Source organism: Neolamprologus brichardi, chromosome 7 (genome assembly GCF_056152115.1).
Source record: "Neolamprologus brichardi isolate AB-2024 chromosome 7, ASM5615211v1, whole genome shotgun sequence".
NCBI lineage: Eukaryota > Metazoa > Chordata > Actinopteri > Cichliformes > Cichlidae > Neolamprologus > Neolamprologus brichardi.
The window spans coordinates 43370780-43492675 of NC_142110.1; the positions used below are offsets into that span (position 1 = coordinate 43370780).

A 121896-nucleotide genomic window follows, 5' to 3' on the forward strand; every position below is an offset into this window, starting at 1 on the left:
CCAAATATCAGCTTACTCCCCCCGCCTGCTTCCGTGTTGCTACTTACTCATACAGCACTTGTCTTGAAGCAGACTCTCATGTGGATCGACAGTTTAAAATATTGACATGAGGAATTTGCAGACTGTTTTTTCCCCATCTTTACTACAGTCAAATCAGCTACAGTTACGGTTAATACTCTTTTCAGATGTGCTGGGATGCTTTGCAAAGCTTTTGGCTGGGGATTAATGTGTTTCATGAGGTTTCAGTGGCTGACATTTTCTATTATTATCATGGGGTTGTCTTACAGGTCTTTCAGTCTTATTGCTCATCTGAAAGTGTTTATTTGCTGCAGTAGACCTTGTTCTGTGTACTTGTAAACTCAACACCTCCTTCCTACTCCACGGCGGCCTCTTCCTTTTCCTCTTTCATCTTCATCACATCCTCCTCCCTCTTCCTCTCGAAGTGTCATTGATGATTTTCACCGCCCCTCCTCTTGTGTGACTCCTGCAGTCTCTGCTGCTGTCTACCAAAGTGAATTATGGAAAGATTTGGAAGGCTGGATAGCATGGGAGTCAGGATTTGGGCTTGCTTAAAAACCCAGAGTACATAATTCATCAAAATTAACATCAGTTATAACTCTGCATCACTATAAACACTCGTAAATTGTTTGCACTTCTACTCACACACACATAGAGCCACACTTTGTCTCTTTTTCAATTCAGGAACAAAAATGATATGATTTGAGGGAATTTTTATTTTTTTAGAAAAAAAGGAAATATTCGATTTTTTTAAGTTATAGTCTGGCACTGACTTTATGAGAAAACTTTCCAGTCAAATGTCAGATAAGCAATGGACGTCTGGCAGCCTCATCTGTGTTTACCCACAAAAACTTGACGATTCCTGTATATTTTATATCATATATAGAGGGCAAAACTTCATATTTGATATTTGCTCAGCTCCATGTGAGCTGTGAAGGTGAGAATCCACTCTAATTTGCGTTGGGTGTCGCTGCTATGTTAAGGTTGAAGTATTATTTCTGGATCATAACTTTCCTTGCTATTGGCCAGATATGTGGAGTTGATATAACGTTCAGCTCTGTCAATCTCCCCTCCTTCCTCACACTATTAAGATTTTTATTAGTCACGCGGATGATGTAAAGCCGGTCTGCCTGTCAGGATGATATAACGTCTTCAGAGTCAATTTCCCAACATACACATCCCTCCATACACCTAAGAAAACTGAAACTTTTCCCTACTGCTGAAATATTCGTTTGTAAGACAGCACGTCGATCATCACAGGTGGTAACAAAATATTGAAGAAATATTTGATGTAAAGTTGTGTTTTTGATTTATATTTCCATTTAAATCTATGCTGTAAGATATGCCTTTTAAAATCTGCTCCTGCAAAACATTAATTTTGAAGCAGATGGTTCTTAAAAATTGGGGATAACGGAAACCGTTATTCACTTTTATCCATGCTGCTGAAAATCATCCGTTAGTCAGTGCACCGTATGAGTACAGGCTGAAATATATCTGGATGGATTTAATGAATTGCTATGATTTTTGGTACACAGTCACTTCCCCATTAAAAATAAACAACAATAACTTTGGTGAGCTTTTAATTTATTGTCTTACACCATCAGATCAAAATTCAGTGCTCAACCAAGTGGACTGGCATGTGCACAAGATGTGTTTGTTGTTTAGTTTAGTATCAAATACCAAAAGGTGAGCAAGTCAAAAACCTCAAATTTGATAGTGAAAATAGTAAAACAACTACATTGCACATTTCTGTATGTTTATTAAACCTCTGTTAACATGTTTGCAGCACTACTGTGACTACAAAGTGCATTGCGAAAAATGAAAAACATGAAAAACGCAAAGGAAAGCAAGACTTGCTTTCGAGTGTAATTGCAAAATTCTTTACAAAACTCTAGACTCTTCTTCCCCATCACCTCACTGTGGGTTGCCTGCAGATAAATTAATTAAAGCCCATGTGATTATATAAATAAATAAAACACAAAGCAGGGTCAACAATTTAGCCACTAATACCCACATGACAAGGAAAATCAAAGCAGGAGGTTTGGTTGCGTTCCACCCTGGGCGAATTGCTAAATTGTCACTTCTGAGAATAAGCAAATCAAAATTAGAGACAATGAAATTAAGAAATAGTAATCATAGAACAAAAGTCTCCAGCAGATTACGTGATAACAGGCGGTGATGGAGTGAGTCCCCCTTACAGTGCTGACTGCTAACTTCAAATGATGAATGATTTCTTCCTAAATCCACATCAAAACCAACGAAGCAACAGAACTTTAAAATCAGCTTAACAATTTTTTACACCCAGCTTGTTGCCGCGTACCAGACGGTGTGCAAATGTGGTTTGATTTTAACACATCACCCTCCCTCCCCATGTTTTCTGTCACTCTTCACTGAACACAGCTGCTTTGAGGTGAATGCTAAAATGATGGTGATAACATGTCGACAATGGCAATTCACCATATTTATCATCAACGTCTGGTACATGTTAACATGTAAATATTTGCAAATGAGCAGAAGCACTACGAGCAGCTTTGGTGAGTGTAAGTCAGCTGTGACAAAATGGCACGGAAAACACCCATCATAGAAGTAGGCTGCCTTAATTTTCCACCTTTTCTGTGTCATTTCACAGCTTTTAAGATCCCCTGCTCAAGTGCTGCTGTTCAAATATCATTTTATTATGTAGCCCTTGCTATCAAATGTATATCCAAAGTGGCCTGCGCTGAGGGAAATTCTCTGAAAGGTAACAGCAGGATTTGCAGTCAAACACAGTTTAATCTCTGTGTACCTGTGAGAATTGAATAACCTTTATTCAATTACAGCTTGCCACGTAAGGAAAGGTCCCTCTGGCTAAAATACATCAGCTTATCAGCCGTTTAATCCTTAGCAGTGTGTAACAATAGGGTCCAACTGTAAGGCAGTCGGGGAGGGCACGGTGAGCTAAATTGTGATACTAATTATTTGTCTTTGTGATCATTAGCAACATCAGTTGTCACAACAGTTTTGCATTCCTTATATCCTGAAACAAGTGGCAAAACTGATTTGTCTCATGTGGTATATCAGGAACATCAAAAGTAACAAGTCTGTTTAAAAAAAAAAAACAGATCCCATTTTTATAACCAGACAGCTGGTCACTTTTAGGCATCATGAAGACTGAACACAGTATTGTTGTTTCGCGTTACATGAACGATCACTGAGCTTTACCTTTTGAGACCTGTCAGAAAAAACATAAACAAAAAACAGGCGGTTACTGGTAAGTTCTTTAGCTAAAATGCGATGATGGATACAATAAGTAAAAAGTAGCAGTACAGAATTCTTCGCAGCATCCAGGTAATCCATGAAGGCTCAGCACACTATTGTTGGTTCAGCAAGCTTTGTCACCAAATTGATTTTATTAAAGGTTGATTAGCACAGAAGCAGGCTGCTCAATGACATTTACCGCACAACCAAAGTCGCCCCTTCATTCGGGAAAAACATTTCACGTGAAATAGATGCCTGTGTGCCACCTTTTCGGCAATCTTTTCAATCTTACAGAGGTATTGATCGGATATCCAGAAGGGCAATAAGGATTACGCCTCTGTTTTGATAACCACTTAAATATTGCTTTTAAGCAATTGCGCTTGTGAGGTCCTATTCTAATATTTGTTGGCTATGAAAAAAGGAAATTATTTTAACCGAGTTGCATCAGATTTTCAGTTGGCATCCTCTTCCCTGGGATAGAAGAAATCTACTGATGCACACAGGCTGTGAATATGTTTCTTCATGTAGAAGGAAAAAGACTGGAAATTAGCAATTTACTGCATTCTGTAACAACTTTGCTAAGGTTGCTGACTACTGAAAAACCTGCAATCATCTTTTTAGTTTTGCCCAGAAAACACAAAAGGTTTGCAGAGGAAAAGCAGCAACGGAGCCAGAAGCAGGAGCAAAATGAATGTGTTTAATGATAGTTAAACTTTAAAAAGACAACCACTGAGTACAAAGAAACCTATTGTGTAACTTATGAGCTGTTGAAAAGATCAGGTTAAGTCGATTAAGAGAACACAGTACTTCACCTATGGGAGGAAACGGACACAACCAAAAGCCTTAAGCACTGCCTGGACAAAGGCACTCTGGCCCCGGCCATCTGCTTTTCCATAGCTGAAGTATTCCCAGTGTTGATTACTGAGTGGAGTTAGTTGAGCACGACTCACTGGCTCAACAGGAAAAGGGAGGCACTTGAGACAGTGGAGAGAGCAAGAAACAGCACACACAGACGCAACAATCCACAGTTGACTTAAGGATGAAGCAATCAGCAGACAGCAACACTCGAGGGCAACTAAAGCTATGGATATTAATTTCAAACTTCACCATATTCTGCACAGCAGCTGTGAAAGTGTTCCTTTAAATCCAGATATAGCGATACACATGTTTATTTATAGTGTGAAGCAGGACACTCTACAACATGAAAAAAAGATTAGTTACACAACAGAACACCTGATTTCATTAAAGGTCCAAGTCATTTTTATTATCTCTGAGGAGCAACTTGTTGCACAGTTATCACCAACAGTCAACACACAAACAAGTCACACAAAACAAATAAAGCTGCATCACTTCATTTAAAAGGATACGAATAAGGGACAAATGAGTTCAAAGCAACCTTAACTTATTTAACAAAGGGTAAGCAGGTCAGCGAGGACTGACTGGGCCTTATCAGAGACTCTGAGTTTTTACAGCTGGATGAGGTTGTTTAGGTTGTTTCTAGCAGTTAAAAAAAAAATTTTACCTAAAGAAAATTACCTTTCTCTGAGTACCAACTCAATGCAACGAGGCTAAAGCATCTCATGCAATTTGAGTCTAGATCAAAACTTTAGGGCTTCGTAGTGCTTCTGATAAAAGTACAACAACAGATGGACCTTCCCACATAATTCACCAGTGTTTGAATCAAAAGCTGATATTATTGCTGCCTGTCACACTTGTAAAGCCGTACAGCTTCAACAGCCTGGAAACAAATAAAACAAAGATGAGCGAGAGAGTTCTTCACGAAGTCTTCATTTTTTGGCCAACTGATGTCCAAAAAGAAACCTTTACTCTAGTCACTTAATTCATCAAAGACCAGTTCGATTGTTCATCAGTGAGCAGCAATACATTGATGGGAGTCATCTGCTCTTTGTATGGAAAATAAAAAGAAAATTTGTGTCATATTTTGGGGATTTACGTATAAGACAAATGCACAAAAAATAGCATTACATAAAAGATTACAGAGCTTTACCTTTTGAGACCTGTCAGTTAAAAAAAACAAAAAAACAAAAACAAAACAAAACAAAGCAAAAACACAGGCTGTAACTGGTAAGTTCATCAGCTAAAATGTGATGATGGATACAACTGAAAGCAGGGAGAGGTCAATAAAAAGTAGCCGTACAGAATTCTTTGCACCATCCAGGTAATCCAGGACCCTATTACGTGGAGTGCCCTTGGCATCCTCAACAACTCTGCCTGCCCTGTAAGAAAAGAAGTGAATCCAATTTTGTGTGAACTGCACAATATCCTCAAAGGTTTTCATGATGAGAGTGCCAAAGGCCTTTAGTCACTGAATGATTTTCATGGCTTTATTTTTAGGTACAGATAAAATCACTGAACACTTACTGTGACAAGGAACCTGATGGAGTTCAAATCACTTCATGAAAATAAAGGAAAACTTTTCTGCACATCTTAATGAAACATCGCTATTATCTTGACTGGGACATTAGTTTCCTTTCACTAACCTGTGGAGATTAAAAGTCTCCTCCATAGAAAAACACATCCAATTGTGCTCACCTGGACTAGGATGGACATTCAGTCTGCTTAAATCATCAGTATTAAAATTCCCACAAGTTGAGAGTCTATATCCCATGCTGGAGGTGAATTACTAGTAAGTACTCAGCAGGTTTTTCACTGTGTCCATATAAATACGTTTGGCGAGCCTTTCTTAACTTACCTCTGCACCTTGTTCCTATGAATATCGCCCCTCTGATGAAATGCTTACCTGAATAATTGTGTTTTAAGAGATTTTGAAGCAACCAGGGGTTAAAATGGGACATGGGAACTGGGGGACTCTAAGTGTCCAGTGTAGCTGTGCAGTGGTGAGAAATGATTCTCTTGGCAATAAATCACAAAATAATTTCTTTTGTGAACTCTGGTATATATGTTTTGCTACTGCGGGTTACTGCCCTTTGTAGTTTTAACCAATTTCATGAGCTATCATAGTTCCTTTCCAGTCCCTAGCCTGTGTATTGTCAGTATAACAGTATAATTTGTCATTAGCTTAATTTCATATTGATGATACTACCTTTTGGAAACAACATAAATTAAAAGCCCCAAAAGGTCACACATTCCTAGAGATTGGTTGGCAAGTGGTTTCTGGAGGTTGCTGGCAGTCTCTAGGTGAATTTAGTGGCAAAGAGCGATAAGGTACTGCTGTCACGTTTGCTTTGGCAGACGGTGGAGAGTAAGTGTGGGCCCAAATGCAGACAAAGGAGACCAAAGTGGAGTAAGAAAAAAGTGAGTCAGTGATTTTTACAAACAAAAGGCTGTCACGGTACTGGTTCGTGTGACCCAGTGTTTGAGTTTTTATGTATCTTTTGTATTAATTTGTGTTCTAGTTTAGCTCATCTAGTTAATTTCTAGGTTGCTGTTTAATCCTTTGTTTCTTAGTTGTTTCTGTCATCTCCCCCTGTACTCAGTCTCCCTGGTTCGTGCGTCTACCTGTCATGTTTCATGTCTGTGTGGTTATGTTGAGTTCATGTCATGTCTAATCTCCATGTTTCCTGTTTTACTTTGAAAGAGTCCGGTGTTCCTTGTTCATCGTATGTAGTTTCACTTCCCCTGTCCTGTCATTAGGTTCATATGTGTCAGCTGTTCTCCCTCATGTGTTTCCACTTCCTAAGGAAGTAACTAAGGAAACTGCATAAAAAACATTACAATAGGCTGCCGCGATTGCTCATAACTTGCAAAAATGATGGTGACTTATTAGCAAATACTTGTCAACTGCTTGCATAGCAGTATTGAAACTGTGAAGAGAAACCTGAAATAAAGACCAATCTCCTCTAAAAGTTGTGCCTAACTAACTTATACTTTGAATCAAGTGGTTTCTGTTAATTGATATTTCCAATGGTTTGCATGATCAGTATTCAAGAAAATGAACTATTTTGTTGTACTTGCTAGAAGTTGATGATAGGTATTGTTACAGTAACTTAAAAAAGGATGCATTTATGACCCCAATAGAAGCATTCTTATGTATTACAGTGCCTATTAATTACTCATTAACTGGAGGAAGTTCAGCACCAATCAGAATTTTTCTGGTGCTATTTAACCCACAGAAGCTATGACATAATGCATATGAATAAAAGGCTCATTGTATGTATTCATGTCTATATCTTAACAATAAGAATCCATTTAACCCTGAAAAGGCAGTGGAAACCCCTCTGGTGGGACAATTCTTTGTTTACATTAAGAAATAAGATTATGCCTCTAAAACACATATCATACAAACACAACATTTTCTGAGCAAAGATTTATTTCCTTTCTTTTTTGAAAGGTGAAAAGACCCCTTTCTAAATCATCTAATTTCTCTGGAGACTCTTCCACCACCTTTGATTTCCCTCTGGCATCTTTACCTTTTTCCTGCCCATCAGTCAATCTCTCTGTCTGGTTCCTTCTCTATTTTGTATTCTCTCACAGTGGCAGGGAAGATCCCAGAGGCAGATTGCTGGAGTCAAGGAGCTCTTGTGCAGTAATAGCCCATTACATGTTATTTTTCTCACACAGTGTCACTAGTTCCCGGCTCGTTCTGTCACTCAGTCACCCTGTGAGTGAACCCACATCACTGACAGCAAACTGAGTCCCAGACAAGTATAACATGCACACCACTCAATCTTTTGATCTGTGTCATGGCCTTTTCAAGCCAATGAAGGAAACAGCTCAGTGTGATTAGTATGAGAGGTCTAATGATACAGAAGTTACAATCATAAAGTTTTCATCACTTTTCATGTGAGATCATATAAAATTAACTATACATATGTTTTATTGAAACCTCTTCCCATATTTTTTTTAACTAATGCACTTTGTCTCTGTCTTCCCACCCACTCGGCCGCCCTCATATTTATTTGCTCATATTTATTCTCTTTATTTCCTCTCTCTCTCTCCGTGTATCCCCGCCCACCCTCCAATCCCACAATGCATTTTAGATGTAACTGAACTCTCATCAATAATGAGTTTAACTCACTTTTAATAAATAACTCACATATTTCTTGTGGGTGACATCTTATTTTGGTTTCAGCTATATCTCCACTGATTCTTTTCCTCTGGGACTAAAGGGGAAACCAAACAAAGCGTCTATTTAAAATGGTGTTTACATTTCAATAAATTAAGCAGGACCCCCTTATTAATGTATTCTGCGCAGCCTTCAGGCCTTCATAGTAGCAAACTCAGCTTGTTAAAGATTCACTGGTGCCAGAGCATAAAAGTATTTTAGATCAACAGCACAAAAAAGCCTTTTTAAATTAATACTGCACCAAAACACTAACCTAGCCCCAGCAATTTGAAAATCTGAATTACACAATAAAACTCAACTCAGCAGAGGTCATTGCATCCTTCTCAGTCCTCTCTTTACCTGCCTTTATTCATGTGATAGCTGTTATTAAATACACACTGCAGTGTATGTAAAATATAAATGAAGGTACATTTCTCTATATTCGATGCTAAAGTGCATTTCTTTTTCTATACAAATGAACTCTGCTGTACTGGAAAAAGATTCATTTTTAAGGAACAATTATCTTCGATTGAAATGTCAGTTGAACTGATAGTTATAACTGTGCCGATGATTATCAAAGTTGGCTCTCCACAGTACCTATTTCAGAAGTGGTCAGAATTTTGATATAGTGCACTGTTAAAATTATCTTTTCTGTCTGTTTGGAAATACGATTTTTCTCTACTTTGCTTTTATTCCATCCATAACAATTTACATACTATTAGTTCTGGTTATTTGGGATCTACTATGTTTTTTCATTATTTTTGTTCTTTTGAGTGACTATTCACTATGGGTTTTTTTTTTTTAAAGGAGACATGATGACTCCTGTAGAAGAGTCAGTATTACATAGGCTTCATTCATTCAGGCCTGGTGCAATCACTAGGGGAAAATGTGTGTTCCCTGACAGTTGGGCAATGGCTAAAGGTTGCTAGCAGTCGCTAGGTGAAGTTGGCTACGAAGAGGTATGTGGTGCTGCACTGAAAATCAGTGCAATTGGTTTGGTCATTAGCAGGTTACCTGGGTTGTCTGCAGTTTGCATGAAAGATGCTGGCTTGTCTGGAAAACTCAACTACGGCTGCTAGAGTTTCAAAAGGCTCAACTTCAACTTTGAATATAAAGGTGTCTGTTTTACTTTTTTCTGTTTCACTATAGCTCAGCGAGTGATTATAAACTAGCTGAAAACATTTTGGCATCTTTCATGCACATTTTGGACAACAATGGCAATCTACTAATGACCAAAGCGATTACAAGGAGGTTTTTGCACCCTTGTTTCACCTAGTTTTGCCTAGTGTAAACTAGCAACCTCCAGCAACCATTTGTTAACTGGTTAGAGAATACACATTTTTTTCCCTTAGCAGTGCCGATTGATGCCAGGGGGTCACCAACCAGTGCACACGTCATACTTTCTCGAAGTGGAAAGCGGCTACAGTGCCATGAAAGAGTACCTGGACCCTTCCTGATTTCTTACTTTTGTGCATATTTGTCACACCCAAATGTTTCAGAACATCAAACAAATTTTAATATTAGACAAACATAACCCAAGTAAATGCAAAACTAGGTTTTTAAATGACAATTTCATTTATAAAGGAAAAAGGCTTTCTAAACCTACTTGGACCTGTGTTAAAAAGTAATCGCACTTCTAAACCTAGTAACTAGTTGTGTCACCCTTAGTAGCATGAGCTGGCAATGAGTCTCTCACATCATTCTTCTTTGCATAATTCTTTAATTCAGCCACACCGAAGGGTTTCAAACATGAATGGCCTCTTTAAGGTCATGCCATAACATCTCAATCTGATTTAAGTCCTGACTTTGACTAGTTCCCTTTAAAACTTTCATTTAGTTATAGATATTTAGAGGTGGACTTGCTGGTGTGTTTTTGATCATCGTCCTGCTTTAGCTTCAGAGTATAAATGAAGGCCAGACATTCTCCTTGGGGGATTACTTTTCACACAAGATCCTTTTTTATTATTATAAATTACATTTTTATTTAAAAACTTTTGTATTTACTCAGATTATCTTTGTCTGATATTAAAATTAGCTTAATGATCTGAAACACACAAGTGTTACAAATATGCAGAAAGAAAAATCAGAAGACTAAGAACTGTTTTGTTTTTTTGTTTTTTCCACAGTACTGTAACTATATCTTCAAACCTTTTGATACTATGCGCAGTGTCATGTGGCCATGTGAGGCAGGCAGAGTGTGGACCCAATATGCAGGATATTGGAGACAGGACTAGAACTCAAACACAGCTTTATGGATGTTAACCGCAGGAATGAAAAATCTCATACACAGAACAAGGTAGGAACAAAACTTACTAGAAACTAGGACCGGAAGAACTAGGAGGAAAAACACGGCATAGAGAGACAGACAGAAACTAAGGGCTTAAATATACACAAAGTAATCAGGGAGATGGACTACACCAGGGAACACTAAAACTAAATCAGACTAACAAGACAGGGGAAGCAAAACTGAACACAATGCACACTGGACACAGACTATCAAAATTAGACAGGAAGCAAACAGAGACAGAGCTCCAGACTCCAGGCGTACTAGCCTGACTCAGGGAAGGAATAAACAAACACAGACACATGACTGACAGGAGACAAGACATGCTTGACACAACTAACCATAGAGACAGGGCACAGACAGTGGACATGTAGACATGACCAGAGCCACAGACAAAGATAACTAAATATTGCAATCTAGGGAAATAGATCAAAATAAAAACAAATTACAGACTACAAACTAAACATGAAACTAAAAACAGAGACCAAACTGACTAAATTCAGGGGACGCAAGCGAGAACACACAGAGGCGAGACCAAAACAGACTTGACATGAAAGGGAACTGACTAAATAAAACAGGGAACTAAGAACTAGAAATATAGAAAACAAAACTCAGGTACTAGAGAAACTAAACTCAAGGCTAACTAACACAAAGCTTAAACATCCATTATTTCATAACTCCAAGAAGTAATCAAGAGCCCATAACACAACTCAAAACACAGGGTCCAAACATACAGAAATTGGGCTGCATTTAACATTTTTATTGTGGTACAGGCTTGATATACTCTATATTAGGACAGTTTTATCAGGAGAGTGATGAAATATGTAAGACTGCGTTCTTCCATTTGCGCAACATCTCTAAAATTAGAAATATCCTGTCTCAGAGTGATGCTGAAAAACTAGTTCATGCATTTATTACTTCCAGGCTGGACTACTGCAATTCATTATTATCAGGATGTCCAAAAAACTCACTGAAAAGCCTTCAGTTAATCCAAAATGCTGCAGCAAGAGTCCTGACAGGGACTAGAAAGAGAGAGCATATTTCTCCTGTTTTGGCTTCCCTTCATTGGCTTCCTGTTAAATCCAGAATTGAATTCAAAATCCTGCTCCTCACATACAAGGTCTTAAATAATCAGGCCCCATCTTATCTTAATGACCTTGTAGTACCATATCACCCTATTAGAGCACTTCGCTCCCACTCTGTAGGCCTACTTGTTGTTCCTAGAGTATTTAAAAGTAGAATGGGAGGGAGAGCCTTCAGTTTTCAGGCCCCTCTTCTGTGGAACCAGCTTCCAGTTTGGATTCGGGAGACAGACACTATCTCTACTTTTAAGATTAGACTTAAAACTTTCCTTTTTGCTAAAGCATATAGTTAGGGCTGGACCAGGTGACCCTGAATCCTCCCTTAGTTATGCTGCAATAGACATAGGCTGCCGGGGGATTCCCATGATGCATTGAGTTTTTCCTTTCCAGTCACCTTTCTCACTCACTATGTGTTAATAGACCTCTCTGTATTGAATCATATCTGTTATTAATCTCTGTCTCTCTTCCACAGCATGTCTTTTATCCTGTCTTCCTTCTCTCACCCCAACCGGTCGCAGCAGATGGCCGCCCCTCCCTGAGCCTGGTTCTGCCGGAGGTTTCTTCCTGTTAAAAGGGAGTTTTTCCTTCCCACTGTCGCCAAAGTGCTTGCTCATAGGGGGTCATATGATTGTTGGGCTTTTCTCTGTATCTATGAAGCGCCTTGAGGCGACATTTGTTGTGATTTGGCGCTATATAAATAAAATTGAATTGAATTGAATTGAATTCATCCTCAGTTCTTCTCTCTGTTTTGCTGCGGACGGTTAACTATTTTGGGGGAGTGTTTTAGAATTCAGCATCACAACAGATAATTTTTGACAGTTTCTCAGCTTTGCAGTGACAGTCATGAATTGGAAGGCTTTTCGTCTACTGCTTTTTCTTCCTAGCATGCCGGCATGTGAAATGTATTTTTTTTATTATTGTTAATATACTTACTTGACATTTCACAGTAGCCACATTGCTTTTGTGTGATTATAATCAAGTGTGACAAAAGGGCAGAAAGGTCAAACTGACTGGCAGAATGCTGAGAATGAAACAGCAATTTCTAAGTGCCTCTCTTTTGTCAGCACGAGCAGAAATCTAATTCCGACTCTTCTCTGCCCCATGATAGAGGGAAAAAAAATACACTGCATGTTGACTGCAACACTCAGTCAGTCATTACATAAAGTGTTTTTTGGATGAAAAAGCACAGCTGTCTGCTAAGTACTATAATGTGGTTTTGTAAAAACCTGTAATGTTCTGCTTTCATTTAGTGTGTGTTGCCTCTTTACAATCCTGTTCTTTACTTGTACAACACCCACAAAAAGGTTATGTTAGCTGAAATTTCCATGGTGGATGAGAAGACAAATGTTTTCCCCTTCAAGCACTGCTTTTGCATTCCATCAGAAATTTCTACAACGTTCATTCTGCTAAAAGAAAAAGCTGTGGAAAAAAATAAGAAATCAGTTTTTTGCGTAAAATTGTTCACAATTAAAAAGGACATTTGGGGAAAGATTCTGGAGGGAGGACAAAATTTGACAAAAACTGCTCAGTCCATCTACCTGGCATACAGTACATACACTACTGTTATTAATAAGACATTAATGGGGGTGTCCAAGAGTTTCCTTCGTGGTGATGAAGGAAAACGCTGGGTTGGCATGTAAAAGGGCATTTATTCCCTTCAAAAAAGCTCCCCTCTGACAGCCAAACCCATCTGTTCTCTGATTGGATTGTTACATTTGTGATTGACATGACATTGACCAATCAGATGAAAGGAAGAAAAATAGGGTCAAAATTCATACTTGCAGAGATTCACACGTTTTTTTTTTTTTTGGCTAAGTCCACACACAAATCTTTTTTACACACACACAAATTCTTTTTACACATATAAATCCTGATTTACAAGTACAAAATATTTATGACCACATTTTGAGCCCATACCACCAACCTGAACCGTTTGTGCATGGATGCATGATCCATTGCCCCAGTTTTCTGTTCCTAGTTAACTGGAGTGGCACCTGGTGTCTTCTGCCATTGTAGCCCACCGTCCTCAAGGTCCAACATGTTGTACTTTCAGAAATGCTGTTCTGCATACCTTGGTGTTAACTGTTGCCTTCCTATCAGCTTGAAGTAGTTTAGCCATTAACTCTGACGCCAGACAGGGTACAGGGTTTTTTGTTCAGAGAACTGCTGCTCACTGGATATTTTGACTTTTTCAGACCATTCTCTGAAAACTCTATTGATGGTAGAGAGATGAAATCACAGCAGATCAGCATGCCGACAAGCACGCCACCTTTCTTCACCATCGTGATGCTCAGCTTCAACTTCAGCATGTCGTGTTGATGGACAACAAGCATGTCTTTCTGTTTTATATTTTTTCAAGCACAGGCTATCATTGCAGCTTTTGACAGCATTGTTTGTAAATTCTTGTTTTGATCTCTGCGACACCCTCCTGATGACTTCAGACAGTTCATGAAAGAAGACAAGCTATAATCATTCAGTATGTGATCTGTCTAGTCATTTTATCTGACAGCCAGACAGAAAAATCTGTGTAGTCTGAACCTGGTATCAAACAACATGACTGAGTTGACAACATGGCTCAGTTGACATCAGTTGTGTGTGCACTTAAAACAGAAGATGGAGAAATTGTGTTGCTGCTGTGACCACTTTCAAACTTTCAGGGTCCACTTTTTGCTTTTATCTGTCTCTCTTCAGAGGGCTCTGCACTTTTGTGTACAACTCCCAATCTTCTCATCTACTCTCCTTTACTGGTGGAACAATGTGTCCTGACAGTTGACAAAACTCTGTCCTCCCAGGGGCATAAACAGCTGGTACTGGTAACCTGATTAAGAGGTTCAAGATAGCATCTCGTGTGAGGATTGTAAGACTGAGACAGGGATTGGAATGATAAAAAAGAAAAGATAACTAGAATGATAAATGTCCCGCAGTACTGCTATTTGGTTCCTAAGTCCTTAGGTACACACAATTGTACACATGTTGGTACTGATAACCATGCTGAAGGCCTGTACACAATAAAATAATACTGCTTGTGCAGTGGATTTTTCACATAGGTGAGGTGAACAAAATTTAAGCTCTAAGCATTGTGTTCCAGTTACTCTCCTTGTCTCATCTTCATCCCATATCTCTCTGCCGTCCCTTCATGCTCCAGATTAAGCATGATTGCTCTCTCCCTGCTTTTCATCCTTTTTATGTTGCAGACTTCACTGTGCTCTCAAGTGTTTATGGAAGCTTCAAAGGATATAGATCTTGATAAAATAGGGTGTGTGTAGCACAGCTGACTTGTGACACACTGATTATTAAAAAAAAAAAAAAACAAGAAAGATTTTTGTGGTGCGTGTGCAATAAATAACAAATTAAAGGAAAAAAATACCCTAATCCTACATTGAGGGAATTTGGTGGTCAGCTTATGTTATCTAGGGCATTTTGCTGGCCTTATAGATTCTGAAACAATGCATATATATATTCACATTTCAATCAATTTATACACATATGGTATAGACAAATATAAGCTAAATTAAAGCTAAACATACAAATGCAATAAAAAACGTAAGTATCCTCCTCCAAACTATTTATGATTAGTTGGGCATGATGAGGTGATATGGGGACAATGTATTTATTGTACAGCATAACATAAAGATTTTTGTGATTTAGTCACATATGAGTCTTAGTCTTCATATGAGGACACAGAGTCCTAGGAGGTTAGGACAAGGCTAGCCTATAAAAAATTCCTACATTGGACATTAAAAACAAACTACTGCAGACTCACTGAATGCAGGGAGGTGATTCTAGAGTTTAGGAACTATAAGCCACAAGGTCTCCTCTGGATTTAACATAAAAAAAAAGAGATGGACATTTAAAAGGTCTTAACATTGATTAGACGGGAGAGGTTGACTCATACGAAGGCCTCAGAACCTCTGCTAAATAGATGGGCAAGGCCACGTAATTTCTGAATTCATTTGGAAGAAAATTAAATGGAGCCAACAGCAGGGGAGATATGGGATGGCTGGGAACATCAAGAAAGAAACTACCTCTGAAAGAACTGTGACAATCATGGCATTCATGAGCTCATTCAGTATCCAAAACCATGTTTGGGCAACAAACTGGTTGGGTCCACACTGGTTGTACTATTGCAAAAAAGATGCATCCCCAATCATCTGTGGGAAAAATGTATCATTTAATATCTTTTGATAGTTTTTAATCAAGCTGTTTTACTTTCCTCCATGTGTGACACTTCTGAGTTGTAGGGAAATATAATATTCTCCTCCACATTTACAGTATACTGATGACACTCAGGTTTATCTTGAAGTCTGGCCGTTTCTGATGGGCTGAACTCGCATAATTTCATCCTGTAGAGGTCTAGCTGTCACCAAGCTTAAGGCAGCTTAATAATTTAAAAACTCAGAACAATTTTCAGTCATCCTGTATGCCTCCCGAAGGCTGTACAAAATGATTCCCTGAGCAGACTTGCCAATTAACCAGATCCTTCTGAGGTCTGCTTATATTTTTGTTAAGAAATTATAAGACATGTCAGTCAGTCAAGGGCGTTATTCACGCTTCAATTCCTACTGGACAAGACTTCAAGCTGTCTACACTTCCCTCTAAGCAGCAGCTAAGGCCAGCAACTGCTTCAAATCGTGGCTGACAAACTTCTACATTTTACAAGAAATTAAGATCACATTGATCTTATGAAAATCATGGTTTGACTTCGTCATATTACTTTCCAATTTTTAAGTATGTGGGGTTTTTTATTGTTGCTCTGGTTTCTTCCACAATTTCTTTTTTCTACTTAAATTAGTTTATCATACCTACGTCAGGGGGACTGGGGGAAAATGATAAGAGGTAAACTGTTTCTTAATGGTTCCTACTGCAGTTGCTTGATTTCACAATTAGAACATACCTTGGGAATTAACTGTTGCTTCATGTCCTTCATTCAAAAATAACCAGTAAAGCTGTGCCAGATTTTTGCTGGCACAGAAAACCTCCATGAGTTATTCATTCCAAGATCGTTCCTCTGAAGCGGTGAATCATAATTTTACACTTCAGTGGTAGAAGGGATTTTAACAAACCATCATCTGCTTGATGGTAGGCCGATACTTACATGCCAGCCAAAGGTAATTTACAAATTAGCCTAAGCTAATTATGTCCTTGTGTTTGCAGGTGAGCTCCCTGGTGTGTTTATTCAAACCTATGTTTTTGGCCATTGTTTTGCTTCATCTTTGTTTTCTGTTTGACAGTTCAGCTCTGCCTTCGCCATATCCAGGTCTTCTTGTAAGCAACCAGATCCTATGATGGCATAATGAGACTGTGCTGGCCGTTGACTTAAAGTGAGTGTGGAAACAGTAAAAACCAACAGGGAGGGATTGGGGTACAAGGGTTTTGTGTCTCTGCGTGCCACCATGTTAGTTCCTTAGTGACCGTGGTTATTCAGTTACAGTGTGGTAAAAAAGTAAAGTAAAAAAAACACCCACCTACCTGCCATACCACTTCTAGAATTATCTTAAAAAATAAAATAAAATAACAAAAGCTGAACAAGAAATAAAGTGCTGTACACTCAGTGGAACCTTTTCTTAGGTCTACTTTGCTAGTAAAGGCTTTGACCTTCTGCCATATATTCAACAAGAGTTCTGAAAACACTCCTCAGAGATTTTGGTCCATATTGACATGACAGCATGACACATCCAGGTACATCCATGATGCAAATCCAACACACACCAAAGATGCCCTATTGGATTGAGACCTGGTGACTGTAGAGGTCATTTGAGTACAGAATACAGTAGTTATTGTCATGTTGAAGAAATCTGTTTTAGATTATTTCAGCTTTGAACACAGTGCTGGAAACAGCCATCAGATGATGTGTGTACTGTGGTCATAAAGAGATGGATTTGGTCAACAACAATAGTCAGGCAGGATGTGGCGTTGAAATTATGCTCAATTCATACCAAAGGCCCAAAGTGTGCCAAGAAAAATGCCCACACTCTTATACGTCACCTCCAGCCTGAACCACTGATACAAGGCAGGATGGATCCATGTTTTTATGTCTTTTATCCCAATTTCTGACCCTACCATCCAAATGTTGCTGCAGAAATCAAAAATCATCAGGCTACATTTTTTCCTATTCTCAACTGTCCAATTTGTTCAGCCTATTCAAACTGTAGTCTCAGTTTCCTGTTTTTAGCTGACAGAAGTGGCACCATGTGTGGCCTTCAGCTGCACATCTAGTTCAGTAGCACATTTGAATTTGAATTTTATTTATTTAAAAGGGACAGTGCAGTTAAACATAGTTCAAGTGCAAGACATGAGACTGATGTACCGCACATAGGTTTATAGCTACTGCTAATTTTCAACATTTTCATAAAACCAAATTACATCATAAATACAATTACAATTGATAGACAATAATTTAAAATAAAATTAAAATCATCAGATAAAATGACTACAACTTTGGTTTCCCTTTAACCAAACTTTAACCTTCAATGTAAAGGATCTAATGTCTGTGATCAGTTTGATATCGGTTGGAAGTGTGTTCCACAGATGGCAAGCCTTTATAGAAAAAGCTGACTGACCGAATGTAGATCTGCGATATAATATCTTGCAGTTGCCGTTCACCTTACTCCTAGTAACACATGTCCTTCAGCAACGTGTTGTGCAGGCAGAGATGCTCTTCTGCATACATTGGTTGAGTCACTGTTGCCTTCCTATTATCTCCAAGCAGTCTAGCCCTTCTCATCTGACCTTTGGCATCAAGAAGTCATCTTTTGATCTGAGACCTGCTGCTATTTTTTGACCAATATCCGTAGTTGTGGGAGAATCCCACTAGATCAGCAGAGTTTCTAAAATACACCTTTCTTCGCCATTCTGTTGCTTAGTAAACTTCAGCAGGCTGTGACATTGCCTACATGCATAAAAGGATTCAACTGCTGCTATACAAATGGCTGATTAGATATTTATATTAACAAGCAGTTTAACAGGTGTGCCTTATAAAGTGGCCAGGGAGTGTATATAGAATATACAGTATGGTGAGGAAAGATAGTGGAAGTAGCCCCCTTATCAGTAACAACTGAATGTTGTACTCACAAATCAAATCTGAACTGGCTTCTGTGTGCCATGTTCAGTATGTTCAGGATACCAGTCCAGTCAGCATCTCTTTTCTCACAGTCCTCATAATTCTGAGGTCCTAAGACATGTTTGTGCACCTCACATAGTCAGCATATAGTTAAATGTAGGAGATATAGTTGAATGTAGATGACCATGAGCATCCTAATATTGCATTCAGATACATCTGAGCTATCGAAAAAAAACACAAAGAAAAACCCAAAAGTAGATCTGCAAATGAAGCTGGTACTTTTACGCAGCAGGGGTGCAGTTGCAGAAAGAAACAAAATGCCATGCTCCTAATTGCTATTTGTACATTCTGGTATCCTGTCACGACTTTAAAGATGAGAGAACGAACTCTTGTTAGAGTTGCTCCTTGCCTCAGCTCTGGCAAAACAGCTATTTCTTGTCGACATAACACACAATGTGTCAGCATGGGGATCCCCCTAGACAAGCAATTTGAAACTCCACTATTCTGCAACATACAGAGAGTTTAACTTGACGCTGAGAGCCTTAATCAGCATTGTTTCAAATCTTCTGGCTAAAGCTTGAACCTAACTTATGCCAGCTTTTCGAATATGTATTATCCTGGAATCAGGTTATATGGATCCCCACCCCCCACTGGCCAGCTACAAACTTATCTTGGAATATATAATATAAAACTCAATGTTTTAGAAAGAAACCAAAAGGACCATAATAAATGGATAAAACAACAAAGTACTGGGAAAAAGACACAGTTGGGAAGACCTCGTTATTTATTTTGTAACCAGCAATTTATTTAAGTTATTTAATTTTTTTTTAAAAAAGGGCTAATAATATAAGCAGAGTGTTCTGTCCCGGATTCTTAGAGGGGTTTGAAATCTATAAACTTTTTTTCCACAATATTTTCTATGTCCCTTGCCTTTATCATATGATGAATTACAATGTAGCCACTTAAATAAATATCAAAACCAAGAAGTGGCTGAAAATCAATATCTGCTAGAAAAGCACCACCATTTGAACAAGACTACAAACAGAAATGGTTTTTGAAGTCTCGGGATTCAGCTGGAGAACAAAGAGGCAGGTTGAAAAATAAAAACCAAATCCCATTTGGGCTGATTAAAAGGTCCAACAAAAAAGTTCACAATGTTGTGAAATCCAACACTCCAAGAAACACCAAATCTATCTGGAAAGCAGAGGGAATACAAACATGGGAGCACAGAAGATTCAATGACAAATGGTGGGGTGAAATTGTCAAATTTGCTTAGGAAGGTTGCTAACTGAATGAAGTGACCTGACAGTATCTATGTGGCAGCCATAATGACAACAGCTCAGCTTCTTAAAAAAATGTTACCTTGATTATCTGCTTCTGCATAGAAGGAATTCAGGCTGTCGCATAATTCATAGGGTCATTCAAAAGAAACAATCAAGATAACTCACAAGTGGCAGAACATGTAAAATGCTAATAAATATTTAACTTTTGGCAATGATAGGTGAAGGGCTCGAGAGGCTAAACTGAAGATATTCTGTGAGTATGCATGTTCTCTATTGTCTTGCGCAAGTGAGTCTCTCAAATCTTGCTCAAATGTGTTACATTTGTATTTTTTATTGTTTTGATTTGTGGTCTCTTTTCTTATTTTCAATTTCTATGCTTCATTGTGTACTGTGTTTTGTTATTAAAGTTACAGTCTATGAAATCTCACCACTAGGTGTGGGTAGACTGCAGATTGGAGTCAATTGAGTTCTGTTTTCTTACCCCTCCCAATTCAAGTGCATAATCCCTATAATGGCTGCTGTGGGACAAACAACTCTGGCTGTTGATCTTTGTAGTAAGTGTCAGCTGTCTGTCTGCTGTTTACTTCAGCTGTCAATATTGCCTCTTTTCCACTTGCCACCTTAACCTGGAGATGTTTGAAGTGCTAAGGAAGAAGATGACATTTTTTCCAGAGGCTGATTCCATTGTCTCTTTCCTCTGCATTTTCGCTTTTTTGAGGGAGGCTACCCCTTCTCAGATGATAAAACACAAGCATGATTCTTTTTATTTTTTTTTTTTTTTTTTTTTTTTTTTTTTTTTTTTTTGAAATTAACACGTTTTTATTTAACAGCTGTTTTTAACCAAAACACAAAACTTCTTTTTTTTTTTTTTTTAAACTTCTATTTAAATTTATTTTTTTCACAAATCATGGTCACAATACATAATGGAAACGTTGCCATTATACACAAAAAAAAAAAAAGAAACAAAACAAACCAACAAACAAACAAAAAAGAACCCCCCCACCCGAGGCTCATGATTCTTTTTATTTTGAGTCTAGAGGTGCACACACAGACTACAATTTGCCTCCAGATGCATATCAGTTCTCTTCTCCTTTGGTATGGCACGTATTTATAGCTGCTTCTAGCCACAAGCCATTAGGCAGAATGGGGATATCCAGGTGACAGGGGAACATGACAGCTTTCACTGCTATTATACATTTTTAATAGAATAATTTTAAGTTTATGAGAACACATCAACAAGAAAACAGATAAATGTGATCATAGCGTTATTGCTTTTATTTTTTTCTTAAAGTTTTTATACGGGTTGGGAAACGCATCTGTAACCAGAAGGTCGCCGGTTCGATTCCTGGGCTCTCTGCCCTGGTCGTTGTGTCCTTGGGCAAGACACTTTACCTACCGCCTACTGGTGTTGGCCAGAGGGGCCAATGGCGCAATATGGCAGCCTAGCTTCTGTCAGTCTGCCCCAGGGCAGCTGTGGCTACAACTGTAGCTTGCCTCCACCAGTGTGTGAATGTGAGAGTGAATGAATAATGGAATTGTACAGTGCTTTGGGTGCCTTGAAAAGCGCTATATAATTATTATTATTATTATTATAGATAGCTCAGTAATATTGTCAGTGAGAATTATTCTTACCAATATAGTTGTGAAGTGAAAATCTATGAATCTTGTATCTGCCAGTGTGGAAAAAAAGGAAAAGAAAAAAGTTTCCTGATTAGCAGAGCCAACTTACAATTTTGAGTTATCTATAAATTTTCAACTTCATTTTTTTTTCAGTGACAGAAACATGTTTCCATTAGACTCTTTAATGTAGATGCTATGCTAACTTTGACTTGCATTTAAAATGTGAGATATAACCAAGAGATCTGTTTGGACTGTGACAGGTCATGGTCTGCGTTCTTTAGCAAGATTAATACCTCATTTTAGTGTTCAGAGTTGATATTAAAGACTTTTTCATTTTAAAATAAACCATGTTAAGATGTTGCTGTACAATTCCATTATTCATTCACTCTCACATTCACACACTGGTGGAGGCAAGCTACAGTTGTAGCCACAGCTGCCCTGGGGCAGACTGACAGAAGCTAGGCTGCCATATTGCGCCATTGGCCCCTCTGGCCAACACCAGTAGGCGGTAGGTAAAGTGTCTTGCCCAAGGACACAACGACCAGGGCAGAGAGCCCAGGAATCGAACCGGCGACCTTCTGGTTACAGATGCGTTTCCCAACCCGTATAAAAACTTTAAGAAAAAAATAAAAGCAATAACGCTATGATCACATTTATCTGTTTTCTTGTTGATGTGTTCTCATAAACTTAAAATTATTCTATTAAAAATGTATAATAGCAGTGAAAGCTGTCATGTTCCCCTGTCACCTGGATATCCCCATTCTGCCTAATGGCTTGTGGCTAGAAGCAGCTATAAATACGTGCCATACCAAAGGAGAAGAGAACTGATATGCATCTGGAGGCAAATTGTAGTCTGTGTGTGCACCTCTAGACTCAAAATAAAAAGAATCATGCTTGTGTTTTATCATCTGAGAAGGGGTAGCCTCCCTCAAAAAAGCGAAAATGCAGAGGAAAGAGACAATGGAATCAGCCTCTGGAAAAAATGTCATCTTCTTCCTTAGCACTTCAAACATCTCCAGGTTAAGGTGGCAAGTGGAAAAGAGGCAATATTGACAGCTGAAGTAAACAGCAGACAGACAGCTGACACTTACTACAAAGATCAACAGCCAGAGTTGTTTGTCCCACAGCAGCCATTATAGGGATTATGCACTTGAATTGGGAGGGGTAAGAAAACAGAACTCAATTGACTCCAATCTGCAGTCTACCCACACCTAGTGGTGAGATTTCATAGACTGTAACTTTAATAACAAAACACAGTACACAATGAAGCATAGAAATTGAAAATAAGAAAAGAGACCACAAATCAAAACAATAAAAAATACAAATGTAACACATTTGAGCAAGATTTGAGAGACTCACTTGCGCAAGACAATAGAGAACATGCATACTCACAGAATATCTTCAGTTTAGCCTCTCGAGCCCTTCACCTATCATTGCCAAAAGTTAAATATTTATTAGCATTTTACATGTTCTGCCACTTGTGAGTTATCTTGATTGTTTCTTTTGAATGACCCTATGAATTATGCGACAGCCTGAATTCCTTCTATGCAGAAGCAGATAATCAAGGTAACATTTTTTTAAGAAGCTGAGCTGTTGTCATTATGGCTGCCACATAGATACTGTCAGGTCACTTCACTCAGTTAGCAACCTTCCTAAGCAAATTTGACAATTTCACCCCACCATTTGTAGTAGTGCATACTACTGGATCTAACTATCATGAAGCCTATTGACAAGTCACATTTTGAATGCTTTTTGTAACCTGAGGTCAACTCTACACTGTGTGCAATATGAAAACACAGAATGTCGTGTCCAAAATGACAGAGAATAAAGACATAGCAATCTTGTAAACATGTTGTATACTGTGACTTTTCATAAGAAAAGAAATCCCCAAACCGCTAGTAACTTTTAGTCTATGTTTTAATGGTGATATATATCACAGGTATTATATCACCATACCCTTCTTTAGACATTACCACAATAGTTCTCTTTTCATTTTGGATTACATATTAACCTGTGGAAGCAGCAACACTGTCCCTATTTCTGAGCAATTTATCAAGACTGTAATGGTTCCTGGTATTCATTCAGATACACTAACGAAAGGATTTGACTCTTCAAACAGGTTTTTGTCCAACACGCCTAGGCTGCTTATGTCTTCCAATCATTAGGTAAACTAGAGAACTTCATTTCATTGTGCAACAGTGAACAGAGAAGAAAGAGAGAGTAAGAGATTGATGGAGCATTGATATGCTGCTGATATCAGAGGGGTTTTTTAGGAAGCCTAGGACCAGAGGTAATAGTAACACTACCAGTTTATTAATTCTGTCTGTTTTACAATTGACTGCTTCTGAGAAACCTCCAGTGAACAAAACCAAAATGTAATTTAATCAGAACCTGTAGGAATAGACTTGTGTATCATAAGTCGTTTTAAGAATTCCTTTAAACATGCAACTTCACAAATGCATACAGCAAAACTTCCAATTGTGTTGCAAGTGAATTTTTCATTACAAAACATGTGATGTATTCCTGTTCCTTCATTACCGAGTAGAACCGCTGCTCCTGCACATTAAATTCCAGTCAAAGACACATTAACATTTTACCACCTACAAATCCTCAGTGTATTTTTTTATTCAAAAACAGGCCCTAATTGCTGCTCTGTGGGGCAAACTTCTTACTGTCTAAACTATCTCACTCGAGGCTTCCACCAGCCCTTGGCACAGAGGGAGATCTGCTTTAAAACAGAACTATTAAATGAGATGCTTATTTTGTCTTCCGGCATCCTAGGGAGGCACGCCAGCGCATGCTGCTCCCCAGCTGTGCAACTCAGTTATGCCTTTCATTTGCAGCACGAGGAGTAGCTGTTTACATTTTGACATCTAGTATAGATTGACACAAGTTATGGGATTTAAAAGTTGCACAGAGGGTGTTAAGAGGTTCAGCGGTAGTTGCTGGTATATATGAGGCTGGAAGTGACATGAATATTTAGAAATGTGTCTGTGAGCATCCATTTGGAAAAGGCATGGGTGGATGCATCCAGATCCTAATGAAGGGGTTTTTCTTGTGAAACAGAGCAGGACTGTGGCTCCGTGGAAATCAAGGACCTATTTCCTAGAATGAACTGCTTGTTCAGCTAAGATATAAGAACGGAGGTCAATTTTTTAAAAGGTTGCTATCTTGGAAGACTGAAATACAAATTAGGAAATGTTAAGCTCACCCTCACATTTTGAAACTGTCTCATCTGGCTTTTAGCTGGGAATGTTGCATTGTATACCAGTTGAATTTCTTGTCTGTGCTAAGAGTCCTAATGTGTAACCCATTCTCTGACAAGATGAAGATATCTTGATAGTCACAGCATAAGGAAGTAGCTAACTCAATACTGATCAAAATTAGAAGCTGTGTAAGAATGTGACTAGACAGTGACTATGTGCAGCGAAGTTTAACATATGCTGATATTTCATTTAAAATCATACCCATCACCAAATGAGAACAATGAGGCTACATGCCAATCATGATGAACTCACTGTGTTATAACTGACACCACAGGCTCATTTTTATCTGCCAGTCTGACCCAGTTTTTGAACCATCTCTGGCACTCACTTATAAATGTTTGATTACGCCTGCAGAAAATTTACATTGTTCTTATACTGTCAGATATGTAAAGGCGTGTTTTGCACTGACAAGCTGAATGGGCTTGCAAGAAAGGCAGAAGAGATGCAAAACTACAAAACAACACATCATCACAGCTTAATACTTCGAGCAAACCAATTCTGCCTGCAAAGACAATAGACACCCCATGCTGCACACATTTCTCTGGGCCTCCATTGCTTTGTTTCTTTTGTTGTGCAGGTTATTGCATGCAAAATCCATAACTGCTTTCAGACACTGTTCATTAAACTGGGTTTCTTCACAGCTCAGTGAGAAACAAAGTCATCTTTTTATTTTGTATTCATTCGAGGATGAGATATCACAGTGCCTCAATTGCCAAAAACCATCCTATATATTTTATTTATATAATTAAGTTTTAAAGCCAACCAAATCTCATATTGAAATAGTCGTAAAGTAATGTATTACAGACTGGTTGCTCCAAACCTGTCTTTTACAGAAGCTCATTAAATAGATGCAGTGGAAACATGTTTGGAGTTATTAGATAGGTAGTTGTTTTTGACAGTTTTGACAGTGACGCTTTTTGATGTGCTGTTTATGTGCTTCTCCATCAGCAGGATGCCAGGAGAGTCATGAGTGTCTGTGTGTGTGGAAACTAGATGGAGTGCGCTGTACTGTAGCTCATAGACCGAGCATTTCAAAGGCTGACAGCCATCATTTTGCTTAAACTGTGAAACAACTCAGTGCTCATGTGAGCACAAAGTTGAGTTACATGTATGCGATGAAGCAAGTTATCCAAAGACTATAACCAGTAGTTGTGGCTCTTGCATATGAGCCATTGATCCATAGTTTACAGTCACGTGACCAACTCACTACCTTGGCAGGTCGGTCACATCTTGTAGAGAATCGCTGACTCAATACTGCTGCTAGGAGGAAAGCTTTCAAAGTATGAATAGATACATGTATTTTTGATCTGGATGGGTAAATAATGTCACCATGTCGGAGGTGAAGAACAAGAAATTGTACCTGTACCTCTGGCTTTGTGTCCTCTCACTTGTTCCCACTGGATCGTACACCTGCAATCCATCAACTAATCCGCTCCCCCCCTTGCAACATATAAAGACTGGTGTACTTTCTGCCAAGTTGTAAACTTCTACTATCCCATTCTAGTTCATGTATGTCTTTAATTTTGTCTTTGATTTGGAGCACTTACAGTGGTCTCTCGCTCTCTCTCTCTCTCTCTCTCTCTCTCTCTCTCTCTCTCTGTCTTGTAATCATCCCAGGTGACAGCCAGTTGCCTGCCAGCCACATTTTCTTCAAACTGTTCTCTGTGGGAACTAGCTTCTGGGATACTCACCTTCCTGCTGACTCACTATCGCTTCATGCCATTCAGCCCCAGACTTCTTACTGGTCTAACCTGACTCTGCACAGTCTGTTGTTTTCTTTTAACAAAAACAAAAGAACAACAAACAAAACAACTTTGAGCTGTGTTTCCTGAATCTGTAGTCTTCATTATGCTTGAGGCCACAAGTTCTGGCAGAATTTGTCTTCACACAATAATAAGATACAGGTTCAATTTCAGGATCTCAGTTTAACTTTAAAAAGTATTTTGTATTTATCTGTCCTACAAAACAAAAACAGGGCCAATTATATGCATTTCTACAAATCTAAATGTAAAGAATTTTCACAATCACCAACAATTTTGGGTTAATAATGAACCAAAAAAACGGTGGCAGCAAGTAACCAGAATCAAGATTTTTATTTTTCCCTTATGCTACCATAATAAAGTCAAATTTAAAACAGACACTCGTTTTGCAGAAAATAAATAAATAAATAAAACACCGTGCTGGAGAAGTTTTTAAAAAAAAATGTATCCAGCTATGTTGCATGATGATGAAAGATGCTGAAATTGTTTATTGTGTATTGTGCTGCTATATATAAACAAGGTGCACTCATCTTTTCTAAGCTGGCAGCGGCAGGATTTAAATCCCATAAACTTTAGTGAGGCTGTTACTATGGAAACTGAATAACACTCAGCACATAACATGCACTTACACAAACATCTATGTGCACACAAGCTGACAGGTTTATTTGCTTTGTGGGAACATAGCTCATGTTGTGATTTCAAGTAAGTCACAATAATTGATCATAAAGACAATGATTCACAACATTACAAAGCTTAGAAGAAAATCCAGGTTTCATTTTCAGGTATAAATCCTTCATATGAATTAGGTAGTTGAACATCTATTACTCAGTATTAAATCTGTAGTTTGTTCATGGACCTTGTGAACACTTGTCAAGACCAACCTACGTATGACATTCAAAGCTTAAGTATGCAACCATTCTTGCTTATGCAAGATATTACCATGTGCAGTTCACTGCTAAACCGAGCATAGGTTACATTTCTCTTTGGAAATGTAAATATATTATGTAAATTAGGCTCCTGAAATCTCTCCAGCAGGTCTTATGATGATCTCTTAGTGGTGTGCCACCCACAAATACTAGTTGTGTTCACTCGGGCAAGCAGAAAACAGTACTGATTGGAATTTAACCAGCTGATGTCTTAAAAATGTTAGTTTGGGAATCCTCAGAGAGAGAGAAAAAAAATCACAGGAAAGAAAACGATCTTCGAAAACATACGGTAAAGTGTATGCCTTGAGAAATTTGACAGTTGAAATTTTAAAATATTTTGGGTTGTTTTTTTTGTTCTATTGGCTTTTTTTGTTGTTGTTGTTTGGATGGGGTTAATGATGTACTGTTTCCAACAAGTTTAACACAACACGTATAACTGTTGGGGTGTACATCTTATACAAGTTTAATGATGGCAAAGAATAATGAAGCATTTGTTAGAGTGGGTATCCGTTATGCTGTATGTGCTTCATAAATGTTTCATGATAACAGCAAAGCTTTGAGAAAGTAATAAACACAGCACTCATTTAAAAGTAAAATATTAATGTCTTTAGCTTTGCTATCTCTCATTACTTTTGTTTTTTTCCTACACACAAAAACAGATGGCAATCACATTTCCATAACACATGGCAATGTTGAGGTAATTTGAAGTCTTAATCACACCTTCAAAACAAATTAAGGTTCTCATCTGCATTGGCTATGCTCAGGATTGAGAGGTGCACCTTAAAATAATATATTTATAATTATTTAAAATGCAACTGCACTCTTCCCAGATCTTCACCTGTCTCCACCAATTCCTGTCTGAAGAATTGTAAAGTACTTCTATAGTTATCCATATTCATATTGGCTATTTGGTGATAATTCCTAAATTAAACAACAAAAGAAATCATTCATTTAATAAATGTAACAACAAAACACTCACTACACCTAGAACTAGCAAACTGTACATTCTGTTCAAAAACAAGCCTACATCTCGATATTTATTAAATAAAGTTTGTTTTTTTAAATAGAAAACTATATAAAAAAAATATTAATAGCAAAAAGAAATCAAAGTTGAATTAAAAGGCTTGAGTAGTGTGTGAAAGGGTGAATGGTAAATACATAGAGAAATGGACTGAAAAAAAACTCTTGACAGGGATGAATGCAAACAGGTGAGAAGCTTTAAAACATAACCTGTTTGAGTTTCACTAGAAACTTGCCTTGCTTGCTCTGATGAAATGCCACTGCTATGTTTTGTGCATTTGTATACTTCTATAATTTGTACATTTCTTGCTTGTCGAGCATATTTTGAGAGTTCTCAGTGTAAGTACTAAACTTACATTCACCAATGTAGCAGAGGAAAATAAATCTTAGCATACATAACTTGAAGTGTTTTCTCAGCTGTCCTGATCTACGATGCATTACTTGTCAAATATAGGGTGCATACTCATCACTACTTTATGCCAGGCTCCGGGTCTGCCAGCAGCCTCCCTGTAGGGACTTACCATATTTCCACTGTTTGGTCACTCATTCCATGTTGATACTTCAATATTTACACTGACATTTAAAAATGTAATACATTTGTGATTCTTATATCAGGAGACAATATCATTGTCACTGTAAGTGTCCTAACATATAATTCAGTGCTAATTGGTGAGTTGCTTTTGAAAGCATCCAAAAAATAGAAAATGTATACACCTCATAATTCTTACTGTAGAAAATGCAGAATGCAAAAACATCTAGCTGCTCCCTTCATCTCTTGTAGCCCACAGCAGATGCTCCTCTGTTGCCTGTGGGTCCAGTGGGGACTTGGGAAGTAAGATCATTCAGCACCATTATTTTTTTTCTTCTGCTGTTTTTTTTTTTTTGCCTACATTTCAACTTTCTTCAAACCCTTCACAGCTGAGGTAAAGTGTGGAATCATATACTCATTATTGGCTTGTCTATATGGTACCTCACAGCATCCTGCACCAATCCACACAAGTGATAATTTCACACAAACTGCCAGGGATTTAAAAACAAAACACAACTGTGAGAATGATTGGATGATTGGAGCTGGAAGTTTAATCCTTTTGAAACATCTGTTCCTATCAGAACTCCTCCAATAGAGGCAGAAAAATAAGTTGACTACATTTAATTAAAAATGCTTTAACTAAGTTTTTTGTATTTACTCATTTTCTTTAAATCAGGGGTCCCCAATCCCAGTCCACGAGGGCCAGTGTCAATGCAGGTTTTAGATCTCACCCTGGGTCAACACACCTGAATCACATGATTAGCTCATTGCCAGGCCTCTGGAGAACTTCAAGACATGTTGAGAAGGTAATTGATCCATTTAAATCAGCGGTGATGGATCAAGGACACATCTAAAACCTGCAGGGACACCGGCCCTCGTGGACTGGGATTGGGGACCCCTGCTTTAAATGCACATTTAAACATATTCGTGAAACATTTAAAAGGCTTCTTTTATTTATTTTGACACACACTGTGCATTTTTTTCTTCTCCTTTTATTGGAAATACAAGTGCATGAACATGCATATACTGGTAGAGTATTTAGATATTTACAAATTTTAGTACCTTTTGAAAGCACTCTGTGTGGTCACCAATGGTGACCCAGTACTGTTTGCATGTTGTTATCACACTATTCCACTAAAGAGAGTAAATCACACCAATAGGGATCCTGCATATTTAAAACTTCAAATTTTTTGATGAAGAGGGAAGTGTCACAGTCTGGCTGTGTTGTAGGCAGAGAATGGACTCAAACACAGGACTCCAGAGACAAAATGTAACTGAGAAAGGCAGCTTTATTGCTGTATTCTCAAAATACAATATGCAATAACTCAATAAACTGGGAAACAGAGGAATACATGGAACACACACAGCATAATGGAAGGTATGACCACAATGTGTCAGAAAACAGAGAGAAACTGAGGACTTAAATACACACATGAGGCAAGGACAGAGTGGAGACACCTGGGGAACACAGCTGAACAGAATCTAACTAATGAGATGGCAGGAAGCAAAACCGAACACACTGCAGACAAGAGGAGGGACTATCAAAGTAAAACAGTCCGAAAAAATAACACTGAGGCAGAAACCGAGACTTAAGACGTACAAACTAGATACGGGACAAAGGTAAACAAACACAGAGACATGACTAACTGGGGTGAGCAAGACACACTTGACAGAACAGGGAGACCAGACAACCACAGAGACATGAAGGAGGAACAGTCAGGGACCACAAACGCTAACATACAAAACCTAGAAGACTAACTGAAATATAAGCTAACTACATATAGAATATAATAAATGCCAATGGAAACCCTAAAAGCTTGTTAATTTACAATAGAGCTGAACAAAACACAAGTGATTCTAAAAAATAAGAATCACCAAAACCCAAGAAGAACACAAAGCCCTGGTCCCAAGACCCAGGGATACTGACAGGAAGTACTCAGCATGTTTATCAAATCTAAAGAAAATGCATCATTTTGTGTAACACTTGAAATATAAAAATAGAAGATTTTTTTTAACAGGTTTCATTTTATGTCCTTTGTACATACAATGGTATACAAATATAGACATCATGCATAAGGCATCTTCCAGAGACGGCAACTGTTTTTACTCCATTGCAAGAACACAGAGAGTGAAGGAAAATATGCTCACACTGGACACAAAGCAATTGCCATCCAAATGATTGGTTCTAAACAAGAACCTTATTACATCGACAATATGATCAAGTTGCAAAAATTTACTGGAGTTATTCAGTAGTTTCTTTTTAGAATATTTCACCCTTGGGTACAAAACATGCTTTCAAGCCTGTCACAAGGAGATGAACCAAATTAATTCTTCAGCTAAATATTCCCTACAGCAGTGGCAGCAGCAGCGGTGCAAAGACACCATATGCTGACTTCTTTATACAAACAGTGTAATTGAGTGTAGATGCAAGACAATAAATCATTTTTCATGACACTTTCAACAGGTAGCTATCTGGAGTTGTTTAGGAGGAGGCTCTTTCTTTGTGTGTTCTCAGAGGAAGTAAGTCTGTAATGTTTCTTTTATTGGCTCCAATTACTTCCAACTTATGCGGCTGTGGAGGTACACTGCTTCACTACATTAATAAGCTTTAGGTGTTAATAGGAATGGGAAAAAGCCCTTTACTGGTGTTTTCCCCCATGTAATCCACAGATGGAGTAACTGTGTTGGTGGTAGTAATTGCATTGAAAATAGTTGTTTCTAAAGATGTCATTGTAAATCAGTAGCTGCATTTCTCATACAATATCAGTACCCAGTTAAAATGACATTGGGATGAATAAATTACTTGCTACTGCTAACTGAAGAATAAAAAAGGACCTTCAAGCAAAATATCAGCAAAGATGAGCAAAGTGTCAAATGACACATGAAAAAGCTTAATGCAGGGAAAAAAAATTGTAGCTCAGAAATTCAGTGACAAGAAACAAGTCACTTTCAAAACTATATGTGTGGGTGTATTTTGATCAGTTTTTACTGACAACATAATTTCCTTGGCATCACAACAGCTGTCATAAGTTTCTCATAGAGTGGATCTCTGGCTTGTTCCTCGAAATACTGGTCATCACCCTCACCCACCAAGGCCTTGCAAATTTTAACCTTGTGAGAGTTCCACAGATAAAATACAAATACAGAAAATACTCTAAATGATTGTTCATTTAATTCACTCTTGTTTAATAGGCAGTATGGTGGCGCTGTCACTTGGTGTTCACTCGCTCTGCGGTAGAGTATCACTTCCTGTTCCTGCTCAAACACAGTGGTGTTTCTGAGTAGCCTATTTGCTTAGCAATTTAATTAACAACTTTTAAATACATTCTTTTTTCAGAGTATAATCTTCACGTGCTTCATCCGAAGCACACTTTCTGTGTACTCACTACCTAATTTATAGCCAAAGTATTCACTCACTGTCTCTGTACTGTTTCGCTAGCTTAGCTTAGCTCGTAGCCGACTCGTTAGCACCATGGCTACTTCACCTGTCCCTCCTGCACTTTCTTGCTCATTGTGTCAGATGTTTAGTTACTCCGCGGCCTCCTTTAGCAGTAATGATATCTGTAACAAATGTAGCATATTTGCAGCTCTGGAGGCCAGGATTACTGAATTGGAGACTCGGCTTCGCACCCTTCATTCACCCGTAGCTAGCCAGGCCCCTGTAGCTGGTGCAGCCGAAGATAGCGTAGGCCCCGCTAGCTGTTCCCCGGCAGACCCCAAGCAGCTGGGGAAAGAGGGCGGCTGGGTGACAGTGAGGAGGAAGCATAGTCCTAAACAGAAGCCCCAGGTACACCACCAACCCGTTCATGTGTCTAACCGTTTTTCCCCACTCGGCGACACACCCGCCGGGGGTCAAACTCTGGTAATTGGTGATTTTGTTCTCAGACATGTGAAACTAGAGACACCGGCAACCATAGTCAATTGTCTTCCAGGGGCCAGAGCAGGCGACATTGAAGGAAATTTAAAACTGCTGGCTAAGGGTAAACGTAAATTCAGTAAAATCATAATTCACGTCGGCAGTAATGACACCCGGTTACGCCAATCGGAGGTCACTAAAATCAATATTGAATCGGTGTTCAACTTTGCCAAAACAATGTCGGACTCTGTAGTTTTCTCTGGTCCCCTCCCCAATCAGACCAGGAGTGACATGTTTAGCCGCATGTTCTCCTTAAATTGCTGGCTGTCTGAGTGGTGTCCCAGAAACGATGTGGGCTTCATAGATAATTGGCAAACCTTCTGGAGGAAACCTGGTCTTGTTAGGAGAGACGGCATCCATCCCACTTTGGATGGAGCAGCTCTCATTTCTAGAAATATGTACAAATTTATTAAACCCCCCAAAATATGACTATCCAGAGTTGGGACCAGGAAGCAGAGTTGCAGTGTTACACGCCTCTCTGCAGCTCCTCTCCTCCTGCTACCCCTCCAAAAACCAATCTCCATAGAGACTGTGTCAGCTTCCAAAAAGACAAAAAACAAACTAAAAACCAGCAACAAACAACTTAAACATAAACAATTACAAAGAAAGAACAATACAGTATCCACATCTGAACCAAAGAGTAAAACAGTGAAATGTGGATTATTAAATATTAGGTCTCTCTCCTCCAAGTCTCTGTTAGTACATGACTTAATAATTGATCAACAAATTGATTTACTCTGCCTTACAGAAACCTGGTTGCAGCAGGATGATTATGTTAGTTTAAATGAATCAACACCCCCGAGTCATTCTAACTACCAGAAATCTCGAAGCACAGGCCGAGGGGGCGGTGTGGCAGCAATTTTTCACACCAGCCTATTAATTAATGAAAGACCAAGACACTTTTAATTCATTTGAAAGCCTGATGCTTAACATTGTCCACCCCAGCTGTGAAACTCAGAAACCAGTCTTACTTGTTATCATCTATCGTCCACCTGGGCCTAGAGCGTCGACAGAGTTTCTGTCTGAATTCTCAGACTTTATATCTAATTTAGTTCTGAGCTCAGATAAAATAATTATTGTGGGTGATTTTAACATCCCTGTAGATGCTAAAAATGACAGCCTCAACATGGCATTTAATCTGTTATTAGACTCAATTGGTTTCTCTCAAAATGTAAAAGAACCCACCCACCACTTTAATCACACTCTAGATCTTGTTTTAACATATGGGATAGAAACTGAACATTTAACAGTGTTTCCTGAAAACCCTCTCCTGTCTGATCATTTCTTGATAACATTTACATTTACAATAATTGATTACACAGCAGTGGAGAGTAGACTTTATCAAAGTAGATGTCTTTCTGAAAACGCTGTAACTAAGTTTAAGAATATAATCCACCCACTGTTATCATCTTCAATGCCCTGTACCAACACAGAGCAGAGCAGCTATCTGAACGCTACCCCAACAGAGGTCGATTATCTTGTTAATAATTTCACCTCCTCACTACGTACGAGTCTGGATACTGTAGCTCCAGTGAAAACTAAGGTCTCTAATCAGAAGTACCTGACTCCGTGGTATAATTCTCAAACACGTACCTAAAGCAGATGACTCGTAATCTGGAGAGGAAATGGCGTATCACAAATTTAGAGGATCATCATTTAGCCTGGAGAAATAGTTTGTTGCTTTATAAGAAAGCCCTCCGCAAAGCCAGAACATCTTACTATTCATCACTGATTGAAGAAAATAAGAACCCCAGGTTTCTCTTCAGCACTGTAGCCAGGCTGACAAAAAGTCAGAGTTCTTTTGAGCCAACCATCCCTTTAACGTTAACTAGTAATGACTTCATGAACTTCTTCACAAATAAAATTTTTATCATTAGAGAAAAAATTACCAATAATCATCCCACAGATGTAATATTATCTACAGCTACTCTTAGTACCATTGATGTTAAGTTAGACTCTTTTTCTCCAATTGATCTTTCTGAGTTAACTTCAATAATTACTTCCTCCAAACCATCAACGTGTCTTTTAGACCCCATTCCTACAAAACTGCTCAAAGAAGTCCTGCCATTAATTAATTCTTCGATCTTAAATATGATCAAACTATCTCTAATAATCGGCTATGTACCACAGGCCTTCAAGCTGGCTGTAGTTAAACCTTTACTAAAAAAGCCATCTCTAGACCCAGCCGTCTTAGCTAATTATAGGCCAATCTCCAACCTTCCTTTCATATCAAAAATCCTTGAACGAGTAGTTTTCAAACAGCTAACAGATCATCTGCAGAGAAATGGTTTATTTGAAGAGTTTCAGTCAGGTTTCAGAGCTCATCACAGCACAGAAACATCTTTAGTGAAGGTTACAAATGATCTTCTTATGGCCTCTGACAGTGGACTCATCTCTGTGCTTGTCCTGCTAGACCTTAGTGCAGCATTTGATACTGTTGACCATAATATCCTATTAGAGCGATTAGAACATGCTGTAGGTATTACAGTTACTGCACTGCAGTGGTTTGTATCATATCTATCTAATAGACTCCAATTTGTGCATGTAAATGGAGAGTCCTCTTCACACACTGAGGTTAATTATGGAGTTCCACAGGGTTCAGTGCTAGGACCAATTCTGTTTACATTATACATGCTTCCCTTAGGCAGCATCATAAGAAGACATAGCATAAATTTTCACTGCTATGCAGATGACACCCAGCTCTATCTGTCCATGAAGCCAGATAACACACACCAATTAGTTAAACTGCAGGAATGTCTTAAAGACATAAAGACCTGGATGGCCGCTAACTTTCTGCTTCTTAATTCAGAAAAAACTGAGATTATTGTACTCGGCCCTGAAAAGCTTAGAAATATGGTATCTAACCAGATTTTTACTCTGGATGGCATTACCTTGGCCTCCAGTAACGCTGTGAGGAACCTTGGAGTCATTTTTGACCAGGACATGTCCTTCAACGCACATATTAAACAAATATGTAAGACTGCGTTCTTCCCTCCTCCGTGAATCGCAACCTTATCGTGGTGGAGGGGTTTGTGTGTCCCAGGGATCCCAGGGGCTATGTTGTCTGGGGGCTTTTGCCCCCTGGTAGGGTCTCCCATGGCAAATTGGTCCTGGGTGAGGGACCAGACAAAGAGCGATTCAGAAGACCCTTATGAAAAAAACACAGAGGAAACAGTTTACCCTGCCCGGGATAGGGTTACCGGGGCCCCGCCCTGGAGCCAGGCCCGGGGAGGGTGCCCGAGGGCGAGCGTCTGGTGGCCGGGCCTTAGTCCATTGGGCCCGGTCGGGCACAGCCCGAAGAGGAGACATGGGCCCATCTTCCCGCAGGCCCACCACCCGCAGGAGGCGCCATAGGGGTCGGGTGCATTGTGTGCCGGGTGGTGGCCAGGAGCGGAGGCCCTGGCGGACTGACCCCCGGCTGCCAAGACTGGCAATAGGGACATGGAATGTCACCTCTCTGGTGGGGAAGGAGCCTGAGTTAGTGCGTGAGGTTGAGAGGTACCGGCTAGATATAGTCGGGCTCACCTCTACGCACGGCTTGGGCTCTGGAACCAGTCTCCTGGAGAGGGGCTGGACTCTGTCTCAGTCTGGAGTTGCCCCTGGTGAGAGGCGGCGGGCTGGGGTGGGTATTCTAATATCCCCTCGGCTTGCTCCCAGTACATTGGGGTTTTTCCCGGTGGACGAGAGGGTTTGTTCCCTGCGCCTTGGGGTCGGGGAACGGGTCCTGACTGTCATCTGCGCTTATGCGCCGAGTGGCAGTTCGGAGTACCCAGCCTTCTTAGAGTCCCTGGGGGGGGTGCTGGAAGGTGCTCCACCTGGAGACTCTGTTGTCCTGCTGGGAGACTTCAATGCTCACGTGGGTAACGACAGCGAGACCTGGAGGGGCGTGATTGGGAGGAACGGCCTCCCTGATCTGAACCCGAGCGGTGCTTTGTTATTGGACTTCTGTGCTAATCACAGTTTGGCCATAACGAACACCTTGTTCGAACATAAGAGTGTCCATAAGTGCACGTGGCACCAGGACGCTCTAGGCCGTAGGTCGATGATCGATTTTGTAATCGTGCACCTAAACGCGTAGTGAGGGTGTGCTGGGAATGACTAGCAGAGGCCCCAGTCCGCGAGATCTTCAACGCACACCTCCGGCAGAGTTTCAACAGCATTCCGAGGGAGGCGGGGGACATTGAGTCCGAATGGACCATGTTCAGCGCCTCCATTGCCGAAGCTGCTGCATTGAGCTGCGGCCGCAAGGTGGTTGGTGCCTGCCGTGGTGGTAATCCCCGAACCAAATGGTGGACACCAGAGGTGAAGGGAGCCACCAGGCTGAAGAAGGAGTCCTATCGGGCTTGGTTAGCCTGTGGGACTCCGGAGGCAGCCGACAGGTATCGACAGGCCAAGCGGAATGCGGCTCGGGCAGTGGCTGAAGCAAAAACTCGGGTGTGGGAGGAGTTCGGAGAGGCCATGGAAAAAGACTTTCGGACTGCCTCGAAGAGGTTCTGGCAAACCGTCAGGCGTCTCAGGAGGGGAAAGCGGTGCTCTACCTGCACTGCACTGTGTATAGTGCTGGCGGAGCGCTGCTGACGTCGACTGAGAAAATTGTCAGGCGGTGGAAGGAATACTTCGAGGACCTCCTTAATCCCACTGACGTGTTTTCCGAGGAGGAAGCAGAGTCTGGGGATGAGGAGAATGACCCGCCAATTTCCGGGGGCGAGGTCACTGAGGCAGTTAAACAACTCCTTGGTGGCAGAGCCCCTGGTGTTGATGAGGTCCGCCCCGAGTTCCTGAAGGCTCTGGACGTTGTAGGGCTGTCCTGGTTGACACGCTTCTGCAATGTTGCGTGGAGATCAGGGGCAGTACCCGTGGATTGGCAGACCGGGGTGGTGGTCCCCATCTTTAAGAAGGGGGACCGGAGGGTGTGTTCCAACTACAGGGGGATCACACTCCTCAGCCTCCCCGGGAAAGTCTATGCCAGGGTGCTGGAAAGGAGAGTTCGTCCGCTAGTCGAACCTCGGATGCAGGAGGAACAATGCGGTTTTCGTCCTGGTTGCGGAACACTGGACCAGCTCTTCATCCTCTCGAGGATACTTGAGGGTGCATGGGAGTTTGCCCAACCAGTCTACATGTGTTTTGTGGACTTGAAGAAGGCATTCGACCGTGTCCCTCGGGGTGTCCTGTGGGAGGTGTTGCGGGAGTATGGGGTGTCTGGCCCATTGCTACGGGCCATTCGATCCCTATACAACCGTTGCAAGAGCTTGGTTCGCATTGCCGGCAATAAGTCGGACTCGTTCCCGGTGGGTGATGGGCTCCGCCAGGGCTGCCCTTTGTCACCGGTTCTGTTCATAATTTTTATGGACAGGATTTCTAGGCGCAGCCAAGTGGCGGAGGGCTTTCGCTTTGGTGGACTCAGAATCTCATCTCTGATCTTTGCGGATGATGTGGTTCTGTTGGCTTCATCGGGTGAGGGCCTCCAGCTCGCACTGGAGCGGTTCGCAGCCGAGTGTGAAGCAGCGGGAATGAGGATCAGCACCTCCAAATCTGAGGCCATGGTTCTTAGCCGGAAAAGGGTGGAGTGCCCACTCCGGGTCGGGGATGAGTTCCTGCCCCAAGTGGAGGAGTTCAAGTATCTCGGGGTCTTGTTCGCGAGTGATGGGAGAAGGGAGCCGGAGATCGACAGACGGATTGGGGCTGCAGCTGCAGTAATGCAGACGCTGCACCGGTCCGTCGTGGTGAAGAGGGAGCTGAGTGTAAAAGCGAAGCTCTCAATTTACCGGTCGATCTACGTCCCTACCCTCACCTATGGCCACGAGCTGTGGGTAGTGACCGAAAGGACGAGATCGCGGATACAAGCGGCGGAAATGAGCTTCCTCCGAAGGGTGGCTGGCCTCTCCCTTAGAGATAGGGTGAGAAGTTCGGCCATCTGGGAGGGGCTCAGAGTAGAGCCGCTGCTGCTCCACATCAAAAGGAGCCAGCTGAGGTGGTTTGGGCATCTGACAAGGATGCCCCCTGGGCGCCTCCTGGGTGAGGTGTTCCAGGCATGTCCCACCGGGAGGAGGCCCCGGGGCAGACCCAGGACACGCTGGAGAGATTATATCTCTTGGCTGGCCTGGGAACGCCTTGGTGTTCCCCCGGACGAGCTGGAGGAGGTGGCTGGGGAGAGGGAGGTCTGGGCCTCTTTGCTTAGGCTGCTGCCCCCGCGACCCGGCCCCGGATAAAGCGGAATGGATGGATGGATGGATGCGTTCTTCCATTTGCGCAACATCTCTAAAATTAGAAATATCCTGTCTCAGAGTGACGCTGAAAAACTAGTTCATGCATTTATTACTTCCAGGCTGGACTACTGCAATTCATTATTATCAGGATGTCCAAAAAACTCACTGAAAAGCCTTCAGCTAATCCAAAATGCTGCAGCAAGAGTACTGACAGGGACTAGAAAGAGAGAGCATATTTCTCCTGTTTTGGCTTCCCTTCATTGGCTTCCTGTTAAATCCAGAATTGAATTCAAAATCCTGCTCCTCACATACAAGGTCTTAAATAATCAGGCCCCATCTTATCTTAATGACCTTGTAGTACCATATCACCCTATTAGAGCACTTCGATCTCGCTCTGCAGGCCTACTTGTTGTTCCTAGAGTATTTAAAAGTAGAATGGGAGGGAGAGCCTTCAGTTTTCAGGCCCCTCTTCTGTGGAACCAGCTTCCAGTTTGGATTCGGGAGACAGACACTATCTCTACTTTTAAGATTAGGCTTAAAACTTTCCTTTTTGCTAAAGCATATAGTTAGGGCTGGACCAGGTGACCCTGAATCCTCCCTTAGTTATGCTGCAATAGACATAGGCTGCCGGGGGATTCCCATGATGCATTGAGTTTTTCCTTTCCAGTCACCTTTCTCACTCACTATGTATTAATAGACCTCTCTGCATTGAATCATATCTGTTATTAACCTCTGTCTCTCTTCCACAGCATGTCTTTTATCCTGTCTTCCTTCTCTCACCCCAACCGGTCGCAGCAGATGGCCGCCCCTACCTGAGCCTGGTTCTGCCGGAGGTTTCTTCCTGTTAAAAGGGAGTTTTTCCTCGCCACTGTTGCCAAAGTGCTTGCTCATAGGGGGTCATATGATTGTTGGGTTTTTCTCTGTATCTATGAAGCGCCTTGAAGCGACATTTGTTGTGATTTGGCGCTATATAAATAAAATTGAATTGAATTGAATTCAATATGGTAAATGGTAAATGGCCTGTATTTATATAGCGCTTTTACTAGTCCCTAAGGACCCCAAAGTGCTTTACACAACTAGTCATCCACCCATTCACACACACATTCACACACACATTCACACACAGTATCACGGTAACAGTTGTTATTGTTCCCATGCAGGACATGCAAAAATATAATTATTATGAATTTTCAAGCACTTTTTTTTATTAAGATGCTAAATTACAGTTATTTACATGTATTCCTCAACATTATTTTTAGTTGTCAAATGTTGTGCTTGATATTGTGCTTGCTTAAGGTGATTTTCACTCAGATTTGGACATAAAAACATGAATGATGTCATCTTTAGTTTTAAACTTCATATTTGACAAATTTCAAACATTATTGTGTTCTCTTGCTTTTATGACAGCTGCTACAAAAAAACTTTTCAGCATTGTATTTTGTAGGAAAATGGGAAATATGTGCACCAATTTCTTAAAATGTGCAAAAAAAATGATTGAAATACAGTAAAAAAGGCAAAAACAGGTTTTGTATGGTTCTAATGAGCTTGAGAATCAATATTTTCATGTGATTGGTTTAAGTAGGCTTTTTGAATAGGTCTCAAGTCTTGCTGCAGGGCATTCAACCCAGCAATGTTAGGGTCTGGGATCTATGACTATTCTACTGTGTTTTTTGTTTCCATACCAGTTTTTCAAGTTGAAAAATGAAGCTGTTGCCAAACAGCTTTCCCGTATTGGTATTGCAAGGTGAATCAAAGTCTAATACAATTTTTTTGTGTTCAAAATTCAATCATTTTTGAAAAGATCCCCAACACTGTTGGCAGAAATGCAGCCCCAAACCATGACAAAGCCAGGGACTCGTTTTTCCTCGCTTGCTAACTTGCTCCATATAAAAACAACAATTTGAACCAAAAATTTCAAGTTTGGATTCATCGCGTCCTAAGACATGCCACTTAATTTCAGACCGATCCTTCTGTAATTTAGCATTCCTTAGCCTTTTCTCACTCACTGTAGTTCCCTTTCTTAAGAATTGCTTCTTGAAAGCCACTCTTCCACTGATGAAACTTCAGAACAACTAAAGGGTCAGATGTAGCTCTCAGATCCTGTTTCAGGTCTTTCCCTCTTTCTAAAATACTTGACTTTGACTTGACTTTTGATCTCTACTTGTCTAGTTTCCTCATATTTTTTTAAGGATATATTGCAATCTGAGGCCATGGTTCTCTGCCGGAAAAGGATGGAGTGCCCACTCCGGTTCGGGGATGAGTTCCTGCCCCAAGTGGAAGAGTTCAAGTATCGCGGGGTCTTGTTCACGAACGATGGGAGAAGGGAGCCGGAGATCGACAGATGGATTGGTGCTGCGGACGCTGCACCGGTCCATCGTGGTGAAGAGAGCTGAGTGTAAAAGCGAAGCTCTCAATTTACTAGTCTATCTACGTCCCTACCCTCACCTATGCCCACGAGCTGTGGGTAGTGACCAAAAGAACGAGATCGCGGATACAAGCGGCAGAAATGAGCTTCCTCCAAAGGGTGGCTGGCCTCTCCCTTAGAGGTAAGGTGAGAAGTTCAGCCATCCGGGAGGGGCTCAGAGTAGAGGCGCTGCTCCTCCACATCGAAAGGAGCCAGCTGAGGTGGTTTGGGCATCTGACAAGGATGCCTCCTGGGCACCTCCTGGGTGAGGTGTTCTGGGCACGCTGACCCAGGACACGCTGGAGAGATTATATCTTTCGGCTGGCCTGGGAATGCCTTGGTGTTCCCCTGGATAAGCTAGAGGAGGTGGCTGGGAAGAGGGAGGTCTGGGCTTCTCTGCTTAGGCTGCTGCCCCGGATAAAGCGGAAGAAGATGGATGGATTGACATTGCACACCATGCCAAGATATTTGATACACAATTTTCTGCTAGTAGCTCAGTGGTGCACAAATACTATTTTTAATGTCTTTCAAACTAAGTCTTTGGCATTTTTAATGGATTCATCTGAAAATGGAGTTTAAAATTGGTTCTTTGCTAATCTGTCATGTGTAGACACAAAACGGATCCATCCTTAGGTTAGATGCCTTCAGAAAGCCTGAAGTGATATTACTCAAGAGCACTTTAAAACATTAAAGAGCATCTGTAACATATAAAGAACAGACAGGTGGCTCAAGTTTTCCAGCTAAATTTTGGGTTATTTAATGATTAGATGAGTTTAAGTGTAAACTATAGGTTGTTTTCAGTGTTCTGGTACCATCTGGACTATATTGGATTGGTGGTAAACTGTGGTGTCAAGAGTCAAGGGGATCAGTTTGATTTTAACCTAATGATGCTATTTATTTATTTATTAGAGATTTATTATTTGTTCATTAATTCATTAATTAAATTCCACCTTTATAATAGAAATTCTGCTGTTTAGTTATTGAAAAGCGACCATGATAACTCATGTCTCATCTGTTTATAGAATGCAGTTGGCTATAACCTCTACTCTACTGAATCTCACATTACAAATTATTTTGTGACTTATTTCTAAGCGAGTCAACATCTGTCTCAAAATTGTATATATAATCAGGCAATGCAACACCTGAAAAAGCTATGATGTCATGCTACTTAGGCATGTTAATTAAGATGTAAATGGAATTAAATGATATTATACTCAGTGATATCCAGTATTTGAAAAATGACCCTTCTCTGCCCTTCAGTGCTCTCTCTGTCAAAGACTGTCAGGCTGCAGTTCCATTAGACTCCAACCAGGCCCAGAAGAAGAACGAGCTCTTTGCTGTGCACTGACCACAGCCCAGTCAGAGCCACTGACGTGTCCTATTCATCATTTGCTCAGGGATAGACACAGTTTTTTTGGAGATTTCCCCACAGAAATACTCAGTCACGTCTGAAAAGTGAATTTCACCAGTATCTGTCTGCTGCTTTGTTTGCCTCCAACCATTATTTGGTTTGTCCCAGTCTAGTGAGCACCTTTTGACACCCCCCAAGCCTCTCAGTTAGTTTGTTTTTGCTCTCCTTACTTTTCTGTCAGGGTCATTTATTGACATTTTCTATGAAATAGTCACAAAAATGCAGTGTATTTGTTTGTGTACAAATTGCGCTCTCTTTTGTCATTAGAATCAGAAAAACTCCAGAACTGACCTATTTTATTTTGAATAATGTTTTATGTTTACACCAGATATGTTTTTTCAGATTTATCTAAGGGGAGTGCCTATCCTGCTACCAATGAAAACCAAGTGGCAACAGCTGTTTTTGACCAAAACCATGACAATAAAATGTGGCATTTTCTATGAGGATTGACTTTTTTTTAATGACACCATCAATACATGTATGTATCACACTTACGCAATTTATTACAACATCAGGGTGTTGCTAAAGTAAGTAAGCTTACTCCTTTGGGGACCTTGAATGTATGTGTGTACACGGTGTCAGCAGAGGTGTTTTGGTCACTGGTACGTCCTATCATCAGGTGTCTTTGACCTGTTGCTCAATAAGCTAAATGCCTAGGCCTCATGAGAGGATCTTTATGTCCAGAGACAGTGGCCAGGATAAAATGCACTTTACTCCTCACTAATTTAATCCTGCTGAGAGCTGTTGCCATGCAGCATTTCAGTTACTCATGAGAAAAGGCCACGGGAGAAGGTCAATTTACTGAAGGGGAGGCTGCATTGATTTTTAAAATGTTACTTTTAAATAGTAATACATTTTGACCAGCCCCTATAAAATAATATAAAACTTCAGAGTTCATGTCATGTTGTCTACTGTGTATTAGCAAAAGGCCAATCTATTCATGGATCATGTTAATGAGATCTGTAAATTTTAAGTCCTACATCGTGGACACTCCCGTGGACTTTTGGGGGGAACATAAAGAGCCTGTATCTCATTGTGGCGGCTGTTAGTCAAGTGGATCAATCCCCAGCTCCTCTAGTCAATGTATCAATGTTTCCTTGAGCAAGATACCAAATCCTGAGTCGCCCCAGATCCATCCGTTGGAGGGAATGTGCATATGAATGTTACGCAAAAAGGGATTAAGTATAGATAAAAGAGTTGTGATTGGGTGCATGACGATTGCAGTAGAAAGTGCTTTGAGTGCTCAAATTTAGTAGAAAAGTGCTCTGTAAGTACCGGTCCATTTATGAAAGAGTCTAAGACTAAAAGAAACATCAATCAATTCATGATATACAACTTGAAGTCATAATCATTCTAATCAAATTCAGCACATGCAGACCTTTGATAGATCTTCTGTGCAATCTCATAATGTTCTTTTTCGATCTCATTTTCTGTGGGTTTGTATCAGCACACTTGCTTAAACGCATGTGTTTATGCACATCCTGAATCACTTAAAGACAAATCATAAACACCTTGATGCCAGACCTTTGGTGTCTAATAAAAGCTAAAATCTATCTTAGGTAAGACTTAATCACAGCATTAATCTGTCAGATAATGTGAACAAAGCAGGTAAACAGCCCTGAAGGTGCCATACTCAAAATATCTCATTTTCATCATTTTCACACACAAAAAAATCCTGACTATCAGGGTCTCATTTTAGAGTGCTATAAATATTTAACTTTGGTTAATCCCACCTGGAAGGGTTTGCTCTGTGTGAAATAATGGTAAGAGCCCAGGGGTCCCATTAGGCTTCTCACTAATCCCAATAAATCCACTTGCCACTGCAGCACAGTCCAACTTTACTTGTTTTGCCTCTAAATAACAGTGACAGCTTCACCACCAAGACATTTGTTCTTGATGCCTCATGCCTTGTCCAACCTGTCACCCATGAAGGTGATTAACTGGATTGATTGCACAATTTTTGACATGAAGAGTAAATGAGACGTGGCGTGTCTCCTCTCACTGAATGACAGTCCATGAAGCAAGTGATAAGAAGAGCCAAAGAGTCATTTCTAACAGTGCTGTCTTATATCTGACACCAGACTAGACACCTCGCAGCAGCTGGCTATAGTCACTATATCAGTCAAAACTATCCCTATCACAAAATGCTTTTTTTCTGCAAGAATAAATTCAACAAAACCCTTTTTTTAATGCCAGACTGTCAATGTTTTTTTTTTGTTTGTCTTTTGTCTCCAAGTGATTTTTGACATGCTGTGCCAAGCCTAACAAGAACTAAACAAAGTGTCTAAATGCTTCAAGATCTGCATTTTTCATTCTTGCTGCTATACAATTCCTTGACACAAGAGGTTATGGATTTCACTGTGGGAAATTAGGAGACTTACATTATTCTCCACAAATGCAAATCTTTATAATATGACAATCTTTATAATCTTTACACTTCTCAGAGAACTATCCAACAAGATTAAAGACGAAACTTAGATCATTCAGCCTTTCTCTAGGTTGTTGCCCCTTAGTCATTCTTACAGCCAATTACTGAGGTATCTTCCCTGTTGTTAATAGTTACCCTATTTAGACATATTTTCTATCAGTATTAACTATTAAATGCTTTTATAATTCCATCCAGTTGTATTTAAATAAATCCATAAATTTGCATGGATATATGGTTATAAAGGCTCTGTAAGAACATGCACCTTAATAGGGCGAAGAGGTTGCTTTACTTGGCAAGTCATGAGAGTATGCTAGAATGTGCTTGTGAAACTTTTTTTTAGAAAGTTGTTCACACTCAAATCCATGAAAGTGGACATGAATGCAACCAAGCATCTGATAGATGTCAAATTGATTCTGCCAGAGGCCCTAAAGATACATAGCCACAGTCATTGACCGGAGGATCAAGAGATCCTGCAACAGATAGCACGTCCCCAACCATCATGGAGACAGTCTCAGATTACATTACATGTCACATAAGCAACTGAGACGGACTTAATCCACAGAAGAACTGTGGCAACTTCTTCAACACTTAAAGATAATTGAGAATGTGTGCAAGTGTGCTTTAGAGAATTGATTTGATTGATTCTGTTCCTTGCTTTTCTTGCACTCTGTAATAATTTCTTAAACTGCTTTTGCACTTTACTTTTGGTGCCTTTTGCTCTCTTTCATTGCTCCCCTGTTATTTTCTGAAATGTCATTTCTTCAGTTTTCAAGGTATAGCAGTAATAATAAAAATTACACTAATTCAAGCATGTAATACAGTCCTAAGTACAGACATATTAGAAATCAGTCGTTTGGTAACATAGTTTGAAAGTGTCGCAGATTTTCTGGTCTTTCTCTAAAATTGAACTTACTTTCATATTCCATACATATTAGAGGAGCAGACACATCACTTATTTAGAAATGACTAAATGATTAGCGGTCAGCACAAGATATCGATCATTCCTAAAGCCCCGAAAGCAATGAAGCAATGTGTTTCACTGCAGCTTGCTTACAATGGTCACTCAAATCTGCAGGTTAGAGTTTTCTTTTGTGTGATTTGCACATTTGCAAGAGAAGGCAGTAGCATGATATGTCAATTTTAAAATTGAGAAGTTTTTTTTATTTACAGTAGATGATAATTGTGTTGCTACAACATTTCTATTATTTTGCAGTACCATATAATGTTACTTGTAAACTTTTGCATTTTCAATCTATCACAACAGTAGCAGAAATAACAAAAAAAATAAGTTAGCATTAAAATCATTGTGAAATCAGTAATAAGATGTACTAAAAGTTCTGTTACTAAACTGCAATAGCAAGTCTATCCAAATATAGCAGTGAGCAGAAATAAGGAGTCATATTTACACGGTGACCTTAATTTATTTTATATTTTACTAATCTTTTTCTTTTTCTTTGCATGTCATTGCATCTTTACTTTAATGATAACTACTGTCATTAAAAATAAAATAATACAAAATTAAATGAATTCATTTGGATCTTTCTTCCAGTTAAAATTGCTTTTTTTAATGCCTGCCACATTGATTTGCTCTCAGTGAAGCAATGGGTGCTGCTGTTTTATAGGGTTGCTGATATTAGAGGCAGTTGGTTATTGGTTGGTTAATTAACCACCCTCATTATTTTGATATTGATGGTTTTGATCATGTTATTTATTGTTTCTTTACCAATTTTACACTTCTTTATACCCCTCTAAAATTTGGAACAATGTCTTAGAAGTTTACTGTGATGTGTGTTTATTGCAGAATAATTATATCTTTCTTTCTATTAATAACATAATTTCATATTCACTCACTGAACACTATTGGGTACACTTTGCTATTACCATGTTGAACCGTGTCTTCTTCATGGCATCAATTCATCAAGGTAATGAAAATATTCCTTTGAGATTATGGTCCATATTGACATTATAGCCTCACATTGTTGCTGCTGATTTATTAGCTGTATTAGGGAGATGCTCTACTGGATTGAGATCTGGCACTGTAGAGGTCATTTAAGTAAACGAGTGAACTCACTGTCAGGTTCAAGAAATGAGTTGGAGATGGTTTAAGCTTTATTTGATTTTTGGTGCATTATCCTGCTGGAAGCAGCCACCAGAATATGGGTACATTGTGATTTTAAAGGGATCAACATGGTCAGCAACAACATTCAGGTACACTGTGGTGTTTAAACAATGTCCAATTGGTTCCAAGGAACCCAAAGTGTGCTAAGAAAATATCCCACACCATTACACCACTCTGTAATCCATTGAGATGTTTGTATGGGAAAATCCCAGTAAACTAGCAGCTCGTCTGGCACCAACAACATACCCTGCTCAAGATCACTTAAGTCACCATTCTTCCTCATTCTGATGCTCACTTTGACCTTCAACAGGTATTTTGACCGCATCTACATGTTTAGCCAACCACAGCTGCATTAACAGGTAGTTAAATAGGTATACATCACAAAGTGACTAGTGGATCTATACTAAATGTATTACTTGTACCATTTTGTACCTGATAAGGTAGCATAATGCCCTCCAGAATTTCCATCCATCCATCCATCCATCCATCTTCGTCCGCTTTATCCGGGGCCGGGTCGCGGGGGCAGCAGCCTAAGCTGCCCCATTAATCCCTGCCAGAATTTCCTTAGGGATTAATAAAGTATTTTGTTTCTGATTCTAACTAACTGATTGCTGCAAATGCTTAAAAAAAATTCACCACAGATGTCTCAGAATCATCCTCGAAAGATCAGGGAATCTCAAAAGCTGAAAAATGTTATTTACACCAAGACCACTGAGCTCTTTATAATTGCCCTTCCTTACTAATCCACATAGGCTCAAACCAACCTTAACCTCCTAGGACCTGGCGTCCACATATGTGGAACACATTTTGGGTTATTTAGACTAAAATACTCAATTTTGCTCTACAAGGGCCTGATATCCACTTACGAGGACATTATACCGCTACTCTTCTATCAAAATTTTAAACGAATATCCTCATATGTGGATATTCGTTTAAAATTTATATCTCATTTTTCTTAGAAACAAAAATCAGGTAAAGGTACATTCATCAGGTCCCAATATGCCCAAATATCAAAAAGAAATTAAAAATCCATGCCATGGAAGAGTTCGGGTCTTAGGAGGTTAAATCCATAAGAGTATAGGAACTTTGTTACCTAGCTTAACCTTAGCTGGTTCTCTGGCTGTTTTTGCATATAGTGTCCTGTGTGTATTACATTAAAGCCAAGTAAATAAGAGTGGATTAATGGAGTATTTCCAAATGTGCACAGACTCCTGTGACTAACATCTAATAAATAAATAAAAATGAAACTTCTCCAGATCAGTATATATAATATACACAAGTGTATCCACTACTGCAGCCCTATGAACAATGCTCTATGCCTTTTTTTTCTCTCTGTCCTACTTTTTTTTTTAGCCTCTACATCCCTGAGAACCTATGGAGAAATGTTAAGAAAAACACACACAGAAGCTGTAATTAATAGAAAGGACCAATAGAGTCTTTGTGGCAAGAGCTGCAAAGTAAATGCATCTCTATTGTCTTTGAATGCTGCAGTATAAAAGCTCAGAAGTGTACTTTGTTAAGCTTACTGGACTGCTTTGATTGTCTGTGATAAATCATCTGACAATAAACAAACTGTTCATCTTAAATAGTAAATGTTGTATAATAGATGGACACAAATGAGTATGTCTCATACTCATACTTCTCGTCCAAGGGTGATTTTAGCCCATTTTTGGGGGTGCTTCAGCAAAATGGTTTGTTCCAGCTCGCCTCTCCCCTGCCCTGGCTCTAGCGCCGTTGCTGCCAGAGCGATGGTGGCTGAGACACAGCGGAGCAGAGGTGGAAGTGCCCGGCTTAAAACAGGACATATTAGCTGCATTCAATCTTCAGTTACTCTTTATATAGTTAGAGTCAGACCATGTTTCTTTTTAGCTGAAAAGCATTACACTCAGGTAACCTGCAGTGTTGAAAACTTATTTTCCGACAATGTTTGCTACCCTACAATCCGTCCTGCTCTGTAGTAAAATCAGCGACATTTGACCGTCCTGTTGCTCCCATTGAAATTTATATAGCCTATTAAATCTAAAACTTAACATTGTCCGTAGCCTGCTGTTGTTACCACTGTCCTGTTTGAAATGGAATGAGAGAAACTGGTTATTTTGTCATATGTGCATGTGCCGATATTAAACCCAAGGTACTAACTAGCTAACTGACTGGATGCCCATTAACCTTATAACTCCTGTTGTGTGTGTGTGTGTGTGTGTGTGTGTGTGTGTGTGTGTGTGTGTGTGTGTGTGTGTGTGTGTGTGTGTGTGTGTGTGTGTGTGTGTGTGTGCAGAGAGACAGCCAGGTTCATAATGGATATGAGGACGTTTTTTCAAAAAAACATTCAGGTAAAAGTGTAAGAACAAATGATCCATCAATAAAAGATAATGTTGGATCAGTGTTTCAAAATTTATATCCTTTATTAGATATACATGTGGTTTGGTTATTTGCCTTTTGGTTGAAAGTACACTGAGAGAGGACTTTTTTTATTAGTGATCTTAATAATTTTTTTTTTTTTTAAATCTAATTGAATACAATCTATTTGTGTATGAAAGTACAAGATCAGGAAGAACCAGGTAAGAAAACAGACAGGGAATAGTGGCAGGCAAAACAGAAACTGTTAAACTGACAAAGAAAACAAACAAACAACTAACTAATCTGAAAAACAAACTGGGTTGTCAGCCCTGGCACTGCATTAGTAATGCAGTTCAATATGGTAATGCAGCATTACCATATTGAACTCCAGTCAGAGGAAGTCACGGTTGCCAAAGACTTTTTGAAGCTCAAGAGTGAGGCTGGTGCCATCCCAGATATGTTAACATTGTACAATCTTCTGGATAATCAGATCTTCCCCACACTGAAAACTGTTATTCAGGTTGCCCTAACAAACCCAGTTAGCAGCCGTAGCTGTGAAAGGTCTTTTAGTGTCTTGAGTCAGCTCCATACCTGGCTGAGAAGGACCATGGGTCAAAGCAGACTCCAGCACCTGGCTGTGATGTCAGTTGAGAAAGAGATGCGTGAGAGACTTGACCACCAAAATGTGATAGACAGATTTGCCAACCTCAAGGTGAGGCGACATAGGTTAAAAGAAAAGCAAAGATCTGCAGAGCCACAGTAGTATCTGCAGTAAAGATCTTTTCATACATTGTATACATTGTACCATAAGCCAGGCTGTTTCCATTTTTCTAATCTATTAATAATATTTTGTACATTTAAAGGACTCTTCTATTTTTGGAGTGTATTTTTTATGTAAGTGTATTATATTATACATACACTTTAAAAGTGAATCTCTGTCCAAAAAATGCACTCAGTTTATTTTGTACTCACTATGAGCATCGTTCATTATTCTCCCACAGTAATTAAGGTTAGGATATGTATTTTTTAAAATTCCAATCCATTCTTCTTTAGCAGCATTTAAATAACCTTTATCAGATTTGATGGTTTTGTTACAGACTTTTCAAAAAAGTGTTTTGCTTTTCTTTCACAAATGTGGGATTAAATTGTGTTAAAATGTACAAAACAGTGATGTCATGTTTTGTGACGAGGACCCAGGCACAGAGAGACTTGATGAATTTAAGAATCTTATGATTTAATAAAGAAATTTGCAGACTTGCACAGAGATGGTAAAATTATGATGACTGATAATGGAGATGAAGACAACAGACGATGAGAACAGGGAGGAACATGGGTTTAAATGCACCAAGGAGACAGTCAGAGGGAACTCGGGACAACTGGAGACATTTAAGGATGCAGGGACTGACAGAGACAGGGAAGAAGTCTCATCATGACGAGTAAAGTTTACCTTGCCTGGATGGGCAGCTCTCTGGGTGCTCAGCACCCCCAAAGCTCTGATCCTAGAATCGCCCCTGTTCTCATCACAAAGTGCTTGACATCTCACTCATAATTCATATGTAAAAGATGTCTCTAGTAAATCCTTGAACTACTCAGCATCATGTAATTTAATCAAGTTATGCAAATCCAAATTCATTAAACATCCAAAACACATTGCTTGCAACACAGTTTTTAAAGATTTTAATTAATACATTTTAATAGCTTTATCAAAAATAATTAACAGCCTGAATAATTACAAATCTTAAACATCCAGCTGTGCTGTAAAATCCACTTTAAGATTATGATAAAATGTTTTGTTTCCATATATTTAAAGTCACTAACTGTTGAATTACCTTGAACACAGGAATGTATCTGTTGAACAAAAGCTCAATATAATAGGGTATTTCACTGCAGCACTTTCGATAATTTGGGAACCACAAAATGTGGTTTATATAAAGAGTACTTTAAAGCAAAAAGTATAACATAACAGTGGACATTTTTAGATACACATTAGGACGTTTACTTACTGAACATTAGTGTAAACTTTAACTGTGCTCTCGTGAAATTGTCGTAAGTGCCGACCGGATACACAGATGCATTTACTCACTTTTCAACATGGCGGCTCTTGGCGTGTAGTGTTTTGTTTTGGTGCAAAATCCCACGGATTAATGTAACATTTGGAGGACCTGGTAGCCACCTGGTAAACGAAAAGCTATCACGATACCGTCATTGTTGTTACGTCCTTTAAGCTAATCTATTCCTTCGACTATTTGGGAGATGTATCGTCGCGGAGCGGCAAAGAAAGACAGCAAGCCGGTGAAGAAGGATGTGAGTGACAGTGATAAATACGCCGATCTGTTGGTTTTCGGCTATGCCTGCAAACTCTTCCGAGACGACGAAAGGGCTCTTTACCATGATCACGGAAAGCATCTTATCCCATGGATGGGGGACAAGAGCATCATGATTGATAGGTCGGTTGAACAAACTTAGACCGAAACATTATGCTAACAATCTCTCCTGTCCGCTAGCCTGTCTCAAAATTCAAGGGACCACGTTGGAGTTGTTGCTTGTTGAAGCTTGGAAACACCTGCAACTCGCGACTATTGTTTTATTTATTGCCTCCTAACGTGTCTTGTTGGATGTCCTGAACTAAAAAAGAAAGAAAATTGGGGGGAAAAAAGAAAAACACCTGGTATCTAAAGTTTCTTCGGTAACATGCTAACTTGCAAATGCCTGTCAGTCTTTGCTTATGTTAGCCATGGCTGACCTATTTATGCATTTTGCTGTCAGGTTATTATACACTCCATCTTACATTATAAGAGAATATTGGACAAATGGATTGAATAAAGTTTATTTGAGACTCGTTTAAGACCACATAGGCCTGCATAGTTCGCGCTAAATGTACCTCTTAAATTGGCAATTGCAGTAAATGTATAAAAATACTCAGGTTATCTGTGAAATCGGCTTTGCATCTTGGCATGTTATGAGAATTTCCTCTGGAAGCTTTTTTCATGCTTTACACATGAATAATATGTCTAAGCTATAACATGTCTTTTTCCTGTTCTTTTCAAACGGACGTTTTCTAATATAAAGTGGTGAAGTCCCTACAAAACTTGGTATTTTACTATGCTTTTGTTTGCCAGAGCAAATTCTAGCAAAGACAAAAGTTACTGTCATTAAGGTGATTCATTGTATCATTTTGACTAATTTCTTCCACCTTTTACACAGAAATTGTCCTTGTTGCAAAGTCATTGTAAACCTCCTTGAGTCTTGTATTTCTTTAAACATATTAAGTCAATTGAATCACCTTAGTGTTCAGACCCAACTTATGTTTCATTTGTACAGCCTTTGTTTGTGTGTCTTTATTACATAACCCAGTTTTTCCACAGCAAGGTAGGCTAAGGGGTCCTTCCAAACCCCGAATGCCAACCTCAGCTCCAGATTTCTTTGTCTTCATGAAGAAACTGCAAGTGAGAGATGGCGTAGAGGGACGAACCTTGGAAAATGTCGTCCATTTGGGTTCTTACGGATAGGTATTTATGTGCTCGGGTTTGTGTGAATGTAACTTTCTTTGCAGATTTAGAAGTAATGATGAGTGTTACAGGGGATTATTGAACCCTGTAAGGTAAGAAGCGAGTTGCTTTGTTTGTCTTTTTTTTTTCTTTTTCATTTCTAATGTTGTTGGCCTGTAAAAACAGGAAGAAAATACAGACAGAAAACTTGCTAGGTATATCAGAGCTCTATCCAAAATAATTCCCAAAGACTTAATTAGTATCATTATTGTGACGTATCCATTTTGAGAAAACATTCATGGAGGACTTACAGAGGTAGACCAGTTTTATATCTTTTATATTGTGGGTTTTAGGTTTTACAACCTTGGTAAGTAGGCCCATGTTCTGTATGAAAAGTTTTGTCTACTTCCTTTTCTCTAATCCTTTTTATCATCCAACAGATATGATGGACGTGGTCACTTACATGACCTTTCAGAGTATGACAGTGGGTCATGGAATACATCCTACCAGCTGTCGGAGGAAGAGGCCAGGATTGAGGCGCTCTGCGATGAGGAGAGGTACCTGGCACTGCACACTGACCTGCTGGAAGAGGAAGCTAGACAAGGTGAGCAGGATGCTTGTTTAAACATTTAGCAGTAATCAAAAGCTGATTTTGTGTCAGTAGCTCAAACTTGTTTTCCGTTTGTAGTCAGGCCTTTTTAATAAAGATGTAGTTGCATGGACTGATATGTTAGGGGATGCTCACTTAACAGCATTTTTGCTGTCTTTATCTTTTGCTCCAGTAGAAATTTTAAGGTAATGTCTACTGGTTCTTAGGATTTCCCATTTGTGATGAACACACTGACATTTACTTATTGCTAAGTTACAGCTTGTTGTCAATACGCTGTAGAAGAAATTAAGTGATCCTCTGCTGAATTTGTAAATTTGTTTGCTTACAAAAAAATGAACAGTCAGGTAAATGGGTAGCTTGATTTTAATGGAAAGAAACATAATATCATCCAAAACTCCAGGAAAAAAAGTTATAAATTAAATTGCATATCACTGAGTGAAGTAAATATTTGATCCTGAAGCAAAATATGACTTGTTTGAAATACCTTGTTGGTAAGCACAACGGTAAGATGTTTTTTTTTTTGTAGTTATTCACCATGTGTGCACACGTTTCAGGAGGGATTCTTTGTTGAAACGCTTAAGTCCTTTGGCTTTAGAGTTGGTGTTTGTCAACCCAAACCTTCAGCTCCCTCCACAGATTCTGTAGGCTGGGCCTATCCATGACCTTAATGTGCTTCTTCTTCGGCCACTCCTTTTTTTGCCTTGATCGGATGTTTATGGGTCATCGTCATGCTGGGAGATCTATCTATGACCCATCTTCAGTGTTCCGGCTAAAGAAAGGAAGTTCTCATCCAAGATCTTATTGTACAGGGCCCCGCCCATTAGCCCCTCAATGTGGTGAAGTCATCCTGTACCTTTAGTAGAAAAACGCCCCCAAAGCATAATGCTACCCCCTCTGTGCTTGGCTGTGGGGATGGTGTTCTTTGGGTCATAATCAGCATTTCTCTTTCCCCAAACGCTGCACGTTGGGTTGACCACGGCACTTTCTCCCAAGCCTTGGAGATGTTCACTGGCAAGCTTAAGATGGACCATTGCACGTGCCTTCTTTAGCAGGGGGACTTTGTGGGCTTTGCAAGAATAATTGATGCTCATTTGATTTCTTTCAACAGTTATCAACTTCTCATCAAGCAGTTTGCTCATTCCAGCCTTATGCAGGTCTATGATCTTGTCCCTGGTGGAAAAGTAGGAATGAAACAAATTGAGTATCTTCTGTGTGCTACATGGGTACAGTCTGTGGAAGCCAGAATTCTTGCTGGGAAGGAGTTTAAGTCTCTGGCTAGAACTGAACCAATGATCTTTATGTCCTTATTTCTACTGTGACACTTGGAAGCTTGAATCAGAAATTGGTGTAAACATCATGAAAGCTTGGATCCATTATTTTTGTATCAGCAGTTCAGGCTGGCGGCACTGATGTATTGGTGTGATATAATTTCTCGACACACTTTGGGTTCGTTGTTACCAACTTTAAACAGCAGAGCCGACCTGAGTGTTGTTGCTGACCATGTCCATCCTTTTATTACCCATCTTCTGATGGCTTTCCAGCATGATGACGCATGTGTGTCACAAAGCTCAGATCACCTCAATTTTATTTCATTAGCATAACAGTGAGTTGTTTGCACTCAAATAACCTCCACAGTCACCAGATCTCAATCCATTAGAGCACCTTAGGGATGTGGTGAAACGGAAGGTTTGCATTATGAAAAACTACTACAAACTTAGTAGGTTAATGTTTATGGCACTTCTGTCATGCCTGTCATATTACACTAATTCAATTTATCAGGTCCTCTTTTGAACTCGTGTCATGCCTGTCTTGCTTTTTCACAGTTTAGAAATCTTCACTCTCTTCAAAGGCAGTCTGTGACAGTGTTTTAATTACTATCCAGTGCGTTTTAATTTCAGGCATGCATCATTTTATGAGACTTCTTCTGCAGACTGCCACTGCACATAAAACTTGGATTTTATCCCAACAAAAAATTGACAAGTCACATTTGCTAAAAAGTTTAATCTATGCTTCTTAACAAAATCCCTGTATTTTTTTTTCCCAGGCCAAATCTTCAGAGCAGAGTGACGCCCCCTTTCTAAGGCCTTTTCAGCTTTTAGACTCTTAAAAAGGGCTGGCTTTAACTCTTGAGTTGAAGAGCTGCAATTTCTATGGAAATCACATTTGACTCATCTAGGATACTTGCATTTCACTCATTTTACATAATATAATGAAACTGGCTGTTTTGATGACAAAGCATCCTTCTAAAAGACAGACGTAATGACTGTAATTGAATTTAATAAGCCACAGTTTTAAGTGAAATATGGTCTCTTATGCTCAAACTGACAGGTCAGAAGGAATCAGCTAATGGTTTGTGTAAAACATACACACACACACACTGCAGAAGGTGGATCTTGCAGTCCGGTTTGCCCTTGAATGTGGAGATCTGACCCCATTTTGCTGAGGCGATTACCCATCTGTCCACTTAAGGGGCAGTGGGAAGCATAAGAAATATTTATAGAGTTCAATGAATTTCAGTAGAAAAGGGTTGGCTACAGGGTCCAACATGCATACTTCCTGTCCCCTTTTATATATTACATTGGTAGCATTATAACTATTTGTATATCGTAATGATCACGAGTTATTTGAGATTATATATAATACAGAGGCTACTGAGACACACTTAAGTACAGTCGTTCAACAAGCCATTTGTGCACTGCTTGCCAGCTGTATGCTTTGTATAGGTTGTTGCTTTCATCTCGGAGTGGAGTAAACATTCTTCAGTGGCTCTTAAAATGCAATTTAGTTCATATATTTATTTTCTGGGTGAAAAGCAACCAAACTAAGGGAAGATATGTCAAGTTTTCAAACCCATTCATATTCATTGACCAGAATAAATAAACATTAGGTTTTAAAGGACAATTGTAAGAAGAATTTTGTGAGCCTGTTAAAGTTTTCTATATATCTGCATGAGTATGTCCTAAAAGTACACAAAAACAATTAACAACAGTATGGTACAACCTTACGAAAAATATTAGCTCGTTTTGAATTTGATAGCAGAAAGGCATCTCAAAAACACTGGGAGAGAGGACACAAAAAGCTGGAGAAGTAAGTGGTACTAAAAAAAACAGCTGGAGGAACATTTTGCAACTAATTAGGTTAACTGGTAACAGATCTGTAGCATCGTTGGTTAGAGAAAGAACATCTTAGAGAGGCAGGGTTTCTCAGAAGTAAAGATGGACAGACATTCACCAATTGGCTGAAAAACTCTCTCTACAAATTGTGGAACAGTAATGTTGCAATGATGTCTATTAACATAATATCATAAAATACTTTGAATATCTTATTATATACGGTAGATAATATCATTATGAGAATCAGAAGAAATCTATGTGTGCAAGGGATAATGCCAGATATAAATAATGGATGCCTGTGATCTTTGGACCCTCAGGTGGCACTGCATTAAAAATAGACATGATTCTTTCATGGAAATCATGGAATTGGCTGAGGAACACTTGTCAGAAACCATTGCCTGCATCCACAAAAGCTCTTATACAAAGAATAAGCCATATGTTAACGTGATCTGGAAATGCTGCCATCTCCCCTGAGCCTAAACTCAGTTCAAATGGACTGCCAGCATTCAGTCCAAAAGCCTGTATCTCTGAAGGGGGTGGCTGAGTTGACATGTTGCACATCTGAAAGGCACCACCACTCTTGGAAGTTATATACAGGTTTTAAAGCAACATACGCTCCCATCCAGAAGATTTATATTTCACTAAGACATTCCTATAGCGCAGGCTGCAACTATTACAATAGCATCGATTTGTAGTAGATGAGTCTAAGCGCTGAAGTGCTCTGTTTGCAGTCCAGATGTTTCACCAGCTGAAACATTTAGCGCGTCATGAAATGGAAAAAATACAACAAAGATGATCCAGGACTGTTGAGTTTTTCGAATCCTCTGTCAGACAGGAATGAGACAACATTCCTCTCACAGAAGTCCAACGGTCTTCTCAGTTCCCAGCTGTTTACGGGCTGCTGTTAAAAGAAGAGGGGATGCTGCACAGTGATAAACACAGCCTGACTCTAGTTTTTCTGATATATGTCATTTCCATCAAATTCAAAGTGACCTTGTTTTATTCTTAAAATGTAATATTTTCTCAGTTAAAACATCTGATATTTTTTTATATTCTATTATGAATTAAATATGTGTTTATGGAAATTACAAGCTATTGTGTTCTGTTTTTAATTATATTTTATATAACATCGCAATTTTGGAGGGCAGTTGGGGTTGTACTCACTCCAGTTCATCTTTTACCTTTCTTTGTACAATTGATTTGTGTGCAAAAGGTACCTTTCTTTGTGCATGACCAACTCTCTCATGAGATTCAGCTCAGACAGGCATCCTGACATTTTCTTTTAGTATTCCTTGGTGTTATTCAAATTCCCTTTTCTTTTCTATTAATGATGGTCTGTTGTTTTGGCCCAAGCATGACACACAAAGCTCCATACGATGACACTGCTAACCCCCTCTGTGTTTCAAAGATGGGAAGCAGGAGGTTTACTGCATAGGTACTCTACCTATGCAGTAAATAATGCAAACTAATGCTTCTCATTTAAACCACAAAGTTTTATTTTGGTCTCATCAACACACAAGACAGGACTGCGTCATTGTTTTGTTTAATTTTTCATCCACTACACGTCTGTATGCTGTATATCTAATTAAAACTGACACAGTATCAACTTAAAAAGAGTAACATTCGTTATCTTCACAGATAGATGTCCTTCATCAAAATCAAAAGTCATCATCAGTTTGTGCAGACTGGTTTAAAGTGTTCTTCAACATTGCAGTCTCTTTTTCTTTCCTGATTATGTGTGTTTCCTAATCCTTCACAGAGGAGGAGTATAAACGTCTGAGTGAGGCTCTGGCTGATGAAGGCTCTTACAACGCCGTGGCTTTTAAATACAGCGCTGACTACTATGACCCCTCTCAGCCCACTGAGGAGGAGGATGCTAACAAGGAATCAGGTGAGAACTCATCACAACTTCCCAGAGTAATGTAGTTACCGTGGGCTCTGTGTCATGTCTAGAATTGTAGTTGATTGTGTGTGCTGCAGTCAGCTGTGAAGAACACAGCAGCTCTTTCTGATATATAACATTTCTTATATAACATTTACAAAAACCAACTTTTTTTTTAATCCAAACAGCCATCTGCCCATTCATACACTTGAGGTGTTTGCTGAAGTTTAATTTTTGCCCAAAAAAAACTCATGACAAATGTGCAAAAAATTCAGTATTGCACTAGAATATCACCTCATCTAATCACCTCGCACCATCTGTGTTACTTTTAGTCCTCTATCTGTTTGTGACTTCTTGTTATGACTTATTTTGTGAGGAGCCTTCATGGATTCCCTGCTCCCTTGTGCAAACCTTAACCTCCTAAGACCCGAACTCTTCCACGGCATGCATTTTTAATTTCTCTTTGATATTTGGGCTGATTGGGACCTGATGAATGTAAAAACAAAGAATTACACCATTTTTTTTTTTTTTACCTGATTTTTGTTTCTAAGAAAAATAAGAGCCACATATGAGGATATTCGTTTAAAATTTTGATAGAACAGTGGCAATTTAATGTCCTCGTAAGTGGATATCAGGCCCTTGTAGAGCAAAATTGAGTATTTTGGTCTAAATAACCCAAAATGTGATGTCCACATATGTGGACGCCAGGTCCTAGGAGGTTAAACTAACGGTCTTTTTCCCAAATGTCATCTAAACAGACCCTTTGCCCTCCAACACACCCTTGTCATGTCTGGAATGACTTCCCAAACATCCTCATGCTCAAGAAAAAAAAAATTAAGACTGCTTCCTAAAAGATAGACACTGACCCTGACACAGTTACTTCTGCTTTAAATATCTGATATACACACAGACTAGTTAAGCAGACTAGATGCCTCTCTGTGTCTCTGGTGAATTTGTAGAGCTGACCCCATGGTATTCAAACATCTGCTAAAGATTCAGATGCCTGTAGAGGGTGACTTCGTGGAAAAAGTCAGAAAGGTCTCACATTTGATCTAGTTTGAGTCGAGCTCTATTTAAACTCTAAAACATTAATAAAAAAGTGGTCACGAACTTCCCTCTTACCAAAGAGAGCATTAGAGCTTAAGGAAATATATCACAGTAATATACCAAGCTCAGTCATTCAGGTAAGGAAATCCCAAACAGTTGATTGTGTTTGTGTTGATTGTGTTTCAATGTGAGAAACATTTCGTCACTCATCCAAGTGAGTTCTTCAGTCTCAGCTGACTGCAGGTTTCCCAACCTTATAAACCGTACAGTTCGATGATGACTGAAACTATCCCATTGACAAACAATGGGCTGTGAGGTCAGCTTCATGACCATTGATTAACAGCCACCGATCAAAGACCATTGATCAATGACAAATGGCCATGATTGCCACAAAGAGTTGGGGAATGGCTGATCAGTGGTTTCGCCTGCAGTCAGCTGAGACTGAAGAAGTCTCTTGGATGAGTGACGAAACATTTCTCCTTCTGAAAACGCTACGTCCAGATGAACAGAATCAACTTTTTGGATTTATATTTCAATTATTTGGTTCTGATTGATAGCCAAATCAGAAGGTTAAATTCAGTTCAGTTTATTACGTGTTCTGTCAAAACATGATAAATGCGTCTTATTGTTAGCCTCTCTGTTAAACCCCACACCAATCATTAGCCAGTCATTTCACAATATACCAATTAGTTTCACATCCTGTCAAAATAAGGAAGCTAATTTGAATAAGCAGTATCTCTTTGCTGAGGTTATTTAAATAATTCACTCTGTCTTCACTGAGTAGCTACTCTGTAGTGTGGCTTTAAATAAAGATAATGCTGGACTTCCCATTAAAAATGATCCGTTTCAATGTTTTTTATTTTAATGTGTAATTACCAATGAGATTTACTTTATATAAGATTTAAGAACAGTGCTATTATATAACTATATTGAACAGTATTGCTTTTTTTTTTTTTTTTACTGTATAACCCTTTATAAGCCTGTCGATTACATATTGTTGCCATGGCACACCTTCCACATGCACCCAAGTGGAATCCATGAGCATTGCTTTTTTTCTTTTTTAATTGCTTCAGAGATGCCTTTTATTAATATAAAGGACCCCTTATTGGTGCAAACTCCCTACAGTACCTGGTTAAATATTTAAGATCGTTTCCACCTGACCTGTATGTTGTCATCAAGATGAAGGTAAAGGCTAGAGTGCTGTTTTGCTTTGATGTATTTGTGTAGTGGGGAGGTTGGTAGAGGGCATGGGTTTCATCCATTTTTAAAATGTTTTAGGAGTTCAGAAATAATCTTAATGTTATTGCTGAACTGGGTAGATATAAAGTGGGGTTTGTTAGTTTTTTTTTGTTGCCGATGATTGTCAAAAGTTAATCTGTTTATCTTTATATTTATTTTCCATTCTCATGTCCCTTCATTTGTGTAGAGGAGGCAGAGCCTGAAGAGAGTGAAGAACCATTCGTTGCTCCCGCAGGGCTTTCTATCCCTCCTGATGTGGAGTTGGTGAGTGTTAGATATTCTGGTTCGTTTCTTGAAACTCTGACTTTTTCTGTCTTTTTAGGTGGATCTTTAAAGGAGTTCAGTTCATTCTTTTCTTTTTCTCATCCTCATTTTCTCACAGACCAAAACAACATTTTCAAAATCCTATTATCACAATATTTAAAAAACAAAAATACTGTACACACTTAACAAATGCTTGCTACTTTCACAATAAGTAGTGAGCTCACAGATGATGGCGTGTCAGAGTGAAAACCAAGCTGGGGAATACACTGTGGTTACTTTGCTTTAGAAAACAAAACAAAAAATCAGAATACTAGTTAATGTGATGAGCTGGAAAAACAGAAATGTAATTCATGTGCCGATTTGCAACCTTGTCAGACACGCTGATCATTCGCTTTTGTAGATGATCGAGTGGCGGTCACTTTGAATTGTATCTCCTTTTCCTTCATGAAGAATAGGCTGGTGCAGCCTGTGCTAAAGGTGCTAATAAAGAAAATACTGAAGCGCCTTTCTTTTGTATTCAGAGAATTCAGCTGCCTCTTATTATGGCTGCCACTTACTTACTAGCTGAAAACACTTCAAAATGAGAAGTGTGCCAAGCTTGTAGAATCATTCCCAAGAAGATTTAAGTCTGTCCAAAATCCTTTAACCAAGTAATATGGGAAGGATCCGAATACTTCATATAAAAACAAATTCAGGCATTTATTTTCAGTGAATAAACTTAACTATGCAGAAATATGGAAAACTTAATGATCTGTAGACTGTCAAAATGAGCTGTATGTACAGTGTGCTCTATGTTTAAATGCGATGTCACGACATTCTATATGTGTCTTAACTATAGATTTATGTTGTGTTGTCTGCCTTGGTTTTGGAATCACAGATTCAAATATTTTCTATATAACACGCAAACCAAAGCAACAGAAATGACTCAATTAATTGACTCTGCAATAAGTTGAAAATACTGCAAGCAGAGTTTCACAGGGGTTTGCTGAAAGGGGATTTTGTCCTGCAAATGTGGAAAGCAGCTGACATACTGAAATAACTTGCCTTGTGATGACTATATTATTGACATTTGTGTATTTAAAAAAAAAAAAAAAAAAAAGTATTGAATTGTATGGCTGTCCAGCCTTGCTCTGAGGCAGAATGCCAGTTTTTGTTTGTGAAAAAAACACTTCTGTGCCAAAAGATAATGTTTCACATTGACATCTAAAGAAGGAAACAGTTGAAGTAATACAAAAATATAACATTTTCTTTTGCTTTGTTGTGTCTGATATCCACGACCAGAAGCCTGATGATTCCCTGTAGCCACTGTCCTATGCAAAGAGAGTCGGTCTCTCCTGTCGTTGCACACAGATGTTGAGAAGTGATCCATCCCACTTAGGAATTAGTGGCAGCGTATAGGGAGAGACTTTTTATGTGAAAGCAACGAATGCGCTTTTCCTGCTTTCCTTCTTTCAAAGATGAATATAAAAGAGTCATTCTCCCCTGTCAGGGATTAACACTTGTCGGGAAGCATAACACCTCCCTAAGGAAATGCTGCGGCAAATGTTGCATGTGAAAAAAGGCATGCTTTAATGCCAGTATTATACCATGGTGGGTATATGAGAATCAAAACAACCTTGTGTTTGCATACATACAACACAGCATAGCTGCTGCTGTGTATGATTTGCATATATTATCAATCTCTACTCCTTGGTTTGTAGGGAATACCACCAGGAGAAGCCCTTGAATATTGGGCAAATTCACAACACAGCCTGATGGGATTCTAATATTTACCTGAAGGATAGACAAATATGTCTGTGACACACTAAAATAAGAGCATGGCTCAGTTTGACGTGCCTTATTTCTCACAAGCTTCTTAATGAAACTATTCAAGGCCTGGTTCAAAATGATTAAGCTGGTAAAATTAAATTATTCATTTGCTATGAAAAAGACATTTTTATTATAGCAGCTACCAGTCCATTAATTAGATTAGTTCTGTTTTAGTAGTCTTAAGGTGGACTTTTGCCACTTTCATTTGCCGTTATTATTTTATGAGTATTAGATTTGCCCTTGTTTTCACAAGTATGGCTTAATAATAGGTAACACTGAGAGAGAGCAGAGCAGTTTACCTCAAAAAGTCCTTGGCCAAGGATGTCTTTGAGCATTTTAAATAAGGTCAGGGTGTCACATTTTAGTACAGCTCTAGTAATAAGTACAGGTGCAAATTAATCTCTACTCACTAACCTTTGTCAACTGAGAGACAATGTGGTTGTAAACATTACATATTACTTTCACATTGGCATTCCTAATGGCTATTCTTTGGGTAACAGTGTTGCAGAATAATAGGTGCGAGGCACCATGCTTTCCTCTTTTTTTATGAGATAAAATAAGTACGTAAAAGTTCCAAACACCCTTTTCCCTTAATTGCTAAGTTCGTAAGTGGAAGTGAGAAGGGATTGCGTATGTCTGAAAGTCCTTGGCAGCTTAAAAGACAATAATGATCTGTTTTTGTTGGACGCCAGTCTTTTTTTTGGCAGTGTTTTGAAAGGTGGTATTTATTATGACGTTCAACTTGATAGGATATGTGTATTCTTTGGAAGACTGCTGCACTTCTCTGTACTTTCTAGGTATTGGGAAAGATTAATCATTGAAAGCACACAAGGCGACCAATAATGAATGAATAATGGACCATTTCTTGTTCCACTGATTTCCACCCCATGTGTATTTTCAGAATTAATGTCATCACAATGAGCATAAGAGTGCTGGGCATGAAAATGTTTCTGTAACAAAATTGCCTCTGTTCTTGGTGTACTGTGTGTTGCATCTTAATGCCCCGTCTGTGGTGCTGATGCTTATTTGTCACAAATTTTTCACCACGTGTCTTAAAGGAGAAAAGTTTGTCTCCTTTGCAAATTAAAAAAAAAAATTGTGTTTTTCAGAAACTGAAACATAATAATAGAAACTGTCTGCATTTTTAAATGCAATTTCTTAATTTCTTGACTCTTTTGTAGCCGGCAACCATCAAGACCCACAACATCATTGAGAAGACAGCCAACTTTGTCTGTCAGCAGGGGGCTCAATTTGAGATAGTGTTGAAGGCGAAGCAGTCTGGTAACTCCCAGTTTGACTTCCTTCGTTTTGACCATTACCTGAACCCTTATTACAAATACATCCTGCGGTCCATGAAGGAAGGTCGATACAATGTTGCCTCTGACAGCAAGAAGGAGCAGTCGCAGGGTGAGTTACAGAAAGCATTCACTGGATCCACCACATTACATATGCATGTGTCTCGTACGGTAACTAATGTGTAACTGTTAGATTGATCACAACGTATAAGTAGTCAAACAGTGCGGAATACACTAAAAACATTCATTATTGGCATTAATTTGTTTCATCTATACATTGTTTTTTTTTTCGTTCTGCAGAATCTGATTCTGATGATTCAGATGATGATGGAGATGGGAGCTACCTCCATCCCAGCCTTTTTGCCCCTAAAAGGAGCTCTCGCCTGGAGGAGCTAATGAAGGTATTGTAAATTTTTTCTTTCTGTTTTTTTCTTATAGTAGAAAGTTTTCCACAAACAGGCTTGTTACCATAGAATTCTTTTAGGTCGACTGGAATATTAATAGGGGAAATTTCTCAGCCAAATATAATGCTGATATTTTTCTGAAAAGATACTCAAGTGTTGAGCTGCATAATTTTATTTGTGAACATAAGTTAATGTTTTGGGTGGTGTTTTTGTGGGGTGTGGGGTGTTCTGTAAGAATGATCCATTTCTAACCAGTAGCACCATCTGGCATCTAAAATTGATTTACATGCCTTTAATGCAACCCAAGTCTGTTACTGAGACTAATATCTTAGAGCTTTATTCTGTTTCCCGGTCTTCATGCTACTTCAGTTGTTAGTGCTTTCATGTGCCTTGTCATTAGAGCCATTAGTCTTTGTGCAGCAATAATGGGAGCATGCCTCTTTAAAGAAACATAATGAGCTTCTTTTAGTAGAAGCTGCCTAACAGTTGTCTCCTATCAAGAGGGATTTCATTATCAGATTTTCCCCTGTAATTTTCCAGAGAAGACTCATATTTTAATGTTTAAGGTTTCATAGGGTTAAAGCTTAAATCTTGTAGAATTGTAATACCGCAATAAGGAGGATGACTGTGTATGATTTGAATAATGCAAGATATTTAAATACATGCCATTTTAGAGGGCTTTGAAGATATTTTAATGCATTAAATGCTCCTTTTTCATGTAATGCTTGCGGGAACTCAAATGTTTTAGTATTGCTTTGCAACAAACAACATAATGGTGTGAAATGTTATTTTCAACGGACTGGCCTTTTTTGTCTTGTAGCCTCTTAAGGTGATGGACCCAGATCATCCCCTGGCAGCACTAATTCAAAAAGCCCAACAGGAAAGAAATGGGACAGCAGCAGTGGCACCAAACCAAGAGGAAGCTCCAGCTAGTCTACCAACACAATACAGCGCCGACCGTGAGTAGAGTCATTCTGATAGAAAAATGCATTTTGACATTTTTAGTTTTTCAGTCATGGTCTTTACATAATGGGTCCCTCTGTACTATTTTGTTCAGCTTTTGTCTTATACACTGCCAGTTATTCATCAAAACTCCCTTCAACAAATACTGAGTGTAGTCTATCATTGAGGAAAATGGTTTCCAGTCTCTGCAGCAAAGAAATACTGAATTCAGTGGGGTTTTTTCCCATGGAAGGCCAGGCGTACTAAACGGTTAACCTGACCTGAGCCAGTATTCAGATCCACAAAGACCTTTGGCTTGGGGTCATGACAGGCAGAGAGATTGAAGGCTTGATAACATGATAAACGTGTACTGCAGTGCTAATCTGGGTATCAGATGGGTGTTTGAATGAACTGTTTCACATGTGATTTTAAAGGGATTGCTCAGACTTCATGTATAAATAAACACAGGGAGGTTATATTGTTCGATGAAATCCTTATCTGGCCAGACTCCATTAAAAAAAATTCTACTATAACAAAATAAAAATTCTAACAAGATAAAAATAAATAAAATGAGTATTCTAGAAATTTAAAGAATAGTTCAAGTAATGAATGTGCAAACAATGAAATGAGTTAAAGAGTTTTAAAAAAGCTTGAGTTGTATTTTTTTTAAAAAATACATTCACTCTTTTTTATGTTAATCTGATAACGTCTAAACATGGCTTTGTGCATGAATGCCACCCTAGTTCACTTGACACTAAAAGTCAATGATGGCACGCCTGTCAGGTCAGAGCATAATGGGATTTTACTGTAACTTTCAAGGTAGCACAAGACTTGAATGCATGCTGTGACTTAAACTGATGGTTTTCTCTTGATAACACACTCCAGTATCTTGAGTTTCAGTTCTGATTAAGATCTTTCTTTTGGATGATAGCAGTAATGTCAGGGTGAAAAAAATCAAATCAATTTCTAATGTTCGATGTTCAAGGTCTGAACATCAAGACTTTTCCATATTTCTGCCCAAAACATCAGACTACAGAGGATGTTATTACGCCTAGCTACGGGTATTCAAATATAATATTAAAAAGAGGGATATCTCTCTGAATTTAAGAGCGAACATCCTTTCATTGGGTGGTGTTGTGCAACAAGTCTTTTGCATGTAAGGGTGAAAACCCCACGCAATCTGTCAAAACGCCTAAAAACACTTTCAGTTTTCTTGATAGAGAAAATTGGATATGTCATTAAAGTCAACCAGCTTAGTGACTAATGTGTTAATATATCCTCACAGCCTCCACTTTGACACTGACCATTTATTTTGTCCTCGTCCCTTTATTGCACATTCTTCTTTCTTTTTCAATAACAGTCTTTGTGATATAAACCTGCTGATGACTGAGAAACTTTTCTTGGACAGGGGCCACACGTTGACTTTTATAACCCAGTTGCCAAAATAGCTGGAAGTCTTTGTAAATTTGCCAGTGATTTAAATTCTGTATTTATTTAACAGCAGTACGACCCTAAGCAGAGCCACCCTAACCTGAATATGTACCTGTGTAACCTGTAAACCTCTGTAAGTTGGGACTAGGTAAAACAGTTAGAGTTCTGTTTGCAAATGATTAGCAAAAAACTAATTACTAATTAATTAATAAAACTGGCTAAAACGTTTTATTGTTTTACATTTATTTTGCAACAGATCTTTTGTGAAGTTATTTTTCTTGTTTTTAAGTTTTTAATTAAGGTCCTCTATAACATTTGCTCACTGTTCAGTTCAGTTCAAGCTAAGATGACTGAAACGGGTCACTAAAAAAAGTAAAAACCTGATGGAGGATTATTAACTGCAGATGCCTTTATATATGGATTGTTTGAGATCTCTCACATGGTCCAAGTGAAATAACTGCATGTTGATTGTTTAGTGAACTTATAATGTTAAAAGAAGAGATTATTTGACTTTGACAGAAGTTCCTTAACACTGCATTCTTTTTAAGACTATCAGGTTTTGGTACCTTTGCAAAAAGAGATTTCTGGTCCTGCAGAAGTCTGTGGAAAAACATGCATTTGTGATTACCTCTATAAACAATTTAAATTCATTTGAATTTCACATCAACAAATACAGAAAATATATAGATACCTTTTATTTATATAAAAGGTGAAAAATGTTGGTTTAGAAACAATTTAAACTTGAAAAACACTCTTGCTGTGATCAGTGGAGGCTGTCTTTCTCCACCTCTCCCATTTTCCCTGCCTTGAAAATCTTGAAAATTTATCAGTTATTTAAAGGCTTACCGAACAAGCCTGGTGTGACAGTTTCCATATTCAGTTAGAGGTGACTTTTGTCTGACCTGTGGTTGTTATTTACCAAGGTTAAAATGAAAAGTTTGCACAATTGAGTCTGAAATGAAATACTTCATCATGTTAGAATCTATTATAAATGCCCCATCAATTTATATAAAATCTCAACAGCTATTTCACAGTTCTTCAAACTTTTCACTTTAGCTGCACATGAGATGGACACAAAAGAAGTGCTCCACACTCAAGGACAAGTTGGCTGAGTGGTTAAGTGTATCCTAACTAAAGCGGAATCTGGTTATCCTCCTAAAGCTATTATTTATTGGATAAGTGTGGAAATGGTTTGAATTAGGTCATGCAGTTTGTTACCGCATTCAAAATTGGGTTTGGACATCCATTTAGGTTTCACTCCTAAATCTCATACTTGTCATACAGCAAAGCTGTGTATTCATCCATGTATGTCAGTCAGTAAAGGTACATTTTGTGGTTATCAGCTGCAGAATTGAACAGATTTCCACCAACAGGTGGCAGCATTTTAGCAGTGAGTGTGTGAGGATGTTTTCAGACGTGTGCTGCTATTTAACTTTTGATAGTTTATATTTGCATACCACCGAAGCTTTTCCTGGCTAAATAAATGTTCGTATGACTGGCTACAGCATGTTTGGGTATAAATGTGAAAGTTGTTTCTTAACAAAGAGGCATCAACTGACAATATATGATATATTTAGTTCATTTTGGTGGGGCTGTTGTTTCTGTTTTATCACACACAGTTAAATAGTTTCTTGGAGGCATGTGTATTTGATCTAATTCCTGCCTCAATTGTTTTCAGCAGCAGTGTACTATGGATATTACATGCTGCCAGATGGATCGTTCTGCTTAGCTCCGCCTCCCCCAGGTATAGATGCCACCTCATACTATAACAATATGACCTCAGCTGTCATGGCACCACCTGCTTCTACCGAGGCCGTGGCTAATTTGGGCTCTGCACCCACCCCTGCTGAAACTGTCACAGTAGCAACAGCAGCTACAGCCCCCACTCAGGACTCCAGCTCTGTTCCTCCAGCAAGTGTACCAGAAATCAGGTGGGCTCTGACACTGCATGGAAACGCTTTTCACTTTTCTTTATGGTAGCCTTGACATCAGTTAGTTTAATTTTGCCTTAATCAGAAATGATTAAATGTGTTTTCTTTAAGAACCTTGATCAAGCATAATGATGACTGTTATTTACCCAAAAAGCTAAGTTAGTGTTTTGCTTATCTTGTCTGAAATTACATTTTAAATTCAATTATTACATAGTGTATTTAAATACACGAATGAAAATGATGCCATATTAAAAGTTGAAACTTTCAAAGATAAATTGTATTCACATCTTAAATTTCCCCTCCAAACAGCTCAAAAGCTGAACTTCCAGTTTCCACCCCATCAGCAGCAGCCATCATTCCCCCACCACCCGACATCCAGCCGGTCATAGACAAGCTGGCTGAGTACGTTGCAAGAAATGGTCTGAAGTTTGAGGCAAGCGTCCGTGCCAAGAATGATCCGCGGTAAGTTTTCTTACCAGAAATAAATCTGCTGTTCCAGTCAGGTCTCACTTTAGGAACTCCTATTAGTAATTTTGCCATCAGATATGGCATAACCTCTTTATCATCCCCCGGCTCATTTTTCTGAGCGCTCGCCTCTCATCTTTGTATGTTTTCTTCTCTCTGTGCACTGTAGGTTTGAATTTCTGCAGTCCTGGCATCAATACAACACCTATTACGAATTTAAGAAGAACTACTTCATGCAAAAGGAAGGAAAAGGCTTGCCAGAGGTAATATAAGCATTGCGCTGTATACATTATGCTTCTGTGCGTATTAATCTAACTCTCTTTAGCTTTCTTTGCCATTTAACATTAATGTAACAATGGTTCCTTGGTTCCTTCAATCAAAACTTTAATTACTTATTTTTTTAATACCCTGCAAGGTGTGTGGTTTGGTTAATGGTATACCTACTTTTACAGACATGAAACTTCTAAGTATTAAATATTGTTCCTACATAATGAATAATAATGAATTATAACAGTTAATAATGACTGCACTGAAGCAGTTCTCTCATTTGCATCACTGCTGCTACAGATCCATAAATGATCACGATTACCTCATAAAGCCCTTAAGAGCTTAATAAAGCTGTGGCTCACAAGCAGCAGTGCTGTCATGGACACTGACTAGAAGCAGTTTTACAAAGACTGTGAAGAAATGTTTCTTACAGAAAGATCAGTGTGACTAATTTTTCAAAAATCACTAAACCAAACCAATGGAAAGTTTTTAAATTTCATCCAGAGCAATGACATTAAATGCACAATAGAAAGTACCAAAGAAGACATTGTGTGCTAGAGTAGGGACAAATGTTACACAAACAAAATAAGATTGATAATCAATTAATCAGACTTGACTTTAAGCGAAATCTCCTAGCTCCTAGGTGTATTATCATTTCCTTTTTCTTACTGTTTCTTCCCCATGTATTGTTGATCTTAGAATTTTCAGCTGCGCTTGAAGGATGGGCTCCATATGTGATATTTTTAGTCTGTCTTGCCCTCAGTGTCTATAAAAGTTAGAGCTCTGGGGAGTCTCAGCTTGTGCTTCTCGATGTAGTTCATGATTTTCAGGTATGCTTGGGATTATTGTCATCTTATTGTAGTTTCTCTTTCTTAAATTAATGCTTTTGCAACTTTGAAATTAGTTCCTTTTGTTGCGTATCCACTACAGATATCTTTAACCAGAATTTGGAAATGATAAATGAGGATAACGCAGGGAACAAGGAAGAGATTAAATGACAAGAGGTGGATCCAGCCACCCTACTGAGAAGCAAAGTAATACACTAGCTCAGCAGCTTAACTTGTCTTTCAGTCTGTACCTTCAACATTTCTAAAGCTCAAAGTTTTGCTGCTGAGATAATCCCACCTGTTACCAGAATTGTCTCCCATGTTTTAGAAATTTGATTCACTTTGAGTTCATCTGCTATTTTACAGCGATCAAAAAATAAGATATTAAGCTGAGTTACTAAGAAACTGCTTAACATGCTCAGTCTCCCTCAGCTTGGGAGCTTTTCAAGTTTCCGAGCTGAGCGTTGGTGTTCTCTCATCTGTTTGTAAGTCATATCGCTACCAGTCCTTTTTTTTTTTTTTTGCTCCCGGGAGGTGCCTCTGTGATGTCAACAGTGAAATGGATGGATGGAGAGATCCTTCATACGTATGAATACATAAGCATATTTCATATACTATATATTGGCTTTGTGTCAGAGCTAGAAAAAAATGGTAAGAAGTAAGTGAATTTTGTAAGGAGCGATTTGTTTTATGTCAAATCAAATTTATTAGCTTGTCAGAGTGCAAAGAAGTGTGGTCCATTATGACACAGCACAGGCTGTTTCAACAAGCAGTGCTTGGCTTTTTCTATCAGAAAATCTGTCTTGTGTTTATTTTTTGCTGGCTAATGGGATGAGGTTTGCTGCTCTCAGTCAGTGCTATTATTTGTAGTTTCATACTTGATGAAAAAAGTTAATGTTGCTTCATATAGTATCAATAAAATGTTTAATATTTGAAATTTTCTTCACTTTATTAGTGTATAAATAGTTTTTTTGTAAATAGTCCAAACCTTCCTCACACTTTTATATCGATATTCTAGGTTGAATGTGACACCTTCTGAAAGCCTAAGCTTTCAATATTTGAATGGATGCTTTCATTTTTGCATCAGTTATGGAAGAATCTTATAATTTTAAAAAATAAATACGTAATAAAACATTGGTGTATCTCAGTGACGGTCTAACTGGGATTAGAATTTCCACCATGAACAGATTATTTATTTTTTTGAAATAAAACGAAACTGAAGTCAGATTTGTAAGGATATTATATCAGGGATACAAGCTGACAGGTTGAATTTACGCATAGCACTTGACACATACACATGTAAGGTCTACAGCACAGCTGTTTTCAATCCCTCTGATTTATATTAACCATGATTTAATCAATTTTGCGCCTCAAGTACAATGTTCTGTATTTGCTAGAAAACTATAATGTGACAAATTTTCAGTGAGATTAAATAGATTTAATTTTCAAAAACAAAATGTCACAATAGCTGTGCCTGTTTTCCAATTTACTTTTATATTGAGTTGACAGTTTAATGTCAGTAGGGGCTAAAGTGTTTTTTTGGAACAAATCAGAGAAATGAATGAAAAACAAATCAGAGAAATTAATGAAAGCAGGGACCTCAATCTATTTCATTTGGCAAAGGGTCAATTGTAGGCTGTGGGAAAGTATTAAAATGTGTTGCTATAAAGCTCTATGAAATCCAACCAATTTCCTTGAGTAGCCCAAGTTTGGAGCGCTGCACCAGAAAAGGAGGGATTATTACCCTTTTAACTGTTCTGTGTTCAAGAGTTACCTGCGGATACGTTTACTTAAGGACTGTAAAAGCTAAGTGAAAGGTGTAATTGTGAGAGCAATCAAATTCCTGCATTATACAATTGAGGTTATTCCAGAATGTTTTAGTGTGCTTCTCCTGTAAGCTTTGACTTGAAAGTTGTTTTTTTTTTTCCTTAAGTTTTATTCTCTGGGCGTTTCACAGTGCTTTGACTGTTGAAAGCACTGTTCAATTACAGCTGAATAGTAGATAGTTGCCTTTGAAGCATTCTTCAAACATGATAAAATGTTTCTCCTGAGGGTTTTCCCTCCTGTGGCATTGGCTTCATCATCAATTTTCCATCTCATCCCATCAGTAGTTTAAATTTGGGATGGCAGCTAAGAGCACTTGGTCCACAGGTATTACTACAGAGGGTTTCTGTTGATCTCGTCTGTGCACACAAGCCTGTTAAAAAGGCTTTGTGAAGATACTCTGTTGATTTAAGGAGTAACAGACCAAACAGAGGAATTTTAGAAGGCAACGTAAGGGTGTAATTTCGATTCTAATTAAGTACACGGGAGTGAAAACGGAGAACGAGAAGTGAAATTAAACTTGTAAAAATGATATTAATTGATCTTGAGTTATAAACAGTTATCATTCAGAGAAATGAGTGCTCAATGAAATGCCTAACTACTTAAGGTGTGTCAGTTAATATTCAAAAATCTGTTTTTAATTTTTTCCTACTATAAAACAAAAAAAAATGTTCGTTACAGTTTGCAGTGCAGGAGGTTATGCTGTGATGAATACAGCTTCGGAAGTTGATAGAAAAATTGAGGAAATTAAATTACTATTTATCTAATGAAATAAACTAAAAATAATTAAAAGTGAATTCTTTGTTAAATCACAGGCTTTGTCTGCTATCTAATTTATCTAATTTCTTACTATAATTTTTTCCTAACAAAAGTATTTGAAAGATATGAGTCAACAGTGTCTTTCCCCCTCAAACCATATTCAAGGACCAATGATTTTCCAGTAAGTGCTGTGTTCTCCAGTTAGATACAAGAGGTGCTGATGTTGACATGAGTGCAGGAACAAACTCTCACTTATCTTAGGGGACTACTGCTACACACAAGTTAATGATTTCCTTCTTCTTATGCACTTGCTCAGTGGGAAATAAAAGTTGACATCTCATCACATTCCCGAGCTATTGTCAGTGGTATCCTTGAGCTACCTCTCATTCCTTTATATTTTGCTTCCATGAAATCAGACTTTCTTATAATTGTTTAATGTGGTCTTGAGCAATAGTTCTGCAGGCTGTCTTTGAAAGCTTTTCTTCATGGACTGGCTACCCGACCATTTTCAAAGGAATGTTGTTTTTGGTTTGTTAAGCCACTTAACACTGACCTATGAAGCATTCAAGCATTAAAAAAGGCACCTAACTCAAAGGATTAATGAGTTTTCTGTCTACATATAACAGACGACTTCAAAAAGAGCCAAGTTTCAATAGTATTATAATAGTAACAAGATGATTGTCATGAGAGGTCCTGCAGTGAGTATCTGAAGCCATGTATAAACTGGTAGCTGCTCTGTCATGGTTTGGAGCTGCATTTTAGCCAGTGATGTTGGGGATCTTGCCAAAACTGAATCATCAACACAGAAAAATACCATCATACTTTGATCCACCGTGCAATACCATCTGGAGAGTGTCTAATTGGCAACAACAGCTTTATGTTTAATATTGACAATGATCCCAAACACTGGACAGAAAAACAGGCCAGTCATGGATCGGGCTCCGCAGAGCCTGGACCTCAACATTACTGAAGCAGTGACAGAGAACAGAACAAAAGACAGCCAACATCCAAAGAAGAGCTTTGAATGTCCTGCAAGAAGCCTGGAGAACTATTTCTAATAACTACTTAAATTATGTGGAGAAAATGTAAGGTGCCTTCGTCTGTTTCCTTTTTTTTTTTCTTCACGTCTTTCAGACTTGTCAAGTTGGTTTTAAGTTGTAATACCCTGAAAAAAAATAGTTAGCGCACTGTGAAAGTCCCTGCAGATGGATAATTACAATAATTATACACAAGAGTTATTGTTTCACTGGATACCACAGGAGTGACTCATTCAGTGATCCATGCATCATTGAATTTATACCTTGACTATAACATACACTAACACTAAAGGTTGGTTCTTTCAACCACCCAGCCAATTAAATATTGTTTACTTGTACCGACAGTGGATAGACGCTATATGTTTTAAAAACTTTCCCAGCACTAACTTTTTTTTTGCACTGTGCTGCTTTATATCAAATCTATAGTACATTTTATGAAAATGAAGGCATGCAAGTTCCCAAGAAATATCATTTACAACACCATCTGTCTCGTGTTCTACTGGTTTACTCATAACGTGGACTCATTGCTGAAAAATGCAACAAGGTTTAGACATACAGAATTTGTGAAGCCTCTGGAAAATGTTAATGGCTTAGCTTTTAACATTTTAAAGAAAAGCAGGCTGATCCTTTTCTCATTTTCTCTCCTTATTCTCTCGTGCTTCATCATCTAGAGCGAAGAGGTAGAGGATTCTAATAAGCTTCAGTCAGACAAGGCAGCCAAGGAGTCCAAGTTGACAAAAGGTAGGACACAAACTCATGCAAAAATAAACTCATTCTCAGATCGCAGGGCTGCTTGCACTTTATGTTTTTTGTTTTGTTTTGGGCGGTTTTTTTTCCTCCCTTTTTTTTGTTTATTACTTCAGTGAATGGGATGCAAAGCCTTTGGGGAAATATGAGTATATTTGCTCTGGTGTGAATGTGGATGTTTGTATGTGTCATATACTGTTGTCTCTGCATAGCCCCCTGTGAGTCTGTTGGTATTTATGCGGGCAATTTCATTTGGTAATATCAGGCCGGAAATGGCTATGCAAAGATGAAAGAGTCTGCTTACCACTACGCTGGCGGGAGCCGTAAACATGCACGCATATTCAAATTAAGGCCCGCATTCACGGACTCCTCAGACACAGTATATCAGGGTGCACGCAAGGCAAAACTAATAACTAGTTGGATTAGTTGCACAAGTAAAGTATCCAGCCCTCCACAATAAGAATCAGGATCTTATATTAAGGTTATGTGGGGGAATGGGAAACAATAGATCTCTTTCATCTCCAGTAGACCACAGATATTTGATTATAAAATGCTACCTTTCATTGTGCATGTCAGTCTTTCTCATGTTCATCTGTCTTTCTGTGCTCTTATTGTCTGTCCCTTATTTTTCAAAAGTCTGGTCTCTCCTGAATGTTTTCCATGCTTAACTTTTCTTTTTAACTTGGATTTGTCAAGAAAAAAATCCAGTTGTGCAATGTTTTTTTTCCCCAATATCAACTCACCTGAATCCTTTTTGGTCTTTTCTCAAATCATTTTAACTCGTGTCTTTGTGCCATTACAGCCTCTTTTGCGCCCATCTCTTTTGCCATCAAGGCAAAGGAAAATGACATGCTGCCACTGGAGAAGAACAGAGTTCGATTGGACGATGACTCGGACGAGGACAAGGTCTAGCTCAGCTTTGTCTGTTTATTGTTTATTCACTTTAGATCTTGGGCTAGTTTTTGCACATTTAAAACTCATTTTTGTTTTAGTACCATTTTAAGAATAAATTCTGATGTGTTTGCTTGAAGTTGGTGGAAGAGGAGGGGCTGGAAGCTGTGATGGGTGGAGCTGAGATGATTGATAAGGAGCCTCCTCCAGTCAGCGTACCAGAAGAGAAGAAACCCACCCTCAGTTTGGAGGAGTTAGAAGCAAAGCAAGGTAAAGGTCTAAAAAAAAATGATAATGCAATGACTGTATGAAAGTTCTGTAGCTCTTTAAATGCTAATTTTAGCCATGTCTGCAACAGAAAGCAGTATAAAATATATTTGGAGAATAATTTTGGACAAGTCATAAAATATTCTCGTGCTCTCAAACTGCCCCACTGCCTGTACAGTTGATAGGATATTGGAAAAACGGGATGATTTCCCCAGCTCGATGGCGATTTAATGCAGGTCTGCTAAAAGTGAGGTTTTTGTTTCAGTAAATGAGCTCAGCTTCCAAGTGATTTCTCTCACACCTTCTGGCTTTTTGGGTGGGTTGGTAGAAAATAAATTTAAAAAAAGAAGTGAGAAGATGCATAAATCTACAAAAGTCTAAATTATAAATTCCCTTATCAGGGTGGTACCCTAAGGTAAGAATCTAGCTATATAGTATAGTAAAGTGCATGATATACATCTCCCCCAAAGGCATAATGGAATTATAGATATAGAGTGTCATCATGCTGGCTCAGCAAAGTCTTCCAACAGAAAATATGTTGCCTAAAATATAGAAATACTGCATCCTAATGCATACACAGAAAATCCCCCCTTTGTTCTCCAAGAAGTTTACACTGTGTGGTCTGATCAGGGCTTTGATGATCGTGCTGTAATAGTTTTTACAGAATGTCCTTCACAAACAATTGAAAGTAGGGATGCAACGATACCAATTTTTTCAAACCGATACTTGGATCTGAGTACTTGCCGATACAGAGTACAAAAACTGATACTTCTACCACACACACACACACACACACACACAAATGCAATGAATTGGAAGACAGGTTTTATTTTATTCTCTGCCGATAATAAATAATATCTTAATAAAAATGACCACAAAAAAATTTCTAGTGAAAAATAAGCACTTCTGTTAAATTATTGCAGAGTCTCCACATTGTAATTTAACAAAATATCACTGAACTATTGGCACTGTCTCGAGCTTGCAGAATAATAAATAAACACTTCTGTTTGGAATAAAATAAATACAAATTAGGTTTGAGAATAAAATAAACTTTTAAATTGTTGCAGAGTGTCCATATTGTAAACAAACAAACAAAATAACAAAAGTATTTAGCATTGACGAACGAACTTCCCATCTGCCCGTGGATCATTAGTCCACTGTGCCGTTAAACCAAGGACTGACATCGTGCACACACTGCTTGTCTTTAGAAAGTTTTGGCACCATTATCTCCCTGATGTGTGGACGACTGGGAATTTCATATCGCAGCTCGAGTATGCTGAGAAAAATCCTCTGTTTTCCACGACTGGCATTGGTCGGTCATCCAGAGCGATAAAATGAGTCAGAGCCTCTGTTATTTTAACTGCCCGTGGATTTTCTCTTGACATTTTTCATCGCTTTTCCAAAACCTGAGTTAAAGTTGGCTGTTCCGGTCCACACTGCTGACATTTTGTTTAGCCTAGCTACAGCAGCCTCCAGTTTCTCTTTTTTTATCTGGAGCTGCCAGTCTGACTCGTCTGACCCTGTGCCTGTTTAGCGCGGGATGTCGCCCTAGTAGCCAATCTAAAAAACTACAACAGAAATGACATGCCACCCTCTGATTAATGAAATAAGTTAGTATCGGTTTATGGTATCGGTTAACTTTTACGAGTATGAGTACACACACATTTTACAGTATCGGCCCCGATACCCAATACCAGTATCGGTATCGGTGCATCCCTAATTGAAAGATTTTAAAAATCAAAAGAAAAGAATTTGCCCATTAAGTTTTCAGGGTTAGTCACTTATTCAAAAACTTTTTATCCTCTCGATTATTTATTTTAAAGCTGTATCGTTTATTTATGTATTTATGAATTGATTTTATTGGAATCTGAAAACAGATGTACTTGAAGTTCTTTTGTTTTTTTGTTTTTTTAAGTCTTGTTATAATTTGACAACTTCAGAAACCTGCAATTGGTGCCTAGCTTCAGCAAAGCTGGACACCTTCCCTGATGACTTAAACCTGTGTTCTCTTTCAAACATTCGTTTCGGTGTCTCACTATGGGGAACGCTCTCTCAGCGTTGTCCTCAGAAGCCTCTATACCATTACTCCAGCCAGTATTGGCTGGCAGTCGTGACGCTTGCGTCAGGGAGGGGCCACCCTCCTCCCTATAAAAGGGTGTGATGCAGCGTCACCCGTCATTCAATTTCCTCTTCTCGCTTCTTAGAAACCTCATCTCTCCTGACTGTGAACGTGAGTGCTAGCTTAACTGTGCACACGAGCAAGCTAACACCTTGGTCACCGGGTGCTAGCACGGCTCGCGTTTCGAGTCGCCTGCTCTTCACCACAGAGCCAGGTCGGAGAGTGTGTTAGCTGGTTAGCCACCACGCATCTAGCACAACAGTTAGCTGACCAAGCTAACTGTCTTTGCTACACACGGTCACCAAGCCCAGTAGCACAAGCGCTAGCCACCACACTAGCTAGGTCATACTAGCTCACCATAGCTACCCGACCGAGAGAAGAAAAGAAAAAAAGATCAGCGTTAGCCGTCCAGCCATTTCAAGCTAGCTACACCAAGCATCCTTAATATGGCTGACTGCAAACCGCTGCCCAGAATTTGTCCCTGCGGTTGCAAAATCTCAGGTTCAGATACACATGACGTGTGTGTGATGTGCCTCGGGCTGCAACACGCCCAAGCAGCTATTTCCACACCGGGTATATGCGAACACTGCGCTCGCATCACCCAAAAAAGCCTTCGCCCGAAGGCTAGCCCACCAGGCTAGCCTGTCGAAGAAGGACCCAATGCTGTCTCCAGTCGGCCCACCGATGGAGCACACTGAGTCCGCCACACCAGGCACCAGCTGGGGCGACGAGATGGATATCGTCCTCCCGCTGGTGGATGATGCCGAGGTCAGCTGCGAAGCTATGTTTGATTCTCTCGAGGCTAATGACGAGCTACACAGCGAATCCTCTGAGGGAGCGTCGGAACATCTCGTCTCGGACGAGGATGACAACGTTTTCTTTGCCCCCTCTGGTCGGAATTCTGCGACACAAGGGGCCGATTGTGATAACCCCGGCACACAATCCCGCGGCATGGAGCTATTTGACGTTGCAAAACGGGCAGCTGAAAAGCTGGCAATCCCATGGCCCGCAGTGACAACGGAAACCTCCACCTCACGATACGAGGGTAAAAGGCTCCCCATAGCAAAGAGCACTACTAAGCAGGTACTGCCGCTTTTCCCCGAATGCGTGGACGAGGTCACACGCTGCTGGGCAAAGCCATTTTCGTCACCCAACCCCGTGCAGGGAGCGGCGGCGTTTGACTGCGCTGGAATGAAAGAGAAGGGCATCTACCAAATTCCCACAGTGGAGAATCTGGTGGCTTCTCATCTCCACCCAAACCAGAAACTTTCCATGTCATCTGGTCCGTCCCTGCCCTCCAAGGCCGAACGCCTGCAGTCCTCCCTGGCTGACAAGGGGTATAAATCGGTTGCCACCACCGCGAGGGCATTGAACGCCTCATCGCTCCTGCTAGCCTACTCGGCAGAGCTCCAGGACCAGGCTGCTGCGAACCCGGATGCTAGCGAGCTGTGGGAAGAGCTGGGCGTAGTTGCGGACCAGTGTCTCCACCTCACTAGAGCAGCAGTACAAGCGGCGGGCAGAGCCCTCAGCATCATCGTCCTACAGGAGAGGGCAAGATGGCTGAACTTGTCGGGGCTTTCGGACAGAGAAAAACATGACATTCTGGACGAAAGCATCGACCCCTCTGGGCTTTTCGGAACCGCCGTTGCCACCATGCAAAGACGGTGCGAGGAGAAAAAGAAAGAGGGAGAGGCCCTGCAGCTGTGTCTCCCTAGGAAGACCCAGGCTGCGCCTCCACCCAGTCGCTGCACGTTCGCTCAGGTCACCAGCCGTCCAGCCAGCGTACCGACCCGCCCAGGGTCCCCTAGGATCGCAGAACCCTAAGACCCACTGGCCCAGGAAACACGTCCTGCCTGCTGCCGCTCAGGGTGCCCCACCACCAGCCAAGCAGTCGGACCGCAAGAAAAAGCGGACTGCCTAACATCCCCCACGGGGAGATCGGAGCCGGACCAGCCCGGGCTCCAAGTTCACTCCAGGGCTCAGTTCCGGAGCCCGTTCGGAGAAGTGTGTTCTGCCTCCACCTTTCAGCGCCTGGGACTCGAGTTGGATTCCACAGAGCGCATTTCAACAAAGAGACGGCGAGACACTGTTCAGCTGAATCAAGCATGTCTGTCTCACAGAACACACTGTTTATTAAAAACTCAGCCATTGCATCCAGGCATGTCGCCAAGGGCACGGGAAAAATGTGTGAAAAACACAGAAAGTATGTTGAAAAACATAATGCCCCCACGCACCCAGACACCACCGGGGTTGATTCCCTCAGTGGTGTCCAGCCCCATAAGCGCTGGTCAAGCGCGGGCCGCCCGCGCATGCGCAGTCGGGTCCGGCCCAAAGGATCAGTTTCCGCCACAAGAGGGAGCCAGAGCTCCGTCTACTGTGGAGTGCCTGTCTTTGGGGCCGCTGTCAGCAAGAATAGAGAGATGGCGAGCTCTCGCTGCGTCAGAATGGACATTAGAGCGAGGCTATCGTTTGCAATTCGCAACCACCCCTCCCAGATTTCACAAAGTGATTTTCTCTCTTGCAAAAGGCGAATCAGCCAGGATCCTGCAAGAAGAAATAACTACCTTGCTATCAAAGGAAGCAGTACGAGAAATACCCCAGGAGCAGAGCCAATGCGGCTTTTACTCAAAGTATTTTCTCGTGGCCAAGAAGGGAGGGGGACTGCGTCCGATACTGGACCTACGGGCTCTAAATCAGCATCTGAGGTCATACAAATTCAGGATGTTGACGACCACCACTCTGCTGCATGTAGTGCGCCCAGGCGATTGGTTTACATCAATAGATCTGAAGGACGCATACTTTCACATCGCTATTTACCCACCTCACAGAAAATTCCTGCGCTTTGCGTTTCAGGGCAGAATGTACGAGTACCAGGTCCTGCCGTTTGGTCTCTCACTGAGCCCTCGGGTATTTGTTAAATGCACAGAGGCAGCCATAGCCCCACTGAAGAGGTGGGGCATCCGCATAGCAACATACATAGACGATTGGCTGCTGCTATCACAGTCCGAAATAATGGGAAGAGAGCACACCAGGTTGACAGTGGATCATCTGATGGCTCTGGGTTTCACCATAAACTACCAAAAGAGTGTCCTGCAGCCAGCTCAAGCCATCTCTTTCATAGGAATAGCTCTAAACTCCGCCTCGTACAGAGCGTGTCTCTCTGTGGACAGAGTAAAAAAAAATGCTATCACATGCTGGCATTTTTCAGTTGGGAAGATATCTCCCATTCAGAAAATGCCTGCAGATGCTGGGATTAATGGCGTCTTCACTGGCAGTCATTCCACTAGGCAGACTGCATATGAGGGAATTTCAGCGATGGGTTGCATCACTGAGACTGAATCGAAAGCGCCATACCCACCGCTATATCAGAGTGACAGCAGACTGCGCTGCAGCACTCCACTGTTGGAGAAATCCCACATTTCTCACTCAGGGGGTGTCACTGGGGGCTGTCACAGCCAGAAAGGTGGTGACCACGGACGCGAGTCTCACGGGCTGGGATGCCACTCACGAGGGCAGAGCAGTGAGCGGCAGCTGGGACTCACAACAGAGGGGTGCTCACATAAATTGGCTAGAATTGCTAGCAGCATTTCTAGCACTGAGACACTTCCTTCCCCTGTTGAGAAACCACCATGTTCTGATCAGAACAGACAACACCACTGTTGTGGCATACATCAACAGACAGGACGGGTTACATTCCCATCCTTTGCACATGCTGGCTCGCAGACTGATCATGTGGAGCAGCATCAATCTGTTGTCACTGAGAGCTACTCACATTCCAGGAGCTCTGAACTTGGGAGCAGACTTAATGTCCAGGGGAAACCCGCAGTACGGGGACTGGACCCTGCACCCACATGTGGTGACCCAAATCTGGATCCGCTTTGGCCAGCCACAGGTCGATCTGTTTGCCTCGAGGGAGAACGCTCAGTGTCCACTGTATTTCTCCCTGAGGGACCAGGAGGCTCCGCTAGGGGTAGACGCATTAGCTCACAACTGGCCACATGCTCTGCTTTATGTGTTCCCTCCGCTGGCCTTAATTTCTCCCACTCTAACCAGAGTGAGAGAGAGGGCTAACAATGATATTGATCGCCCCAAGGTGGATGAGGTCCCATTGGTTAGCGGAGATTATGCCCCTCTTGTGGAGCGAACCTTGGCCTCTCCCTCTCCGACGAGACCTAGTCTCCCAAGCCAGGGGGGAGATTTTTCACCCTCACCCCGAGCGCCCTGCCCTGTGGGCTTGGCCCGTGAGAGGTTGAATCTGAGTACGGCAGGACTCCCCCAGGGTGTTATAGCCACTATTCAGAGTGCTAGAGCCCCCTCCACAAGATCATTGTATGAGAACAAGTGGAGGGTATTTGAGGAATGGTGTGGAAAGTCTCACACTCTCTCCTTTCAGTGCTCTGTGACAACAATTCTCTCCTTTCTCCAAGAACTGTTAGACAAAGGAAAGGCCTTTCCACAATTAAAGTATATCTAGCAGCCATTTCAGCCTGCCATGTGGGCTTCGTGGATGGCCCGGTGAGCCATCACCCGCTAGTCTGCCGTTTCATGAAAGGGGCACGACGGCTCCACCCAGTGTCTAAACCTCTCGTTCCCACGTGGGATTTATCCCTGGTGCTGGGGGCAGTTTCACAGCCACCATTTGAACCACTAAACCAGGTGGAAATAAAAATCCTGTTTTTGAAGACTGCATTGCTCCTGGCTCTCGCATCTGCGAAGCGTGTCTGTGATATTCATGCGCTGTCAATACACAAAGAGTGCATCCGATTCACGCGGGATAACTCTAGAGTCACACTCAGGCCAAATCCGGTCTTTGTGCCCTTATCTCCAATGCACCCCATTGGAGCTGGAAGCTTTTTGCCCTCCTCCTTTCTCCTCCCCTGAACAGGAGCGCCTACATGCTCTCTGTCCAGTTAGGGCTTTATGTACCTATATAGAGAGAACGAAGGCTTTCAGGAGGTCGGATCAGCTGTTTGTTTCCTGGGCTAAACCACATCTTGGCAAGCCCGTTAGCAAACAACGCATTTCCCACTGGATTGTTGAGGCGATCCAATTGGCTTATTCCAGCACAGGTCTGCCCCCCCCCGGAGGGACTTCGTGCTCATTCTGCCAGAGGGATGGCAACCTCTTGGGCCCTTTTTAGGGGTGTCTCTATAGAAGAGAGATGTGCAGCTGCGAGCTGGGCTTCACCTTTGACCTTTGCAAGGTTTTACAGGTTGGATGTCACTGCACCGTCTCTAGCCCACACTGTGTTAAGTGTGGGTCCCCACGAGACCTCCTAAATTGGCAGTCAGTCGTTCAGATGGGCTTATCTGGCAATACGGGAGTCTGCATATCCCCATAGTGAGACACCGAAACGAATGTTTGAAAGAGAACTTGAGGTTACTCTATTTCGTAACCCCTGTTCTCTGATAACATGAGTGAGGTGTCTCACCAGATCACCCTCCTTGCACGAAGCGAGGAAGAGGTGAGCTTATCTTGAATGACGGATGATGCTGCGTCACACCCTTTTATAGGGAGGAGGTTGGCCCCTCCCTGACGCAAGCGTCATGACTGCCAGCCAATACTGGCTGGACTAATGATATAGAGGCTTCTGAGGACAACGCTGAGAGAGCGTTCCCCATAGTGAGACACCTCACTCATGTTATCAGAGAACGGGGGTTACGGAATAGAGTAACCTCAAGTTATTAAATGTCTATCCCCATGCTTGTCAGAGAGATGTGATTGACATGCCGGCCTTTTTGTCAGTTAATGGCCAACAGACATCTTAGGTCTGTAAGAATGCCGCATTGATGTCTGATGATAGAGAGCAAGTTTAATAATCTCTTAGCTGCAGAACGGAGCCTGAAACGATAGACGGACAGACAGTCAAAGACAAATGTGTAACTTTTCAGCATCAAGATGGTTGACGGGTGCCGTTTAGGTTCAGTGGAACACTCTTGGAGTGTAATGGCCTCTCCTGGAGCTGACAGACAAAAGAGAAAGACTGGAAGACCCTAATAAAAAGCTGACTGAAATGGTTTTGCTGTATGGCAAAGTGGCTGTCAGTCAGCAGGCCTAACTTGATCAGATAGGAGAAACGGTGTCTGTGTTGCCATCTGTGTTGATGGCCTGGAACAGCGCCATCATGTCCAGTTTTTAGGGAGAGCTGCATAAATTGTTCAGACTGCCATCATTTTCGACTAAATGTGTGTGATTTTAGTCTTTGTACAAACACAATTTTCATTTCATTATTTTATTTCATTCACATGGAATTGGTATTGACTAAAGATGGTGAGTGCACCCCAACACTCAAAAATGCAGCGTAACCCATTTTGTGCTTGATATGAATGCAGTAGTTGCTGCTAAGAACGGGCTCTGTGACGAACCAGAGCGTGTGGGGTAGAAGAAAGAGAATTTTTCTCCACTTCAGGTACTTTATTTGAAATAAGGAAGGTGTTTGGCAGAACATATCGATTGCCGAGACATTTCTTAATTTGTTGGAGGAAATAAAAGACGACCTGAAGCCTCCAGCTAGGAGAATTCAGGAAATGCCTGCTGCCTCACTTTTTGGGCTTCTGGCTCTTTGCAAGAAGTCAAGAAAGGCTTTAATAAACTTCTTTTTAACAGTCACAAGGCATGTCTTAATTTAAGCATATTGATTAAAAATTTTAAGCGTTAAACCAAGAAAAACAGTTAAAGGTAGATCATGTTTGACGGTTCACCTGATACATGACTGAAATAACGACTTGACAGAGCCCCAAATGATGAAGTGGAAGTAAATGGAAGTAAGGAGTTTGGTTTAGTTTTATTGTTCTATTACATTAGTCAAATGTATCTATAAATACAGGAGTCAGATTGAGGCTAGGCAGGACAATGTCAGTGTCTAGGGTACCGATTCTGCTCCATTTGGCTGTTGTTCATTGTACTCAAATATGATTTGCCTTAGCAGCCAGCCTATTTTTAACCCCAAAGAGATAACAGTAGACCCAGCGGTTGCATAACTTATACAACTTGTTTTCCGCAAGCAGTTGCTTTTATACTGTCTTGTCTTCCCTATTTTTTTTTTTGCTCGCTCATGCCGTTGCTCCCTGTGCCCCATTACATTAGCTGTGCTCTTCTTACCTATGTATCCCCTACCCATCTCTGTCACTTCATCTCCTTTCCTCATCTCTCAAACCATGCATTTTTTTTCCACTCCCATTGTCAGTTAGATGCCTGTCTTCTCTTCTCCACCCACGTTCCCTCCTACTCTGTACAAACCTTGAATTGCATGAAATTATGCATCATCTGGGATTTCGTCGGGCCTTATCTAGTAGAAACTTTGTCAGTCTTCAGCACTTGGAAAGTCAGACATTACCTTAGTTAGGGCAGAAATGTACTCTTATAGTCTTTGCTTGTTTTTCGCTTCACAAATGTGAATTTTTCCCCGCACTGTTTATCTCTTCATGTTTCATCCCATGTCCCTCTGCTCTCTCTGCTCTCTCTTCTTTTTAATTCTTTTATTTCCACAGGGAATTTACTTGTGACCAGAACAAGCTTTCCTTTTCTCTCACTTTTCTCTCAGAGCAAGCTTTCCTTTGTTCCCGCCATTTAGTAGCTGCATATCTGGCAGAGAGAAAAACAAAAAAGGGACAATGCCTGCAATCCAACCATGTCTCCTGTGTTTACCCTCTCATCTCTCGTCACTTAGCTAAGCAGAAACTGGAGGATCGTCTAGCGGCGGCAGCCAGGGAGAAGCTGGCCCAGGCATCTAAGGAGTCTAAGGAGAAACAGCTACAGGCAGAGAGGAAGAGGAAGGCAGCACTCTTCCTACAGACTCTCCGCAGCCCATTCGCTGGAGAACCTGAGGCAAAGAGAGCTGAGCTAGATGCATGTGCACAACTCGAGGTAGGTAAATGGTTGCAAAGGTTGCATAGTGTTCGTCACTGTGTGTTTCTATTTTTAACAAATGATAGTAAGTGTAATATGAATCATTATTCATGTTACACATGTCTACATTAACTCAAAAACTAAAATGGCATAAATATAGTGGGGCACATACCCACCATATGTAGTCACCACATTTTGCAGGCATATTTACACGGCCACGAGTCCTAAACTAAGCTTTGTTATTCTTACTTAAGTGTGGGAAATGCTACTTTCTTTGCATTTTGTTCTAGAGTCCTTGGTATAACTATATAAATGACTGTGGTGAAATTGAATTTCTCCTCAGTGAGCCTTTCAAACCCAAGAACACTGTACCAGCTCTTAGGCGTGGTGATGGTAGCATCATTCTCTGGGGTTGTTTTGCTGCCAGTGGTATTGATACATTGCACAAAGTGGAGTGAAGACAGACGACCACCTCCAAATTTGTCAACTTCACCGATAAATGGTAGAAACACCAGTATCAGGTGTTCCACCATAACAATGATCCCAAATATACATCAAAACTGATTTTGGACTGTATAAAGCAGGCCTTCATTAAGCTATTGGAATGTCCTTCCCAAATCCACAACCTCAACTCTATTGAAAATATGTGGATTGATCTTAAAAGCTGGGTCCGTGCTGAAAAAACAACACATTTCGATAAACTCTAGCATTTATGTCAAGACAAATAATTTAAAAATCCAAAATACACAATACAGTACAAAATGCAGTTTTTTTTCCTAGTCATTAAAGCTGTCTGCTGTACACTCATTCCAGCCGGGGGGAAAAAACTGTTAAAAAATAATTAAAAGCCCAAAATTAGGCTGACATACATGCCTGTGATGAATGTATGTAAATCTCTTAATGCAGCTGTAGTTACCTAAATTGTAGATTCCCTAAAATGTTTATAGACTCCAATGGAGAGGTGCAGAGCCTATCAGCAAATCCCAGTGTCACTCTAAAGATACAAACTGAATTATAGAAAACTCCTTTTCTTCACTCCTTTGTTCTATTTCTCAAATCTCCGTACCTCATGTAGGGTACGGAGATTCTGTTTTAAAATTCTCCTTTGTGAAGTACTACGAAGGTGTTGCAATAATGCAAATTTTTAAAGCCTTTTGTCTGTCACAAAAAGGCAGCAATACTTTATAGTGTAAATAAGTCTCTGATAGTGGTCATTTGATGTGTAGATTGCCTGTCTGTGTGATGGATGTTGCATGTCAGCTCCTCATGTTAGCCCAACTGATTTGTGGTGAACTGGAATATTGCCTGTTAGACCAGGTGGCGACGGACAGCCTGCTGTCACTACTGTGCCAGCTCTTTCTTTCTTTACCAGATGTTCTCCGTCTTCTGCAGTGGCTATCAGAGCGTAAATATCCTGAAGCAAGAGTCAGGCCAATAGCCTACTGTAAATTAGCTGTGTACTAGTTAAATATTTGAAAAAAAAGTTTGAATTTTGTGTATATTCAGTCTTCAAAGTATTTTGTTTCAGTGGTGGGAAAAAGTAGTAAAATCTACGTAATGCTGGTATGAGGTACACATTGAATAGGACATTTTAAAAAGTCACACATCGTCAAGGCAGACAGTGCAGTGTAATTGTTCGAGTCAATAGGTTTTTCAGTTTCTATTAAAGCTTTTTGCAGATTAACCCCCTTTAAGTAAGACATGTTCACCAATTTATTAATTTGGAGAGTCACTTTGAAGAACAAATTTTACCTGAATTTGTTGCAAGTGTATGGAAATCGTGATTCGTGATTAACACGAATTGTTGTGAATATCCTAGGGGCAGTAATTTGGAGGGTCACAAAGAAGGATCATCCACTAGTACAATTTGGTGGAACTCTTAGTAGCTTTGAGGACAGATGTGATTGCTGATGCGATGCAAAATGAGCTGACTTGGAACTGTTGATGTAAGCGCTCCATGTTTCCCATAGTACCCATCATGTTGATTATCCTGCAGCAGTGTAGTGGATAGTGTAAACTGGCATGAGTAAACAGATCCCGCTGGCTAAGCGTTTCAGGCCCAGGCAATTTATCCTTTTCCAAGTGACACTTTGAGTGTTGTGATTTGCTGCCGTTTTAGCCATTTCTTATTACATTTTGGCTCATCGAGGTCTGGTGACGGTGGTGGATATGTAGCTTTGTGTTTCCTGCAGATTGATATACTCAGAGATTGGTGCAGATTCAGTCTGGCTTTGCTTGTGTCATTTATCTGTTCAGCTGATTTGGTCTTTTTGTCAAACACAGGTGTGTTAATTCAGCTGCTCTTACAGCTTCATTCGAACATGTCAGTGCTAAAGATGGCACCTTTTGGTTCTGTTGGTAAGAGGAGTGAAATGAAGGGCAATGATGAAGCAGTGATATTGTTTTCGGTCCTCTAACTGGCTACCAACAGTAGCAGATAATGCTTGCTCTGTAACTGACAGCTTAATTAACGACCATTCTCTGTGTAAAAGCTCTTCTCTGTTGGTCACATGGTTTAGGTGATAAATGCTTTCTTTATTATTATATAGGAGGTCGTTTTTAGTATACGAAAACTTGGGAAATGTAGTTTCCCTTTGCTTCTGTTCCTTTATGCTCCCAGGACAGTACTTTTCTTTCCCGCGCCTCTTACTGTCTGAACTTCTATATCTTGCCAGAACAGGTGTGAGAGGGCAGACGTTTTGTGTGCCTGGTGTTGGGATAAGCCTCCCATATGCCAATCCTAATTTGAAACCATCGTTTCTTCCTATCATTTCATTATCTTTCCCTCAAGCTAGACACCAGATTGGGTGTAAAAACTGCAGTGTAATAAATATCCTCCATTTCTCTGCTTCTGTCTGTTTTAAGACACTTATTTTCTTCTGTCATGAGCACATTTTCTTTCTATTTTTTTTGGCTTCTTCTCTCATGTTGTTTCATCATCATCATCTCTCACCCCATATTTCTCTTTGTCCCTTTCTCTCTCTCTTTCTTACAAATTTTAGCAGATGGGTGAGGGTGAGGCAAATTAGATCCATCAGACAGCTCTGTTGATACTAAGCTGAAGTTGGAAAAATGTATTTGGATTGCTTTATTGCAGAACTCATAATCTTTTTTTTTATATCTCACCACATAAAGGATGCCGTTTGATGTTCTTTTTCATCCAGATGCCCCTTTAGTACCGGGAATATACACAAATTTAAAATTGGCCGTCTCAGGAGCAATCTAAGACCTAACCCTGTTAGATAAAGTCTGTCCTTGGAAAATCTATTGCTTTATTTAATCCGCTGATGGAAAGAAGCCAGTTTTTCAGTGTGAATCCAGCAGCTGACCAATCTAAAATGAACAGACAGACTCACACTGGGGTAATTAGAGGCACTTTGCAGCTGACAGTTGTAACTCAGTGTGTAGCCAGAGGGCTGCACTGTGTTGTGTAACCACAGTTTTCCTTTTGTTTTAAAGGAGAGAATATGAGCAATAATTTCCCAGGAGAGTAAGAAACTTTCACTTTTCCTGAGCCAGCCTTGTTACAATCCCTTGTCCCTTTCAGTGTGCACATGACTATTTATAGTACCGTCTCTAAAGAGAGAAAAAAAAAACCCTCAAATACATTTTTCTTCTTCACCTTTTGTGATTGTAGACACTGTCCAGCCCTTAGAGCAGAAAATAAGTCAAGTTAGAAAATTAAGAAAACAATTAATCAAATTTATCTAAAGCATTTTTAACCAGCATACGTGAATACAGACTAGACATATTTTACCCTTATATTTCCCGCGGTAGCTCAGCTATCTATAGCATAATATAGTGTAATACAACCACCCCTCCAAAACGTTTGTGGGACTGTGTAAAATGTGAATAAAAACAAAATGCAATCATTACTTACAATATAAAATAGAGAATATATCAAATATTTCTAGGAGTACACGTCCTTTTTCTTTTTCTTGTTTTTTAAAAGGGCATATTAAAATTAATGGCAGCTACATGTGTCAAAAAAGGTGGGACAAGGCCACTGTGTAGCAACACCCACCCCCCCCCCCCTTTTTTGAGAGAGGACTATTGTCTCATTGTTGTCTGATAGTAGCTAGCTGCTCAACAATTGTGGGACTTCTGGGATTGTAAATTTAGTGATACAACGAATGCTGTCAGCTGGTCAAAGGTGTGGACTGCAGGCAGGCCAGTTCAGCACGCGCACTCTTCTACTCTGAAGCCATGCTGTTGGAATAGATGCAGTATGCGGTTGAGCAATGTCTTGCTGAGAAAGGCCTCATCTAGATGTAAATATGGAATGATATGAAATATGCAACACCTTCCCTGAAAAAGTTGTTGTCTGAATGGGAGCATATGTTGCTCTAAAACCTGTATATACCTTTGAGCTCTGGTGGCACCTTTCCAGATATGCAAGCTACCATCAGAGAGGCAGGCTTTTGAACTTTGCTTTGGAAAAAGCCACATCCTCCCTCTCCTCTTTAGTCTGGAGGACGGAGCATTCATGTTTTCCAAAAAGACATTTCACATTTAAATTCATTTGACCAACAGTTTTCCACTCAGTCCATTTTAAATGAGCTTTAGCCCAGAGTGGCGTTTTTGGTTCATGTTTATCTGTGGCTTCTGTTCACGATATAGCTTTCACCTGCATTTGTGAATGTCACGGTGAGCTGTGTTATGTGATTTCCATAACAGAATTATGCCTGTTTTTAATGTAGTACCACTCAAGGCCCTGAAGATCACAAGCATCCAATACTGATTCCAGGAATCTTTTGATGTTATATATTCAAAGTCTTCAGAATTGTACAGAGAAACATGGATTTTGAAATAGTTCCACAATTTATAGACGTATGTGTTTTACAGATTGGTGAAACTCTGCCTATCTTTTAGAGAAACTATGGCTCTCTAAGATGCTACTGATGTTACTGATCTGTCACCAGTTAACCTAATTACTTGCACAGTGTTCCCCCAACTGGGGTAAACAGATTCCAGCCAGGGTTGTCCATTGCCTTCATCTTTTTAAGTCGACAAGCTTGTTAATTGTCCACAATATCAGATATAGGAAGGTAATGTGCATGTGGGGGGAAATAAACAACAAAATAATACTGACGTTTGTTTGCTCTCTGTCCTCATTTTGTCTTTCTTTAGCTGCAAGAAGCTTTTTCTGCTTTCGCGGATCCTGCACCTCCTCAAGTATCCCCTGCACCACCTGTTTATGCTCAGGATCAAAGATTGTCTGTGGAGAACCATAGAAGCCACCACAGCAGGGAGCCCCCATCTGTCTCGTCATCATCATCTTCCTCTTATATTACCTCCTCCAAAGGTCCAGAACGCGACAGAGATCGTGACAGAGATAGAGATCGAGATAGGGATCGAAACAGAGATCGAAACAGAGATCGAGACAGAGACAGGGACAGACAGAGAGACAGAGACAAGGATAGGAACAAAGGGAGGGACAAAGACAAAAAGAAGAAAAAACACAAGAGGAGGTCAAGATCCAGGTCAGCATCGAGATCAAAGAGCAAACACTCCCTTCCCAGTGCCTACAGGAGATCCCGCAGGTCCAGGTAAGACGCTCCCACTGAAAAGTCAGTCTTTTTTTATTTCTTTTAATCCACCGCAAAAAAGTCAGAATGAATGCAACAGTGATGCTGGTCACTCCAGCCACAGGCGGCTGAAAATAAGCTTTTATTACCTTCTGATATTTCTTTTTTGTCATTATGTTTTGCTTTGAGTTTATGCTGCCTTTGTACAGATTTGTGGGGTTTGGGGATTTTTTTTGTTTGTTTGTTTTGAGCAAGGTAACTGAACTGAGAGGTTCAACTATTAGAACATTGTGATAGGAAAGAGACGCACACACGCAGGCTGTATTCTCAATCTTATCCTGGTTGTTTCATTTTCCAGCCTTGCTATGCTGTGTTTGTAAATGGCATGCATGTTCTGCATATTAGGCAGTGGGACAAAATACATTTGGCTATGCCCTTTATGGAAAGAAATCTGACAAGGTTATTAATTTCTTAAAATATTTATGAATACTTAATGCTTTTCTGCCTAGTTAAGAATAAAAGTAGTATTTCCATTTTGTGAGTCCTTTTATATAACTTGTATTAAAGTAATGAACTGAATTATGATTTTTTTCCCTGTTCAGTTCCTCAGTATTTAAACATTGTTTATCTGTAAATTGCACGACGTTCAGGTCTTCCAAAAGTTTACTGAAATAATTAAAAGTCTTATTCAAACCCATCTTTTCTTCATTTTCAGTTGTGCAAAAGCCCTCATGTCGCCTTTTTTTCACTTTAACTCCATTAGGCTTATCTTTTTTTTTTTCTGCCTCACTCTTCTCCTCTTTTTCTTTATTTCCAATACATTTGCTTCTCTCTCATATTCTGCCTTCTGATATTCTTCTGATAACGATTTCTTCCATCTTTCATTCTCTTTGTTCTGCTCTCTGTCCAGATCCCGTTCACACTCCCCAGGGAGAAAGGACAGAAGGGGCAACTCATCTGAAAGGAGACGCGAGGAAAAAGAGCGGGAACACTATCATCCCAGCAGCAGCTCCAACTTGCCCAGGGGGCTTTCAAGATCCAGGTAAATCTAACAGCAGGTGTCTTCACCGTGTTCTGCGCACAAGTCATAGGTCCTCACATGCAGCTTTGTTTTCACACTAAAAACATTGATTTTTGCAGCCTTTAAGGCTGAGAGGGGCACTAATGATGCGACTCTTGGGTGGTTAGTCCATATTTTCTTGATATTCTTCAGTTTTATTTATTTTTACAAAAGCAGCGGGGGAACCGTTATCAGTGTTCAAGGTTTTCCATGTGTCATAAAGGCCAACTTCATGTAACTAGAAGACAGTTTGATTCCCCAAAGTTTTGGTAAATGCACTGCAGAGTTCATCCCAGTAAATATAGTTTTGTCTTTATAATTGTACAACAGTCGCTTGATACCGACAGATAAATAGGCATTGTTACAAAAAAATAAAAGTACAGTTTTTAAAAAAAATATGCTCACTAGCGTTTCACTGCTTTAGGCACTGGGCAGCCTCCTGTCATTGATTCACCTGGGAATTCTGCAACATACCAAAGAGTCTCTAAAGATTTTTAAGGCATCCGTCCAAAAGAAAGAGCTGAACCTCTCATCACAATAATGATGAAAGAATGAAGCCTTATGAAATGGACTAGTTGTTACCACAAGGCAATACTAATATTACAATATTATAAACAAAAAACAGCACAAGCAAGAAAATCCTCTAAAATCTTGTAACTGAAAGAAATTTGCAGGGAATTGTTCAAACCAGAGTAAGAGACTGGGAATAACTCTGCAAAATGCCTCTTAAATAGAGTTTAATTGGCCTGTGAAGTTAAGGGTGTATATTACAGCAGTTCATATGCTCAGTTAAATTATAATTAAAGATGTTTATTTTGTTTTGAGTACACCAATATTTCATGCAAGGCTTGGCAGATACAAACCACCACTGTTTATTGTGCAGTGTTAATATCTGATTGAGACGTTTTAGTTTTTAGCTCTTCTTGCTTTTGTCAGGTCTCCTCCTGAACAGCAGAGGAGCTCCTTGTCATCCTCAGGACAGATGCAAATTGCGGCCTCCTCGTTCTCACCATACTCTTCACCCGGCAGAGTTTTGTCTCCATCAGCGAGCCCCGCCTCCAGCCTGGCTCACTCAAGGTAACCCCTCCAGAAGCTTGTCAATAATCCAGCTTGCATCCAGCATGTAGATGTAAATGAAAGTCTCTTTACTGAAGGCTTAAATGTTTTGTTTTGGGTTTTTTTGTTTTTGTTTTAGCTTCAAGTAAATGAGAAGATGTATTCTTGCTTTTAAATCTCTCTTATTTGCAACAATAGATTGTTCCTTTAGGTCTGATAATCGAACACTCCAGCTGCTGCCGATTTAAGAACCTAACAGAGGTTATGCTGATGCACTCTTTTTCACTGACTAATGTTTAGAAATGTTTATTTTTATGTTGTTGTTGTTGTTTTTTTTTCTGTTTCTAAACTCCTTCTACTGAACAGTGTTTGCTCTCCTGATATCACAGCGCACAGCTTGGGTCTTTCAGCTTAAAGGTCACAAGGGCAAAAGCGCATTAATGATCTTGGCCACAGACTTGATAAGACTTGCAGTTGGTAGTCTGCCACTTTAGCAGCGTGTTGACTTTTCAATGCAAGAAGACTAAATGTTGGCCAGGCGCACTCTGTTCACTTCAATATCTTACTAAAAGGGAAGGACTTATTATGAACTTGTGGCTTGTTGGTAAATAGAGCCTGTTAATTACAAAATAACTATATTTTAAATTCCACCTCTTTTATTGCAAAGTTTCCAGATTTTAAGCTTCATGCCTTCTAGCTGATACCAATCCGTGCGTTTGTGGATGTTTAATTGTTTTGTAGTTTAGTGTATAAAAGTTTTATTTTTCAGTCTTTAGTTTGTGTAACCCAGCATAACTTTTAAAATCTGCCATCATTAAAAAACAGGCTTCTGGGAAAACAGGAAACAATGTAAATATTTTTTACTTCTGCAAAATTGAAAAACACAACAGTTCCTTTTATGTTCAAACTGAAGTATTGCATGCACCATAATTTAATGTTTTTAAAAGCTCTGCTTAACCAGTATATCAGCCGTCTCATGCGCTTTGTTGCGAAGGAGAATGCTTTTTCTTCCATAGATTTAGTAAATGCTCGTCTTTTCATGTGGGGTGCAATTATCCTGGCAGACGCAGGAGTCATTCCAATAGAAGACAGTCTTTTGTTGCCCTTTCTTCCTAAACTGTGGGTGAAAGCATGAAAGGTTTTGCTGTTTACTTTCTCCGGGGAAAGGAAACTAGATCATGATGCCATAATAACAGCGGGAGGGGCAGGTAGTACTTTGTACTGAGTGCCGTGCACACGCACAAACGTTTGAAATCTTCCATCTTCGTGAGAGGAAGAAAAGCTAAAATTGTTATCATGAGCAGCGGTCTTTTCTGCAGTTGTGTTCACCTGTTGTGTTCAATCAACTTGGACATGATTTGTTCCTTTTTTTAAATCTCTTGATGAATTATGAAATGCTGGACTGTAGCGACATTTAGGCTTCGGACGGAGCTGTGAAGCTGAACTTGAGGCCTGAAATTTGTCTGCATGATTAAATACTCTGTCTGTGTTTGGTCTTTTAGCTCTAGATGGATATTTCAGTGTTACAGGACACTTCTCTCACCTCTTTCCTTCCGATGCCTGTCGAACTTTGGGCATTTCAGAGAAACATCATAAATATTGAATATTCTCTCCTGTTTACATGATTGATTTTATGCTTTTTGACTCTTTTGTTTCCTTCTCCTCTGTTTCCTTTTCAGGGGTGGTTCTCTGGAGAAAGACAAGGCAGTGTCCTCATCCATAGTATCCTCTGTTCAGTCTAAAATAACTCAGGTATTGTTCTTTGCTCTTATCCCAGATGCATCCCCTGCTGAACTTTTCCATCCCATCCAATGAAAGTACTTAGTGGTGTTCTTTGTTTCCATCATGCAAAGAGGAATGATGGAAAGTGCTGTTCTCTTTCATACACCAAAATATAGCTAGTTTTTAGAGCTTTTGACTTGAACTCATTTTATATTTATCCACTTCTCCCTGTACCTTCTGTGTGTTTTTACAGCACGTCGGTGTGCTATATTTGTTTGTTTGAACCATGGGGAGGCCGTTGTCTTACATTTATATGTGGTGCAAATGTGATAAAGCTGCACTCTGTATTCAGTGGCAGCGTAATCCAATCTCATGCATCATACCTGGAGAAAAACTGATTTTGTTTCTTGACAGTTTGAAACTGTCGTTAAGAAAACTGTGCGGACTCCAGGTTCACTCGCTTTCAGCCATATTGAATGATCATCCGCAGCAAATTGAATTTGGTTCGTTGCCACGGAACGACCGATATTAAACCTTCATGATTTTGCTTGCCTCTGGGACTTGTCATCCGTTTTGATTTGGATGAAAATGTAACTTAACATTTCTCTCATAACCTTGGAAGTAACACTTGTCAAAACAAAGCGGTGAGAACGGATTTGTAGATGGCCTCGATTTGTTAAAAGTGTCTGCTAAGTTTAAAGTCGACTGATGGTTGACCGGTTGATGGCGGAGGCGCAGGTTTCTAATAGTGTTTTGTTGGATAACATTGTTGAATCGTGTTGCTGAGGTCTTGTTTACCACTGTTAGGGGTACATGTGCTCTTATTTTAATAAACAAACAGCACTTCTCATCGTGGCAGTGCATCTTGGCACCAGATTGCTCTTCGGCCCTGCGCATCTCATCCTGGGAGCTTCGCCAAGAATTTAGGATAAGAGAGACTGAATATTAGTTGGCGCCGATGAAGCGAGAGGCAAAAACAGAAACCTCTGCAAACTTGCCAAAGTCTTTTGGGAGATGGATTTCACTTCACTGCAAAGGAAGGAGGCAGAAGCAGCACATGGTCTTGAAAATGTTTTCTCCAGTGGTACTTTCAGACAAGAAGGACCATTACCATTACTGCTGAGAAACACAAGGTCAAGTTCAGCAAGTTGTCAGTTCAAGTACATTTTATAACGCAACAGAGAAGCAGAGGTTGGCTTCACTTAACTTTATAACTTGTTTTAGTTTATTACTTAGCTGTGTAAAAACTAAGCCCACAGTTTTGGAAGGCTTGGGTTTAAGCCTAAAGCTGTAAAAGCTTGCCATACACTACCTGCTTGGCACTAAACAACACACATGATGTGTAAATAAGCGAGTGTTTGCTAAGAAGTTGTCGCTTCAACTTAAAAGCTGAACCTTGTGTCAGTTTTGCTTCTCATCACTTCTCGTCGTGGTAGTGCATCTTGGCTCCAGATTGCTCTTCGGCCCTGCGCATCTCATCCTGGGAGCGCAGGATGAGAAGTCACATTCCCCAAATTGCTTAAAAAAAATAAATTGTCAGGCTTTTCTTTTCTCTTTTAATAAAAAACACCCAAAGAAAACTTACTGAAAAGGTTTGATTGGATAGTTGCCACTATCGTCATGCCCTAATGCAACCCATAGTCTCCTGTTGAGTGATGAGCACAGCATAGACACTTCCAGCTGTAAAATTACAGTAACTGCACATAGAGCTCTGCGTGTAGCCACTTTCTGACAGTTGACTAAACCAAATGTTAAAATACCCTGTGTGTGTGCGTGCGTGCGTGCTTGAGAGAATTTTACATACTGCTTGCATCAGTGCCATGCATTTAACAGTAATCCAACATTTGCATACAATTGTTTCTGATGCAGCCTGATAAGGTGGCACTGACTTGGATTACAGCAGCTATCCTGTAGTTTTCTAGACGGGACAATGCCAGGTAGTCCACCCTTTCATTTTGTGGCTGACAAATAGGCTGCATGGCTGAAAACTCTGCGAACACACACAAAACAACACAACAGTACAATTAGCGCTTGTGCAGCATCTCAGCATTCCCAAAGACTGATGGCGTTATGTTGCCAGAACAGTTTCCGGCTCTGTGCAGACTGCTCATGTTCCTCCAAGACAAACTCAAATTACTGGAGTTAAAAATGTCAGTCTTGTTTTATGCAACCGGGTATTTGTTCCTCAAACTGCTGAAGAACAGAATTCCTCAAAATATAAATGCACATCGTAGCATCAGGTTCTCCTTTGATTTTGCCAAAACAGTGAGAGGCACCTCCAGACCAAAGGAGAACCAACGTGTTTATTGGTGTCACATAATTACTGCTGTATTGTTATAGTGCGTCTGGGTCATATTGGGCCTGTTTAATGTAGATAAGTGACAGGCTGTGTTGGATTTTTTGTCTCATTTGGGTGCAAAAAATGAAAAACAGTTGCATCTGAGTAAATGCTACACACCCGTAACTCACAGTGTAACCTCACACACGGCTCGCCAATAAATTCTGACCCCGGCAGGCACTGTCCTTGCCTGCATGTTTTTAAATTGCTATAGACAATTTATAGCCACTATTTTGTTGCTTTCAGAAGTGCACCTCAGATAAGTGCATTCATGCGTATCAGTTCTACAGACGAAGCGTTATATAATCCACAGAGATCATTGATATTCTTAAACGCTGCCTTTATTAATGTCTGTTTAATGATTCTCCTTAAAATTGTTGTCCTTAAAAATCCACAAAACAAAAGTGCAAAAACACGAGCAGTTACTGTTGAGTCCTGTCAGTCCTCATTTGGACATTGTTGCTCATTTAGATTCATATTTATAATGTAGCTTTTATCTCTTTCCTAAAGCACACCAGTGTTTTGCTCCTAATCTACTTGTATTTGACTGCTGTTGAAAACCTTAGGAGAACTTTGAGAAGCCTAAAAATGTCTGTATGTACTTTGATTTTTAAGTCTACATCACCATAAACCTCTCTGATTAAATGTCAGTAATTTAATTTATACTTGCCTCTGCAATGCATTATTTTGATACACGGATTCTCCTCCAACTGAGAGAAATAAACGTAGCATGCAGGTAAACATAAAGTGTCAAACGTGGAGTACAGCCCTGTGCAATATCACCTAAAAGACGGATTATTCAGAACTGTGTCACCTTACTGGAATGTGTTTCTCCTAAGCTGAGAAGAGCGTTTGCTCGCATGTAAACTTGGATCTTTTATTTCTTCTGTACTTTGTTTGTCCACTGACTTTTCTTTTTCTTTTTTTAATCGTCTTTCGCATCGATTTTTATGTGGCGCCAAATCTGGAGAAGTGTTCTGCCATTATTCATAGACAGTCTGGAGGGTTTATGTTGCTCTGCCTTTCTTTAAAATCTTCCAAAGGTATATTGGATTGACATTAGGTGACATACTTAACCACGTCACAGTGTGTCTGCTGTGTGCTTTAAATTGTTATCATGCAGGAATATTCCTCTGTTGCCGTGCTTCTGGAGGCTGGAGGTCATCTCGTCTGACGGGAGTTTGTCATATCCTCAGGCATTCACGGTGACATCTGTGTCCTCTTCCAACACTTTTTGTGTCCGTGCAGCCCATCTCATCTTTATTTCCACCTCCATTCTTTACTCTTATGACTATGTATTCACTGTGGCAGTCTTGGACAGCCTGCTGGATTTCATCTAGGGCTGACACAATTAGTCGACTAGTCACGATTACGTCGACTATCAAAATCGTCGACGACTGATTTAATAGTCGACGCGTCGTTTGAAGCTTTAAGATCCCAAAAGACGCAGGAATAAGTAGTAGGATTTAAGCCTGTAATAACGGACTGAAACAGAAAATGGCAGCACTTCATGTACAAGGATGCCAGCTGCCGTTAAACCCCGAAGAAGAAGAAGAAGCGGTGTCCCAGAATTCATAGCGCAGCCCAGCTCAGTTTCCAACAATGGCGGCAGCTAGTTAGTTTTAATATTACTCTTATTATTGTTTCTGGGTCACAAAATAAACGTTTAACATATTTTCAGGCGAGAATGTAGCTGTGTAAACCTCAAATATCTGCTCAGTTTATCAAGACACCACATATTTTCAAAAGTGCTCCGACGTTTTTGGAGACTTCTGTTACCCACTAGCTCAATAGCTAGCCCGGGGCAAGGCTCACTAGAGCCCGTGAGAACACCGGACTCCCGGCAAATCCGTTTTCAAACCCACCGCCGTCTTTCGCTACTCAGGTTAAACATGATATAAGTCACTTAAATAACTTAAAAATGTTATTGTTTGGCTTTTTTTTTGTATTTTATTAGTTCCTGAGTAAATCGGTTTGGCTGAGATTAAAGTTATAGTTTTTACACAGCTGAATAAACGTCAAGCAGACAACTGATTATCAGAAGTGTGAGATGCTCGAGAATATACTCCGATGTCCTGTTATATTTTAGATAGCAAGGAGCAGACAGCTGAGTTTATTAAACTCCACCGAAACAATCTGCAAATTTCATTAAAATTTAATAAACTAAGAGCAGATGCATGCTGGTGCAATAAGCTGTAGTTTTACATCCAATGGATGCATGATCTGATTAGTCGACTAATCGCAAAAATAATCGGTGACTAGTCGACTATCAAAATAATCGTTTGTGGCATCAGAGGAAAATATCAAAATATTCCCATTTGACTGAAGGAGGTGCTCCCAGTGTCAATCAGACTTCTTTTCTGGTACTTTAGCATCTATGTAATCTTGCACCTTTATGTTGAAGAGCAAATGGTATTTTTGGGGGGGCACTGTCCATAGAAGCTGATGTTATGCAATTTTCTTCACACTGCCTGAGCCAACACAGAAGCTGTAATTTCCAGCAATAACCCCTGTGCCCAGGGTAAAGAACTTGTCCGTCTGTTTTCAAAGATGTGCAAGTAGTTCAGTGTGTTTGGCAGCGAACAGCCACTCTGATTCTGAGTGGGACCATGGCGTGTTCTCTACCTCCTGATTATTGCACCAACTGTGTTTAACATTTGTTTTTCTAATGTATCATTAGTCTCCCTGAAGAACTGTTAGATCAGTGATGATTTTAGACAGATGCAGCCCATTGAGTGCTTTTTCTCTTTTGCATATTAGTTACACTTTAATAGCTCCTCTTGTTAAGGTCATGCCAAGCATGTCAGTTGGTCCAGACTCTCCAAAGCCTGTGTGTGTGTGTGTGTGTGTGTGTGTGTGTGTGTGTGTGTGTGTGTGTGTGTGTGTGTGTGTGTGTGTGTGTGTGTGTGTGTGTGTGTGTGTGTGTGTGTGTGTGTGTGTGTGTGTGTGTGTGTGTGTGTGTGTGTGTGCGTGTGTGTGTGTGCGTGTGTGTGCGTGCGTGTGTGTGTGTGTGTGCGTGTGTGTCCTTTCTGTCCGTTTTGGTCAGCAGAGTGTTTTTCGCTGTGAAACTCTCCCATGGTTGCCATTTTTACCCAGGCGCTTTCTTGTTATGAATCGTGAACTCTGACCTTAACTGAGACAAGCGAGGCCTGTGACTCTTTAGATTTTGTTCTGGGCTCTTTTGTGACCTCCCGGATGAGTCCTCGATGGGAAATGAATTTTAGTATGCTGGCCACTCCTGGGAAGGTTCACCACTGTTCCAGGTTTTCTCCATTTGTTGATAATGGCTCTCTCTGTGGTTCGCTGGAGTCCTAAAGCCTTAGAAATGTCTTTGTAACCTTTTGCAGACTGATAGATGTCAGTTCCAGCTGCTCCTTTAGATCATGGCATGATGAGTTGCTTTTAAGATCTTTTAGGCTTTACTTTGTCAGACAGGTGCTGTTTAAGTGATTTCATTATTCAGTAAGTCTGACATTAATCAGTCCTGGGTGTGGTGAGGGAAATTGAACTCAACTTTGCATAAATGTGATTAATCATTTAATCCATACTTTCACAAGAGGGTAATTACTTTTTTACACATGGCCAGGTAGGTTTGGATTACTTTTTTCCCTTTAATAAATAAAGTCCTCATTTAAAGCTACATTTTGTATTTACTCAGATTATCTTTGCCAAATATTATAATTTGTTTGAGAATCTGAGACATTTTAGTGTGACTAAAAGCACTTTTTCACCTCACTGTAGGTGTAAAACTGGACACGATATAAAAAGATGAGCCTAGAGCAGAGATAGGAGCGAATGGGCATGCAGTTTCACATCCGATTTTAAAATACTAAGACAGCGATGGTGAAAATGTTCATCTCAGGGATTCAAGACGGTCTTCAGAAGCCAGCGGTTCACATCATGATATCCACGCCATTTAAAAGGCGAGATACTCTTTTTCAGGTTGTGACTAATGCATTAATTAAGCGGCGATACAGTTTTAAGTCATTTAATAAACAGTGGTGTTCTCACATGTATTGAATACTGTACATACTAGACAACATCTTACAGTGAGGCTGCAGTGAGCTGGATTTCTAGAGCTTCTGGGAGTCGATGTAATGCAGGTCGATAGTGTGAACGCAGAGGCAACACTAACTCTTCTATGAACACTGGTACAACTTCAACTGAAGTGAAACTAACTCGCTCACCTGGCCGTGTGTGTGTGTGTGTGTGTGTGTGTGTGTGTGTGTGTGTGTGTGTGTGTGTGTGTGTGTGTGTGTGTGTGTGTGTGTGTGTGTGTGTGTGTGTGTGTGTGTGTGTGTGTGTGTGTGTGTGTGTGTGTGTGTGTGTGTGTTCGTGTTCCACAATGAACATCTCTTGATTCTTCTGTCATCATCAACAACAAAAAAGTCCTATTTCGGTTTCTTTCTCATTATCTCGTAGTCGCTTCTCCCGCCTTCATCTCAACATAGCAACACAAGCTAGCTCGTGGAGACATGCTGCTGCAACATACTCTGATTCAAAACCGCTAACTACTTATACCCCATCTGTGATGTTTTACAAACACATCTTGAATAATTCAGCACATCCTCATCTGCCTAATGGGCTCTGCTTCCCTCCGGGTGCCTAGTTGCTATTTGCTTCATTCCAGCTCTTATTTCTCTTGTGTTTGTCTGTGTTCCTCTGTCGTCTTTCCCGTCTTCCCAGTTGCTGTACATTTGAAAGATACTTGGGGGGGGGGGGGGGGGGGGGGGGGGGGTGTCTAATGACAGAAAGGCTAGATATCAATACATGTGGCTGCTGCATTGCTCCCTCAAGATTTTCCTAACAGTTTTTTTTTTTTTGTTTTATTTTGGGTGTTTTTACGGTTGTTGGCGTTAAAAGCAAATATGTGACACCCTTATTTCTGTAATCCAACTTCCTAACTTGACCCACTGGTTATAGTTTTAAAACTGTCTTAAGTCCCCAGTGAGAGTTCTAAATAGTGCTTCCATGTTAGTTTTTCAGGCCTAGTGTTTGTAAAATTAGGTTTCAATCCTAAACAGGTAAATGTGGTTAACTGACAGCGTACAAGGAAAATAGTTTGTCCTAATGTGGAAAAAAACCCAACATCCCAATTCAGTTAAAAAATAAAGCTGTCCTTGTAATGTGTGCCATTTCCTTTTGTTTAATTTCATGACAGGATTCTGGCACAGACTTTGATCAGCTGCTTTATCAGAAATACAACAGAAAGGCAGGAGTGATATCTGTTTGCTTCCAAACAGTCTCGCATTGTTTTCTAAAGAAGCCGGTCAATAATAATCGCAGCCACAATCTGATTTCCACCCCACACACAACAGCAAAACAGTGTAAATAGAGGCCGTGTTCTTTAGTAGATGAAAGTGTGCACCTCGCACGATCTATTCCTTCTATTTCCCCACTATTACCAACATACAAATGTTACGATATCACAAATGTTCACATTTAATGCTAAAGCTTTTTTTTTTACATTTTTGGTGTAATTTTGCAGTCAAATAAGGAAATACTGTGCTGTACTTCGCAGCTTAAAGCCAGACGGCATTTAAAAGCACAGACACACAATTAGAAAGTAGCTTTGTAGTTGTGTTGTGTAAAGTGACCAGTGCGTGTCTTCAAGCCTTCTTATAGAAGGCTGGTACCCGTGTAAAACCCCAAAACTGTTCTAGTGGTCATCAAACTGTATCTTTATTGATATATACTGAGGTGTCAAAACCGTCATTATGGGTACGGGGAGGTCGTTAAATGTCGTCTCTGTTGGTGTAAAGTGTATATGTGGTGGGGTTGTGGAGTAGCAGCTGCCCGTCGGTCTTTACTCCAGTGTAGATGAGGCAAATATAATAAAATGATAAGGACTTAAATTATGCACAAGTGCTACAGTGTGGAGAAAAAAAAACATGCTTTTCTTACAGGTATCCCTGTTCATTATTACAGAGGTATAAGTACAGCTGGCAATTTAACTGTCACACTCAACTAAAACTCCAGCATCAAACAAAAAGTCGAATGTGAACTTTATGAAAAGGTTCAACATCAAACTCAGGTGTCTGTCTTTAATTAATTTAGTATTAGGAAAGCGTTCCAATTAGACGACTCCTGCTGGTGAAATTTAGCACACCAGATTTAAACATGCCACTGCTGACTTACAGTGACACGAGCAGAGCGCTGTGTCTCACTGATGCTGAGCAGCCTGGTGGTTTTTGGATGTTCTCAGATTTTATCTTTCTAATTTTTTTTTCTTTACAGAACGTGGGGCAGTGCAGGGACTGTTTAGGTTAATACTGTATCGATTGTGTCTGGGATAGGCTCCAGCCCCTCTGCGACCCTGAACTGGATAAGTGGTTAAGAAAATGGATGAATGTATTGATTGTTTACTCGTGAGCAAACTTTTTTTTTTTTTTTGGTCCCAGAAGTCATGCAACATAGTCTCATACATGACGACTGAAGTGCAGCACGCAAAGACCTCCAGAATTTAGCTGCACATTAGTTAGACGGGACACTTGTGGCTGTATTTAGAGCACACGTCCAGCCACTTGATGATAATTCTGAGCGTTGTCATATGTTGTGAGCATTGTGTGTGTCCGTTATCTGTGTATATCCGAGAACATCAGGGTTTTGAGAGAAACGGCCTTTAGAGCGATTTGATATGACAGCTCCTCCCCCCTCTTGTGATTACAGCTGTTAATTCGTCTCATCTGTCAGGAGAGCTCGAGGGTGGATATTTGTCCATGCGTGCATGAATCACTCGTGCACCGCGATGCAAATTAACACTTCCTATTCTGCAGCGTAAGCACTTGCCCCGTGGTGTGCAAAGTTTACATTTCTACCTGAAGAGTGAAGGAGGAGAAAGTGGAAATGAAAAACTGCTGTCTGGCAGTTTCTTCCACTGTGTTTCTGTTTCCCTGCTGTACACTCTCATTGCAACTTCCTATTAATTATATTGTTTTAAGTAAATAACCTGTTTACAGAGCAGTTGTCAGGGATATGTGTGGGTGGGCCGAGGAGTTAATATATGTGTTTTCTAATTGCCTTTAAGGGGATTCTGTTGTAAATCTTTTAAAATGTATAGCAGTGCAACAAAACTTTGAGGCTGGTGTAACATTTCAGTGACTATTTATACATTCCTGCATACTCGTTTTCGTTTTCTTCCTTCCTTCACTTTTTCTTTCTTCTATGAAATGAATGAAAGCGTTGCCTTCATTCATCCCACAAGCAACAACAAAAAAACAAATGGATGAACTTGTGTGTCTGTAAGCGGCATGGAACCCCATTACTAGCAGCTCTTTCGTACTGCAGGGAATAGTTTGCTTAAGAATTACAGGAGAAATTATTCCTCTTTAAGGAGAAGTAACACACTGTGACAAGAAAAGTGTTGGCAGATCTACTTTTTCCATTTTGTAGTTCTTTCAAAATAAAGTGCTTTGTTTTGTCCCCTTCCAGTGCAGTGTGTTTGCTCCGCTCCTAAATTTTGATCGGTTCTGTTTGATTTAGTAGATCTGCTTAGATCAAACTAAATGACTACTAGTTGTATTGTTATTATACCCACTGAGGCACGGCATATCTCTTGCCATGCCAGTTGCAACATTGTACTGGGGGTCTTAGTGGGAAAGCTGTACATTAAAACTCGTCTCATGCTTTGTTTTTCTCTCTTCGTCTTCTTTGTGCAGGATCTGATGGCCAAAGTGCGAGCCATGCTTGCCACCTCCAAGACCTTCCAGCCTCCCAATTCTTAAAAAGGACGCTGCTTTCTTCTGGATGTGACAACTTTTGCCTGCAGGCGAGTGGTATTCTCCGATTCCCCGGAGATTTATCTGTCCCGCAGCTGTTTCAGAGCCCTCTGTTTATCCATGATTTATCAGTTCATCAAGAATTGAGCATCGACAGTTTCAGTTTGATTGTGTTACGTCTTGTGCCGAGTCGTAAGTGTGAAGTACGCTGAAGTGAAACTTGAGTACCTGGTTTCACGGCCGGTGTGAGAAAACCACTCATAAGACAGGAGATTAAGTCACAGCTATGTTTTTGGTGCACGGAGAATCAAATGTGAAATAATGTTTGCCTCCTGTTTTGAGATGCTTTTCTCCTACGAGTCACTATTTGCAGCATCAGCTGCAGGAAATCTGGAAGCTCTCCTTCTATGAAGGCTTATGTTTTGATAATTTAATTTTCCCATCATTTTTCCTTCTGCTGTTTTCTTCTCTCTCTTCAGCGCCTACTCTACTACCTGAGAAGTAATTTGTTTTTACTCTGTCCATCAGCTGCAATGTGCAGCCTTTGAATTTTGGTTCCTGGTTTGTACTGTAATGAGCTGAATGCAGAACAACTTTCTAATCCAAAACGAAATAAAATTTCCTTTATGATTTACGTGTGGCCTTCAGTTGTTTTCTTTTAACAAAAAAATATATATATCAGGAGAAGAAAATGGATACAATGCAGGTTGTTATAGTGCATTAGATATTGGACAAATTGTACTTGTGGCTAAAAAAAAAAAAGATTACATAATTGGAACATGAATATTCAAATATAAAATGATTAGAAACTAATGATGCATTCTCAATCATCCAGGAAAGTAAATCTCCAAAAGTTGATTCTGTTCATCTGGACGTAGCATTTTGTGGGAAAAATGTTTTGTCACTCAACACAGAGCGAACACCATCCCCACTGACACAGCGGCCAGGGAGGCAGAAGAACATCAAAAAGGCCCTGAGTAAATGTGGTTATCCCAGCTGGACTTTTGTCAAAGCTGGAAAGGCACCTAAAGGAAGCTCCAGCCAATCCAGGAGAGAAGGACAACCGCTGCTCCAGCAAAAACCTGTAGTGATCCCGTATGTGTCAGGAGTATCTGAGCAGTTGAGACACATTTTTTCTAAACACTGTGACTCTGTGGCTTTTAAACCCCAAAACATGCTGCGCCAAAAATTGGTCCACCCCAAGGATCGGGTCCCCCCGACACAAACAGAGTAACATAGTGTACATAGGATTGCCAGGATTTATACATCGGGGAAACCAAACAACCTCTGGCGAAGCGGATGGCACAACACAGAAGAGCTACCTCGTCAGGCCAGGACTCTGCAGTCTATTTACACCTACAGACTAGTGGACACTCTTTCAAGGATGAGGATGTACACATCCTGGACAGGGAAGAACGCTGGTTTGAGCGTGGAGTCAAGGAGGCCATTTACGTGAAAAGGGAAAGACCATTTCTGAATTGAGGAAGGGGCCTAAGGGTACATCTTTCGCCCTCTTACAATGCTGTGATTGCAGCCATTCCCCAACTCTCTGTGAATGATACTCATGGCCATTGATCACTGGTTGTTGATCAGTGGTTGTTGATCAATGGTCATGATAATTTGCATAATTATGATTAAGGAACTGACGTCCCAGCCCATTGTTCCTTCAGTGGGCTGGTTTCAGTCATTATGTAAATGTACTGTTTATAAGATTGGGGAAACCTGCAGTCACCTGAGACTGAAGAAGCCACTTGGATGAGTGACGAAACGTTTCTCCCACAAAACACTACGTCCAGATGAACAGAATCAACTTTTGGAGGTTGCAAACTAAGTAGAAGTGTCATAATTTATTCTTAGGATGCTTTCCCTCTTCACCAGCTGGGATAATGCCCTTGCTATTTGTTTCAAAAACACTTAAAATGTGTTTCACAGAAATTAAGTAAGGGAAAAAAGACAAAAGATCCATAGTGACATGACATGTATTATTAAAAAAAGAAAGCCAGTCTATTTCTATAGAAGTAAATTAATATATATAGAGGGAGGGGAAAAATCAAACTGGAGCTTATCCCACAGCAAACCCTCAGCACAAGTATAACTCCCCCTTTGATTTAAGCACCCTGCACTCTGGAACCTGTGATGGTAACTGATTCTCTGATCTGAGGGATCTGAGTTCAAAATAAGGGGTTGATCAAAGTCTGAGTGTTGAGATATAAAGTGGAGTTGTACTATGTAGTGATCAAAAGTGATCAATAAAATTTGAAACTGGATTCTCTGTGAATGGGAAGACACTTCTAATCGCCACAAACATGGATTTGATGTGGTGTTTGTGTGTGTCTGTGAAAAGATTATGTCTGTCTGTTGGAACAACACAACCTCCTGTGCAAGTGTATCATATATGTAGCAATGTAATTATTTCCCCACGAGTCAAATGTAACCTTGTTGATGCAGTCTTGCATTTTGTGGGAGTTTCACATAACCAGGTGTAAAGAAACTGCACACATATGTATAATTAGTAATAACCTGAGCATTTCTTAATAATGTGTTTAAAATTTAGTGCTGTGCAACACCTCATTTCATTATATTTTGTTGCAGAAATTGGCTCTTTAAAAAAAAAAATTCTTTGTTAATCCACTGATCTAAGAATCCCTTGAGCTTATAAATGGCGCCACCTCAAGGGACGAATGAGTGCTCTGCCTACATATAACAGGAAACAAAGAACCAATTTTAAATTGTATTTTTACAAACCAATATCTTTTGTTACAGCAGCCTGTCACAAAAACACATAATCTGTTACCATTTCTTTAGTGAAATCTTTGAAAAATGCCAAAGTTAACACAGTTCTACAGGGATAAAATAGTGGTTTTGCAACAATAAGGTAATTACACAGAGCCATTACCCAAAAACTCATATTTTAGCTTGCTGTGCTGTGTACTGTGTACTTAAGATACTTGTCCTCCACTTGTCCGCCTGGAAAAGTGGAGGACAGAAGTGTCAGGCCTGAAAAAAAAGTTAGGTTCACATATATTTGGACAATGACACAAGTTTTTTTTGTTTTTTACCTGTTCACTGAAACATATTTCAGTTATAGTCATATAATGGACATGGATATAATGTGTTGGCTTTCATATGAGAATATCCACATTCAAATTGGATGAAGGGTTTAGGAGTTTCGGCCCCTTAACATGTGCCACCCTCTTTTTAAAGGGACCATAAGTAATTGGACAATTGACTCAAAGATTAAAAGGTGTGCGCAGTTCCTTCATTATGTCATTATCAATTGAGCAGAAAAAAGGGCTTGAGTTGATTTGAGGTGTGGTGCTTGCATTTGGAAGATTTTACTGTGAACAGACATGTCAAAGTGGCAAAAACTGCAGTTTGGTACAGTTTGAGAAAACAAGAAAGACAGGAAGCACTGGTGAACTCAATAACACAAAAAGACCTGTATGTCCATGGAAGACAACAGTGGCGGATGATCTCAGAATTATTTCTATGGTGAAGAGGAATGCTTTCACAACAGCAAACCAAGTGAACAACACTCTCTTGGTGGTAGGCGTATCAATATCCAAGTCATAAAGAGATTACTGCATGAAAGGTACAAGCCACTCATAAGTCTCAAGAATAGAAAGGAGAATTGGATTTGGAACAGTGTGGAACAGCTCATGATCCAAAGCACATCACATCATCTGTAAAACACGGCGGAGGCAGTGTGATGGCTTGGGCATGCATGGCTGCCAGTGGCACTGGGACATCAGTGTTTAGAGTGTTTAGTGATGACGTCTCACAGGACAGAAGCAGCCGAATGAATTCTGAGGTGTTCAGAGACATACTGTCTGCTCAAATCCAGCTAAATGCAGTCAAATTGATTGAGCAGCGTTCCATAATACAGATGGACAGTGACCAAAACATACAGCTAAAGCAACCCAGAAGTTTATTAGAGCAAAGAAGTGGAATATTCTTGAATGTCCAACCCAGCAGGAAACCCAGGATCTGGTGATGTCCATGAGTTTAAGACTTCAGTCTCATTGTCAGCAAAGGGTTTTCAGCCAAGTATTAGAAATTGTCATCTTTATTTTCAGTTATTTAATTTGTCCAATTACCTAAGAGCCCCTAAAATGAAGGGAGTGTATTCAAAAATACTTTAGTTCCTCACATTTTTATGTAATCTTTTTGTTCAGTCCCCTGAATTAAAACTGACAGTCGGGAGTTCAGCTGCATCTGAGTTTCATTTAAAATTGTCATTGGGGCCGCAGCCAGTGGTGTTGGAGATCTTGTCAAAATTGAATTAAACGAAGGCTGGCTGGTTAGTATGTCACTTACTGCATGAGTGGAATTAGTGAAACAAGTCTGAAAGTTTATGTTAGAGCTACCTTAGCTTACTGAAAACACATCTTCAGTGTGATCTGAATTATCTGATATCAATCAAAAAGGAAAGGTCCCACCACTAAGTACTACAAAGTAATTTCAGAGATTTAAAGTATTTATTTGTCGACATTTATAACAAAGGAATGAAATGCTGTAATTGTCTGTGTGTTATTGGGTTTACCACATTGTGTGTATATGGGGATTAGGTGACATTGTTAAACTAAAGCAGAGAAACAAGTAATTCTAAAGGTTTTTTTTATGACTCCCTCTCCATTAAGACAGACAGGTGTGTAAAGTTCAACAGCACATTTACCCCCCCTCTAAGTCTTTTTCTCTTCTCTTCATTTGGGGTGCCCAGCTTATAAGGAAAATAAAAAAGATTTCCTGCCCCCAAGCAATAACCTCTATTGACTGTATAAAGTTTACTGTCACAGCAGCATTGCAGCATAAACCTTGAAAACTGTTGATTGCCTCATACCCTCCAGGCAGCTGCTGCGATGGCCCTTGCGACCCAGTGCTCACTTAAACCAGGATGCAGAAATTGTTGGTAAACTCGAGCTTGAATTACTGGAGTGCGAGCGCTGGCTCACCGGTGATTAAATGTTCTGAACCATAATCCATTTAAAGCCATGTCTTTAATCACTAAAACGTAAAACCTATTTTCAAACAGGCAACTAATTACAAAATCACTGATGCTTCTGTTTGTTCTGCTCACATTTAAAGTTTTGCTCCAGCAGCCTGAGCAGAGCGCTGCAGAGCCCTGCAACGCTGTGGCAAGGTGATAATAATCCATTACATTAACTGTGAGTTACAGCTGTGTGCCAGCATGGCAGTGTTTTCAAGTTAGGCACACTTGAGGGATATTTAGCGCAATAACTCAGATGACCTGACGTGATAGCATCTGGAGGACAAAACTTCTTCAGTCGGAGAAACAAAGTGCTCTGCCATCCAAAGTCAGCATGTTCCTGTGCTCTATATGCACCATCACACACATCCTTAGTGCTCCTGCTGATGCAAAATCTCTACAGAGAGCAGTTCAAAACCTCCTCTGACTGCATTAATACTCAGTTCTGCCCCCGTGCCACCAGGGAAACTCTACAGAAACGTAACGAGAATAAAGGAAGAGCTGCTTCAAGCCTCCGGCCGTGAAAATGTTTCCTCCCTTCAGAAAAACATGAACAGATGACACCGACACACTTTGCTTTTGATGGTTTGTTTGTTTTTTTCCCTTCTATAGTAATCCCCTCTTATGAGCTTACCTGTTGTCATTTCCCTATTTGGCATTAACTCGGCTTCCTGCTGTAATGCTTAGATTATAAAAGAAGACATGTTACCACTTCACCAGTGTCAAACTATTACAGTAAGCATTGATACTGCTGACTGCATTATCTCTTAACTTGCATCCCTGCTCCCTTTATGAAGTCTTAAAATGTATTTCAGGGAAAAATCTACAGCAAGCACTTTTAAGGGGGTGGTTGTAGCTGAGGAGGTAGAGTAGGTCGTCTACTAATCCACCAACTAAAGGTTGGTGGTTCAGTTCCTGGCCGCTTTATTCTCCGATGGGTTTGTTGGAGCAATAGCAATATTTTCTAAAAACCTGTCCCTTTAGTTCAAGCCCAAAAAGAAAAAGTTTGCATGTGTTCAATCTAACTTTAGCACTCTGCTGTCCAAAGAGGGCTCGGGGGTGTTGTTAAGTTTGGTCTACTCAACTGGAACTACTTTGTCTTGGGTGTTCAATTCAGTTCAGTTCAGTTCAAGTCAACTTTATTTATATAGTGCCAAATCACAAAAACAGTTGCCCCAAGGCGCTGTATAAGGTAAGGTAAGGACCCTGCAATAATACAAAGAAAACCGATATACCCAACAATCAGATGACATCTCCGACCCCAATCTCAATACTTACTATTTAGCATATAGACAATTCATATACATATATTTTTTTTAATGAAATAATAAATGTAAAAATGTAAATGCATCTGCCAGAGTAATATGACTCAAAACGTTTTCCTTCCAGCCTTTGCTTCTATCTGGTCGATAGAGGTTTTTAATCACATTTGCATTGCATAACGGAAACAGCAACAATTGTCTCCTAATGAAGTTAAAAAGCTCTTAAATCTTTCTCTGCAAATGAGACTCTTAAAAAAAGGCAAAAATAATCTGTCGATAATCAACTAAATTTAATTAAAATCACGAGTGTCTATTGAACACAAAGTCTTGCAACCCAAATGTTTATGGGTAGAAATAGATTGGAAGGAAATTGCTTCTCTAATAACACCATGTATCCAATTATGTAGCAGACTTTTTTTTATCTAATCATATAAAATCTGTAAGGAGTGGGGGTGGAGGGGGGAGAGTCTCACACAGTTAAGGCAGGAAATGTTTTACAGCAAAAACAGCAATATAAGAAGAGTTCACATAATTTACAGCAAAGTTAATTAAATCCATTCACTGATGAAGTTGATAATATATTTAGCATATTGCAATAGCTAGCAATATATCCATCGATCACTACAGTTAACATTCACAGAGGCTGTGCCATGCTGCAGGGAGTGAAAGTGGAAGGAGACATTTGTTTCTGCCATCAGGCAACAATGAGCTGCAGCATCTCAAGACTGGTGGGGTCATGTGGTACAGACTGACATCACAAACCGTCGTCCTCACACTGACATGTTCTGGTAAGAAACAAACCTGAACCCACACTCCACTTTTATTCTTTTTCTTCTTCTTTTTTTGCTTTAAGGAACTGAAGCCAAACATTTGATGGAAAAAGTCAAAGGAGAATAGCAGTAGGTACTGAAAACTAGCCTTTTTTCCAAACTCAAAGGTTCTTTATTGATTTGAAACTAAACTTTTAGCTGAGTGCAGAAATGTTCGAGTCAGGTTCAAAAAGAGATAGTGGAACAGGCCCAAATGACCAAATCACTGCAGTATGTCAGTGAAGTGTGATCCTTAAGTCAAGTTACAAGTTCTTCAGTCAAGTCTGAAGTCAAGTGCAACCCCCTTTGTGTAGACATGAACGGTTGCAGGTGAAAAGACATCAACACCACACTTGTTATAAAACATATTGCTAAAATACAAAAGACAGCTTAACTGCTCTGTCTTCTACACTATTTGGGGAGTCGTGATTTGTGATCAGATTCTTTTATACCGCATCTAATCAATTTAATTGATTTAATTAAATAATATTTACCTGAACGTGCTCTCACATAATAATATGTGGAAGTGGGAAATAAGTGGGAACATATATAATTTTAGGAAAAGTATTTTGAATTTGATGGCAGCAGCAACTCTTGAAAAAAACATTGGACTGGGGAAACAAAAGGGTGGAAAGTAGAAAAGTGAAAAACTTCTCTGGCCAAACACATTTTTTAATTCTTCTTTTGGGACATTCCTCTCCCAAATGTCCAGCTGCTGGTCCCTTTGGTTCTCCGATGTTTATGGACTGTTGTTAAGAAGAGAGGATCCCAGTGGTGACAGTGGTAAACCTTTAGGCATGTCCCAACAAGTGTAGGCCCCATGACGGACTGGAGACATGACATCTTCCAACTGGCTTGAAGAACACCTTGCTGTCCCCCAAATTTACCTTGTCTCAATTTCTGCTGCTTCATCTAGATGGGAGAGTCAGAATTTGATGTAAACAACATGAAAACAAAGATCCATCCTGTCTTGTATCAACGGTTCAGACTGCTGCTGGTGGTGATGTGTAGGGGATATTTTCTTGGCACACCACAGCCTGCCTGAGCATTGCTGCCAGTCATGTCCACCCCTTTAGACTGCTTTCACCACTTTCATCTGTACAGTTTATAGAAGACAGACAACAATCAAGGCAGAACCATAGATTTGGCCCATTTCTCAGATGAATAACGAGACGGTTTGTTACACAGTTGAATGATCTAGAACTGTTTTCCGTGTAAATAAACTACTATGTAAAAATAAATGCATTGGGGTATGACTGAACTAAAGTCTGTAATAACTGATAAATATTTTAAACTCAATTTTTGGCATTCTATTATTTCTATCAGCAAGTGTCTCGCCTTGATATTGTACGACACACAGGTCAAAATTTCAGCAAGAAGTTCATCTGGCCAATCCAGTGTGTGTGAAAAGACACTTATTTTATTATTTTGGTTCTTTATCTGTCTGCACAGCTGCGCTGCCTTTGATAAGGAAGGCGAGTGATGCCTTATGCAGCATTTTTCAAGGGGTAATTGTACGCTACCACTGAGGAATAGATAAGTATGAGTCAAACAGAGTCTAGTGAGGAAGATTTATGTGAGGGATGAGCCTGTATCCCTTTATTACTAAAGCAGATAGTCTTATAGTCCTTCTAAGCACGTATAAAGTTTTGGTAACTCTCAGCTCTTTTGGCCTATATTACAGATGTCAAAAAGAGACAAGGAAGTTGCTGATACTATAGACTATTTCCCCCTCATCTTATGCCCTTATTTATTTTATATATTAGCATCTTACTTTCCAAACAAAGAGGTATTGGTTATTCTGTAGCAACAGTCACATTAAATCATTAAATCACAGCAGAGACCAAGGTTAACACATACCTGTAGAGTTAACTCTCATTCTGTTAAAAGGCTGCAAAAATCATGAGGACTGGGATGCATAAGGTCTTCTGGACCTCCATTCTTCTCTTTGGTGTCACATTTAGCACTTTTTAACTTGGATAATTAAAGTGTGGACTGTAAGGCGTGATAAATAGCTGGAATAAAGTGGCAATACATGTGTCTTGTATGTGGATGTGTGTCAGGGTTTTTTTTTCCGTTTGTTTGTTTTCTTTTTAAACAAATAATATGAATGCAAGTAAGTGATAAATTCTGCTTAACCAATAAGACAATCATTAGTCAACAGGGGTTTGTGAACTGCAGAGTGTCTCCATAGCTGAAACGTACTGCTGGTACATCAGAGGAACAGCTCAGTATGAGCAGCTTGGAGACAGATTTAGAGAGGAGAGGCTGAGAAGGTGTGGGCATGTGCAGAGGAGGGCTCGTGGATACATCGGGTAAAGGATATTGAAGACGGAGGAAAAAAGGACCTACACAGAGAGGACTCATGGATGTGCTGAAGGAGGACGTGTGGCTCGCCGGTGTGACACAAGAGGATGCTGGGGATAGAGTGAGATGGAGCTAAATCCCTAAAGGGATCAGGGAAAAGAAGAAGAACTGCAAGTGCCCATGACTTTATGTAAATAATACACCACAACTGCCATACATGTGAGCCAGTGTTGTGTTCGCTGACTTCTGATCTGCTTTAAATGGTCAAAAATTCATCTTGAAATTCAAACGTAGTATTTTTGATATTTTTATTTCTTTACTTAGTGGTTATAATTTAACCTTGTATAGCCGGAACTGTTTGATAATTGACAGAAAATTAACATTGTTGGAAACTGGAGTGTTCATTGAACCTTTTAACAAATTTACATTTTTACAATTTATTGTCAAAAAATGTATTGAGCAATTTATTTAGGCTTTTCAGAAAATCACACTGATGATGCAGAGGTCTCAAAAAGCTGCAAAAACTCATGTATCAAATATGATATACTGGACGTTACAGAATTAAAAACAGTTATGATACCCCACATATCCCTATTGTAATAGTGGGATGGATATGGATATCAAAGTTTGTAAAGGTATTCATTGCATCACATTTAAACTCAGAGCAATTTTTTAAGGTTGTGGGGGTTTGTATTTAATGAAGTGTTTCAACTTAAACTTTCTCAAAAAGTATTTTATTTAATAGTTTTTTGGTATTATATGTGGTTTTTTGGTCTTTACAACCTCACCTCAAGTATGAATGACGAACATACAAAGCACAAAACTCCAAATACTGGCAGATCAATTGTGATGTCATGGCTGGCAAACTTGTGACTTACCACACTGGCACTCCTCCAGCCTCATAAAGCACTTTGTAGTGAAAAGAGGTCCATTATCTCTTGGCATCAGATCCCACACATGCCGCATCAAAGAGTGACAGTGGAAAACAGCAAAGCAGTCATGGCTTATGACCCTATGAGCTCATTTTGAGACAGATGCACAGCAAAGGCACAAATCTGAAGCCGTTGCTCTTGGATCAGAATATTATGCCCATATCTCCAAAAGTTGATTCTGTTCATCTGGACGTAGTGTTTTCTGGGAGAAACGTTTCGTCACTCATCCAAGTGGCTTCTTCAGTCTCAGCTGACTGCAGGTTTCCCCAATCTTATAAACAGTACATTTGCATAATGACTGAAACCAGCCCACTGAAGGAACAATGGGCTGTGAGGTCAGTTCCTTAATCATAATTATGCAAATTCTCATGACCATTGATCAACAACCACTGACCAAAACCCACTGATCAAAGACCACTGATCAATGGCCATGAGTACCATTCACAGAGAGTTGGGGAATGGCTGCAATCACAGCATTCTAAGATGGCGAAAGATGTACCCTTAGGCCCCCTCCTCGATTCAGAGATGGTCTTTCCCTTTTCACGTAAATGGCCTCCTTGACTCCACGCTCAAACCAGCGTTCTTCCCTGTCCAGGATGTGTACATCCTCATCCTTGAAAGAGTGTCCACTAGTCTGTAGGTGTAAATAGACTGCAGAGTCCTGGCCTGACGAGGTAGCTCTTCTGTGTTGTGCCATCCGCTTCGCCAGAGGTTGTTTGGTTTCCCCGATGTATAAATCCTGGGAATCCTCCTGGCACTTAACAGCGTACACTATGTTACTCTGTTTGTGTCGGGGGACCCGATCCTTGGGGATCCTTCTTTCGCCATCTTACAATGCTGTGATTGCAGCCATTCCCCAACTCTCTGTGAATGGTACTCATGGCCATTGATCACTGGTCTTTGATCAGTGGGTTTTGGTCAGTGGTTGTTGATCAATGGTCATGAGAATTTGCATAATTATGATTAAGGAACTGACCTCACAGCCCATTGTTCCTTCAGTGGGCTGGTTTCAGTCATTATGCAAATGTACTGTTTATAAGGTTGGGGAAACCTGCAGTCAGCTGAGACTGAAGAAGCCACTTGGATGAGTGACGAAACGTTTCTCCCAGAAAACACTACGTCCAGATGAACAGAATCAACTTTTGGAGATTTATTTTCCTGGATGATTGAGAATGCATCAAGACATATTTATTTATTTTTTTCAAATATCTGCCATATTTAGAGGACAATGACAGAATTTCAAAAGCCTTCAACCTCACAAAAGGGGCAATACTAAAGTCTTATTATCATGACACATTAGTGCCAATAACCCATCAAAACAAAAACAAACAGGTCAATAAGTCATTTAAATAGCTACTCCAGTCTGCCTGCTCAAACCCCTGTCAATGGTGGCCATAATAACCACAAGACCTCAGCCAAACATTAAATCACAATTTTATATGTAATCAAATCAAGCTCATCACATCTGCACTGATTGATTCCAGACTCGATTGCTGCCTGGCATTTGCAATTTCATTAACTCATACTGGCAGAGAGAGACCGTGTGTGTGTGGGTGCGAGCAAGACACTGAAGCAGGATGAGAGTGTGTGCAGGACAAAGTGACTCAGGCAAGCAGTTAGAGAGAAACATGAGGGCAGGGGAGTGATTTGTTTGCTTTACGGGACCTGAATGCATTGTAATTCAGTGAGAGGGAAAGGGAGGAGGAATAAAAAAGAAAGTTGGCGGCGAAATGGAAGCGTTCGATCTCCAAGTGCATTTCATGTCTATATTCTTAATTTTATGGTGAGCGTTAAGATGATTCAGTCCTCAAGCAACCGTGACAGGAGAGAATTTGACATGGCACTGATGTACCATATGACTTTTTTTTTTCTGCGCGTGGCTATTTGGTGTTTAATTTTAAAGAAATACTGCAGTACTTTCGTGTAATCATGGTTCAAAGTTCCAATATATTTCAACGGAGGTGGGGGCGGAGGATGAAGTGGCTGTGACAGATGTGGTCTGACCACCAAGTAGAAGGAGCTACAGCAGAGTCAGGACTCGGAGCACCTTGGCCACAGATCCAGACAGAGACACAGTGGTCTAATTAAGACATGTGGCAAGAAGAAAGAGAGCAGACTGGCTGAAATCCCAGTGGTAAACACGGTCGAGGATGAGACAGATGTAAAGATTTTCTCTGTGTCTGTGTATCTCTCTATCTATCTATCTATCTATCTATCTATCTATCTATCTATCTATCTATCTATCTATCTATCTATCTATCTCTATCGTCTAATTCTACAGTCTGTTGATTGCTGTGGAAGCTGAAAAATCAGAGACTTCTTTAACGTCCCTCCTTTCCGCCTTGTTGCCACTGGACTTAAATAGACCACTGTGTCTCTGTCTGAGACAAAGGTGCCCTCGCTCTTTGCTTCATGTAGCTGCTATAGTGAAGGCGGTGGTAGTGGGGGCTTGAAGTCTGTCCCACTTAAACCGAACAGAGCAGACGATCTGCTTCATGGCCCCCATCCGATCCACTTAATGTGATTACTGTCCTAAATGCTTTGCCTGTGTTCAGCGAAGCTATCCTGGATATCTTTTCATTACAGCCTGAGCTAAAAAAAAAAAAAATCTCATTTTAGTTAAAATGCACTGATCTGCTGCAAGTTGCCAGTGTAATTAACGGGATTATTAAAATTATATCTAATTGTTGGTTGAACTATCAGCATTTAAATGCAACAAAGAGAGCACTGCTCAGTCTTGTTTCAGTCTATGTGGATTGACAATCCTTCTGGGGCTTGTTGTAGTTTGTATTCTACAGTACCTGTATCTGTCTGGGGCTCTGCAGTAAGCTACATGTTTTTAAGATGGATCGAGTGGACAAGCTGATGGCTGAGCGGTGCCAGTGTGGCATAAAATTTCATTTGTGTTTCACACCAGATACGTGTTTAACTTTCTTATGCACGTGGAAAATGCCTTCTCCCTTTCTCATCTTGCACCCTTTTATTTGTTCGCTCACCCTCGCTGGCTCTAATTTTCTTTTCCGTCGTTCTCTCGGACATTTTTCAATCATGTTGTGCACTGAATGACAGAATGGTTACACATAGAAAGATCATACCCAAACTGAAACTTGGGGAAAAAAATACAAATATGTACTTGTAACCAAACATCATGCAGTCGAGCCTTCCTCTTGTGTTTGCATTACATGGCTTCGGACAAAATATAATGGTTTTTTGGTCTAACTCAGCCGTCAATCAGTCCTTCACGAGCCTTCCAGTATAGGCCTGTCATCAGTACCAGCTCGATTCCTGTGTTATCTTCATCCCTTATCATTTCAGCTGTTCCCATCTGTTATCTTTTGCAATTGTCAGAAATAATTTTTGCCTAATTTGATTTTGACGTCCAGCCAATCTGCAGACACTCTGATTTTGACCTACGTGTCTGGTCCCAACTGTTGCTGTAAATTGCCTGTACATCCACCTGGTGCGTACCAGCGCCTACATTCAGGTCCAAGTACCTCTTGCTAGTTAACCCACCCTGACCTGAGTCACAGCCAATTTTGGAGAACAGACTGAATAAATTATATTCCTTTGGGTAATTTTTTTTTTTTTAAAACACACACGTTTATTATCTGTGACAATGGTGAGTCCATCGAAAATGAGAATAACTCAAAAGGCAAAAAAATGACCCTTTGCACTTTCACTAAGAGACACAACAAGAGAAAAAGAAGTGCAATTTTAACAGTTTGTCTCAATTTTTGTACGTGATGAAGAAATGCTGCTGTAGTACATGAAAGAAACCTGTCAGTATGACTCTTTGGGCTCAAAGAGCATAAATGGGTAAAATTACAGAAGAAACTGTGGCATGTGATTGCCCAGACTGTTCTGTAATTGTACAACAGAAAGGTGTTGTTAATTCATTAGAATTCCCTACATTAGATAGTGGAAAACTATAACTTAATTACATTGTTGAGGGAGGAATAGCCATGAGGGAGGTCTTTATCATAAAACTTATGACGATACATGTATCTATCCCCTCCTCGCGTTTTCCAATCCAGCAGTCCAGATTGAAGTCTTTGTTGGCCTTTTCTGGTCCCCGGGTGTTATGTTTGACAGAAGTGCAGAGGTGTTGTGATGGATAGCGATTACGTTCTGCTTCTCCATTCCAGATTTTCTGGCCCATTGGTGCTGCCAGAGTTTTGTACTGTTTTTAGAGCCAATACAAAAAGGCCCATTAGCCACTCCGTGTCTTCAGTCCTAACCACTGCGGTTCTGTGGTTTATATCTCTGTGAGTATTATTCAAACATAAATGAACTTCTTCTTTTCAGCACAGCATTTGTTAAACACTCAAGTAGTAATAATCTACTAGTAATCTTTAAACCTCCAGCTTTGCATCCACCATTCAGCACAGGCCACTTTGCATTGTATTTGTCAGAAATGAAAAAGAGATTTCTTTATGGAAATTATTTGCTTGAAGATATTTAGAGCCGCAGATTATACATTTCACTACTATCAGTTTGACATGAAATATACCGACTGACAAATGCATTTGTCTTTTTATTTAGTCATATCACATCCCCGTCTCCATGCTGCAACAACAGGATAATAGCCCCTGGGGGATCTGAAAGTCAACACATCGTAGCTTTTCTTTTTTTTTTTTTTTTCTTTTTTTTTTTCTCTTTTTTTCCAGATGGGAGAATCAGGCAATAGACAGAAAACCGCAAAGGTGAAAAAGAGGAGCGTTTGCCAAGGATCTAAGTCAGAAACTATTCTTATCTTTGAATGGGCGATTCGGAGAACTGTCATCGCCTCCATAGTTCATGGTGTGTGGTGCAATTACCATAACTTGAATCGTGGCCTGAATCCCGTGATCTAATCTTGGCTCTATTTGGGCTGTACAGTTAGAAGCTATTGTCCACAGTGTCGCCTGCTATCATTACAGCTCAATTGTCTGTTTTCTCAGCAATATGAATGTGAACTGGAGCTGTTACTGACTGTATCCAGGTTTTTACTGGTTATGATGTACTGGTATTATTGCATGCAAGTGGCACAATAGAGAGTTTGTCAAAGGCGGTTAATGGCTGAGCAGCTCTGGTGTGAACCTTACGGCTCTTATACTGCATATATATGTAAATTAAATTAAACCCTCCTTGTTATTTCTTTTTGTCATGTTTATGTGCTTGATGTAAACAAAAGCATTCAACACAGCACATTGCATTTTCCCTTATATTTGCCAAAGAGCGACTTACACAGCGTGTACAGCCATGGTACTAAGAAAGCACATCATGTATGATCTGTCTATGATTCTAAGGTTTTACATATCAGGACATAATCAGAAACGATCTAGTCTCACGAGGTCTTAAAACGGGGCAAGAAGAATCTGAGCTGAACAACATACGATATATATTACACTGTTTCATTATTCAGTGGTGTGTTAAAACCTAAACACACCGCATGATTCAGTAGCTTGTAGACACAACTTTAGCAGCAACAACCTGAAGTATTCTATTACTTCAATTGGTTTCAATCAGTAAGTTTCACGTGTTGTCTCACAGGAATTTTAGCCCAGTCTTTTTTTACATTGTTGTTTCTCTTCATTGAAGTTTCTGCACATCTCAGGCTGTGGTCTGCACTATTGTCACATCTTTATTTTTTCTTTTTGAGCATTCTGTTGTAGATTTTTCAGCTGTGCTTTGGATCATTGTTCTGCTGTATGGACCAGTTTCAGCCACGCTTCAGCTGTCGGATAGATGAGCCGATGG

The 121896-nt window shown here is 40.0% G+C and overlaps 1 protein-coding gene and 1 pseudogene across 3 annotated transcripts; both read left to right on the plus strand.

The window, feature by feature from the left end:
- Positions 1-52017: 52017 nt before the first annotated feature.
- On the plus strand, positions 52018-106494 carry sfswap (splicing factor SWAP). 3 transcript variants are annotated; one of them, XM_035906894.2, is made up of 19 exons: positions 52018-52379; positions 53861-54024; positions 58903-59034; positions 61499-61575; positions 64566-64791; positions 64980-65080; positions 65904-66042; positions 69135-69387; positions 69697-69849; positions 70022-70115; positions 75238-75307; positions 76116-76219; positions 76345-76474; positions 86260-86456; positions 91569-91987; positions 92877-93008; positions 93963-94103; positions 95762-95834; positions 105801-106494. In XM_035906894.2, the coding sequence occupies exons 1-19, from the start codon at positions 52186-52188 to the stop codon at positions 105864-105866; spliced, it is 2865 nt and encodes a 954-aa protein (XP_035762787.2). In that variant the 5' UTR covers positions 52018-52185; the 3' UTR covers positions 105867-106494. The 3 variants fall into 3 exon arrangements, with proteins under 3 accessions (XP_035762787.2, XP_006788827.2, XP_035762788.1); XM_006788764.2 differs by having other exon boundaries at positions 69138-69387; XM_035906895.2 differs by having other exon boundaries at positions 52241-53441.
- LOC148102167 (uncharacterized) lies at positions 79251-80511 on the plus strand (annotated as a pseudogene).
- Positions 106495-121896: the final 15402 nt, after the last annotated feature.

Coding starts and splice junctions, on each gene's coding strand:
- sfswap (XM_035906894.2), top strand. CDS start 52,186: ATGTATCGTCGCGGAGCGGCAAAGAAAGACAGCAAGCCGGTGAAGAAG. Junction 65,081..65,903: donor GCCTGGAGGAGCTAATGAAG/GTATTGTAAATT, acceptor TTTGTCTTGTAG/CCTCTTAAGGTGATGGACCC. Junction 69,388..69,696: donor GCAAGTGTACCAGAAATCAG/GTGGGCTCTGAC, acceptor CCCTCCAAACAG/CTCAAAAGCTGAACTTCCAG.